Source organism: Paroedura picta, chromosome 2, assembly GCF_049243985.1.
Source record: "Paroedura picta isolate Pp20150507F chromosome 2, Ppicta_v3.0, whole genome shotgun sequence".
Lineage (NCBI taxonomy): Eukaryota > Metazoa > Chordata > Lepidosauria > Squamata > Gekkonidae > Paroedura > Paroedura picta.
In genome coordinates, this window is record NC_135370.1 from 157,880,684 (window position 1) to 158,012,818 (window position 132,135).

Genomic DNA, 132,135 nt, shown 5'->3' on the forward strand with positions numbered 1-132,135 from the left:
AAAACGCTTCCAACTTGATCCAAGTTCACTGCACCCCCCACCCCCACAAGTATATCTTATTTCTTACCCTCCCCGTATTCCTGGGCCCTAATCCCAAAAAAACAGCACTGCCATACCTCCCCTTTCTCTCCGAACTGGGCCCTATGAGCATCAAGCAATCCCACTGTATATTTTAAGAGAAAGAGCTTCCTCCCTCCCCGCAGTCCTGGAAGAAAAACCGGGCTCTGCCCCTTGGGCAACTGGTCCCGGACGACTCATGTTGCAGCTGCAAAATGGCTGCAATTCTGATCGGAAACATGACACCAGGACGAAGCGGAGGAAGGAGGCGACCCCCAAGACTGGCTTTCCGCGCAGCCGGCCAGCCACCTTCTCCCATAAGCGGCTTAAGGCGGACGAGTCGAGCGAGGGAGCCCGCGACGAGGTCTGGCTGCAGAGCGTTGCTTTTCGCTCAGGCAGTTGCTTAGCCGCCTAGGCCCGCGCGAAGTCCTCGGCTGTCGCGTTGCTTGGCAAAGGGAAGCTTGCAGGCCGGGCCTCGCGAAGGAATCCGGAAAGCGGAGCCTCCTGCTCCGATGGGGGTAGAAATGGACCCCCTCTTCCACGCCTGGAGTTACTTCAGGCGGAGGAAGTTCCAGCTCTGCTCGGACCTCTGCTCCCAGCTAATGGAGAAAGAACCGGGCGACCAGGTAATGAGGAGGACTGGGGAAGGGGCGCGCGGGCGGGCGGGCGAGGAGTCTCGGCTGGAGCGGGGTCAAACCTCAGCGAGTGAGTGGCAGTCCCCTCCAGCGCCCTGTCTCTGCACAGGCTTGCAGGGTGAGTGCGTGCATGCATGCAAGCGACGGGAAAGCGTCGTCGCTTTGGCTTGACAGAATCTGGGGATCAAAAAAAAAAGGGTTGAAGTATTTCACACACATGAAAAGCGTGTCCAGTAAAAACGTGTGGAAACGGTTGTGCACAGAGTGTACCCATGTATGGCTTGTACAGCCCTGTGCTGATGCATACTGGGATTAAACCCACTGGTTGTGTCCGGACATACTTAGCATAAGGTGACCAGATTTTAACATTGGTAAAGCAGGACACCGTTGACCCGGGGGGGGGGGGGTTCTTGATTAAAATTTGGTCTATATGGAGCAACACATTTTTTCATAGAACGCAACAATAGTATTGTAATATATATTTTTTAATTTCAACATAAGTACAATTTGCCAGGTGCCCCCAGATGTCCCTCCAAAAGTGGGACAATCTGGTCACCGTAACTTAGCAGGACACTTGCACAGAGTGTTACACAATAGTGTTCCCATGTGACCACAATGTTTATAGTTTGGCAAAGCTTTATACATAGTTCTGCATAGCTGTTGCCCGTGAAGGTGGATGAGGAGGAAAAATGTATTAAGTCCTCGCAACACAGTTTGGTTTGTTCGGGATGTCTATAAGAGAATTGCACAAGTAGATGAAAAGCTAATTGGTTACATAATCGTTAATAGCTGTGATGCTAGATTTAAATATATCTGGCACATTTTGGAAAAGGTCTGCACTTGAATTTTTGTAGTTGAGAGCGAGAGGGCTATAGTATAGGGAGACCTATACTGACTTGGGAGAAGGTGGACAATTGACTTGGAAATGATGGGAACCGGGAAGATTTGCAAACAGTGTACAAAAGTACTTGTGGGTTTTTTATTTGTATGTACAAAATTTATATTTAAACATACATAATAAAATCACATTTAAAACAACCTCCGCCATAAAAACACATATCATTAAAACAATTAAAAAACAGAACATAAAGACATTAAAAAATTAAAACATTCAGGAAAAACAAAACAAAGAATGTACCTGAGTGCCAAAGATAGCAACAGAAGGGGACTCCTCAGAGAGAGCAGTATGAAAAGTAATTGACCCAAATACACAATTCACTGTTCTTTCCCATGTCTAGCATTTGACATGCCCTTTTCAAGGTTGACAGGTACTTTCCCCTGAACTATGTCAGGTGACATCCTGACTGTTGCCACAAAGTCTTCCTGTTGAAGAACAAGGAGCAATTAGTTCAGCTTTGGTTTGGGAGATGAGATGTTCCAACATCCTAGTGACAGTTGTCACGAACTACTTCACTGTATACACCCTAAAGAGCCTGGGAGCCATATTCCCTCCCTCAACTCCCCCAGTCTTCCCCCAGTTACCTGAAGACCATGAAGATACATGGCTCATCGCAGCCTCTTTAAGAATTTTTCTGTTAAGAAAGTGATTCTTGGGTTTTTTTGCAGAACAAAAAAGTTGATTTAATTAACAGGATTAATCTGAGCCAACTTTCAGCTTTTTTATTAGACACTGCTATGCTAATCCATATTGCTATAACTCCCCAACTGGACTACTGTAACACAGGGCCCATAGAGCTTCTTTTGAAGGTGTCTCTAAAGCTCCGGTTGATGCAAAAGGTGATTGTGAGCCTTTTATTTGGGGTCAGATGTTTGGGACTCACAACGCTAGCGCTGTGTCAGCTCCATTGTTTGCCTGTCTGCCCCTGGCCCAATTTAAAGCACTGGTTATCATCTTTAAAAGCCTTCACAGCATTGGGTCCTTGGTTGTTTTGTCATGATCCTAGGCCTAAGGCTAAAGATTAAGCAGTCTTTAGGCTTCAAGGAAGTCTCTGAAGCCTCATGTAAAGTATGCAATATACCAACATTGTTCAGTCCGCCTCTGAGCTTTGTGAAAGGACGGGGGGGGGGGGTAAAATTGGAGGGAAAGGAAGGCCAAACTTCACAAAGGCCACAGTGCCATGAAAGAACTTACGTAAGACCTTCTTGAAAAGGGAAAGCTGAGAGAGACTGCTGCCAATAGAAGAGGATCCCTCAACCACGGAGGGTGGGTTAGACCTGGGAAGGGCCAGGTACATGGGATCAGTGAGACAGCTGTGTTAGGAAACTTTATTTACTAGTCACAGTCCCCAGAAAGCCTCCTGGTTGTACCCTCACCTGGGATTGTTGATTTGGTAACACTAGGCCATGGGCATTCTCTGAGGAAGACTCATTTCTCTGGAATGACCTACCAGAGAGTGTATTGTAGGCTTGCCAACCTCAAGGTGGGGCCTAGAAATCTCTGGAATCACAACTGGTGTTCAGATAGCAGAGGTCAGTTATAAATAAATATTTATTTTTACAGGGCTCCCTTCCTTAAATGGTCAGGGTGAGTGACAATATAGATCTGGAGATTATTCTGGAGAAAATGGCTAATTTGAGGGTGAACTGTATAACATATCCAGCAGAGTACCTTTCATTCCCCAGATCCCACCTTTGCCAGGTTCTATCCCCAAATTTCCAGGAATTTCCCAACTTAGGTACTGGGTGCCTTCACTCCCTGCATTCCAGAAGGCATGCCAGACTGTTGGTACGGAGGGCATTTGGTAGAGGGCAACTGTTTTTAACTGTGTCTTTTTAATTGCATTTTGGTTGCAATGTTGCTGGACACTTATGCTGTTTGTGCTCTTGCAGCTTTTGCTGTTTTGTTAGCTGCCTTGAATCTATACAGGTAACACCAGGAATTAATATTTTAAATCTATGCCTAAATGTAGCGTACGGTGGTAAGGCAGCCAACATGCTGTCTGAAGCTCTGACTAGGTGGCTGGGAGTTCAATCCCAGCAGCTCAAGGTTGACTCAGCCTTCCATTTTTCCAAGGTTGGTAAAATGAGTACCCAGCTTGCTGGGGGGTAAACGGTAATGACTGGGGAAGGCACTGGCAAACCACCCTGTATTGAGTCTGCCAGAAAACACTAGAGGGCGTCACCCCAAGGGTCAGACATGACTCAGTGCTTGCACAGGGGATACCTTTATCTTTAAATAAAATTTTCCATGACTGAGAGAAAAGAGTCTTTTAATATATTATTCTTAAACATTACCACCAGGTGTAGATTTATTTTTAAGTAAAGGTAAAGGTAAAGGTATCCCCTGTGCAAGCACCGAGTCATGTCTGACCCTTGGGGTGACGCCCTCTAGCGTTTTCATGGCAGACTCAATACGGGGTGGTTTGCCAGTGCCTTCCCCAGTCATTACCGTTTACCCCCCAGCAAGCTGGGTACTCATTTTACCGACCTCGGAAGGATGGAAGGCTGAGTCAACCTTGAGCCGGCTGCTGGGATTGAACTCCCAACCTCATGGGCAAAGCTTTCAGGCGGCTGCCTTACCACTCTGCGCCACAAGAAGCTCTTATTTTTAAGTAGCATTGTTATAAGGTTTATATCTGTTTAGCCAATTTAGCCCATCCGTTCCCCTAGGAGTGTTAAGCATATATGACTCACCCTTCCTAAACTTTAATATTCCCTCTTTATCTGATATATCAAGAGCTTAAACATTTTTAATTACAAAGGGGACAGAGCAAGTCTCCTCATAGAATCATAGAATCATAGAATCATAGAATCATAGAATCATAGAGTTGGAAGGGGCCATACAGGCCATCTAGTCCAACCCCCTGCTCAACGCAGGATTAGCCCTAAGCATCCTAAAGCATCCAAGAAAAGTGTGTATCCAACCTTTGCTTGAAGATTTCCAGTGAGGGGGCGCTCACCACCTCCTTAGGCAGCCTATTCCACTGCTGAACTACTCTGACTGTGAAAAACTTTTTCCTGATATCTTGCCTATATCGTTGTACTTGAAGTTTAAACCCATTACTGCGTGTCCTTTCCTCTGCAGCCAGCAGAAACAGCATCCTGCCCTCCTCCAAGTGACAACCTTTCAAATACTTAAAGAGGGCTATCATGTCCCCTCTCAACCTCCTTTTCTCCAGGCTGAACATTCCCAAGTCCCTCAACCTATCTTCATAGGGCTTGGTCCCTTGGCCCCAGATCATCTTCGTCGCTCTCCTCTGTACCCTTTCAATTTTATCGATGTCCTTCTTGAAGTGAGGCCTCCAGAACTGCACACAGTACTCCAGGTGTGGTCTGACCAGTGCCGTATACAATGGGACTATGACATCTTGTGATTTTGATGTGATGCCTCTGTTGATACAGCCCAAAATGGCATTTGCCTTTTTTACCGCTGCATCACACTGCTTGCTCATGTTTAGTTTACAATCCACAAGTACCCCAAGGTCTCGTTCACACACAGTGCTACCTAGAAGCGTATCCCCCATCCAGTAGGCATGCTTTTCATTTTTCTGACCCAGATGCAGAACTTTACACTTATCTTTATTAAATTGCATCTTGTTCTCATTTGCCCATTTTTCCATTGTGTTCAGATCTCGTTGAACTCTGTCTCTATCTTCCGGAGTATTTGCCAGTCCTCCCAATTTGGTGTCATCTGCAAACTTGATGAGTAGTCCCTCCACCCCCTCATCTAGATCATTAATAAATATGTTAAAAAGTACCGGGCCGAGCACCGAACCCTGAGGTACCCCGCTACTCACCTCTCTCCAGTCTGATGAAACACCATTGACAACAACTCTTTGAGTGCGGTTCTCTAACCAATTCCCTATCCACCTAACGATCTGAAAATCCAGATTGCAGTCCTTCAACTTATCCATCAGAACATCATGGGGAACCTTGTCAAAAGCTTTACTAAAATCCAAGTAAATGACATCAACCAAATTTCCCCGATCCAGCAAACCTGTTACTTGGTCAAAAAAGGAAACTAGGTTGGTCTGGCAGGACCTGTTGGAGACAAATCCATGCTGACTTCCTTGGATCACCAAATTGTCCTCCAGATGTTTGCAGATCGCTCCCTTTAATATCTGCTCCATTATCTTCCCCACAACAGAGGTCAGACTCACTGGTCTGTAGTTTCCCGAGTCATCCTTCCTCCCTTTTTTGAAGATCGGAATAACGTTTGCTCTTTTCCAGTCCTCCGGGACATCTCCAGTCCTTAAAGAGGTTCCGAAGATGATGGACAAGGGCTGTGCAAGTTCTCTGGAAAGTTCTTTGAGTACTCTAGGGTGCATTTCATCTGGACCAGGGGATTTGAACTCATCCAGTGCAGCTAAATGCCTCTCGACAACCTCTCTATCCATGTTAACCTGCCACCCAGACACTGTCCTTTGGCTACAGCCATCTCTAGATGTGCCTAAACACTTTGACCTGTGGGAAAAAACAGATGTAAAATAGGCACTAAGCCTTTCTGCTTTCTCTGCATCTTTCTCTGCATCTTTCTTTCATGTCTCAAAGAATGTGTAGATTTTTAAACGGCTATGCATTTAATAGTATTGATTTCAGAATATTAATCCAAAAATACATACCCTTGTGATATTGTACTATAGATCTAAAGATCCGATTGCTGAGTAATTATTTTGCCAAATATTAGAAATGCTTAGACATTTCTGTATGGAACCAGGGATCCCCAACATGGTCTTCCATGGGCACTATGACACCCACGAGCACCCTTTCTGGTGCCCACCTGGTGTTTTTACCCATAACTATGGGAGACTTGATTGACTGTGCACAATTTTTTAAAACATTGTTTTGGCAGCAGCTGCCAGCACAGCACGAGGATCTGCAGTGTGTTACTGAAATTAAGCTGTGGCAGTCATTTTGCGACTGGCTCCTTCTCCTTCAGCAGCCATTTTGTTGCTGTACCCAACATGCCGTGTCAAAATTATTCTGCCTTTTGAGATTAGGCAGGTGGCGAGCCAGTCATGGCATTACAACTCTGGAATTCTTTTCCCAGAGAGATTTGTGTACCTGTCCCCTTCTGTTGCCATCTTCCACCAGCAGATTTTCTTTGTTTGTTTCAGTGAGCCCTTGCTGCTCTGTTCTTAATTGGTGCTCTTATGTATGTTTGTATGTGTATACTAATTTTGTTTTAATTGTTGATTAATGTGCTTTTGTTTCATTGTAATGGTTTCTAAGATGCGTTTTTATTATAACTTCTATTTTAAGCTGTTAGTTGCCTTGGCAGCTCTGATGAAAGCAGAAAGGCTTTGTAAATATAATTAATAAAGTAAAAAATAAACAGTACATGCATACCATATGTAGTTCAAGAGAGTAACATACATAACCTGATGCTAAACCTATACTCATTTCAGGATAAAACCAAATCAGAAATACTGTCAGCCATTTTTCAAAAAATTGTTGTTGCTTCTGTGTGTTTGTCACAGTAGCATGACCCAGCAGGATCATGGTTTTGTGTTGCTGTCTTGGTTGATCCCCCTGCTTAGTTGGCTAATCTGATTATTGTACTTTGTGTTCCATATGTCAGTTTGAAGACAGGAGACAAACAGTAGTTTACTGATGTATATAGAGGGAAAAGAATTGTGAACCACTGTTCAGGTGCATTACTACTATTTTTTTTATGTTAATCAAGATCCTGCCTTTTCAAGTCCCACTTAAATACATTATTTGCTCGTTGAGGCAAACTTATGTGCCTTCTGTGAAGAAAGGATCAATGGTAAAACATTGGGATGTGGAGAAGGGCATTTGAGAAATATATTTCCAGTAGAGAAATGTCAGAAATATGTCAGTTCAATGCAATCCTATGAAGAGTCTAAACCTATTGGAAGCAGTGGCCGTAGGCTGGTGTAACTCTTCATAGGACTGCACTTTAGTGACTTAGCTACAAACTGGCATGTCCTCAGTTCCACTCTTGCCTCTGCATGAACCTGCTACTAAGCCTTAAGCAGGCCTTTCGCTCTCAACTACTTGACTCACTCGTGCTTCAAAGGTTGTTGTAAAGGTAATACATGTGAAATCCTTCAGAGAGTATGTTGTACAGATGCAAAGCATTATTACTACCTTTATTTCTATGGAAGCATCTTTAGCCGAACCCCCCCCCCCTCCAAAAAAAAAAAATCACTCACGCATACCCATAAATGACTGATAGCCAAGTAAAAGAGTTGAAAATTAATTTGGTTCTTCTTTCTAAACTTAAATTTTGTTTGCTCATTCCAGTTTTAGTACATGTGCTGCTGAAGCATGCACAGGAACCCTTGGATTTATCATGTGTTGGTTGATTACAAAACTGTTTTCTGAACAGAAGATCCACAAATTCTTACTGGCAGGGGTTAATCGAAGAACTGTTATAATTGTGACTAAATTTCTGTTCTCTGTAATGAAAATACAGACTGAGTTAAGTCCTGTGTGTAATCTTCTTAGATTCTAACCCTTAAACTGTAAGTTATTATAAGATAAATGATTTATGTTGAGATTTTGTATAGGTAATTCATAATGAATAATTTTTTTAAAGCATCCTTTTTGTTTCTGAATAGTCTGTGGGGTTTAATAAAAACAGAACTGAATTTTATTTGGTATTTTCTATGCTGTAGAATAAGTTGTTTTGCAGAAATCTTCGATTCAGATGAGCAAACCTTCCCTCCCTCACACCTTGAATAAATCTTAATAAGTCTTAAAGGTGCTACTGGACTCTGATTTTATTGTGCAGAAATCTTAGTGGGGGAAACACAATACACTAAATACATCACAGTATCATCATATCACAGTATCTTTAGCTGAAATGTTAACAACCATGCTGAAATGTAATCTGAGTTTTGTGTCCTTGCCCTCCAAACGTTATCTTGCAAAAACCTCAGAAAATCTCTAATATTTTAAAGTTGGGTCAGTTAATCCTAAAAGCAGATGGCATGGGTAGTTGTGGATTGTGCACTAGCCACTGAATTCCTACCAGATGGTATGAATAAATGTTTGGGATTGCCATCTTCTGCTAGGCAGAAGTTTAAAAGGCCTCTGGAAGTGCTTCTTCCTTTTTGTTTTTGAACCTTTGGAGTTTAGGGTTGCACTGTTAGTTTTTATTTTCTTAATATGTATGGGATGCTTCCAAATGAAATGATTAATCAAATGAGAAAGTATTCGGTTTCCAATGGAAGGCAGTCAGATGACCCCAGAAAGCATACAGGCAGAGTATGAAGACAACATGTTTTGCCCCAGTTTTCAATGTTTAGCACAGTCACAGTCCTCAGAGCTCTCAGCCTCACCTACCTCACAGGGTATTTGATATGGGGAAAGGAAAGGTAGGAAATTGTAAGCTGCTTTGAGTAGTAAAAAACAAGGTACAAAAAACAGCTCTCTTCTCGGTGTTTTTTCTGGGCATGGAAATTTCATCTAGAAGAAAAGTGGGTTTTTTTATACCCCACCTCACTACCCAAAGCAGCTTACAAACAACTTTTCCTTCCTATCCCTGTAAGAGACACCCTGTGAATCAGATAGGGCTGAGAGAACTCTAAGACAGCTGCTCTGCAAGGACAGCTCTAAGAGAACTGTGACTAGCCCTGTTCTCCAGATTTGAGTCTGCCACTCTTTAACCACTACGCCATGCTGGCTCTCTAGCAATGATTGCTAATAGCAATAATGCTTAATATGTTGAAAATGGTACCACTGAGCTTTAAGGGATACAATAGAAATCAAATGTTGTTAGACCATTTGTCAGCGTTGATGCCGCTATACTTATGGTATGTTTATACTTCTGCTTTGTTATACTTTACAGGAATCAGATTCAGAATTCACAGTATTTCAGGTAAAACTACTTTTTCTAAATATTTAGGGGGGAAATATTCGGTCAGTTTATTTGTGTGATAGTGATGTATAAGCTTCCCTTTGACATTCACAGGAAATTGTCTTTTATTATATTAGACCTTCGGTCTGTCAAGATCAGTCCCATCTATTCTGACTGACAGCAGCTCTCAGGGGCTTTCACTTACGACCTGATCCCCTTAAGTGGAGATGCCAGAGATTGAACTCAGTACCTACTACATGCAAAGCAGATGCTCTTTTCGCTCAGCCACAGCTCCTGAGTGTATATTAATGTTGCATTTGTCTTGAGTAAATTCAACCTTTGCTAGTTTTTATTGTTGAAATGTATATTTTAAAACCTAATGTCTTTAATCTGCTAATAGCTGGACACTTTTCTGCTTCCTCTAGCAAGCCTGGTTTTATTTGCAAGTGATAAAAAATATTCCAAATATGATTTTGAGAGTTATGTGTGTACAGCTTATCCAACAAGAGACGGAAACTGCGATACTCATACTTTGTACTGTTGCAAAGAGGCAAGATAATTGCTTGCTAGCTTTGCGGCAGCTATTTGCACTGCCTGTGACTGTCTGAACCGCTGCAGTTCAAGAGCAATGTTCTGTGAGCTTATGCCGCTTAGTTGGGAGCTGGTGTCACCAGTCTCAGCAGTTTGTTTTTGCTTCTGTACAGCCTGTGGGTCATGCAGTCTCCAGATCTAAGGCATGCCTGAGGTTTGCCAAGGATGAGAGAGTGAAGGGGGCAGCAGTAGCACCAAAAGGTCTGTGGTTCATTGCTCCCTCCTTGTTTCCAGGGGTGTTTCCTCCGTCACTGGCTTTTACTTTTGCTACCTTCCCCCCCCCCCTGCCTCGGGCTTATGGCTTTTTCTTTTCCTATCTTCCATTTTGTTACTGTATATTTTTTACAGTGCACATTCTCCATCCGCCTCTAAAAAAAAAAAGCACATCTGCAGTTTATTTCTAGCCATTCTGAGGCAAAGACAAACTCCGATGCTGTATGGGTTTTTTGTTGCCTGATAATCAAATTTGGATCTTGCTTATATCATGCATCTATCCGCCAAAGAAATAGTTTGTGACTAGTAATTGGCTAGCCATGCTGAAACAAATGCTTAGTAACTCCTTGTCCTATGTCTTACTTTCACAAAATTGGTTGCCTGCCTTCCCTGTTCTTGTTGTATACAAATGCAGCTTACAGGGTTGGCTCTAACAATGTGTGAGCGGAAAGGAAGATGTATTTAAAGGTAAAGGTATCCCCTGTGCAAGCACCGAGTCATGTCTGACCCTTGGGGTGACGCCCTCTAGCGTTTTCTTGGCAGACTCAATATGGGGTGGTTTGCCAGTGCCTTCCCCAGTCATTACCGTTTACCCCCCAGCAAGCTGGGTACTCATTTTACCGACCTCGGAAGGATGGAAGGCTGAGTCAACCTTGAGCCGGCTGCTGGGATCGAACTCCCAGCCTCATGGGCAAAGCTTTCAGACTGCATGACTGCTGCCTTACCACTCTGCGCCACAAGAGGCTCTAAGATGTATTTAGTGCAAGTTGAATTGTGCTAAAGTAAGCCCCAATGACACATAGCACATTCTTATAATTTTTCTTGAAATAACTTTGCCCATGGAGACCGATGGAATTATGGTTCATGAATGAGAAGAAATACTTCATGGGAAATTTTGTTGTTGCTGCTGTCAAGTCACAGCTGACGTATGGCGATCCCATAGGATTTTCAAGCATGGTGACTCTCATATTCCCTAGCGGTATCCCATCCAAATACTAACTAGGGTTGACTCTGCCTGGTCTGTCCAGATCAGGGCATGGAAAAGATAGGAGGTATACAAAGTGTAACGTTCCAGTGACTCACACACAGAGAACTATTGTATTGACCAGGGTAAAGAAATGGAAGAGAACAACAAAAAAGGAAGAATAAGGAATATGTTCCCCAAGATTTGAGAAATTAATGGAAAATTTAAATCACAGTTAGGGATGCTGAAAGATTAGCTTGAAAATACATTAACTGAACAGGACAGAATACAGAGAAGATGGGAACAATACACTGAAGCTGTACTAGAGGGACAAAAGAATGACAGATTCTTTCCAAGAAGAATTTTTTAAAGAAGAATCAACAGTTTTAGAAAGTGAAGTGAGAGCTACACTGAGAGCAACTGGGAGAAACCAGTCTCCAAGAGTAGATGGGATATCAGTTATTCTTCCAAGCCAAGAAGATTGTGCCAACAAATATGGAAAACAAAACAACTAGAAAGGCTCAGTTTACATCCCAGTTCTGAAGAAAGAGATGTCAAAGACTGCAACATCTATCAGACCATTGCATTAATTTCTCATGCAAGTAAAGTGATGCTTAAAATATTACAGCAAAGACTGTTACCATATATGGAACGAGAAATGCCAGATGTTCAAGCTGGTTTTTAAAAAGGAAGAGGCACTAGAGATAATATTGTAAATTTACACTGGTTGTTGGAGTGTACAAGAATATTTCAGAAGAAAATTAGCGCGTGATTTATAGATTACATCAAAGCTTTAGACTGTGGATCATGAAAAACTATGGTTGGCTTTAAAGGAAATGGGTGTGCTCAGGGCAGTTTACATATAACATCACAGGAGGATACATGGAACGACGTAACATATAACATAATCAATATATCAACAGTAATCCAACAGTAGTTCTGAATAACAAAATTTCAATGGTATTAAACAACAACAATATAATGGGAACGGAAACTTGGCTAAGGCCCCCAGAGAGGTCAGACTGGTTAACGCCATGGAAGGGATTTCGGGGGGGGGGGGGGCTGTGGATGTTATTTGGGATTGGTCAGTTTCAGGCAAATGCCTAGTGGAGGAGCTCCAAATTGTGGTAGTTCAGGCAGGGCCCTGTTCTTACATCTTGCATAAAAACAATGTTTTTGTATCAAAATCACTTTTAATGTCTTTCTTACATGATGCAAGACACTCTAGTCCAATCTGTGCTGCCCGTTTCTGCCTAGTAAGAATGACCATTCCTTTCAGTCACAAAAATGTGTGTCCAGACACGCTGTTATGACAGGCAGCATCTCCATTCCTCTTCCTTGGCTATAACTTTTAGAAAGTACATGTGTTCCAGTTTGTGGTTAATACGGGGTCGGAGCCATTAGATCTAAATGCTCTGGTGGTTAGTAGAAGCTACTGTTTCTCTCAAAAGAATCAACGTCAATTTCGATCACCATTTTGTTTGCCTTAACCCTGATATAGTAGGATACCATTACTGTATATAGTGCAGAGAAGGGATGCACCAGTGGTTCCCAAATGTCTTTGCCCTGCCACCCCATTGGCTCCCATGCCACATCCCTAGTGCTCCCCCATACTTCTTTCCTGGTGTTAGGCCTACGGCAAATTCAAAACACACTATATTGCCCACACTCCTTTTTTGGTTGTTGTGCAACAGCCATATTTTAGTCTGGAAAAAAATAAGTTATTTGTAAAAGCCACCTTGGGTCCTCATTTGGGAGAAAGACAGACAAGGAAAGAGAGAGGGGGAGAGAAGCAATGGAAAATGCCATAGCCAGGAGAAGGCTTTTCCAGCCTCCTAAAGGTGGAGACTTTTGGGAAATGGTTGCCCATTCTGGGTTAAGAATATGATCCTATCCAGCTCACCTTCTGAAGCTGCCATTTTCTTCAGGATGCTAAGCAGGGTTGATCATGGTCAGCACTAGGATGGGAGACCATCAAGGAAATCAAGGATTGCTACTACCTAAAGGCAAGCAATGGCAAGCTACCTTGGAGCATCTCTCACTAGGAAAATGTAGCCACCGAAGGCAGAATCGGACTGCTGTCCTACTGCTCCAGTATTCTTCACACACACACACATACCACTGACCCAAAATTTCTCACCACTGTCCTACTGCCCCCAAATTCTTCACTGCCCACCTGGACCCTTCCACCATTCCCAAGGGGGCACGTCCTATCCACTTTGGGAACCCCTACGATACACTACGTCTGATTATTTAATATAAGGCTATATAGCTTAAAGTCTAACATTTTTATTCCAGCATAATCTTTCTTCTTCAGAAGCACTGAGCAGTTCCTTGCTGTGCAGTCTTTTAAAAATAAGGTTCTGAAAAACATAACAGAACCCTCAAGGGTCCATGAAATGCAAGAAGTATACACTGACATATAATTATGGATTTTTAAAAATAGTCTTTAAGATGCCACCATACTTGCTTGTCATGATTTTTAGCATAAGAGTAGCTGACGTGTGAATCTGGCTTCTTCGTAGCTATATTATATTTCTGATACCTAGTTACAGATGGTAGGTTCTTCTCCATGTGTCATCATGGTGAAATGTGGCTTATACCAGTAGCATGGTCTTTCATGGCAGAATGGCTCTTCTGAAGATTGGCAGAACTGCATTTTTCATGATGGTACAATGTCTATAATCTGCATAAACATGTTTCCCTTATGTCTTTTGTCATTCCCTTATGTCTTTTGCTGTTATGTGTGTAATTCACACTATTCACAGAAAAACAGTCCAAGGGTGGGGAAGTTACTTTCCTCTTGCCATCTCTCACTCCAAACCTATGTTGCTCCTTCTGGAGCTTCTGGTTTAGGTTCTTTGTTTGCTTTTATATTTAGTGATCCACATATTAGTAAGGAATGATCTGTGTTCAAAAGGCAAGGTCCCACTACAATTCTGGAAGGAACACAAAGGTTTGGACAGAGTGAAAATAAGAAAAATTATTTAATGGAATAGTAAGTGTGACATTTTGCTCAGTATACAGATAAAGGACAGAGGGTAGCAATAGGAGATTATCAAGCTATCACCAGTTTACATGTGGAGTCCTACAGGGGGTGCACCTTTCTCCAATCCTATTTAACGTCTTCATGCGCCCTCTTGCTCAGCTGGTGTGGAAGTTTGGGCTGGGATGTCATCAGTATACTGTGATGACACCCAGCTCTTCCTCCAGATGGATGGCTCCCCCAGACGCCTTAGCCAGATGTCTGGAAGCAGTGACAAGAAGGCTTATTCAGAGTTGTCTGAAACTCAACCCTTCGAAGACAGAGGTCCTATGGCTGGGCAAGAAAGGTCCAACCTGGAAAGGGTACGATTATCAACAGCTCACTCCTCCAGGAACCTAAGTGTGATTCTTGCTGCCTTCTTCTCTATAGAGGCGCAGGTTACAAAAGTAGTGCAGCTGGCTTACTGCCATCTATGTCAAACCAAACTGTTAGTGCCCTCCTTGGCCCCAGATCACCTAGCCACAGTGATCCACGTGACTGTCACCTCTAGACTAGACTTCTGCAACTTGCTCTATGCAGGCCTACCCTCAACCTTGATTCAGAAGAAAATTAGCTAGGGTCTTCACAGGAACACCATGGAGGTCCCACATCCGGCCTACTCTCTTAACAACTGCACTAGCTCCCAGTTGAATTCTGGATCAGATTTAAGGTTTTGGTAATCACCTTAAGGCCATACGTGGTTTGGGCCCAGTGTACGTGAAAGACCACCTCACTGCCTGCACCCCCCAAAAAGCTCTATGCTCCACCACTTCCAACTGGCTGGTGGTCCCTGGTCCCAAAGAAGCATTTTGGACCTCAACCAGGACCAGAGCTTTCTCTATCCTGGCCCCCACCTGGTGGAATGAGCTCCCTGAAGAGATTATGGTCTTGCTTGAACTCCCACAGTTCTACAGGGCCTGCGAATTGGAGGTCTTCTGCCAGGCATTTGGTTGAGGCTGACTGAACCAACAGTATCTGCTGGGCCCCCAGAAATCCCTCCCCATGAACTTAATCCCACACTGACTAACCTAGGGGATTATAGTTAGCAAGTTAATGTTGTTATACAAAATGTTATAGTACGGTTATGGAATCAACTGTTGTTATTGTTTACCTGATGTTGTGAATTGTGCTGTACTATCCCTATGTTTTGTGTAAACCACCCTGAACTGCAAGGAAGGGTGGTATAGAAATGTAATAAATATTCTGACTTGGAATCTGCATTAACTGTGTCAAGGTCAGATGGTGCCAGAGTGCTTATTTGTCAAGTTTTTTGGGATACTTTCCAGTTTATTCAATCTGAGGACATGGGCAGGCTCTTTGGTAGTTTGAGGCCTACCACTGTGTGTTGACCCGTTCCCTTCCTGATTATTAAATGTGGTAGAAGGAGGGTAACTGGATGACAAAATCCTAAAAGTAGTTATTTTTTAAGAGAGAGGGTGATCACCTCTACCTTGAAACAGGCTGTTGAGCATCCATTTTTAAAGATGCATACCCTGGAGCTACCCATTTGAATCTATCTTGATTTGTAAGGTTTTTAATAAGGTTCCGCATGATATTCTTATTGACAAGCTGATAAAAATGTGGTTTGTACCCTAAAGAAAGAAGTCAGGAGGAAAACAGATACTTTTGAATTATGGTGTTGGAGACGAATGCTGCAAATACCATGGACAGCCAAAGTTACCAACAAGACAATTTTAGAGAGGAGCAAACCAACTATGTCATTAGAAGGCAAGATATTACAGATAAAGCTCACTTACTTTGGACACATCACACAATCAAACTCGTTAGAAAAATCATTAATGCTCGGCATGGTCAGCGGCAAAAGGAAACGTGATCACCAAAGGATCCATTGGCTCGACATGATCAAAGCCAACACAGGGATGACCATGAACCAACTAAAAGAGGCGGTCACTGACAGAGACACATGGCGGAAACTTTCCTATAGAATCGCCGAGGGTCGGACACGATTCAATGGATGACATCATCATCACCCTGGAGCCAGGAAATCTCAATAACCATAAACCAATAGGGTTGCTTGCCTCCAGGTGGTGGCTGAAGATCTCCTACCACTACTACAATTGGTCTCCAGGGGACAGAGATCAGTAGTCTCCCATCTAAGTACTGATTGTGGCTGGCCCTGATGAACTCCCAAACCCTGGCAAGCTGAGGCCAAATTCAGTTACATTCTAATCTGAATGTCATAAGAGCATAAATTGCTATGGTCCAATCTCATTGCAGGTTTCTCAGTAGTTTCTCTGCCCCAGTTCCCCAGTAGTGACTATCCCATGGGCCACCTGGGCTTTTTCATTTTTAAAAAGAAGCAATAGAATGTTGCAGTATCAATACAGAGTTACAACAAAATGTTTAAGATGTTCTTCAGATTCCCAGATTCCTTTTTAAAGTCTCCCACAATGGGAAAACTCTACTTCCCTGCAACATTGAAGCCAAAGTGGAAATGGTCTTGGATGCTGGACCCTGAATCAGGCTTCCCTTTGAAATTACTATTCTCCTCCAGTTAGAGTGAATATATTATGTTGTTCCTGCATCCTCTGCTGGGTCTCTGCCTTTTTTTGCTCTAGGACGTCCAGGGGCTTATTTACTGTTTGCAAAATGTGTACAGTGTGCCCCACATCTACTCTGCTCCTTTTGTATGTAGTCACGTATTTGCCACACATTCAGATTTTACAAGCATCGTATTTTTTGAAGGTTATTTAAAACTCGCTGATAAATAGTTGGTTACATAATTTTGTCTCCGTGCCTTAAAGTACACTGCTTTCTTTCGTAGTTGTTCATGGATGCCTTTGCCCTTTGGGGGTGAATCTGTGAAACAGTTTTGGGAGGCTGTAGTCCGTGTAAGAGTTAGGCAGTGGAAGTGCATTAAACTGATTTTTTAAAATTAAACTATACTGTATTTTGAAGGAATAAAAAGGCCACTACTGCAATAGCCTTTTGCTAACTATCCTTTTATTGAACACAACTCTGCTTTTTGTGCCTGTTATTTTCATTGTAGTTTGGCTTGAAAATTTGTAGTGCTTTTTGGTGAGTGGTGAATAAAAGCCCAATCTTTACTCCAAAAAAAGATGTGTCAAGGTTTGAAAAGGGTCTCTCATTAGTTTAACAGCTCTGTTTTCTCATTCTGAATCTATCCCTTGACTTCTATAAGCTTCCTGCCTTCTTAATAAGTTATCAGGGGAGCATATGAACCTGTGTTCCCCGTTGTCCAGGATTTTTTCCCCCACTAAAAGGAAGATTTAGTGAACCTGGAGGGTTTTTTTTTTTTTTTGCCTTCCTCTGGGTGTGAAGCAGGGACCAATAAGAGGGAGGTAATTGAATTTTCTTACACAGAAAGGAAGTTGAACTTGACCCTTGAAGTCACTTCCAGCTCTGTGTTCTTAAGGTGGCTCTTTCTAGCTTTTACTTACCAATATTGTGCTGCAAGTGAGAATGCAGATGGTTTCCACTTCGTCTTAATGTCCCACCATTTTATCCCCTCGTCCTACCTCTGAATGATGACAGAATAATCTGTAGTCTCATCTACAACATCAACGAAAAATATTAAAGCCCGCCAATGCTATGCTGTGTTGCTTTTATGTACATTTCACTGAATGTTAACATTGGTCCCTTCTTTCATCTCTTATCTAGGCTGCTTGGTGCTTGAAATTAAGAGCCTTAACAGAAATGGTTTACGTGGATGAAATTGATGTGGATCAGGAAGGCATTGCTGAGATGATGCTGGATGAAAATGCGATTGCGCAAGTTGCACGTAAGCATGTTTATGAAAATCACAACATTTATTGCCTTGTTGTAACCATAATTGAATCTCAGAATGTTTTGTACCTAGTGTAAAAAGAAAGAGCATAAGAGTCTGACCTTCAGACTACAATTCCCTCAACCAGGATTTCAGAATGACTACTTTACAGTTGTTTTCATGTGACTGTTCCCATATGGTAAACTATGGATGTGAGCAATGTCCAATAAAGATCAATAATCCTATAAAGCAGTGGTCCCCTACCTTTTTATCACCGGGGACCACTCACCGGGGACCACTCAATGCCTTTTACTGAGGCCCGGTGGGGGGGGGTAGTTTACTCCTCTACTCTCAACCACTGCCCTAATGCTCTCTGATTGCTATGGTAATGTTTAAACATCCCTTCAAAATAAGATACAGACACACCACAACAATGAACATAAGGAACATTTTATTTTCATGGAAATTTTAACTCATGACAATGACAAATCAGTGGGAACCCTGAGCTTGTTTCTCTGTAACGAGATAGTCCCATCTGGGAGTGATGGGACAATGACACCCAAATTGTGTTGTAAAGGGCCGGGGGGGGGGATGAAGTAAAGGGCTGGGGAGGGGGAGAAGGCGTCCTTCGGGGCCCACCTCCAATTAGTCGAAGGACCACATGCGGTCCGCAGCCCACAGGTTGGGAATCGCTACTATAAAGTATTTCCATCTGTTCTATATTAAACATATTTGCTTCCAAAGCTTTGTTCTGTTAACTTGATTTCATCTTGCAAGCTTTAATGCCTTCATTTTATTTATGTTTTAATTTTCACATGTCCAGAAAAACATTAACTGTCAGTAGTGAATGACTGCACAAGCAAATCCTGTTGCACTGTAGGCATTTTTTAATATAACCTCTTCATATGCCAGAGGGTCCCAATTCTATTTAGATCCTGTGACTTGAGCCTTGCCTTCTTTTTAGTGGAGAAGGCAACCAAAGGAAAATGGTGAATGGAGGGGGAGAATGGAAGTATAATTGAGCTTTAAAATATTAATGACACTTTTCTTTATTGTGTAGGTCCTGGTACTTCATTGAAGCTCCCTGGAACCAGCCAGGGCGGAGGTCCCAGCCAAGCTGTCAGGTACTTAATTCACTTTACTTGTTCAGAAATGTATTTGTTGTGTCCTGGTCACTGTTGGGCTTAACTGGGAAATGCTATCCAATGAGAAGTCTCTAAGATGATTTTTTTTTCCTCCCTCCTACTCTTCACACTTCCTTTTGAGTTGGATTGTCCCCCTGCTGTTCCTTCCCCCCCACCCCACACACACACCCATGTTTCCTGCCCATGTGTACTTCCTTCAGTCACATCTGCTCTCTTTTGGATGGAGGTGGTGGAGGAAAAAGTTATTTCGTTGTTGGTGCCCTTCTTAATTATTCTAGATTTTATTCTGCTGGCTGTGTTGATGTCTTTTATAGTTCTGTTTGGACTTTAATGAACTGTAAGCCACTTTGTGGATATTGTTAAAATACTGAATATGTTTTTTAATGAACAAAGTTTAATTGCTCCTTTTGGGGTTGGGTGATTTATTTTATTTTTTTAGTGGTAGCACGGCCAAGAGAGTCAGCTTGGAGAATTGGTTAGGAGCACTAAGCCGGGTTCGATTCCTCGCTCCTCCACTTGCAGCCAGCTGGGTGACCTTGGGCTCGCCACAGCACTGATAAAGCTGTTCTGACCGAGCAGTGATATCAGGGCTCTCTCAGCCTCACCCACTTCACAGGGTGCCTGTTGTGGGGAGAGGAAAGGGAAGGCGACTGTAAGCTGCTTTGAGCCTTCTTCAAGTAGCAAAAAGTAGCATATAAGAACCAACTCTTCTTCTTCTTATCTGAATAAGTCTTCAAGCAAAGGTTGGATACACACTTTTCTTGGATGCTTTAGGATGCTTAGGGCTGATCCTGCGTTGAGCAGGGGGTTGGACTAGATGGCCTGTATGGCCCCTTTCAATTCTATGATTCTCCAAATAAACCTAAGATACACTTGGCTCCTGTGACATTGCTACCCTGGAGCCTCTCTCTGGCCTCTGTGGAGGCTTTCACTCAAGATCAATGTTTTTCAAGGAGGGCTGGTGTATGATGAAGTGACAGAGGCAGAGGAAATGAGTGCTGCAGTAGAGGAAAGCTTCTGCAGCGGCCAGAAATAAGCATGAGGGATCATTATGCCCTAGCATGAAAGCCCTTGGGTTATTGTTACTATTTAATTGCATGCTTATTTTTACGCAGTTCCCCTTCCCCTAGGGTGTTGATTACAAAAACTGAATACTCCTATATTCAGGTACATACACATGAAAACAAGCCGATATATCTTTATTTTAAATTTCCAGGTTTGGGCACACATGCGTTCTTTGATGTACCAGCAGAGCCTGTCAATTCAGTGTTAGATCATTGAATCTGTGTATCATTTCAGGCCAGTGACTCAGACAGGGAGACCCATTACAGGCTTTGTGCGACCCAGCACACAAGGTGGGCGACCAGGTACTATGGAACAAGCCATAAAGACTCCAAGAACTTCTCACACTGCCCGTCCAATGACTAGCGCTTCGGGAAGATATGTCAGGCTTGGAACGGTGAGGGACAGGAAAGATCATTAAATTGCTTGTTCTGTTCATCACGTGATCTCCATTTGTTTTGCCTACGTTCTTTAAGATCAATCATCAAGCTGATTTCTTCGTCTTCCTCTGCCTACTGCTTACTTTACTTTGCTGCATACTTTACTCCTTTACATATTGTGTACTTTACTTTGCTGCACAGTTTTTGTACAATGTAATTTTAGAAGTTGCCACTTCAGAATATTATCTCTATATGACATAGGCCATTTAATTGAAATCTCTTTAATCTACGTTGTATATAAAAGCTTCTAGTTTAAATATAGAGGAGAATCTTCCAGACATGCTAGGAAGGTGACACTTTCCAGGTACCTGGTTTCCTTGCTAGTGACAATGGAGGAAAATAAGGCTCAGGGGGGATCCCGTCAGGCTTAAAACAATCTCAAACAAATAAATGCACATACAATGTAAGTTAAACATTAAATCAAGATTATACATCTAAATGTAATGTCTTAAAATCATTTAACAGCCACCTCTTGTTTACAAACTAGCATTGTACTGAGGGGGTCTGGTCAGTTCTTGGAGGGTTTAGTTGATTGGATGGGGTTTCAGGCAGGGAGACCAGCATCTTCTTGATGTTATTTCCTGGCCTCAGCCATAGGCCTGGTGGGACAGCTCAGTCTTGCGGCCCTTGTTTGAAGTCCTTCGTGGCCCTGATCTCACTAGATAGAGTATTCTGCCAGGCTGGGGCCAGGGCCCTGATTGAGGCAGTTTTATCTCTTTGGGGCCAGGGATTCTGAGCTTGATCACTTGATCTCAACACTTTTTTTTGGGGGGGGGGGGGAAGGATGCATATCAAAGGGCAAACTTCCAATTTTTGTTTTTAAGTCACTGCTTGTCAGTGGATTTTCGCCATGCTTAACATCAGAGTGTTTAAGTTTTTACAAATAAGAATTAGGTTGACACTTGTGATTTCCAAAAATCCAGAGTATAGCCTCCAAGGCTAGGTAAATTCCTTTCCCACTCCATATGGGGATATTTCAATACCTCTGAATGCAGAAACATAAATAAATCATTTGATTCCCTACCCGCCATCCCCAAATAATGGAAGTAAGTAATTTACTTGATACTTCCAAATACTAGGGGGGGGGGGGGAGACAGAATGTTATTCTGAAAGTAATTTGAGTTTCAGCTGAATCCACTAGCAGAGATCTAAATAACCAGCTAGATGAATTGTGGGATGTTGTGTTTGTACTGGTCAAGGACTGTAAGGGCAATAAACTGAGCTGAACTAGCCAGGTGAGAAGTGAATGTTTATTAGGTGAAATTAAGCTACCAGTAGTGCTTAAGTACCAGACCAGTGCAGAATTACTGCAAATCACATTAGATTAAGTCTCATACTCTGTATGTTTCACTGATGATAGTCTTTAAAGCAGGGGTAGTCAAACTGCGGCCCTCCAGCAGCATTCGCTCCTGGGAATTGTAGTCCATGGACATCTGGAGGGCCGCAGTTTGACTACCCCTGCTTTAAAGCTTTTTCTTTAAGTGGCAGTTACTTTGCAGTAGAATGGAAGTTGCTTCTGCTAGCTTCATGAGTAACAGAAACAACTTCATTGGGACAGGTATTTTAAGGGAAGATACCTAAAGTTTTCATTGAATATATGAAGATTCCTGTGTGAGTTTCTGGAATGGAACCCTGTGATCATTGAGATCTATGCGAATCTTCAGAATAGACCAGCAGAAAAGCCCAATGTATAAACAATACAATGGGCTCTAGCCTCTACCCCCATCCTCTGCAGCCCCGGCGAGACCTTGCCAAGCTGTGGGAGGCTGGTCGGGGTGGGGGTGAGCTCGGGCAGGTGCTCCTTGCCTCTCTCTCCACACATCCACCCGGGCAGCCCTGCCAAGGCCTCGCGAGGCTGTGGCAGGGCTGCTTAGGCTGGAGCTGCCTTACCTGATTGCTGCCTTTTTGTGTGGCTGGAAGGCAGAGGGGGAGGTAGTCAGGGACAGTGTGTCCCGTACCTGATTGATCCTCTTGGGGCAAGTGTCCTCCCTGAGGCCCAATCAGGGAGGTGGAGGCTGTTAGGGGCGGGCCATCCCCTGCCAGATTGGTGCTCCGAGGCAAGTGACTCCCCAGGGGCCCAATCAGGTGATGAGTTCCAACTCCTCCCACCAACCCTATCTGGCTTTATTTATGGTACAGATTGTTAAGAATTTTTAAAGATCTTTTCCTAATGATAATTTTCAAAAGTGTTTAATGCAGTTCTCTATTGTTTTCTCCTTCAGGCCTCTCTACTTACAAATCGTGATGGCCCTTTTTTAAATGTGGCTAAACTGAACTTAAATAATTATGCCCAAAAGCCAAAGTTAGCAAAGGTATGTGTTTGCTTAACTGTAATGTTGTTGTTGTTGTTGTTATCATCATCATCAGTATTCATTCACTTTGTTAACTACTGCTCCATGACTAGCCAGCATGTGACAGTTTACGGACTATAAACCCATAAAATAGATACAAAAAAGTACATTAATTGCAGAAAAGGTGGCAGAGTTCTATGACAAATTACCCCCAGCAAAAATTTCATACCTGACTTGACAAACCCCCCTCCCACTTGACTCCATGCCTTGAGGTAGATGGCCAAAGATGTATAAGGTATTGGAAGGGGGGGGGAGCGTCTCTTAACAAATTCTCCCACTCTCTCTCTCTCTCTCACTCACTCACTCACACACACATTCATACTCACACACATGCACGCACACCTTTCATACCTGTGGAAATTCTAGGTGGCTCAACCCTCAATTACTTAATCAAGGTTGATCAGTTAGAGTGGTTGTGGGACCACTTCCTGCTCCCCCTCCCCCTTTATTAGCATACTTCCTTCCATCATGGGTGAATATCACATCAGCAGCAATCTTAATTGGATCTAAAGTTTCCTAGTAGCTGCTTAAGCAAAATTCCCAGCTTGTTTCAAATTCTTATTAAGCAAGAGCCCCGGTTAGTCATGACAGTGATTAACACCATTAATGTCTTATGTTTAAACTAATGCATGATGTAGTTAAGGCTGGCTGTGGGAATCCCCAAAAAACAGGGATTGGGATAAGTGAGCATGAAGACCTGCCAGCCACTCTCAGAGACTTAAAGGTAAAGGTATCCCCTGTGCAAGCACCGTGTGATGTCTGACCCTTGGGGTGACGCCCTCCAGTGTTTTCATGGCAGACTCAATACGGGGTGGTTTGCCAGTGCCTTCCCCAGTCATTACCGTTTACCTCCCAGCAAGCTGAGTACTCATTTTACCGACCTCGGAAGGCTGAGTCAACCTTGAGCCGGCTGCTGGGATCGAACTCCCAGCCTCATGGTCAGAGCTTCAGACAGCATGTTGGATGCCTTGCCACCCTGCGCCACGTTAAATTTGTCTGCATCTGACCAAAGTCGATAGAGGCCAGTCTAACTTCAGCTGTAGGAGCCACTATTTTTTTATTTGTCTACCTAGTCATTTGCTCTAAATATTGGACACTGCATTAATGCTTTGGATTAAATTACTCTTCTGTCTCTTGCCGGTCTCCAGAGACACAACACGAAATGAGTTTTAGCAGATTTGACCATATGTGTGTAATCTTAGCAGCAGTTGTACCTTAAAACGAATGGTAGAATTTTATATTACTTTTGAGTGGCATGATGCTACAGTGTAGACTTGTTCAAAGATATGGAATACACCATCACCATGTAAAAGGATTATAGCTAAATGTAATTCTGTTTTGAGAGAATTTATACATTTTTCCCAGATGCATTTGTGCTTTGTTCATACCATGCTGACAGAAACTACAGGTGCAATAATATAAGGGGAGGTATTGCAAATAAAGTCATAATTTGCTGGGAGGAGGACACTTTCTAACTTGCAAAGAAGCAAATAGCCTTACTTAATGGTTTTTTCAGCAGACATGGAAGACAAATAAAACGTTTCAAATCTCTGGCCAGCTTTTAGGTGCACGCAGAATACAAATGTATATATGCACTGTTAACGTAAAAGCATCAATGTTTTTCCCTTTCAGCTTCACAGTAGTAACTGTAGTGCTTTTTTTCTCCCTTGTTAGAGTTTTTTATTAAAAAAAAAAACGTTCTTCTCATAATTATCGTCAAGGAAACTGAAAGCCAGCCAAAGCAAAAACTTCTCTCTCCCCCTCATTATGTCTCAAACTATGCAGTTTGGGTTTTGCTTTCAGCTGCTTGCTGGTGGCAGTGTTTAATACAAGGGTAGGGGACTAGTTCAACACTGAAGGGCACATCAGAAATGATCAGAGCTCATTGCCATACTCTGACAGCCTGTTCAGATTTTATTTCCCTTCTTGTGTCCAGGAGTTGTCCCTGGGGAGAGATGAGGAGTACGCTGTTGGCTTGCTTTGTTCCCTCATGTTCTTGTCACTGGGAGAAGTGGACAATCAAAGAAATTGGTCCTGCAGTTCTTGGCATGTTGGGACCTCTGAGCCTGTGATGAATCTTCACACAGAGGAAGGTCATAGGGAGAAACAGGGAATTAAGATGGACTTCTTTTTTTCCTCCTGCCTTCCCCCTTCCTCTGTACACCCGAATGGATTCAGATATAGATAAAATGGTTTGTGTCTAAAATTTCATGTAGATAACTTGCCTGGGAGGACATAGGATCATAGAATCAAAGAGTTGGAAGGGGCCATACAGGCCATCTAGTCCAACCCCCTGCTCTACGCAGGATCAGCCCAAAGCTGTATCTCATTACAGACATGATCTGTATCTCATTGCTGTTGTGCAAACGGCCCAGAGGGCCAGATTGGAGAGAGGTAAATCCGAAAGCCAATCCAAATATGCAGATGGGTAGCATAGTTCTGTCCGTGTAGACTAGAGAAAGGAGCCATTGTTCTTTGATGATATTGCCATTAAAGCAACATTGAAAATGTGAATACAAAATTTTCAGTTCCCCAATCCTCCAAGTCATGATTCTGGAGGATCAGGAAGGATGCCACAAGCACTGTTTCTTTTTTACATCTTCTTTTTTGCTAGTGTGTTGGATATGAGAGGCCAGGAGTCGTATCCTGGCTGTGCCGTGAAGCTTGCTAGGTCACCTTGTGCCATTTACTCTCTCTCACCCCAATCAATTTCTTGTGGGTTTCTTTCTGAAAATAAAAGAGAGGAGAGGAGAACTATGTATGCCCCACAAGTTCCTCAGGAAAAGCTTGGGGGGAAATGTACTAAATCAATAACTAATAACAGTAACCGCTGCAAAGGAAATTCCGCAGCTCTCCCATCCCTGTTTGTTCCTTGAAAAGCTTTCTGCTCATAAACGGGGTTCTTTCGATCCCATACCATTTTATGGAAAAATATCTTTCACGCAGCCATAAAAACAAGGTTCCTTTCATGGCACAGCAGTGTGTGCAGGCATTCCTGATGTAAGTTCATTCTGGCATCCGTAGTCATTTTTATAAAAGACATTTTAAATGAGCTGCTTCAATGCTTATTTGTACGACTATACGACTATATGTATGACTATAAATGGCTTTTGTGGGGGGCTTTGTCCCATCTTGACAGCATGTTATCAATTGTTCCCCTTAACAGGCACTGTTTGAATACATTTTCCACCACGAGAACGATGTTAAGAATGTAAGTTGCTCTTCTTTATTTCTGTAACTCAGCATTTTTTTCAGCTGGCTGACACTTTGAATGTCAGCCCTTCTGTTGTGATAAAGCTCAGGAAAAAATCTAGTTTTAATTGGGATGAAATTACAGCTGCTAGAATCTTGACACTGCTTGTTAATTTCAGGGGGGGGGGAATATTAAATAGCCATAACATGATTTAAGTTATTTGCCTATGAAACTGTGCATTACTAAGTGTGTTGCATGAATCATTTGAAAGAATGAAAACATTTGGGCTTATCCATTCTCTACCTACCTTAGATGAATAGCTGTTTGAGAGCACAGAATTATGAATTGGGAATTCAGGACAGATTGGGGCATCACCTGGATTGTTTGCAACAAGTACAGAATCCTTTTTTATTTCTTATGTGAAAGAAATCCTAACTGGAAAGGGTGCAGAGGGTGGGGTCCCATGGTGTGTGAACAGGATTTCATGCAATTCCGTGCCCCACAGCATCCCTCCTCTTGTGCACCCTGGCAATCCTCTGCTGAGCATTTGGGAAGACCCTTATAAAGAAAATGTTGCAGTAGCTGGAGTAGGGAAAGAGTCTAGAACAGATTTGCTTCTTCCTCGTTGTATATGAGCACAGCCAACTAGGTTTAAGGCTTGCTGAGTTTAACTAAGAGGAGGAAAAGATGATTTGGGCTTTATTACCCCGTCCTCACTGCAACCCCTTGCCATCTTGTGTGTTTTGGTTTTAGAAATACCTCCCCCTGACCCTTAGCAAAGGATTTTCAGGGTGGACAGGAGTCTGCTGTGGGAAAAGACAGAGAAAATCTAGAACGGACTCCTTGCTTGCTTAGGTCTGGCCCCAGTGTCTGGATGTAGTGTTTTTATCTTAAGGTGAATCTTTATGATCTTCCCACATAGCAGGTAGCTGCAGAAACTTATTGCTTGCTTGCTTTCTTTCTGTCCTAGGAATATTTTAATGTCTCAACTGTTTATAATAATGGTGTTATTAAAGAAAAGAAGCTGTTGGTCTCTGATAGTCACTAAATTATGCTCAAGAAATCTGCAGTTCATGGCATTATCTAATCATGCCGTTGCAGTTTGTGTTTCACTTAATTTATTTTATTTACCAGATTACTATCCCAAAACAAGGATTCAATTCAATGATTTTGTTTTGCTTGTTTTGCTTCCAGTGTGGCAATATACTAGTTATTGCCTATGGATGACAGCAAAATTCATTGAAAATGTTTTTTAAATGTGCTAGCAAGTCAAAGAGCAGAATTGCCTGGATAGCTTCTAAATGTTGCAACACAATGTGTGGTACAAGAATCTTTACAGATGTGGGAGTGGCAACATAAGTGCATTGCTGAGCCATTTTCCTCCCGCGGTGCTTCTCCTCCCCCACTTGCAGACTGTTTCTCCAACAGTAAAATGTAGCTTGAATGTCTAATTAGAGGAAGCCGCAGGAGAGAAAAGCGTCTAAGAAACAAGGGTGGTTTTGTGACACAAGTGTGCATTGTAAATACTATTGATTTCAGTGGAACTTGCAGAAGTATACATGAATCAGCCCCATAGATTTCTAAAGTAAACATTCCAATGTTGTTTTCCCACAGCGATGTTAGCTGACCATGGCCAAGGTCTGGGGCATCCGAGTTGTCCTCAAAGGTTCCTTTTCAGAAAGGGCCACCCACATACTCCTAATTTCCTTTTTAGGTTCTATGGCGGTGTTCCCCAAACACCAAGACCAAAGACACCAAGACCGCGGCAGGGGGAAGGGAGGCATGGGCCTGAGTGCGCCAGCAGGTGCACCTCCCTCCCTCCGCGGCGTGCGATCGGGTGCTTCCTGACTCAGCGAGTGCTGCGGGGGCGAAGGTGCGGGTGCTGGCGCCCGCAAACGCACAGGCGCAGACCTGCCACCTCCCTCCCCGCTGTACCATGGGGGGGGGAGGCAGCCTGCTGGTTTGCAGGTGTGGCATGCTGGGACCTGTACCTACCCCCCCAGTCCCCAGGCCTCCCTCTCCCCCCTGGTCCCCAGCCCGAAAAAGGTTGGGGGCCACTGCTCTATGGTATTCAAAAAGTAGTTTGATGCAGTTCGTTTACATGCAGTTTGTATATTCTGCAAGATTGCGAATTCATCATGCACACTTCTCTTTGGGATCCCAGCCCATGTTTGGAAATATTTTCACCTGTAATTTCTGTTGGCATTTATTGGAATTGCTTCAACTTAATTTTTGTTGAAGCAGTTCCAATTTAGTCTAAATTGTCTGCTTTAATCACTTGGCTGCACAAGCACATTTAGAGATAATTGAACTTCAGTGGCATAAAACATATAGCCAGCAAGGAGTGCAGACATTTGAAATGTTATATCAGAACAGGGGGATGTGAAAGATCTAAATTAGTTCTACAGAAATTGGTCCTTTCAAGCAAGTGGAAATTTCAGAAGCAAAATTACATTATAGTAAACACATGAGTTATCCCTGAGGGGTTTACAGCACAGTCCCAAGGCCCTGATGCTGAAGTATTGCAGACAGAAACACAGCATTACTATCACTTGGCAGAGGGAAAATACACACAAAATCAGCCAGTTCCAAGATGCAGGAAACATTGCCATTGAATTGGAGTCCATAACAGTTAGGGAACAGCATGTTAATGACACCACCAGGACCGCTAGAGACGGATGTAAACAACCAGTAATAACCAATATGGGTTTTCATGGCCTGACGTCAGCTTGCTTAACCACCCACACAAGAAAGAAAGAAAAGACAATCATAGAATCATAGAACCATAGAATCAAAGAGTTGGAAGGGGCCATACAGGCCATCTAGTCCAACCCCCTGCTCAACGCAGGATCAGCCTTAACCATCCTAAAGCATCCAAGGAAAGTGTGCATCCAACCTTTGCTTGAAGACTGCCAGTGAGGGGGAGCTCACCACCTCCTTAGGCAGCCTATTCCACTGCTGAACTACTCTGACTGTGAAAAAATTTTTCCTGATATCTAGCCTATATCGTTGTACTTGAAGTTTAAACCCATTACTGTGTGTCCTCTCCTCTGCAGCCAACAGAAACAGCATCCTGCCCTCCTCCAAGTGACAACCTTTCAAAGACTTAAAGAGGGCTATCATGTCCCCTCTCAACCTCCTTTTCTCCAGGCTGAACATTCCCAAGTCCCTCAACCTATCTTCATAGGGCTTGGTCCCTTAGCCCCAAATCATCCTCGTCGCTCTCCTCTGTACCCTTTCAATTTTATCGACGTCCTTCTTGAAGTGAGGCCTCCAGAACTGCACACAGCTCTCCAAGTGTGGTCTGACTAGTGCCGAATACAATAGGACTATGACATCTTGTGATTTTGATGTGATGCCTCTGTTGATACAGCCCAAAATGGCATTTGCCTTTTTTACCGCTGCATCACACTGCCTGCTCATGTTTAGTTTACAATCCACAAGTACCCCAAGGTCTCGTTCACACACAGTGTTACCTAGAAGCGTATCCCCCATCCAGTAGGCATGCTTTTCATTTTTCTGACCCAGATGCAGAACTTTACACTTATCTTTATTAAATTGCATCTTGTTCTCATTTACCCATTTTTCCATTGTGTTCAGATCTCGTTGAACTCTGTCTCTATCTTCAGGAGTATTTGCCAGGCCTCCCAATTTGGTGTCATCTGCAAACTTGATGAGTAGTCCCTCCACCCCCTCATCTAGATCATTAATAAATATGTTAAAAAGTACCGGGCCAAGCACCGAGCCCTGAGGTACCCCGCTACTCACCTCTCTCCAGTCTGATGAAAAACCATTGACAACAACTCTTTGAGTGCGGTTCTCTAACCAATTCCCTATCCACCTGACTATCTGAAAATCCAGATTGCAGTCCTTCAATTTATCCATCAGAACATCATGGGGAACCTTGTCAAAAGCTTTACTAAAATCCAAGTAAATGACATCAACCGAATTTCCCCGATCCAGCAAACCTGTTACTTGGTCAAAAAAGGAAACCAGGTTGGTCTGGCAGGACCTGTTGGAGACAAATCCATGCTGACTTCCTTGGATCACCAAATTGTCCTCCAGATGTTTGCAGATCGCTCCCTTTAATATCTGCTCCATTATCTTCCCCACAACAGAGGTCAGACTCACTGGTCTGTAGTTTCCCGGGTCATCCTTCCTCCCTTTTTTGAAGATCGGAATAACATTTGCTCTCTTCCAGTCCTCCGGGACATCTCCAGTCCTTAAAGAGGTTCCGAAGATGATGGACAAGGGCTGTGCAAGTTCTCTGGAAAGTTCTTTGAGTACTCTCGGGTGCATTTCATCCGGACCAGGGGATTTGAACTCATCCAGTGCAGCTAAATGCCTCTCGACAACCTCTCTATCCATGTTAACCTGCCACCCAGACACTGTCCTTTGGCTATGGCCATCCCTAGATGTGCCTAAACACTTTGACCTGTGGGAAAAAACAGATGTTAAATAGGCACTAAGCCTTTCTGCTCTCTCTGCATCTTCCGTTAGAGTTTGTCCATCTGCACCCAACAGTGGGCCTATTGCGTCCTTTACTTTATGTTTGGTCCTCACATAACTGAAAAATCTTTTCTTGTTACAATGGGCTTCCCTGGCCAATCTTAGCTCACTCTCAGCTTTGGCCTTTCTAATGATTGATCTACAGTGCCTAGTAACCTGTAGGTACTCTTCTTTAGAGCTCTGTCCTTCCCTCCATTTCCCGCACACACATGCAGTGTAGGGTGGAGCATGGCACGAACATTAAGAACAAACAGGTGCTCACAGAAGTAGGTTGAAGTTTTTTCCTGCAGCCATGTTACTTTTTTCTAGGTGAATCCACAGGGGAGAAGCAACAACCAATCCTACAACATCACCTGCATGCCTCTCACTTGGTAACTGCAGTAGAGCACCCCAAACCTCTCCTGCTCAAGAAATTGGGTCTTCGGTTGGGTGGGAGTTCAAGAGCATCAGGTTTTTTGCTAGATGAATACTGACACTAGCGTACTAATAAAGGGATTTTAAGGCAAGAGATGAGCAGAAGTAGTTTGCTTTTGCCTTCACAGCAGTCCCCGTCTTCCTTGGTGGTCTCCTGTCCAAGTACTGACCCAGCTTAGCTTTAAAGCTCTGACATAATCAAACTAGTTATACTTTGTAAGAAAGACTGCCAATTGGTCTTTGTCGGCCTAAATATGAATGAAGACTTTTCATATGTTTTCAGAGGAAATACAGGAAGGCCTTCAAACTTAAGAATAGTAAGCAGGCTCCTAATATTTTAGAAGAAGAAGAGTTGGATTTTATATGCCACTTTTCTCTACCCGAAGGAGTCTCAAAGCGGCTTACATTCGCCTTCCCTTTCCTCTCCCCACAAGAGACACCATGTGAGGTGGGTGAGGCCGAGAGAGCCCTGATATCACTGTTTGGTCAGAACAGTTTTATCAGCCATGGCGAGCCCAAGGTCACCCAGCTGGCTGCATGTGGAGGAGAGCGGAATCAAACCTGGCTCACCAGATTAGAAGTTCGCACTCCTAACCAATACACCAAGCTGGCTCTTGTGTGTGTGTGTGTGGGGGGGATTTCTGGAGTCTGCTGCATTCCCTGCAGTACTTCTCTGAAGAAAAAAACATTTTTTCCCTTGCAGTTGCTATTAAATAATGTCATTGTCTAAGTTTGACTGAACATACGCTGAATGTAAGCTGTACCGTTGACAGGAACTGTGAAAAGGCTAGGGTGAAGAGGGCACAGTATTTGAAATACCAAAGAGCATTGTTGACGTGAAAAGTGGAACATGCTTGAAAAGCTTCTCAAAAACCAGTTTCTTGCCCTTTTCTATTTATTTGATTGCAGAGAAGATCATATATCTTGGACCTCTCTGAGGTTGTTATGGTTATTATTTTCCTATTCAACCAATTTCTTGACGTTTCTAAAGGCATTTGGTTGTGGCCAAGGACCACCATTTCCGTTTGTCTCTCTGTCATGATCTTCCCCTAATGGTTAATACAGTAAGAGAACTGGAGGCCCCTTGGCTGGCTTCAGGGGAATGTTTTGAATGCTTCAGGATGCTTCTGCAAAGTGAAGTGGACAGGCTCCTTACTTCAGTGAGACCAACCACTTGCCCCTTAGACATGTGTCCTTCCTTGTTCCTTAAAACCAGTGATGAGAGGATTGGAAGGCCCCCTCCAGGATAAATCATAGAATCATAGAGTTGGAAAGGGCCATACAGGCTGTCTGGTCCAACCCCTGCTCAATGCAGGATCAGCCTAAAGCATCCTGAGGACTGCCAGTGAGGGGGAGCTCACCACCTCCTTTGGCAGCCGATTCCACTGCTGAACCACTCTGACTGTGAACATTTTTTTCTTGATATCTAGCTAATATTGTTCTACACATAATTTAAATCCATTGCTACAGGTCCTGCTGCCAACAGGAACCTTTCCCTGGTCTCCTCTAAGTGACAACCTTTCAAATACTTAAAAGACAGCAATCAGTGTCCCCCCTCAACCTCCTCTTCTCCAGGCTGAACATTCCCAAGTCCCTCAGACTTTCCTGTTAGAGTTTGGTCCCAGGCCCTGGATCATTCTGGACACTCTCCTCTGAACCCTCTCCATTTTGTGCATGTCCTTTTTGAAGTAAGGCCTCCAGAATTGCACATAGTCTGACCAATGCCATATACAGTGATTTTGTGATTTTGTGCCATCTTGTGATTTTGATGTAATGCCTCTGTGTGTGACAGTATGCTTCAGGCTGTCAGGAATTTGGGCTTGACCTTTGATGGCTCCCTTTGATGCAGGTCTCTAAAGTAGTGTGCCAGGCTTTTTCCCATTTGTGCCCAGCCTGGCCCCTGAGCACCTAGCCACAGTGATCCATGTGACAGTCCTGGCTAGATTACTGTAACTTGCTATACGGAAGACACACTTCCGGGTAGCAGTGTGTGTAAACGTGATCTTGGGGTACATGTGGTCTATAAGCTAAATATGAGCAGACAGGTTCATGTGACGGTAAAACAGACAAATACAGTCTTGGGCTGTATGAACAGAGGCATCACAAAAGAAACAGGTGTCAAAACATTTTAAACATTAAAATCAGATTTGCATTCAAAATCGAAGGAGCTCGTTAGTTTTCACTCTAGTGGCAGGAGGGGGGGGGGGTAAAGTGCTGTGATGTTCTTAACTAGGTGGTGTATGGTTGTCTTTTATGTATGTAAGGAGGCCAGCTATTGATGGTGCTCTGTAGGCCTCAACCAGCGGTAAACACACATGCCATTTTCAGTGGAAGCCACAGTCTCCAAGCAGTGGATGGACAGATACTTATCCTGGATGCTTAGCAGGGGATTAGCCTAGATGCCCTGTAAGGTCCTTTCCAACTCTATGATTCTATAGTTCACTAGCAAGCATAACTCGCCCAAAAACAAAGCTAGGATCCTCAACATATATCCTTAGCTTTGAGACTGGAGGTAGAATTTGTAATTCCCAAAACAAAGGGAGTTGGAACATCCATGCACAGACTGTTGCTTCATCAGATATTGCTACAGCTCTTTTGGCTTCAGGCAGAGCCACTTGTTCAGTATGCGATGTACCATTATCTATGACAAGTGGAACTCTTAGTAAGACTCACAACCTGTGATGCAAGGGATTGACTCTGTCCAAAAGCAGCCTCTACAGATCAACTTCAGGGAATGAACACCTTCCTTCCCTGTGCAAGGCCTTCTATTCTCTCCGTCCAGACTCAATCTCCTCCCCAGTGATTGGCTTCTGTTTCCACATCCATTTTTCCCAGGCCCAATAATAAGGCTTGGAGGGTAAGACCCGTAGGCTTGTTGGGAAATTTACACAATGGGCTCAGACTCTTGTGGAAGTGAGGCTTCCTTGAGGCCTGCAGGCTGTTCATTCTTCAAATAAAGGTCTAGGATGTCATGACATATGAATTCATTAACTTATTCATGAATCCTGCTAATATCAATTTTTGTTAAATATTTTGCACCTCCAAAGATTGATTTAAAACTAACTCACTCAGAAATAGGAAATTATCTAGAAACTCTACGGTTACACGTAGTATTCTAGTTCTTATTGTTCTCTAATGTCTTCAATCTGAGACCAGCAAAAAGATATTTTAATGCACTATCCAAGTGAAAACCAACATAAAGGTGTGAATTCAGGTCCCAGCAAATCCAGAGATATGTGTCATACAGGCAGATCACACCATTTAGGAGAGTAATCTGATTCTTCTGCCAAACAGCATTGTCTGTCATCAGTGTTTCTGCACACAGCATTTCCCTAAGGACAAAGTTATGCATGAGTTTACCTTACTAGTATTTTTAAAAAACAAAACAAAAATCAAGCTTGCTGAAACCCATGTTCAGTCGCTTAGCTCAGTGGTCCCCAACCTTTTTCCGGCTGGGGACCGGCGGGGCAACTGCCCCGCTCGCGCAGTGCGCATGCGCGGCCCTGATGCTTGCGGCCCGGGGAAATTTTTTACTGCAGGGGGGCGGGGAGAGGGAACCGCGGCCCGGCGCCCTGGCCTTCGCTGCCCGGCACCGGGCCGCGGACCGCAGGTTGGGGACCACTGCCTTAGCTCACTGTTCTCCCCTGTTTTAAAGCATTTTACTTTTCTCGAAGCAGTCTCTCTGGCTTCCCAAGTGTTAGGTATAGATCAGGAGAAGAATGCTGACATAAATGGACTTCACACCAAGATTCATATAGGCAGGCTTATTACATTTCAGGGGAGTTGCCTTCTCCTGCTATTCCACTGAGCAAAGTTTTTGTCCAGCCTATGGAAGTTTCTCCAGTTTACGTAAGTTACTCCTTATCCAATAGAATAACAGTTGAGTTGGAGGAACACACGTTAGGGAGGTTCAGTCCATATCACAGTTTCTGTTCAGGAGAAAGGCCTGGCAACATCGGAATTTTAGCACTGAAAAAGGATGTAGCTGCAACTGAGTTCATCGCAGAAGAAAGTTTGAGTCCAGTTGTTTTGCTGCTTCAGACCAACATGGCTACATGGCTGAATCTCAGTTCGTCCCATACCTTCATGGGATAGAATTTGAATGGCTTTTAAAATTGGGATTCTTTGGCTAGCAGGTTAGCAGGAAGAATCCCTTGAAATGATGATTATAACCCAAGTAGGGGCCAAGCCTGTTGCATTCAGGAATAAAATGGGCACTAAGTTGAGTGGGTGGGGTGAAAGAACTCTGTGGATGGCCTCTCTCTCCCCGCAGGATCTGAAAAGGCTGCAGGCTGGAGTCCCCCAGGAAGCGAACTCGCCAGCAGGGGCAGCTGTCACACAGCAAGATTCTGCAGCCTCTGAGCCTCGGAAGCAAGTGGAAGGAGGAGGGGTGGTCAGGGGTGGGGGTTGGAAGGCGATTGGCTGGCTGCTGGACAAACAGGCCAGCCGGTTGTAGGAGGAGGCTCTCAGGGGCAGGACAGCCGCCCTTAGTGGGTGTTAAGCGCTGAGTGGCACTTAAGCCATGAGACACGCTCTTCCTCCAAGGCCTTACCAGAAATATATTATGTGGAACAGATATGTGAAATACATCATTCCAAGGTGAATAAATTGCTGGGTGAAACTTATGACCTTTGCTATGCTTAAGCTGGCCCAAGCAGTGTCAAACATCTGATATACATGGGCTCCAAAACCTGCATTAAGTGCCCTTTGAGACCAGGTTAATGTTAACCATGATTAATTTTTGCACGGACATAATGCCCAACCATAGCTGAGATCGTGAGAAAGGAAGTTGATCCCAAAAGTGTTTTATGAGTCCTTAATGCTGTTAGTGACTGACTAGTATTTTGACTTCATTGGCTTTCTATGTTTCCTTACCAAAAGGAGGAACAATTGTGGGTCAAAGGCACATGGTATAGAGAGTCCTCTTTAAATACAGTGATGTTTCACTTTAACAGGGAACTCATAAATATTAGGATTAAACAGGGGAAGGGTTTCAGGAATGGGAAGTGACTAGTTCAAGCTCTTGTTAACTTGATTATTCATCACCAGGATATTGACACAGATGTCCCTGACAGGCAAGCCCTATTATGTTCAGAGGAGAAGCAGAAAATAGATACAAAATGTTCTAGTGCACATCCCAGGAATCCAAGATAGCCGTCTCTTCAGGTTCGCCATTTGCTCTCATGGACCGTTTACGCACTGGAGGTTTCATGCCGGGCTGCAGGCTGGAGTTTTAGACGTGGCAGGTTGCCCCACCTCTTCCTGCACCCACATGAGGGAGCATTTGGCCTGATGTACCTCATCTGCCCCCGATTTGTGCTCCTGCATGGGAGCTGGGGCAGTGAAGTTCCCAGTGCATAAACGGTCATGCAGGTTCTTATAGGCAAGTGCAAAATTGTTACACATAATAGTTACACAGATGTTTCTGTCTCAGTGAACAATGTGTATTTGTGTGTGTGAATCATCATCTCATCCTCATACTACTACATAAAAGGGAACTTGTGATCAAGGATGGCTCACTAGTTAACTAACGTCCCCTGTGGTCTGAAGAATCTGCCCAGCAATTGCTGACGAAACCAGACTGCCTTTTTCCTATTGATGGAATATTCCCACTCACCAGAAATATTTAATACATTTTTTTAAATATATAAAAATTAACTCCTACCCATGCAGGAAACCCTTCCAGGGCTGTCAAGAAACCCTTGTTGAGAAAGCTTGCTTTATACCCTCCCTTTCTCCACAGTTGCCACCAAAGTAGCTTATTCTCCTTTATCTACACAAGAACCCCATGAAGCCAGTTAGGTTGAAAGCATGTGACTGGTCTCAAATCACCCAGTGAGATTCCACAGCAAGATGGGGCTTCAAACCTGGACCTCCTAGAGCCGACCCTAAAGCTCTAAGCAGTCTATCACATTGACTTGTATAGGGCCGTAGCTGTTAGGCCGTAGTAAACTGCCAGGCCTTCTTGAGTTATGCTAGTCAGGTTGGACCCTATTACTGTGCTCAGTTGCCTGTGGAGCCTTCCTGTGATGCAAGGAACCTTCCATCAGAGGAAGAGCCTCTTCAGGAAGGCTTCACACACAGCTGAGCAGAGTGGTAGGACCCAACCCTGCAGTATTACGGTTAGTTCCACACAAAGTTTTCCTGCCTCCCCTACCCCTCCCAGTATAGCTCATTGATCTTCATGAAAGGCTTCTCCTAGGCTACATTAACCTGAGTGGGAGGAGCCTGCAGCAAAAGAGAGAACTAGCAGACCTCATTTTCTGTTAATGGGAAATTTAGTTTGGTTGTACCCATCAGTAGGGAATTAATGTTTTCAGACGTTCATGTCCTAATGGCATATATTCTGATTGTATGGAATTGAAAAACAGAACATTAAATGTAGCTTTTATGAGCTCTTTTAACAGCGAAGAGATTGTAGTCCTGAAAGAAGTAGCGTCTACTTTCAATGAATCATTGGACAGATTATCTGACTGCTTTAGCCCATTACAAAATGATTTATGAACAGACTTATATTGAGAGACCTGGTCTTCTTATACCAAAATATTCACATGATTAATGGTATATCCTGGCAGCAGGGGAAGTAGATAAACCGTGTCTGCAAAGAAATAGTGTACTTTTTTCACTTGTAATCAATCACATGTTCGACACCCCCCTCCCCCCACCCCTCCAAGACACACTTCTTTAGATTTCTTAGGATGTATTAGGATTTAGTCAGGATGTTTTGAAAATGTCTGACAGGAAGACATTCCAAATAATGTGTGCTTGTGTGTGTGTGTGTGTAAAGTGCTATCAAATTGCAGCCGACTTATGGCGATCCCAGCAAGGAGCTTTCAAGGCAAGTGTGAAACAGGTGGTTTGACTTTGCTTTCCTCTGAAAAGCCCTCCTTAGAGGTCTCTTGTCCAAGTGCTGACCCCCTCCCTCAACAGGTATGGGTAGGTTGGAAGGATCTTGTGAACTATGCACTTGTTTTTCTACTGACATACAAGGCTAAGGTGAAATCCACTTTACTCACAATTAAAATTCTCGACGGAGGAGAATCGTGTTCCTGGTGCCCTAGCAATTGATTATATAAATTCAAGGATTTTGTTGATGACTTTTCAAGACTGTATTTATAAAACAAATCCATCAGTTCTCCAAGAGCTTAACATCAGTGGTACTAACATGAGTTTTTTGGCTGCTTTAAACTACAACATAATAGAGGGGAGGCAAGCTAAAGCCAACATATTCCTCCAGCATGATGCTATTTTCACTTTCATCGTGTGCTTCCTTTTTGTATATTGCTGTTTCTTTACACTATATTTTAGCTCAGAATTGAAGTTAACTTTTGTTCTTTTTAAAGGCGATAGATTTGGCAGCGTTCGCCACTCAGCATGCCCAATTCAAGGACTGGTGGTGGAAAGTGCAGATTGGGAAGTGTTATTACAGGTAAAACCGTTCATCGGTTCTTCACACTAGTGCGTGATCCAATCCACTGGGAGGGCAGCTCATGCATCATTGGGTCTCCAAAGGTCAGGGGAGTCCTGGCCTCCCACTACAGTGTGCCCAGAGGCACTGTATCAGGCTACTGGAAATGACAACCTGTATATGCCGCCCTTATCCCTATTCAGCCTGCTCCATCCAAGTAGAGCAGAGGTAGTCAAACTGTGGCCCTCCAGATGTCCATGGACTACAATTCCCATGAGCCCCTGCCAGCAAATGCTGGCAGGGGCTCCTGGGAATTGTAGTCCATGGACATCTGGAGGGCTGCATTTTGACTACCCCTGAAGTAGAGGGTAGTGAGAAGTGTGGTGGTACAAAAAGCACGTTGTGGTCTTTCAGTGTAATGATCGCCCCTGTGGGCTCACCAAGAAACAAAATGGGGGAAATGGCTCTGTTATGCCCTATAGATCTCCTTCCACAGACGCTGCCCCTGTGGGAAATAGGATTGAGCTCTTAATATGTAATAATGTCTGAGCTGCTGAAAAGTAACCTCCACTGAAGGAAACCATATAAGAAGTCATATGCTTTGGGCTCATGGTTTGGGGAGTCAGGAATGTCATGTTGCTGTGTTTGGGGGATCAAGTTAAATTGTTAGTTTCCAGGTCATATTAAGCGGGATTCAAGGATCACAATGAACTGTGGATTACTCAGTCCGGTACAATAATTAAAGGGGGCATGGAAATATTCTTGCAGTCACGGAATATGCTAAATGAGCGGCTAAAACTTAGAGCCACGTCACTGAGCTGAGGAGCTAAACCGCTAGTCTAACACATCCTCTCTGAGGTTTGTTAATGCTTCCTGATACAGACAATGCAGAGCAGTTAGAGCCCTTCAAAGGTCCTAATTACGTTGCTAATCGTGGTGTTGCTTTTATAGCTTCCATTCAACTGCAGCAGTATATAAATAGGCTCAAATATAATGCTTCAATTACCTTTTAACCTGCCACGTGTAATCTGAAAGAAAAGAAAGAATTAATAGTACTGGGGTTTAAATTATTTGTATAGTCTTTGTTCAGAAGTCCTGCAGACAAATAAGAGAGCAAAATCCATCTTAGCATATTTTGGTGCTAAATAATTTCATCCTCATTTTTGGCTTGGTGAATAAAAGGGAATGAAGTGAGATTAAAACTTCACGTAGGCATCAATTACAGTAGTTCCGTCCCAAGCTCCCTGGAAAATATCTTTTGGTGCTGCAGGGAGGAAGAAGCAGTAGCACCATAGATTGTATACAATCAGTCCCTGTGAGTTTGATGTGAGGTTGATAGAAGAAATGAGTTCGGAAGTTAACAAATTGAAAATAAATATGACAGAACCAATGGGATGAAATTAATTCAAAAGAAATTCCATCTAAACATCAGGAAGAAGTTCCTGACAGTTAGAGTGGTTTCTCAGTCTAACAGGCTTCCTTGGGAGTTGGTGGCTTCTCCATCTTCGGAAATTTTTAAACAGGCTAGATAGCCATCTGACGGAGAGGCTGGTTCTGTGAAGGCTTAAGGGGGTGGCAGGTTACAATGGATGAGCGATAAGGTTGTGAGTGTCCTGCATAGCGCAGGGGTTTGGACTAGATGACCCAGGAGGTCCTTTCCAACTCTATTATTCTATGATTCTATGAGTTCACTTAGATTTTATCCACATATATGGTGTGTAAATTCCCCCTTGAATGTTCCTTTTTTTAAGGTTAACTGGAATATGGGAAGGTTAATCCAACAGCATACTGTTAGAGTGAAGCTCATGCTTAACAAAGTTTGGGCAAGTCCAAGAAGGATTTCAAAGTCCTTTGGATCAGGGGTAGTCAACCTCTGGTCCTCCAGATGTTCATGGACTACAATTCCCATGAGCCCCTGCCACTGTTTGCTGGCAGGGGCTCATGGTATTGTAGTCCATGAACATCTAGAGGATCACAGGTTGTCTACCCCTGCTTTGGATAACTGTGTACTGACTCTTCTGCATTGATTAAAAGGGCTGATTTTATTTATTCTGTCCTTTTATAGCTCATAATAATTTAGGCAATCATAAAATTGCCCTCAAATCGTTTGTTTTTCAGACATATTTTTATATTGTATCTTTCCTCAGGTTAGGATTGTATCGTGAAGCAGAAACACAATTTAAATCGGCTCTCAAACATCAGGATATGGTAGATACAATACTGTATTTGGCAAAAGTAAGTTGGCATTTTGAATTTAAGGTTCATCATTTCAGGTTGGTGGTGTGGAACTGTAGGCGCAAATGTGAGAACCATAGAGGGGAAACACTTGGATAATGCCTTTCATTTCACCAACAAAGCATAGTTACTTTGAAATAGAGCTACTTGTATATATTTAATAACACTCCAGATTTTCAATGTCTTATCTAAATTGTAGGATTTGATGTAACAAAAAACAAACATGCAGTCATTTCTTGTGGCCTAAGTTTGCTACATAAACAAATCATTTAGCAAAATCACAGGATCTGCTTGCCATTTCACTCTGGGTTTTCCCCCCCCCCTTCTTCCATAGAATACACCAGCATGGGGTTTTACAAATTATGTGACTACATGGGGGAGTAATATACACACAGCCACAGATGACTTTGAAGTTTTTCCTGCAGCCACTTGCGCCCATTGAACAGTTGTGGCATTTCTAAATGGATATTATATTTCCTGCCCAGCTGTGTGAGTGCCTGCAAATAAAGCTTCAAAGAGTGCGCTGACTGTATGCGTGGTGCTCCCCCTGCATATCTGCAAAGTACTGTCCAAGGTGCTGATATTGATGAGCATGTCTTCATTTTGAAAGAAAGGTCAGGTTTGAAAGCAGCTGTTTCCAAAACATCTCATGCCAAGCTGTTTTTCAGAAGCAATCCAAGTCCAGGCTGAGGGGGGAAAACAAGCAGATTGCCATAGAGACTTCTTTTGTGTATAAATCTGTCACTGAAGCTGTTTAGACAGATGTGATGTTGATAGAAGAAATGGGTTCGGAAGTTAACAAAGTGAAAAATATGACAGCCACAAGGTAGAAATTGCCTTAGAGTTTTAATGCAGAGGTTGGGAAGTGCTGTGCAGATTATAAACAGAAATTCACAGTGAAAGCTTTGGTGGATGCTCTGGGTGTAGCTTTTCCATTGACATCCAGAAATGAGAATTGCCAGTAAAAGGCTGTTGCAGTCAAATTGCTTCAAACAACACTTTTGTTACTGCAGCCAGAGCTTCACATTTCCCCACCACCACTAAAACTAACCTATTTCATGGATTATTTTTACTCCAGAAGAAATTACTTCTGCATGTCAATACATGAGACATTAAGAAGTAGTTAGCAAAAGGATTACATTGGTTCTGGTGTTCGCATTTTTAGGGCACAAAAAGCAACTTTCTCAAATTTTCTCACTGTATGCCCGTCACAGAGTTCTTGTTGGAGATCTTGTTACACTGAGCTGGTTGTATCTTTTCAAGGAATACAGCCATGGGTTGCTTTTTTCCCAGTTGAAATCTTTCAGTTTATGTATTGGAAGTATTTGCTGAGGTAACCATAGCAATAATCTGTTTCCTTATCCTTAAAGTGGGTACAATTTGTGCTCTGCCATATTGCCTATTATGCGTAATGAGAGCACCAGGGACAGCTGGCTTTCTGTTGTTTGGTATGCTGTCTCAGCATTACATTATTCATTATGTGATTTCGTTGGTATGACTTGATCTCATTGGGTTTGCTGAAATATACTAATGCCGTTCGAGCAAGCACAGTGAAATGGAAGAAACTGATTGTCTGGCAAGTTCCTTTGTGGCTTGGAGGTTACAGGTAGGTGCCTCTGCAGTTGTCTAAACAATGTCATAAGGAGCCAGCTTGGCTGTGTTGGAGAGAGCCAGTATTAACTCGTTCGCGTTCGACATTACAGAGCCTGGAATCCTATCGGCAAATTCTATGCGTGGTAGATTGTCTCTACCTGAGAGTGTGCTTCTGCTGCATCTTCTGTTTGCAGAAGAGCAATGGTGTTCAAGGGGCCCGTGCCTTTTAGAAGAAGAGGAAATACACATTGCAGCAGACAAGTGCACCCCTAACTGTTTCCTGAGATCCCAGCCATTGTCTGCAGCTATGGCCTTTGTTTGGAACAGAATCTAAGGGTGGAACTATGAAAGAAACTCAGTGCTGCATTTGCAACCTCCCTTTCTGTAGCAGAAGAAGAGTTGGTTCTTATATGCTGCTTTTCTCTACCCGAAGGAGTCTCAAAGCAGCTTACAATCCCCTTCCCTTTTAACATTTCCCTTTTACATTCACCTTCCCTTTCCCTTGCATGCAGTGCAACCTACCATAGGGTATTCTGCTGTATATTTCCCTCCCTCCACACTACAACAGTGGCTAACGAGGCTAGGAAAGTGCTCAAATTCAAAGACACAAGGTTGTCTGTCCCAAACATTATTAAAAGGGTAACTCAGGTGGGGGTTTTATTAAGAGAGCTTGAGGACGTAGTTGTGTCTCATTTACATCCAGCTCAATGTGATCATGGAGGTTTGGAGAGGCAGTGGCAAAACCTAATAACACTTGCCACACAGGCTCAGTATGGCTTTCTTGCCTTCACATATTATTCTTTCGCACAGTTTCGTACATATAGATTTTTGTAAGCAATTGTCCGTGATGGAACCTTTGTGTAGATCTTGTGTATTGATACAGGCACATCTGCATATTTGTTTACTCAGGTGTATTCTCGCTTGGATCAGCCGTTGACAGCTTTAAATGTTTTCAAGCAAGGATTAGATCGGTTTCCTGGAGAAGTCTCCCTCCTTTGTGGTATTGCCAGGATCTATGAGGTATGCAAGCCAAACTATCAGCTTACAGAAGGGATCAGTACACCCGTTGTTGTTGACCTCAAAAACCCACTGGATACATTTCCAGCATCCCCCCCCCCAAAAAAAATGAAGCTCAGATTATTTTGTTATGACAGGGCAGAATTTCCTGGTTCAAAGACAAAGCTACATCCAGTGAAGGGAGGCAGTTGTGATCCTAGGTCTTCCTCATGTAGTTCTTGCTTCTTCAGTTCTAAAGCAACAAATGATTTTGTGGCAAAGCTCCCGCCTGCAGGATTAACCAGCATTAGTCTTTTCAGATCAGTGCTTCATCAGCAAGGGGAGTAATTGGAAATTCATTAAGTCAGTAAGAATTACTGAATAGCTTAAAAAGCAGTTCATTTTCCATGCAGAAAGCAGGTTAGCCTTTATTGAAGTCATTGTATAGATTGCTTTTCCATGTGCTCAAAAGAAGCTTATGATAGGCAGGCGCAAGACAATTCAAGGCACACGAGGATAAATTCCAACTGTAAAAAAACAGCACACAGCTGAGATGAAAACAACAAAAATAATCTGCACTGTGCCAGAGAGATTGCAAGTCATCCGAGGGGCTGGAGGGAGTGGCAGAATCGAAATTTCCTGGCTCCCCCCTCTGCAGTCCACTGATCCCCACAAAATGTCATGAGGGACGTCAGCAGTGCAAACGGGGAGTTGATGGAAATTGCCAGATTAGTCGATCCAAGCCAAGATAGAATCATAGTGTTAAAAGGGGCCATACAGGCCATTGCATTTTATACCCTGATCGATGCAACATCAGCCTAAAGCATCTGTGATAAGTGTTTGTCCAGCCATGGCTTGAAGACAGTGAGGGGGAGCTCACTATCTCCCTAGGCAGCTGATACCTTTGCTGAATTAGTCTTACTGTAAAAAAAACAAAAATAAATCCTGAATCATAGAATCATAGAATGCAGGAAATTCACAACTACAGATATCCATCTGGTACCTTTCTGCCCATAATTTAAACTCAAAATCATGTAGTGCTACTTGAAAGTGAATAAGGACCCGAAACCTTGTGTGTGTGTGTGTGTGTGTGTGTGTGTGACCGTTTATGTACTGGGAACTTCACTGCCCCAGCTCCCATGCAGGAACACAAATCAGGGGCGGATGAGGTGCACCGGGCCAAATGCTCCCCCATGTGGGTGCAGGAAGAGGTGGGGCAATCTGGCATGACTAAAACTCCAGCCTGCAGCCTGGCATGAATCCTCCAGTGCATAAACGGTCTGTGTGTGAAAAAGAGAGGGGGTTAGTGGAATTCATTCCATAATGAAGTACAATAGACTGGAATACCAGGAAGCACCTGCTTTAAGCTTAAGCTGCTTAGTGCTCTTCAAGTGTTTTCAGTGTATTTTCCGAACACCAACAATTTAAAATGGCACCGAAGGTGTTTTCTGCAAGCTTGTTCACAGTTAAATTGCCATGGTTTATTGAGCTTCCCTTACTTTTTATTGACCACCACAAGATCAACAGGACCATATAATTGTATCCTTTTTCTGCAGTTTCAAAGTACCCTGATTCCTGATAGTTCACTCAGTCCTTTCTGTTCATAATAGCCCAAGGCTTTTAAAACATGGGTAAAGGCCCCATTTTCCCACTTTGGCCGAACAAATGTTCATTAGAAGCATGGGCTCCCCCCCCCATCTTTCCCCCCCCATCTTTCCAGCCCAACCTCCCCCCCATCTTTCCAGCCCAACCTTCTGCAATAGAAAGATATGGTAATTATTTAGAATGTCTGCGGTATCATAGACCATGCAAATCCTCTTCTCAAGCCGTATTGCAGATATACTTAAATAATAATTTAAAACAATATATTTATTTATATGGATTTGTTGCTACAAATAAACAGATTAAAGTATCTGTAAAAGTGAAGTCCAGATATATGCACTATCAGATAATTAAAATTTATCTTTTTGAACATTTTCCTTGAAGTGGGAAATATGCAATTTCATAATTATGCTACATTTGTGTGTACGCAGATCATTTGAAATACATTTCTTCTTCAGCAGTACAATGATAGGTTGTAGGGATTTATTAGATTACATGTCCATGTTTACAATTTTACGCACACAATACTGGAGCAATATTGTTTTATTTATATTTGTGCCATATTGTTTTAATTGTGTTTTTTAACGGCCTTTGGCTGCGTACAATAAATGTTATCGTATTGTATCGTATGTAAAGTAATTGCACTAGATACTGACTAATAAAGCAATAGGACTGATTTTATCTGGATTGTCAGTTCTCTAGCAATTCATTTGTATACTGTGCATGTCCTCTGTTAAATGTTAGTCTCATAGTTTAGCATTACATTTGTCAGGTATAATAAAAACCTGCAAAAACATGTTTCCAATTGAATTGTTCCAACTTTGTATAGGAAATGAACAACATTTCTGCAGCTGCAGAATACTACAAAGATGTTTTAAAACAAGACAATACACATATGGAAGCCATTGCAAGCATTGGAAGCAATCACTTCTATTCAGACCAGCCTGAGATAGCATTGCGCTTTTACAGGTAAGGAAGTCTATATATGTGCAGAAAGTATTTAAGACAGTAAAATTTTTGCATAAAAATGAACTGCTAATGCGTCCCTGAAACAAATATTAAAGTGGACCGACTGAATGGCATTTTGCACAAATCATAGGAGCATAGCCCTGGGAAGAGCCAGCAGCTGTTTTCTAGCCAAATTCCTGTGCTTTAGAGCCAACCTTTTTATCACTGGGGACCACTCAACGCCGGGGACCACTCAACGCCTTTTACTGAGGCCCGGTGGGGGGGGGTAGTTTACTCTCAACCACTGCCCTAGCGCTCTCTGATCGCTATGGTAATGTTTAAACATCCCTTCAAAATAAGATACAGACACGCCACAACAATGAAGTGTGTTGTAAAGGGCCGGGGGGGGGCGTCCTTCGGGGCCCACCTCCAATTAGTTGAAGGACCACATGTGGTCCGCAGCCCACAGGTTGGGGATCGCTACTTTAGAGCATTCCTTTTTTTTTTTATAGAGAGTTTTTATTTTATTTTCCAGAGTTAAAGACAGTGAGATACATGCAATCTACATTGTTAATACAGAAAAGGAGAGTTATGCTCTTCATTTGATACACTTGGTTCCCCATTTTAATCCCCTTTGTAAGTAGTTCAGCTAAGGTCCCCGTTGTTCTTGAAAGGCCTCTTCTATTCTTCCGTTCACTACTAGTGTCAGTTCGGCCATCTTGGCAAAATCAGCTAGTTTATTCAGCCAGTCTTCTGTCGAGGGTCGTTCTTGCGTTTTCCATTTCTTGGCCAATTCTAGTCTTGCTGTCGTCGTTGCATAGGAGAAGAAGCTCTGTATGTGGGTTGGGAGGCACTGCGGAAAAACATTTTAGTTCCCCGTTTCAATCTTAAAAACCCTCTTCTCTTCATTTAAGATTATAAGACTGGCTACAATATTATGGACTTTTACCCAAAGCTTATAGACTTTTTATAGACTTTTTCACGTTTGCACCACATTTAAAAAGAGAAGTCTACTTTGTTACCATCATTTCAGCATTTGTTTGCATAGTTTCTGACAATTTTAACAATCATAAACAGTTTATACTTAACGTGGTCCTAGAGCCCTCCACATTTCCACTAGGGAAAAGGAAAAAGGAAAAAAAACAAGCCTGCTTAGTTGTACGGAAAGAAGAGAAACAAATATATGTTTATGAGTTGCTAAGGTTATTAAGTTATATAAGTGTACATTATTAATACCAGAAATGATAAAATGGAGTCTTCATTAATTAGTAGAATAAATTCTTCGTTAGTTACATTTACACCTCCTCAGTTAGGAACCTCCTTTTGGTTATGCTTTAAGTTTAGGCTGAAAGTCACTACAGAGATATATTAGATAATTCAAATTCAGCTATCATAGGAAATCTAAAACCCCACACTATAATGTAAGCCCATTCCATTAGATGTCTCCTTTTAGTTATGCTTTAATTTTGGGCTGGTAGACACTACGAAATTAGATTTAATAATACAAATTCAGCTTACTTAGAAGATCTTAGACCCCAGATTAACTTCTTAACTAGTTATATTGCCTATATAGCTACGGAAAGGAGGGAAAAGAGGAAAAGAATTTCAACCACTGTGTTACATTTCCATTCCCCAAGCTTCTTAAGGGGGTCTCATATCGAGGCTTGTTACGTCTTGTGGCTCCCATTGACTAATGTTCTGTCCTGTTGGTCTTTGGCTAGGAAGGTACAGACTTTAGAGCATTCCTGATAAGGATCCTTACTACTTTTTCTTTAAAACCTTTGTTGTTGTTAGGTGCGAAGTCGTGTCCGACCCATTGCAACTCCATGGACAATGATCCTCCAGGCTTTCCTGTCCTCTACCATTCTTTAAAAACCTACTAGGGGTGAAATTTCACAACCCCTTTTGGTGTCTTGTTCTGTTCTGTGGTAGGGGTCCATGTCGGAGCCAGTTCTCAAGCCAGCTTTCCCATGAGAGCTATGCAGATTTTGGGAGGAGGGGGGGGGCTGGATTATGGAGTCTTCCCATGTGATCATGCTCTTCTGATGTTTCCCACAAGATTCCATGGCACAGCAGTTCCCAGGCTTCTAGTGCCCACTTCAGACAAAGGGAGGTGTTTGTGTAGTTGGCCATGCTGCAGAATTACCAATAAACACACACGTTTTCTTGAACTAGGCGGCTCCTGGAGATGGGTGTTTATAATTGCCAGCTGTTTAACAACCTGGCCCTGTGTTGCTTCTACGCCCAGCAGTATGACATGATTCTCAGCTCCTTTGAACGCGCCCTTTCTTTGGCAGAAAGTGAGGAGGAGACAGCTGATGTTTGGTACAACCTGGGAAATGTCGCAGTGGTAAGAGCTGGATTTGTTACATCATCATAAAAGTTGTGAGGAAAAGCTGAAACATTAATGCGAGCCTAGGACCTTTTCCAGCAGCCTTTAAAGTACTGGACCGTTAATAATATTGGACCCCCTGTTCTAACATGGATACCGCTTCACTGGCAAGACATTCCTTTAGCCTTGACTATCTGTTCTCAAACAAATGCCATTTGTTGCTGCTTGAGAACACTGACAATGGGGGATGTGGCTTGCAGTTTTTATGCTAGGTCTTTGCTGATCATGGCTTGTATCATTTTGCCAAGAGAGCACTGGTTGGGTTTGAGGGAGGTTGTCCATTGCTGTGAACGATAAGGCAGATGGCTACGGAATTGCCTCTTCCTCGTTCCTGGATACACAGGTGACAGAAGTGACTAGCTGTGCAGAGGTTATACCCTTCTGAGACCAGTGACTTCAGTGGTCTTAGAAAGGTGTAATTCTGTTTAGGAATCAACTCTAACCGTACTATTGACCCCCCCCCCAGGTTAGTTGGCCACTCACACACATGCCTGGGTACCACCCATATTAGACTGTTGAAATTTGTGTGTGTGTGTGCGTGTGTGTGTGTGTGTGTGAGAGAGAGAGAGAGAGAGAGCCCCAAACCCAACTTGAAATTCCTTACATTTTAGCAAAATGCATGGGGAAGGAAGGTGTATGTGTGTGTGGCTGAGGGGTGTTGTATTTGCAGGGGCTCTTATGAGCACATGGCACCCTCCCCCATCTTTCCAGTATCACTTTCTGACAATGAGCCACTCATTTGCAATGCCAGCAGGCTAGCTTCTCCTTCACTAGGACCGTTTATGCACTGGGAACTTCACTGCCCCATCTCCTGTCCAGGAGCACAAATCAGGGGTGGATGAGGTACACCAGGCCAGATGCTCCCCCATGTGGGTACAGGAAGAGGTGGGGCAACCTGCCATGACTAAAACTCCAGTCTGCAGCCTGGCATGAAACCCCCAGTGCATAAACGGTCTAGGAGCAGCGCTTTTCTTTTCTCTTGTCATTTTTTTCCTGAATGGCATCCATTCGCTGAGGGAAGGAAACACCATGGTTGGGAAAGTGGTAGATTCTTTTCCCTGCTGATGATGTTTCCAGCCAGCTGGAACTGAACCTGCTGCTATCCACATAGCCTCATTCTTAGTCCTGTTTCTTGGTCACACTCCAGTGTGATGGTTATATAGGTAGAGCAAACAGAGTATTGGTGGCTGGATTTATATCAACTCTGTCATGTATTTTTGGCTTTTCTTCCTCAGGGAATAGGGGATACGAGCTTGGCTTTCCAGTGTTTCAAGCTGGCCTTGGTAAACAACAATGACCATGCAGAAGCTTACAACAACTTGGCTGTTCTGGAAATGCAAAAAGGCCACATAGAGCAGGTTGGTGTTAAGTTTCAAAGGGAAGCAGGAGCAATTCGAGCTTCTTTGTTTGTTTGGGGGACTTTTTCGCTAAATGAGGTTAGCTGGGAGTTCTGACAGTCTCTGAATGTGACACACTGATTTTAGGAACCCCTGAGACTTCCTGCCCTGTGCCAAATCTGAGGTGTTCAATCTGACTCCGCATCTCACTTTGCCTTCCAAGTTCTGTAGCAGTTCGAATCAGGAAGTGGTAGCTGTGACTCCAAGGCTCCAGCAGGGGGTGTTGTCTTTAGCTTGACAAGATGCTGGTGAGGTCGTTTCAACTCCACATTGGACTGGTCATCTGGTGCAGATTGTAATGATGGTGGCCCTCAACTGGGGAGGGTGGGAACTAGTGAAAGGTATTGTATCTGGCCATTGTCAGTGGCCAGACCAGATCGCCACAGCTTTGGATCTGAAGCTTCCTTGTGGCCTCTGCTTCCCCCCCCCCCCTTCTTAAGGGCAGCCAGCGTTAGCTGCCGCAGGGGTCCTGAAATGATGGAAAGTGGGCTGCTGGAGGGCAGAGGGACACTAAAGAGGAACGAAGCACACCGGTTCCCGCTCATAGCTGAGCTTCATGGTGGAGTCATGAGCAGTCTTCTTTCCCCAGCCCCTCAGGTACTGCAACTAGCCGCTGGACAACTGGAAGAGCCTGGGAGTTTTCTCACTCTCCTTCTCAGGAGTCAGATTGAGGGCTCCTCTGTACTTCTGTATTTTTCAAGCTGGAATTTAATAGCATTAAGTCCAGGGAATGATCCTGGTGGCTCAGAGCTATGCAGAATTCTCACTGCGTGTGACTTCCCCAGCCGCCACCCCCTGTGCAAGCACTGGGTCATGCCTGACCCTTGGGGTGACGCCCTCTAGCGTTTTCATGGCAGACTCAATACGGGGTGGTTTGCCAGTGCCTTCCCCAGTCATTACCGTTTACCCCCCAGCAAGCTGGGTACTCATTTTACCAACCTCGGAAGGATGGAAGGCTGAGTCAACCTTGAGCCGGCTGCTGGGATCGAACTCCCAGCCTCATGGGCAGAGCTTGAGATAGCATGTTGCTGCCTTACCACTCTGCGCCACAAGAGGCTCTTACTATCTTGCTAATTATGGTTAATAAACCGACTTCAGATCCTGGCTTGACGAACCCTAACTAACCATAGACAGTGGAGTGGCCTGAGCTCAGACAACCACACTAGCCATCGTTAGTTTAAATGAACCATGGTTTCATGTGCCATCTGAATTGAGCCCTAGAGAAGCAGATAGACAGAAACACAAGAAAAGGCAAACAAGGTCGTTTCAGGAAATACAGTAAGGCTAAGGTTTAAGAAAATCCGTTTGGAATTCCTGAGTACTTGGGTCACATTTTTAAGGAAAGAGCGCTGTGCGAGGACTTAAAAAAGAACTCTTGCAGGTAGCAGCATTAAACATTTTGGTCCTCCCTGGCCAAGCCAAATAAAGAACTGACATCTCTGCCGTTGCTTTCATCATAGAATCATAGAGTTGGAAGGGGCCATACAGGCCATCTAGTCCAACCCCCTCCTCAATCCATTGCTTTAGGATGCTTAGGGCTGATCCTGCGTAGAGCAGGGGGTTGGACTAGATGGCCTGTATGGCCCCTTCCAACTCTATGATTCTATGATTCTATGGCCTGTATGGCCCCTTCCAACTCTATGATTCTATGATTCTGTCCTAAAGCATCCAAGAAAAGTGTGTATCCAACCTTTGCTTGAAGACTGCCAGTGCGAGGGAGCTCAACACCTCCTTAGGCAGCCTATTCGTATTCCTATTGATGGTACACACACGTCTAAAAATGGCAGTTGTATTAGTGCTTCTGCCTCATAGTTTGGTTTGCCGTGAACAGGATTTAACGAGGATTTTGAAATGGATAGTGGAAGCGCTTTGGTGGATTTAGAGTTTCTGCCGATGAACTACAGTAGAGCATAAGTCCTTATTTAAATCCCTGTTTCTAAGCAGCAAGTTACTTTCAGGGCCGCCGTAATAAATATTCCAGCAATTACTATGGCAACATTCAAATGCACTCTTGCGCCACTCTCCGCCGCAATGGATGATGATCAGCTTTCATTACAGAGTCGCATTCAGTTGGCCTATACTTAGGCTTCATTTGGAGCTTAATGTATGTTATCTGTAACAACAGCGAGGGCAGGAGTGAGCTGTTGAAAAAATGATTATTGCTTCCATTCAGGCCTCCTTATTCAATTATATATAATTTCTATTATGATGACTGCGGGGCTTGCCTGCTTCTTTCTGCCCCCTGAGGCTTTGCATGGAAGCCATCAGAAGGGAACCTTCTTTTCTTAACGTTCTTTTACACCAATTTGTCTAACTCCATATGGTCGGCTGTGACTGGCAACAGTTCTTCAAGGATTCTGGTGAAGAAAAGTCTTCCCCAGCATCACACATACTTTATCAGGAGATTCCAGGGACTGACCCTGCAACGTTTCCCTATGCCAGAGGCCCAGATGTTCACGCAATTTGCGTGCCTGTTGCCATCTCAGACGTCCTTTCCTCCTGCTGCCTTTGCCACTGCAAGATGCTGCACCTGCTGAGATTAGACTCCTGGAAGCAGCACCTTGCCCCTACATCTCACCTCAGGATGTTGCCTTCAGTCTGCATTACTTCGTTGCTTGCCACGCTGTTTTTATAAAATAGTCTCTAGTAATGTGAAATAAGCGCAAATCTTTAAACCGTGGGTCACCAGAATAGCTCCCTTGCTTCCTGTCCAATTTGGGGGGGGGGGGGGAGACATCTCTTGATTCATCTTCCCACTTCATCAGTTATCTGGTTCCCTTTCTGTCTTTTGCTTCCAGACTCCTGGAGCATGCTGGTTTTTCCTCACTTGTCTTTCTGTCTTTCATATCTTCTCTTGGTCTCATAAAATCTGGGTTCTGCCTTCGGTTTACTGAAAGCTCCCTCACCAGAATCACTGATGATCTACTTACTGCCAAATTCAAAGATATCTGTCTAAATTGATACAACTGAGAACTTGATAGTTTGACAAAGAGTGCTTGCACTCGAAAGCTCCTGCCTTGAATAAATCTTTGTTGGTCTTAAAGGTGCTACTGGACTCTGATTTTATTGATACACCTGGTCACTCTTTCCGGATTTGCTTTGCTTTAGGATGCTTTGGGCGGATCCTGCGTTGAGCAGGGGGTTGGACTGGATGGCCTGTATGGCCCCTTCCAACTCTATGATTCTGTGATTCTGTGGTTCATACCTGAGGCACCCCTGTCTCTATCATAGGCTGTTTCCTTCCTGTCTGAACTACTCATTCATTGTTTCCCTAGAGAGCAGCACATCCTCTGCTTTTCTTCTGTCTTTTGACTTCTTCTCAGAATACATCCCAGTCTTCTTGCATTGAGTATCTGTCTTTGGTTGATTTTGTCAACTTTTATCTCCCTCAGCAACACCTGATAACCTCCATCTCTACCTTTCTGTCCCCAAACATTCTCTCTGCTTCTCCAGTTGCATATTAGATATTTCCAACTGGATCACAATCTCAACATACTCAAGACTGAACTTTGGACCTTTTTTCTCTCCCAAGGCTTCTTCCCTTCGTACTCTCTAAATTTCCACTGACAGCATCACCGCCTGCCTTGTAGTCCAAATCCTTGATGTTATTTCTCTCTTTTGCTCTTGTTAGCCCATCCCTAGTTTGAGTCACTTGTCCCTTTCCTAAATTGTGAAAATGCAGCTTTTCCTCTGCTTGCTGACTAATACATTCTGGTTCAACTATCATCTTGTTTGGGCTGCTGTGACCTTTCTCCTCTCTGCTCTTCCACGGCTGCACTTTGTACCTCTTCTCTTTTTCACACTTTGACACCAGAATCAATCAGTCTTCTCATTCTGATCGTGTGACCCAGTTCTGTAAGTCCCGGTCACTCCGCTTGTGGATATATTTCTAACTCCTCAGCCTTACTTTCAGAGCCCTCCCTTGCCTACTCTCCCTTCACTCTCATATCCTGATACATCCCTAAAATACCTTCACTCCTTTGTATAAAAGAGCTTCACGTGTACATAGCGTTTGAACAGAATTAAGAAGTTGGAAGTGGCTTAAAGATCAACCAGCCTAGCCCGCTGGTGGTCCCTGGCCCCAAGGAAGCCCACTTGACCTCAACCAGGGCCAGAGCTTTCTCCATTCTGGCCCCCGTCTGATGGAACGAGCTCCCAGAGACGATCAGGGCCCTGACGGCACTTGAACAGTTCTGCAGGGCATGCAAAAGGGAGCTCCTCTGCCAGGCATTAAGTTGAGGTCGACCTAAACCACTGCTTCCCATTGACCCCCAAGCCTCCCTCCTACAACGACTACTACAAATCTGCCCAACCCATTGGGCCTCAGTATGTTGAGCTCTTTGCAGTTTCCACCGTTCTTTAATTATATTGTTGTTATTATGTTAGTGTTCTTATCACCTTGTTGTTACTATAAATGGAGTTAACTGTATCATTTCTTGTTTCATGTAAACCGCCCTGAGCCTTCAGGGAGGGTGGTATATAAATACAATAAATAAATAAAACTCAAATGTCACGTAGCCCATAGAAATAAATGTTCAGTCTCCACTTAAAGATGTTCAAGGGCAGGAGAACTCACAGCATCCCTGGGGAATTGATTCCAACACTGAACTGCTCTGTTGATGGTTAAAACTTTTTTGCCCCTGCTATCCCACCAATGTCTCCCACCCATGATTTAAACCAGTTGCAATTATGAAGAAGAGCCGATTTCTTATCTCCCACTTTTCACTACCCAAAGGACTCCCAAAGAAGCTTCCAAACACCTTCTCCTTCCTCGCCCCACAAGAGTCACCCTGTGAGGTTGGTGGGGCTGAGAGAGCTCTCTAAGAGAACTGCTCGGTGAGAAGGGCTCTAACAGGACTGTGACTGGGTCACTCGGGAAGATCGGGGAATCAAACCCAGCTGTCCTGATAAGAATCTGGTTCTCCAGGTTATGAGTCCTGCCCTCTACTGCCAACTGAAATGTCACCCTTCCCTCCTCAGAAAGACAGCCTTTCAGATACTTAAGAAGAGCAATCATATTTCCCCCACATGCCTTCCCTTCTCCAAGTTAAATAGTATCAGTTTCCACAGCCTTTCTTCATAAGGCTTCATTTCTGAATCCTTAAGTGAACATGTGTTTCACTTCCTTAAGATGTTTTTTTCCCCAAAAGAATGCATGACCAGAATGAACATGTTTTCTCCCTGTTTATCTCTACCCTGCTCACCTCCGTTTGTTGTTTCCCTTGCATTCAGTTTTAGATTATAAATGCCCTGGGGCAGGGACCAGCCTTCATGTACTCTGTAGCAGGACATGCACATTGATGCTGCTGTATAAATAATATATAATAACAATGTACCTTAGTACCAAAAGGGGGGGGAGATGCTTGTTTTTCTACAGAGACCCTTATTTTCAGTGGTGATGAAAAAATAATTTTTTTCTTCTGGCTTCTCTTGAACAGAACTGGAGTGTTCTTTCCCCTCATTCTTAGATTGTGCAAATGAGTGTTAAGTGAAATGGGTTTAAAGCTGCAAATATGTCCAGCTTGTCAGGCTCTTCTCTGTCGTGAGCCTCCGGGGAACGCTGAGATAAGAATTCTGCTCTCCAAGCACTTCAAAGAACAGAACACTTGTCAATTCTAATCCCTTGCCATCCTGTGGGCACCGAGCTGGGAGGAGAAAAGGATTGGGGGTGAGGGGAGCACAATAACAGAGACATTTCCATTTGCATGTTTTCGAGCTCCAGGTTTTGGTATGTTAAAAATGGTTACTCTGTTTTGTAGTGTGTTTCTTTGCTTATGATGTGATATACCTTTAATAGCCCCGGTCAGGGGGTTGGACATTAGCCTTCGCATTTTATTACAGATCTTATCAAACACTCTGAATGTATTATAGTATCTAGGAATAATATAGAACTATATGGGTTTTTTAAAGCAGGGTACAAGGCAGTGAGAGGTCAGTTACTCAAATGGCATCGGGCCAAAGCCACACTACAAGGAGAACCCTAAACCTGCCTCTAAAAATGCATGTATGCACATATAGGCAACAAACACATCCATGTTGTACAGCTCAGACACAAGGCTATCTGGGCATCTGCCTCTTAGCAGAAAGCACAACTGGGCAATTGTACTGTAGCACTAAACTACTGAAGTTCAAGGTAGGTGAGCAGTGACTGATCTAGCCCTGGAGCTCAGCAAGCCTGCACAATATGATGTGTATATTGGGGGGGGGGGAGAATTCTCAGCTAGTGATCCCCCGAGTGATTTCTTGAGACCCCCTGCTTTTATATAGTACTAGAAATTAAGCCCGCTGTAAAGAAAAGACAGCGGGCGTTTCGAAGTTGGGGGGGGGGGGTGGATGGATAGAAAGAAGGGAGGACGAAAGAAAAGAAGAAAGGCATGAAGACAGGATGAGAACAAGTGAGAGGGCAAGAAAGAGGCAGAGACAGAGAGAAAGGAGAGAGAGAGATGTAGGGAAGAAGGAAGGAGGAAGTGAATGCTGAGAGAGGAAGGAAGGAGAAAGGGAATGCTGGGAGGAAGGCAGGCAGGGAGGTAGGTGCCCTGAAAGGGGATTGGGCAGGGGTGGAAGGGAGGGGGGGTGGAAGGGAGGGGGGGTCGAGTCGCGAGAGGGGGAAGAGTTGGGGGTACAGAAGTGTAGGTGGGTGTGAGTCTGGGTGCAGGGAGGCTAGAAGGAAGAAAGGCAGAAAGAGAGGAAGGGCAAAAGCGAGCAAGTGAGAGGTAGAGAAAGGGAGAGAAAAAGAGGAAGTCAGGAAGGAAGTAGTCAGCGCTCTGCCCCCCCCCCCTGGCCCAGCCAAAGAGTTTGTCGGGCAGCTCAGTTGGTGGGCGGGGCCAGCGCAGCGCTCCTGGTGCCCCCCCCACCTCTGAGAGGCAGCCATCACGCTCCGGGCCGCTGTGGAAGGGCTTCCCCCCCCCCAGGCCTCCCCACCCATCCGGCCGCGACTCGAGGCCTTCTCCCAGCCCCGAGAAGAGGCTGTTCCTGGGCCCGGGAGAAGGCCCCTGGATACCAGCCCCCTCCCCCCCGCAGCGTTAAGGCAGCCAGGGCAGAAAAGGAGCAGGGACGCCGCATCTTTGACACAGCGTCCCTGCTCCTTCCCCTGGGGCGAGGAGAAGCCAGCCGGAGGACTCACCGTGTCAGAAGGGCTCTGTCTTCTGTGTGGCAATTCCCTGGCCGGCCCAGGTGAGGCCGGGCCAAGCAGCCAATGCGTGACTCCCCATTGGCCGCTTGGCCCTGGATTGACATTCGGAGGGCACATCAGGAGCCGCTTTGCGGCTCCTGATTGGGCCCTCCAAGTTTTTATCCCAGAGAGGGCCCGCCCTTTCTCCTCCCCTTTAGCCTTTACCCTTTTATTCCTGCTGCTCCGCAGGAGCGGTTTACAGATGCCTGATCTCAGAGAGCTTAGATGCAAGGCCTTTTGTTGCCCTTGTGGGAAAACAAAGACTGCTTGTATTCAGTATGTAAAATAATCTGACTCAGAATTCACTCGTGCCCTGCTGGCTTTCAGAGAAGTCCTGTTCATTTCAGTCACAGTGAATTGCAAAATCTGCCACAAACCATAGGCTGGTTAAGGAATTCAAAGCTGCCTAATACTGAACACTTGTCCAGGGGGACACTATTATGCTCACTGCTGCTTCCCCTTCTACAGTTCAGTATTTGCAGGTGGCCCCTACTCTCATGCACTTTCATGGGGCCAGCAGATGTGACCGGCTTTCCTCTATATATGTACAATGTCTGCACATTTTGAAGGCTTGAGCAGACTTTATGAGTCTTGTTGCTGCACAGACAGACTACCGTGGAGTTGTATCTCTTGACTTAGACAAATGCACAAGTCAAGTGTCGGCATGTTTTTTGTTTTTTAGGCAAGAATGCTTCTGCAGACTGCATCGTCATTGGCGCCTCATATGTACGAGCCGCACTTCAATATTGCTGTGGTGTCCGATAAGGTAATGTTGTTCCTGATTTTTCATTGTCTGTAGAATCTCACAGAAATAAGCATATTTATTGAAATGTTTATATCCTGCCTTTCTTTTTTTGCTCGAAGTCACTTAAACAGAGGCTGGATAGCCATCTGATGGAGAGGCTGATTCTGTGAAGGCAAAGGGGTGGCAGGTTACAGTAGATGAGCGATTGAGATGTGAGTGTCCTGCAAATGCAGGGGGTTGGACTAGATGACCCAGGGGGTCTCTTCCAACTCTATGATTCTATGCCTTCTCTCTGCATTATTAAGGAGATTTCTGCATGAATTACTGTGAGTGTGCTAAAACATGGTCTTGGGAACGGCAGCTTTTGCCTGCAGTTGGTTCCAAAAAGTGGGTTCTAGAAGTCATCTTCTTTGAATTGTACTTTCTGTTTAGATACCTGTTTAAAAACTTGTAATGGACCATTCACATCCAGGATACAGGCACCGTTTTCCTACTGATTACAGTATACAAACTAAGTATTTGGAAAACTCTCTTGTTAAAGGCTTATGGAAATAAAAACAAACCCTGTATATAGAAAGCCGGCAAGAGAATGATCTTACCACAATTAAGCTCTTTTAGAATAGTATTGATTTCACTAAAGGGAGAGACACATTCTTGACTTCTACATTAAAACAAATTAAAGACCTGGCAGAGCTCTGTATAGTAGGATATATTTGTTAAAATGGAACATAATAATTAAATGGACTGGGGTTGCGGGGAGGGGCTAGTCAAATAAGACCACGTCTCTCAATCCCATACAACTTTCTTGTAGGTCGGAGATCTGCAGAGAAGTTACACAGCTGCTCAGAAGTCCGAAGCAGTGTTCCCAGAACATGTGGACACCCAGCAACTCCTCGCTCAGTTAAAACAGCACTTTGCCAGGCTTTGAAGCCCCACTCAGAAAATGACATGCATTGTTTTTCTTCAAATCTGCTAACTTATACAGATTTACAAAGAAGGAAGGGCAGTACTTTAGAACAGAGGTAGTCAACCCGTGGTCCTCCAGATGTCCATGGACTACAATTCCCATTTGCTGGCAGGGGCTCATGGGAATTGTAGTCCATGGACATCTGGAGGACCACGGGTTGACTACCCCTGCTTTAGAATGTCTTTTTTCTCATAGGGAAGTGTCAGATTAAGGCTTTTTTACTCCCTCCAGCGGGAGCAATGCTGCTTCCACAAGCTAAACTAGAGAGTCTTCTGCTTGATATAGCTAGTGGTACCTGATCTTGGCAGGAGTAGGAGAGGGACTTGTTTCTGGCCCTATTCGGCGAGACAGGCAGGATTTATCCAAGTCAACGTGTCTAAAGGGAACATTTTCAAAGGTGAAGGAGCTAGAATAGGGAACTCAACCATGTTTGAGGGTGATTATTTGTAAGCATTAGTTTACTGATTCCCCCTCCCTGGAAGTTATGCACTGCCTAATGATAGTGATATGTTGCAGTTCTGTCATTTAAAGAGTTCAAAGGGAAATTATCAAACAGTTCCAAGTCCACGTTGTGGTATAGTAGGCGCTTTCACACGCACCGAATAATGCACTTTCAGTCCACTTTGCATCTGGATTTTACGGTGTGAAATGGCAAAACCCACTTGCAAATGATCACTGAAGTGCAATGACAGTGGATTGAGAGTGCTCTATTGAGCAGACGTGAAAGTGCCCACTGGCATGAAGCCCATCATTAAGAAGGACATTGGTGAATGTAAGACCCTAAAGGTGTGTCCATTCAGTACTGGGAGATGCACTGTGCGGCCTTGACCACCCAGCTGTGAAGCTGACACTGATGCGCACCTTTATCCCTCCACAAGCGGTGGCACTCCAGGGGACCAACCTAGGCATTGCAGTGAGAATCCCTGACACCAGCTTTGGTTTACCCTGCACTAAAGCATAAGAGCCATACAGAGCACGGAACCTGGATCTTTATTCCACAAGAAGAAGAAACCTAAGAATTGTAGGATGCGAAAAGAAATGCTATTTAAGTCTAGGTTTGTTTGTTTTTTCCCCATCAGAGCAGGTGACTTTGAGGAAGAAAGGCGAGCGTAGCGGGGACTGTGGGCGGCTATGAATACCTCTCTTCCTTGGCTTGCCCAAGGTTAAGAACTCACAGGAGTTGAGATGCAAACAGGCTGTGGCGTCTATTGATTAGGTTTAAAAAGTCTGAAGACATTTCAGTACTTTAGGCTAGATGGCTTGGACAGCTGATCCTGCTAAAAAATTGCTGAGTACTGTAGTTTCCTCCATTGCCTAGACACGCAGTTCTGGATTTTTTTCCTAGAATGGCAGCCATTGAAAGATCTGTCCGTCCCCCCCCCAAAAAAACTCTTTGTGTGACTGTCCCTTGAATTAGGCTTCATCTGGTTGAAGCAGGCCATGGATTACATCATTTTATGCTGCATCACTTCCCTACATTTGCTCAGTGTTTCAGAAGAGGGAATGGTGTCTTTGCATCAGAAAAGCTTCCATAGAAGGATCTGATGATGAAAAACTCAGTAAGATGAGAAAAGGAGTGGAAGAACCCTCCGATGTTTTGGATACAGTACAGATGGCTCTGTCCTCCTTCCAAAAATCAGTAAATGTTCCAATGCAAGCTCTTGGAGACATTCCCAGGAAAATAAAACATAGCTATAATTGACAAAATAATGATAGACATGAAGAACAGGCCTCTTAAAAGAAACGGACAGACTACTGAAAGGGTACTTTGGTTTTCAAGTAGCAGTGGAATATGCGTGACTCTGAAGAAAATGTCCAGTTTTATGGCAAGTGTACGAAACGCCTGCTTAAATAGTAATGCTTGATATAGGTGATTGTCCCAGCAGGATTAGCAGATTGCAACCTGGAGAATTTACTTTTTTTTTTTACCAGTGCCAACATTTCAGGAGAGGTCAGTGCCACTGTGTTTCCCCATGATTTAATACCTGGGGTCCAGCTGCTTAACCTTCCTTCCCCCATCCCCTCTACTGTTGAACGTGGGACTTTCATTCTGTCCCCAATCAGATGTAAAGGGAGAGTGAATGACAAAAAACAGGGCTGAAGTCATAGGCAGTAGCTTTTTCTCACTGTGTTGGTACTGTTGGGTAGATTCTCTGACTTGCAATGGGTAGCCCCATTCATTTATTCAAACGGAGAGGAACATTTCCGCATTGTTTCAGGATTACTACAAACTGCTTTGTAATAATTTAATACATTTCAGGCTTCTGTAACAATTTCATTCAAACCTGTTATGTAGATATGACATATACCTGGATTTTAAGGTTATTTATAATAAATTATAGTGCATATTCGGTTACGACTCTAGTCTCTTTTAAACATGCCATGAAAAAGGGAGAACTGCTTAAAGTTTACAGGAAAAGGTGGCCAGCCCAGAATCATGTTCTAAAGCAGGGGTAGTCAAACTGCGGCCCTCCAGATGTCCATGGACTACAATTCCCATGAGCCCCTACCAGTGTTCACTGGCAGGGGCTCATGGGAATTGTAGTCCATGGACATCTGGAGTGCCACAGTTTGATTACCCCTGTTCTAAAGTCTCAGTGAAGCTGGTAGAATTTGCCAGTAAAAGGTGGTTGTTGCAATGGCAATTGACATTCTGAAACAAGTTAAGTGAAGTCTTCCTTCAATCGAAAAAAGACTTCAAAATTAAGAAATACAAAGTTTTGGTGGGTTAAGATAAGAAACTGCAATGCAAAGCCGTCGGTAAGTAAGGTGTCTGTTGTGGGGAGAGGAAAGGGAAGGAGACTGTAAGCCGCTTTGAGCCTCCTTCGGGTAGAGAAAAGCGGCATATAAGAACCAAGTCTTCAGTAATATCAGGGCTTTCTCAGCCTCACCTACCTCTCAGGGTGTCTGTTGCGGGGAGAGGAAAGCTTTGAGACTCCTTGGTAGAGAAAAGCAGCATGTAAGAACCAACTTCTTCTTCTCCTTCTCCTTCTTCTCTGACATGCGGCATTTGAGACTATTTACTTAATAGGCCAGTTTCTGTGTACTTTTACCCTTTCGTTCCCCTAAGCAAAGGTATGCCAATATTTGCAGAGAGCTGCTTGCATGCTAATTAAATAAAATGTGGTAATGAGAAAACAGCATTACCACAACAAGGATAGCAGATCAGCCAGCCAGAGCGATTAGTCGTGGAGGGATGTCTCCGCTTTCTTTTAATTTGCATGAGCGCCAATGAGTAGAGGTATCAGCTGGCCCTGGAGCACAACTCCTTCAGTTAATGACACAATGCTTCAGAAATGGTATACTTCTCTGTGAGAGGATCCCATTAGGAAGGTGTCACCTCTTCATTTGGCTGCACCTCTTCATTTGGACCACGCTACCCACCCACCCCATTAACTTTTAGCACAGTGTCTAGCATTACCATAGCATTATAATCAACTAGTAAATATAATCCAGTTCTCTTAGCTTGAGGGGAAACATCATTCCCTAAGGGGTTGCCATAATGGGAGGTTCCTATTGAATAAGCACAGCAGATGATGGACAGGTAAGGGCTGAAAATCCGATAAACGGACTTGAGTTGGCTGACAAACTATTGGGTGGGTTGTCACAAGGCGGTGCAAATGCAAAGCAGGTAAGTCCCTCTTGCTTTCCAGCATCACATTTGAAGTGTATATTAAAAGATGAACTCATTTTGGACTATGGTACACCAGAATATAGTTAAAAATTGCTTTTTTAATGTGAAAAACATCCTAAAAAATCCTTAGCGCGTCTTTCTAAACCAGCCTAGTTCCTGTTGTGCTGCTTTTCTGCTTGCAGAGAGGTTTCTTCTTTAATTCAGCCATGGTAAAGGTAAAGGTAAAGGTATCCCCTGTGCAAGCACCGAGTCATGTCTGACCCTTGGGGTGACGCCCTCTAGCGTTTTCATGGCAGACTCAATATCAAGGTTGTGATGTGGGGCATGCAACGGCAAAGCATTACAACCATTTACAATAGAGATCAGCTCCCCTAGAGAAAAATGGTGGGCTTATTATGCCCCACTGCGATCCTTAAACCCCACTTTCTATAAGCTCCACGTCCAAATCTGGAGGAATTTCCCAACCAAGAGCTGCTAACCATACTTGTCAAGAAATCTGGCTGGCTCCAGCAGTTCCATGAACAGCAGGACTCTGGTTAATGCAATGACAAGCAAAGCTGTGGCCTTAGCAGGTGGTCAAAATCAAGAAAGAAGACCAAGCCCACTTATACCATGGCTTGACATTTTTATTCCGCTGCGGGAGTCCTGCATGCTGCTGATTCTCTGCAGGCCGCTCATTTGCTCTTCGGGTTGGCGTTGCATCATTGGGCACTGAACTGTGCTTTACTCCTGGCCTTGCTCATTAGTGAGACGGTGAATGTTCAGGAAAAGCCATCTCTCCCTTTGTTCTGAAGCAGGTACCTTCCTGAGACAGAAGCAGGGAAAGCAACAGCCCGAATGTACACCTGTTCTGTTTTTCCACATCACATGGCAGAGTAGAAATGCCACATAATTGTGCTTCCATCTATTGTTTCTCTGTATATTTTCTCAGGAGATTTTGAAGAAGGCTTGTGGTGCTTCCTCCTTATCCTTGGCTCCTCTCTTGCCCTCCAATCTGAGCCTTGGGACAACAGTCCAATCTTTTGCCCCAGAACAAAGACAACCCCCAGTCTCTGAGATTTTTCAAAATACCCTCCTCTCCCCCCAGTATACTGCAGCTGATTATTGCAGCCATTGCTAAAAGTCCTGCAAAACAACAAAACAAAATCAGAGTGAGAAGCTGCTCCTGAGTTCGTAACACCAGGAATGTAGAAAATTGAAATGTTTCCTGGCATGGAGAGACAGTGCTCAGGAAAATACTGGGCTGCTCTTAGGGACTCGGACGAGAGTTAATAAATAAATGTTGGCAATTATGTTTGCGATCTGGATTCTGTGCGCACACAGCCTACTGTTTAAAATACATACAAACCATGCGCATTGTGATTCCGAAAATGCATTCAGTGTCTAAAGCCACATCTGGAACTGAGTGACCTCATGGGACGGTTTGTGGCCAGGGTAGCTGAAGGACTGTCTTTTCCCACCGAAGCCTGGCTGTCAGCTGAGATCATCGTCAGGAGCTCTTTGCTGGGATGCCATGCCGTTGGAAATGCGTGCCCTTGCCTGTGAGAGGCTGCCAAATATAGGACCTCTCTCTCCTGTGGTTGTTCATGCCCTACAGAACTCCTCCGAAGACCTTCCTGGTACCACCGTCTTCTTTTAGATACTTATTGACACAAGCAATCTGGCCATTTAGGACTATTCCATAGTAACCTCAGGGCTAGACTATTACAGCATGCTCTATATGGGTCAACCCTTAAAGGAAACTCGGAAGCTTCAGTTGGAACAAAATTTATTTATTATTTGTTCTTTTAAAACATTTTAACACCACATTTAAAATTAAAATACAGTTTTATTAAAATAAAATTAAAATACAATTAAAATACAGTTAAAATATAAAATTCAATCAAAAACACATAACCCACCACAAGCCACCTGTGGGAGCAGCAAGATATAAATTGATGAGGAGGAGGAGGAGGAGGAGGAGGATAAACAGCACTAGATGTAAGACCAATAGTCTTCCTGGGGACCTGTCAGATGAAACTAAAACCCTGATGGAGGAAGACAGATGAACCTCTGTGAGGATGAAGTTCCAAAGTTTTGGTGCCATGATGGAGAAGATCCTTTCTCAGGTCTAGCTTCAGATGGGGGGCAACCAAAGCAGAGCTCCACGGATGACCGGAGTGAGTAGGTAGGTTCATATGGGAGAAGGTGGTTCCCAAGGTATGCTGGGCTTTAAAGGTCAATGCCAGCTAGAAGTGACATCATCATGATGCCAGTGATGTCATTATGCTATTGGTGAGGTCCCTGCCCAGGAGGCTGGTCTCTTGCTGATTGTCAGATGGCACAATAACTAGCACGTTAGCCTCTAATGCCACAATATCTGCCCTTACTTGATTTGAGGAAGAGTAGGAATAAATGTGACGGGCCAGAGATAGATCTGAGGGATAAAATATCTCCGTACTCTTAAAGATTGACCTTGTTTGCCCTTGTAAGCTGCTTGAATGGGAGACAGCTTGGAAGCCTTGTGTAAGCTTGACTGAGCTCTTTAAACAATGAGAAGCACAGAAGTTCTCTAAAAACCTTAGCTGAAATTTCAGATTAGGTATTTTGCTAATTTCTGATGTGACAGTCATGTCTGGCATTTTCAGCTGAATGTTTTAAAGTAATCAAGACCAATGAAAAGGTATGTTATTTCCTGTAGCTTGGGGGGGGGTGAGTCACTGATACTGTTTAAAGTTACCTACGGACCTTGTTCAAGAGGCAATCGCTTCAGTGACTTGAGTTTTCTCTGCATATAGCAATTTAAAAACCTCCAACTGTTCAGCATATAGCTTCATTTCTCCCCAAATCATTTTTGAACACTGATAGCTTCAGAACTGTACGACAAGTTGCTTTTGTACCTGCTTTAAAAAAATCTGTTATATAATCCTGTTTCTCACAGTCAGGTATAAAACTCTGGAGAAATATTATTTTGTTCAATTGGGAATCTGTGTGCTTAAAGCAGTCTGAACCAGTTGTATTGTACAAATTCCATTCTCATGCCTTCACTGTTTGTATTAAAAATAAGAAATACAGCCTGGGGGGCGGGGCGGGGAGGAGGCATGAATATTGTCTTATCTTTGCCCTAGAGCCAGCTTGTTTACATGGGATAACTCAGCTGTCAGAAAAAAATGAAGAGCATAATCTTACCAGTGGATTGACTTTTATTTACCACTGACTTTGTGTTTGACTGGATTTTTAAAAAGTGATTTCCTGGCGTTCATTAACCAAATTAAGACAATTGCAATATTCTCCTTCCCTTTAAGAATAGGGGGCATTTCTGTAAGACCTAATGCAAGTGCTGAATGTAATAGTATATAATTATTTGCATCATGGTTTGCTAAAGTGCCCTGAAACAGTACTTTGAGGGTTTACTTACTGAAGTTTATAATACACTATCACCACAATACCTTTGTGGCAGTCTACAACATTAATAATCATGTTAAAACCTGAAGAGGGTGTTTAAGAAAAACAACCCTGTAATCTAGACATAATATTAGCATCTTGCTTTAATAAGCCAACATTAATATTTTTTCTGGCTCAGAAGCACATCCAAGTGGAGTTTTGCATTCATTAATGGGCTTGACCTTTAAATATTGCTTTTTCAGCATCCCGCTGCTTCATTACATTTCCTGTAGTGAACTTTCCGGCGGCAACATAACGGACTCTTATTGATATTTCTCGTGGAGCAAAAGAAGAGAATTAGCAAACGTGAATGTTGTGTAGCAAGTGATTTGCACGTTGTTTCGTGTTGGGTTGATAATCCTATATTTCCCAGTGCTTACAATTTGCTTTTGCAAGACACTGAGAAAGCTGAGAGCACGTTGCATTGGCTTACAAACATTTACATAACTGCACAGCCCAGGAAGACCAAATATTGGAGATAGCAGAAGCAACTCATGCATGGCAATGCAATGATCCATCAGGCATGTCGGCTTAATAAATTCTGCCTACAAATACTGAATACACTCAGGCTTACATATAGGTCAAGCTCATGTGGACATTGTTCTAAATCTGCTGGACTTTGCTTTTAACTGTGAGGATGTTCTCAGGAAGACTAGCACTTTGTTAAGAGTATCTTACTGTTGCCCCAGCTTCTCCTTGTCAATGGATACCTGTTCTTGCAAGTTGCCCAGGAGGGTTCAGAAAGAGTGAGTCTGACATTACGTGTAGCTTTATATACTAATCACCAGGGCTAGTAAGGAAAGCAAGACTCTCAAGCTCTTGAAAGACATAATATATTCCTACTAATACAATCACAAAATCCACATGTCTAACCCTGGCCTTGAATTACTCTTGGCACCTGAACGCGATGTTGCCCTTGATACTTTGGGATGACCCTAGGCTAGGTGCATTCCATTTCCCTGAGTGAGATTACCTTCCAGGTCTCAGAGCCATTCTACATTTTATAAGGGACTGCCAAAGGCAGAAAAGCTGGTCCTATTCAGGGTAGTAATTGGATGGACATCAATACACCAGGAAGTACGACTTGATTAAGAGCTCATTGTTAAGGTAATGAAAGCTTCCTGATCGCTGTTGATTGGAGTTGGGATCTCCAATCGATGAGGTGGCTCAAGAGATCTATGGGGTCTGCCCACATGCACTCTGGAATTTCACACTGTTTTAAGTACAGATACTGAGGCGGAATGGATATTTTGCAAAACTTGTTCAGCAACAGATGATACACAGGTTTTCTGAAGGAAAAGGTGAGGGTTTCTTATGTTGCCAAAGTAATTAACACAGCAATGATATATAACCAAGTGACAAGTGGAATGCCTCAGGGATCTGTCCTGGGCCCTGTGTTGTTTCTTTGGATGAAGGAATAGAGGTGGTGCTTATTAAATTTGCAGATGACACAAAACTGAGAGGGGCAGCACAAACAGCAGAAGACTGAATCAGAATACAGGGTGACAGGCAAGAAAACGGAGCTAAAATGAATGAAATGAATTTCAATAATGATAAATGGAAAATTCTTCATTTAGGTAGGAAACATCAAATGCATCATTAGACAATGGGTGAGACTTGTCTTTTTAGTAGTATGTGTGAAAGGGATCTGGGGGGTCTCAGTAGAGACATGAGTCAGCAGTATGACTCAGTGGCTAAAAAGACAAATGGGATTTGGGGCTCTATTAAAAGAAGTATAGTGTCCAATCACGCAAGGTGATGTTACTACTTTACTCCGTCTGGTTAGACCTCACTTGGAATACTGTGTTCAGTTTTGGGCACCACAACTGAAGAAAGATGTAAAACTGGAGCACGTCCAGTGGAAGGCTATGAAGATGGTGAGGGGTTGGGAGACCAAGTTGTATGAGGAATGGTTGAGAGAGCATGGTCTGTTTAGCCTGGAGAGAAGTCGACTAAGAGGTGATATGATAAACATCTTCAAATACATATAGAAGATTGAGCAGATTTGTTTTCTGTTGCCCCAGAGGGGTGGACCGGAACCAATGGGTTGGAATTAATTCAAAAGAATTTTCAGCTAAACATCCGGAAGAAGTTCCTGATAGTTGGAGTGGTTCCTCAGTGGAACAGGCTTCCTTGGGAAGTGGCAGGTTTTTACACTGATTTTATGAGGCAGATTGTGAGTGGGTGAGCAGGAAGGGATGTGCCAGTGTTTGCCTCTTGTGGCCCTTCCTTGCATACCCAGGGAATTGCTGATCGCCACTGTGGGATAGTCAGTGAATTTCCTCCAGGCCATGCTGGATTCTGAAATTTTTTGGTGGAGGGGAGAATCACTTGGGTATGAAAATGAGGTCACTGTTGGACAAATAGTTGTGAGTTCCTGCACTGTGCAGGGGGTTGGACTTAATGACCCTGAAGGTACCTTCCAACTCTATGATTTAATGATTTTAATCATAGTCCCATTGCATACGGCACTGGTCAGACCACACCTGGAGTACTGTGTGCAGTTCTGGAGGCCTCACTTCAAGAAGGACGTCGATAAAATTGAAAGGGTACAGAGGAGAGCAACGAAGATGATCTGGGGCCAAGGGACCAAGCCCTATGAAGATAGGTTGAGGGACTTGGGAATGTTCAGCCTGGAGAAAAGGAGGTTGAGAGGGGACATGATAGCCCTCTTTAAGTATTTGAAAGGTTGTCACTTGGAGGAGGGCAGGATGCTGTTTTTGCTGGCTGCAGAGGAGAGGACACGGAGTAATGGGTTTAAACTTCAAGTACAGCGATATAGGCTAGATATCAGGAAAAAGTTTTTCACAGTCAGAGTAGTTCAGCAGTGGAATAGGCTGCCTAAGGAGGTGGTGAGCTCCCCCTCACTGGAAGTCTTCAAGCAAAGGTTGGATACACACTTTTCTTGGATGCTTTAGGATGCTTAGGGCTAGTCCTGCGTTGAGCAGGGGGTTGGACTAGATGGCCTGTATGGCCCCTTCCAACTCTATGATTCTATGATTCTATGATTCTATAACCTGATTAAAGAATAAATAAAGGTTTATTTAAGAACAAACATACAGGAAAGAGGAGAGACACAGATAGGTTCCTAAGGACATCTCTAGCTGATAGAGCAAAACTGAGCATGTAACTTCTGAGAAGGAGGAGGAAATTGTCCTAAAAGTAGAAGTTGGAGACAGACAAAAGGTGACCAATAAAAGGAGAGAATATGCTGACCTCATTATCCTAAATAATTTTCTTCTTGTCTTCTTCTTTGCACACAAGACCTTGTGTTTTCCAACATTTCAAACATCTCCCTGAAGTAGCATCTGCTTTTTACAGACATTGCAATTTAACAGGTTGGAGTCAATTGGTGACTATATGGCTACCATTCTGGGGGGTAGTCTAGGAACACTGTTTAGGAACACCCTTGCCAATCTGCAACAGTGGGGGGAACCCAGAGGCATTGGAATGGGAGACGGAGAGGAGGCATAAGCAGCAGGAAAAGAAGGAGGCAATGTCTGTTGTGGTGGGATGGTGGCAGGAGGGAAGGGAAGGACTGACAGAGTCAGGGTTGATGGTAGGGGATGGGTGGAAAGGAAGAAGAGGCAGGTGGTGGGAAGCCAGGTTTTTTCTCCTCCATGAGTTCCTTGTCAGTCCACCAATTGTAACAATATATTTATATTTATTTATTATTACATTTCTAATCCACCCTTTTCCAGAGGCTCGTGTAATGAATATGCAATAAGCAATGTAAACATGCAACAAACACTGGTAAAAAGCAGCTGCAGTTAAAAAAATAAAGGAAAGAAGGGATGGAACAAAGCTCAAACGAATTAGAGACTACAGAACAAGGAACAAAGAATGGCCAGGGGGTTTAGTCATTTATTTTCATTCCCTACTTATATTTTCTGCCTTTCTCATTCAGACCCAAGGCAGATTACAAAATATATTTTTAGAAGTCAGGCAGGCAGCAAGAGATGCAACAGCAATGCAACAAGGCTGGGATTACAAGCGTTAAGAAACCACATCTACGACAAAATGTACAGCCAGCAATGCAGAGAGTGGATTACAAAAGTAAAAGGCAGTAAAAGACAGGTGAGAGAAGCAACTGCAATAGAGGACAATCCTATCATCAGTTAGGGCTGCCAGATCTGGCGTGGGAAATTCCTGGAGATTTTGGGGGTGGAGCCTGGGGGGAGGGAGGAACATCAGCAGGGTAAAAAAGGTAAAGGTAAAGGTATCCCCTGTGCAAGCACGAGTCATGTCTGACCCTTGGGGTGACGCCCTCCAGCGTTTTCATGGCAGACTCAATACGGGGTGGTTTGCCAGTGCCTTCCCCAGTCATTACCATTTACCCCCCAGCAAGCTGGGTACTCATTTTACCGACCTCGGAAGGATGGACGGCTGAGTCAACCTTGAACCGGCTGCTGGGATTGAACTCCCAGCCTCATAGGCAAAGCTTTCAGACGACTGCCTTACCACTCTGCGCCACAAGAGGCTCTATCAGCAGGGTATATAATGCCAAAGAGACCAAATCCCAAAGCAGCTGTTTTCTCCAGAGGAATTGATCGCTGTCAGCTGGAGACCAGTTGTAATTTGAAGAGATCTTCAGCCATCACCAGAGAGTCAACAAACCGAAACAGCTGTTCAGTAGAGACAAAGCAATTAACACAAAGAGCCTAACAAAGGCAAAGTAGCAGTCCTTAATGAAAAGGACTCTATTATACTGTTCCTTTTTTTTTTATTTTATTCCTTTCTTTTATTCCATTCTCCAACAGAACGAGGACGTCAGGATATGCCAGTTGTTTTCACTTGCACTTCTGTCAGCGGTAAAGAGCAATTCCTTTGGTTCCCAACACTTCACTGTTTACTTGTATACAATGGGAACTCATAAAATGCAAATAGTTTTGTTATATACTGTGCCCTCAGGGACCAAGCCTTCATAAAGGCAATACCTATTTTGATGCATAAGGTCCTCAAGATTCTAGAAATCTGAAAATGGCCCAGGTTTACCAAAAACCTGAAATCTAAAAGAAAAGTAGTTCAGGCCCAGCAACAACCATTGGGCAACTTCCTACCACATATAATCATAGAATTGGAAGGGGCCATACAGGCCATCTAGTCCAACCGCCTGCTAAGCGCAGGATCAGCCCAAAGCATCCTAAAGCATCCAAGAAAAGTGTGCATCCAACCTTTGCTTGAAGACTGCCAGTGAAGACTTGCATGTCTCACCCAAGTCCAGCTGCTTGCCACTGTTCAGCAGCAGCCACCCCACAAAAGCCATGTGGTGTAGTAGTCAGAGCTTCAAACTAGGATCTAGGAGAACTGAATTGTCCTTCTGCTAGGAAAGCTCACTGTGTGTCCTCAGGCCAGTTATACGTTCTCATCCTAAACTCAAAGTGCTTTTGTGAGGATAGAATGGAGGCAAGGAGAACAGTGTAAGCTGTTTTGTGCCCCCGCTGTGGAGAAATGCAAAAATGAAGTGAATAAATAGTAAATATAGCAGAGGCGCTGTGGGTCCATGGCACAGAATCTGTTTTGCATGCAAAAGTGTGTAGGTTCCAACCCCAGCATCTCCCATTTAAGGCATCAGGTCGTACTAGAAGTGAAAGACCCCACTGAGACCTTGGGAAACCATTGACGTAGGAGCAGGAATCACTGACCTTGATAGATGACTTGGCTAAGTAAGCCATATATGTTCATGACCAGCTGCAGAAGGCACTGCCCAGGTCTACTGGTATGGAGGGAAAGACAATTGTGTTGACCAAAAGGAAGGAAACACAGTTTTCCGCCCCTTGCCCAACGTAAACCCAACTGGGACAACTGTGTGGAAAACCTTGCTTCATTCTCGGAGCTCTTGGTCTTCAGTGCGAGCCTGCCTGGTGCCCTCCCAGTGCGGAATCACTGGAAGGATGACTATGGAAAAGCTCCCCATATCCTGAGACCTGCAGCACTGAATTCCATTCAGCCTTTCTCCCTTGTCCCTGCAGACACCAAAGAACAAAGGGTGGTTGAACTCGCCTGTAAAATCACTGAAGCAGAGAAGGGAATATAGAGTTTTTTGTGTGTCAGGTTAGCGCCAATGACTCTGAAGGAAAACTAATAGCTAAAATGTATAGCACAGCCAGAGAGCATCTACAAGGAACGAAGCCAAGAAAGGAAATCTGTTTACTTCAACAGAATGAAGGAGCCATCATAAAAAAGTCACTGTTGGTAATTTTTCTGGCAAGATTTCCTGCTTACTTGAAAACCAATTCAGTATGGGAATTTGGCCCGTGTCATTCATGAAATAGTCCACTAATGCACCTATCTGGTATTCACTTTGATGATTAAAGCTCACTTTGGTGCCAAGATCTTTTGATGGGGCATTCAGGATGGGTATGTACAATAAGAAGGTGGGAAGCTCCAGATTTATTTCCAAAGGGAAGTACAAAATCCCATGCTCTTTGCTTCCCAAATTTTTGGGAAATTCTTAAAGATAATGGTCCTGAACCCCAGTAGCACCTTCTGTGATGGCCAGGTGGGTCTTCTGGTATTGTCCACCTAAACCAATACAGCCCACTCCACACTGACTGGTAGTGGCTGCCCAAGAAGTCCACAAGAAGTCTCTTTCCTAGGACCCCCAGATCTGCCTTGCATTTGGTTTGTACTAAAGGGCAAGTAGCTTGAGCCTCATTAATTTGCCTTCTATGACAGGGATATTCCAAGAACAAATGTGGAAAAGTTTCCCATGTGAAGATGAGATGCCACCTCTGCTTTGTAAACTTGGGCAAGTTGCCTTCTAATTTAAGCATTCTGATTTTAAAGACAGGATATTGTCCCTTCTGATCTTGTGCCTTTGTGAAGTAGAGTATAGTACGAACGTTTGTATTCATTTATTAAGATAGCTATAGCCTGTTTTATTCCCCTTAGGGGACCCAAAGCAGCTTAAACCCCACTCTCCCTTTCTTCAATTTTATCCTCATAACAACAACCCTGTGAGGTAGATCAGGCTGAGATATACTAGCTGACACAAAGTCATCCAGCAAGCCACAATAGCAGAGCGGGATGACTTTGAAGTGCTGGCAGAGGCTAAACATAGAAAGAAGGGCAGGAAGGGTTTATTGTGAAAAGAAACAAACTTTATATAGAGGAGAGGTGAGAGATAGCCCTAACTGTCTATTGTTGTCCTGCATTCATTCAGCCTGTTGAGGAGGCAAGCAGGGAGAAAGTGACCTCAAAGAAGCAGGAAGTCTCGAAATGAGCAAACGAGGATGCTGGAGGAGATTATGTTTTGAAAATACCAGGCGGTTCCTATTTTAGCTAAGCTAAACACACATCTCCTCCGATGCCCCCTGCAGGATATTCCTCATATGCTCTTGAATCATACAGATTTTGCATATCTATCTGGAAGAGTGTCAGCTGCAGAGGGGCAGCAATAGCTTGCTGAAAGAACGCCACCCTCCTGCTCCTCCAGCTTCCTCTCCTGCAACGCTTTCTGTTTCTCCACTTACTGCTTTGCTCTTATCCAAAGCAGCGATCAGCTCTCAGCTCAGCCAAGGTTACAACTCCATTCTGCATTCAGGCAGCACAGCCTCCCACTGTATTTTCCTCATAGGCACTATAAAGGGGGGGAAGGGGGGAGTTACTAGACAACAGAAGAGCAACTAGAAAACAGAAATGCAAACAATAAGGTGTTCTGCTGCATGCTTCTTTCTAAACCACTGGCTTTATGCGCCTGTCTATCGGCAAGGTCCTGGAGTGTACAGATATAGAGGGGTCAAAAGCTCAGGGCAGGCTGGAGCTGGTGTTGGCACATGCACAGGAGTGTGTCCCAGGCAGACACATGGCAGTTCATGAGCCCCAAGGGTCAGAGCCCGGTAAATGTGCATGCAGCTGATGGTAAATGAGGTCAGGCCAAGAGCTGCTTAGCAAAGGTGGCACGCAGGTGATGGGAATGCAGCCGACACCACACATGGTGGGATGCATCTTCCAAAAAGCAGAGATGAGCTATGTGATTGGATCAGCAAAAGGAGCTGGTGGAAGGAGGCTTGGCTTCTGGAGGGCAGGAGGCAATGAACAATCCGGGGGATTAGGTTCAGATGCTGATGAGGTGGATGAGTGATTGATTGCCCAGATGGAGAAGAGATACTTCTGGGGGTGATGCGGCCATTATTAAATGCTAGGTTTCATTTTGCCTAGAGCAGAAAAGATTACCCAGACTGAAATTAGTCTGCAGACCGGGAACATAACAATAATGTTTTACTTCTATAGCTCCCCAAATAGGAAACATAATAAAACATTGAAACCCATCCATTTTCTTCTAAGAAGCAAGAGAAAGAACAAATACCAGCAAAGGTATGCAAAAGAGAATCGGAGCAGATGTCTTTAGCAAGGGAACTCCAAACAGCAAAAATCCACTCAATATCACTTTATGTAGGTGGCAGCAGGGTCTCCAAAATGGACAGCTTGCATTCAAGATGAGATTCCTAGAACCAGTTTGGTGTAGTGGTTAGGAGTGCGGACTTCTAATCTGGCATGCCGGATTTGATTCTGCACTCCCCTACATGCAGCCAGCTGGGTGACCTTGGGCTCACCATAGCACTGATAAAACTGTTTTGACCAAGCAGTAATATCCGGGGTCTCTCAGCCTCACCCACAGGGTGTCTGTTGTGGGGAGAGGAAAGGGAAGGTGACTGTAAGCCGCTTTGAGACTCCTTTGGGTAGGGAAAAGTGGCATATAAGAACCAACTCTTCTTCTTCTTCTAAATGTATCATAGTGACTGAGAGTGTGAAATTTCAGTCATGAAGACTGTGGTTCCAGTCTTACTGTTGTCATGTGGTCTGAGGCATATCACTATCAGGACCAGTTCACAAGATCCAAAGGAAGAACTGATGAAAATACAACCTTTTCCCCCAGATACACAAAGTCTTTCTTAATACATTCCATGCTGTACCAGGCTGTACCAGGCTGTACCATTTGTTCCTACATGGATGAGAAGGAAGGGGTAGTGATCTGTGGGCCTGACAAGCCTGTCCAGCCACTCTGTGACATCCTTGATGCGTGCACCAGGTAGGTAGCAGACCTCTCGAGACAACAAGTCTGGCCTCTACATACTTTGGCCTCTATGCCGCTCAGCAGGGAATCCCCAATTACCACTACCCATTTCTTTGTACCCTTGGGAGCAGAAGACCTCCTAGAACTTTCACCTGTGGGGTCCTGTGAAGGAGTCTCAAAGCGACTTACCACCGCCTACTCTTCCTCTCCCCACCACAGGGGTCGGTGAGAATGAGAGAGCTCTGAGAGGAACTGTGACTGCCCCAGGGTCACCCAGCTGCTTGCATGTAGGGAATCAAATCCAGTTCTCCAGACCAGATGCCACTACACCCAGCTAGCTCTCACCAAGTTGGCTTTCTGACCATGCTGGCTTTCTGACCAGCCTCTTTCTGAGCTGCTGTGCTAAGGAAATTGTTGCCATATAGAAAGCATCTCAGTAGCTTTTTAGCCTGGACAAGGCTCCTAATTATTTTCAGTGTCAGAAAAGCACTACCCTTGATTAACCTGCAATCACTTGATGGGATGAGAAATGTCTCGTCCTTGGAGTGGAGGAGACAAAGGAATGTAGCATTGCAGAAAGCGGGTTCTGATTACGCAAGCATCTCCACAAACCTCTCAATTTCCTTCCCAACTGTTTCTGCAACATTCCATGTGGTGTTCAAACAAATCATGCCTACACAGGGACAATTATCTTGAAATTGGTAAGGAGGACTGTTGGCAGCACAGATGGTTATTACACCCTGGAGAAAGAACGTGCTATGTAGAAGATGCTGGGCTACTACTGTGAGGCATCATTGCTTTAAGGTGCAAAAGAGTGGGACAGACATCCATCCAGCAAAATAAATAGACGCGTGCACTGAAAGGTCTACAGCAAAATCCCAACTGTTTCTTCCAGCCCACAATGCACACTTCACAAAAGTTCAATTGTTCTTAGGTCACTAAAACGTCTTGAAGGATATGATTTCCTATTGTGGCAAATAGAAAGTTGCACTGTTTTGATCCAACAGGGTTTTTCTTCCAAAGTATTTGGGGAACATGATGTGAATTCTTTGGATTTTGCAGAGATTGTTTTTGATAGCTACAGTTTTTTTTTCTTATTTGCCTTTTAGCATTTCTTCAAGTGACAGAGATCACTTCGCCTGGAGAAAATGGCTGCTTCGGAAGGTGGACTCTATGGCACGGTTCCTCCCGAAACTCCACCCTCCTCAGATTTGTCCCCAAAATCTCTGGGTATTTCCCAATCTAGATCTGGCAACACTAGAATCATAGAATCATAGAGTTGGAAGGAGCTATACAGGCCATCTAGTCTAACCCCCTGCCAGAAGCAGGATCAGCCGAAAGCATCCTAAAGCATCCAAGATAATTGTGTATCCAGCCTTTGCTTGAAGACTTATTCAGATAAGAAGAGTTGGTTCTTATATGCTGCTTTTCTCTCCCCAAAGGAGTCTAAAAGCAGCTTATATTCACCTTCCCTTTCTTCCCCCCACAACAGACACCCTGTGGGGTGGGTGAGGCTGAGAGAGCCTTGATATCAGTGCTCGGTCAACACAGTTTTAACAGTGCTATGGTGAGCCCAAGGTCAGCCAGCTGGCTGCATGTGGGGGAATGCAGAATCGAACCCAGCATGCCAGATTAGAAGTCCGCACTCCTAACCACTACACCAAACTGGCTCTCAGCTGCAAGAGCCACCTTTATAATGAATGGAGCAAAGATCTAATAAACAACTGAAGTGTTCCCATTAGGCAACCCTCCTGTCTATTTCTCAAAGTATTTGTGTTGTCAGCTGTAGTGCAGCTGCGAACCTGGTGAAGATCGATCGGAGAACTTCACCACACACCGCCAGCATCGTAATGAGAAGCAGAAGCCGGCCTTGTGTTAAGATTTCATAAGAATAAATTAAGTGGAGTCGACTGACTAAAGTGGGACTTCGCTCGCCCCTCTTTCCCTCAGGATGCTGAAATTAAGCACACCACTGACAAAGCAGCTAGCCAAGCAAAGTGGATTTATTCAGCTAACCTACTCTTAGCTACTGTGCAAAAATGTGAGCCAGGGAGTAACATAATCAATGCCCTGAAGCACTGGTTTGCTTGGGTATATCGTCCCAGCGACATGCCAGGAGAGAAAGAGACGGGTTACGCATTGGAAAACCTCGTTTGTGTCATGAGTTCTTATAAGGGTCAGGCTAAGATATTTTGGCTCCTGAGGTGTAAAACCCAAATGTCCCCATTGGCTGTGCAATGTGGTTAATGGGTAATTAATTGGGGGTGGTGCCAGCTCCCTTCTGGGCATGTATAATGTCACACAGGTTTCTTGCATACAAACGCACAGGTAGGCTAATGGTAATTATTAATACATGTCTATAGATGCCCACCCAGTTTCTTGTTGTCTTCTGAAACATCATGTCAAACTGTCAGTGTCAGCATTCTCCATTTGGGGTTTTAAATGTTTTCTTTTAATGGCATTCCATCTCCCAATGGAGCCAGCTTGGTGTAGTGGTTAGGAGTGCGGACTTCTAATCTGGCAAGCCGGGTTTCATTCTGTGCTCCCCCACATGCAACCAGCTAGATGACCTTGGGCTCACCACAGCCCTGATAAAGCTGTTCTGACCAGGCAGTGATATCAGCGCTCTCTCAGCCTCACCCACCTCACATGGTGTCTGTTGGGGGGAGAAGAAAGGGAAGACAACTGTAAGCCTCTTTGAGACTCCTATTTATATATTTATGGGCCGCTGCTCTCAGTCTAGCCAGCTCACAGTGGTTTACAATAGTAAACATAAAATACAATAACATCCCCACATTCCCATAACATTCCCACAAACCCATAATCCCATTCCCCAACAGACCCAAAGGACCCTTTGACCCAATGCCTCAGGGAGGGTGTTTGAAGGAAGGACCCAACAGATCTTCCTCACTCTGCCCTCAACCAAATGCCAGGTGGAAGAGCTCCATCTTGCAGGTTCTGCAGAACTGTGATAGCACGACAGGGCCTTAAGCTCTTCCAGGAGCTCATTACACCAGGTAGGGGCCAGGACCAAAAAGACCCTGGCCCTGGTTGTGGCCAGGTGCACTTCCCATGGGTCAGGGATCACCAAGCTATTCATTCGCAGAGCAAAGAGCTCTACAAGGGGCATAAGGAGATAGTCCTTCAGATATGCTGGCCCAAGGCCATGAATGGCCTTAAAGATCAATACCAAAACCTTAAACTTAATCTGGAATGCAACTGGCAACCAATGCAGCTGCTGCAACACCAGCTGGATGTGGGCTCTCCAAAGTGTTCTCATGAGAACCCTCACAGCTGTGTTTTGTACCAGCTGTAATTTCCGGGTCAAGGAATAAGGGCAGGCCTGCATAGAGCAAGTTACAGAAATCTAGTCTGAAGTTGACTGTCATGTGGATCACTGGCCAGGTTTTCTGGGGCCAGGTAGGTTGCTATTAGCTTCGCTTGGCAAAGGTAGAAAAATGCCAGCTAGGCTACTTTTGTAACCTGTGGCTTCATAGACAAGGAGGCGTTGAAGGTCACCCTCAAATTCCTGGCTGAGAGCAAGATCTCCAACTGCAGCCTGTCAAGGCAGGGAAGATGTTCTTCCTGATCTGGCCCTTTCCTACCCAGTCACAGGACCTCCATATTGGAAGGGTTGAGTTTCAATTGACTCTGCTTGAGCCAGACAGTCACTACTTCCAAACATCTGGCAAATGTTTCTGGGTGAAAGTCAGAGCGGCTGTCCACTAGGAGTTAGATCTGGGTGTCACCAGTGTACCGATGACAACCCAGTCCAAAACTCCAGGGCAGATTTTCAAGGAAAGGGATGTTCAGAGATGGTTTGTCTGCTGCCTCTGCATAGCAACCATGGAATTCCTTGGCGGTCTTCCTTGCGAATGCTGCTTCCCTCTCTTTATTGGAACAACATAGCCACAAAAAGGCCTTCACTCTTGCAAGATGCAGTGCCTTGCCTTCTGTAGTGCCAGCAGGACGGTCCAGAGCAGTCCCTATTGAGGAAAGGTTCTGCCCTTGTGGTCCAGAAGTGGTTGAAAGTGTAGATCATTTCCTCCTTTGCTGCCTGTTTTACACTGTGGTTTGCAATAAGCAAATTACCCCTCTGCTGGATAATGGTCACTCAAACTTGGAAAAAGCCAGGCAGTTACTGGCTTAGTTACTGTATTCCCGAATGCAACGGGCTTAGCCCCTAGTATATGTATAAATTGTTGATCCTGAGAGATGTTGAGTGACCACAACAGCCAGAGTGACCATAACACCCCCCCCAAAAAAAAAATCCCCACCCTGGTTTTCATCAAAAACTGAAAAGCCGTCATTTGCAGTTTCTGTTTTTAAAAATGCAGATCCTCCACCGAGGAATGTGTGCGGAACACCTTTCTGCAACTGTTTCTCCTGTTTACATGGCACTCCGGGGTGCCTCATAATTATCTTACACTCCAGTGCATTATTTGCCTCATTTCACTTAGATTGTAAAAGGAAATTAGTCACTAAACAGCAGCACATTCCTGTTTGTGTTTGCAGATGTTCAAAAGAATCGCACACTATGCTTCCTAAAGATATCCCTGCCACCATCCACCTGCCGTTGAAGATGGCAGTGGGGGGGAAGGCTCATTTGCTACAGTCGATGATGAGGAATGCTCTGATGTACCCTTTGTTTTCCTTGTGGGAAATCAACCATGTAGACAAAAGGCAAAGCGAATGCTGACAGGGGGCTCCTGGGAATTGTAGTCCATGGACATCTGGAGGGCCGCAGTTTGACTACCCCTGGTCTAGATGTTGTCCATTAAGGCTGGCTGGCTACATTTTGAGAATGTCATTCGGAGAATAAGAAATGAAGTGAAGATAATCCATTGCTCATAGACTTGTTATCGCACAAAATCACGCACATGTCAGTATTTCAGGTTGCCTGGCGGCTTGATCCATGCCTCACAAAACGCAGTAGCTGTCCTTTGATCCCACACATTGCACACCAACAATGGTTTCTCTGAGGCACATTATAGTACATGCAGCCCCAGGGATTTCAGCTTAGAGCTCCTGCATCCAGCATTCCTGTATCCCGGTCAAGGAACTAATTTTGATTGACCTCATGTCAGCTATATGCTCTGTCAATGTTGAGGTATAATGGCCTATTCAAACGAAGCTAATATTCACACTGATTCCTATGTAATTATAAAGGCCTGGAATAAGCCGATAACATTACAGGGAGGTAGTATCTGGAATGTTTATTCCCAAATCAAAAACAGGATACTATTTCTTTAAGGACCAACCAAATTGTCATAAGGCTTACAAGTTCTTTCGGATGCTACATTAAACTGAATATTCAGTATCAACCAAATAAGGGGCGAGGAGAAAACAAATTATTTCAGGCATGATGATGGAAAGGCTGCAGGGGGGAAGGGTTGTAACTCAAGTTGTACAACCTGTCTTTGGCATGTAGAAGTCTCACGTTCAATCCCTGCCAGTTAAAAGGATCAGATAGTGGGTGATGGGGAAGACTTTATCCAGACATCCTAGAGAGCTGCTGCTAGTCTGAATGGAAGAAATTACCTTGTTGGACCAAAGGTCTGATTTTCTGTAAGGAGAAAAATTGCAATGCTTTTTTATGACTGTAAAACCGATTATGCACAGGGAAGAAAGGCCAGGCCGGCACCTGTATGACAGCAGGGCAAATCCTGGCTTATGCATGATCACCACCAGCCTGACCCCCTCCCAGCCTTGGCCTACTTTAGGGCCTCCGATGCCCTGCGTTAAGGGAAGGCTTCAGTGTTCCCTTTTGTAATGCAGGTGCCATTGGTGGTTATGCCAGGTTGGTCCTGTGCATACAGGGAAGAACTGGGGCCCCCTGCCTACAATGTTCCAGCGGGGACACAAAATGTCCCATTCAGCTCCATGGTGCTTGGTGGCGCTGCAAAACTGAATGGGGCATTTTTTCACCTCCATGATGGTGGGATAGCATTGTGCCACTCTCCCGCCTCCATGCAATGAACCCCCCTGCCCCCCCCCCTGCCGCTGCTGCAGTGAGGTGTGACAGACCCTTTCTGCCCCAGATTTGTGTGTGTGTACACAGAATTCCGGGGAGGACCATATGTGCCAGGGGATTTCTTCCTCTGCTAGAACACAGGAAGCAGCACGGCATGCTGCCCTGCGGCAAGAAACCAGAGGCAGCTTACTATGGCTGCCGCCATGCATAATCAGTCAAAAAGGCAGAAATTATTTAAACATCCATGGAAGCCAAACTGAACAAACTTACTAAATTCATGATAAATTAAATTTATGCAGTGTAAAAAACTAGATCAGACAAAAGGTCCGAAGTCTAACTCAGAGAAAGCTACAGCATGGTGTAGTGGTTGACGTGTTGCACTCAGATCTGAGAGATTCAGGTTTGACTCTCTGTTCTTCCATGGAAACTTTCTTGGTGACCTTGTGCCAGTCACACCCTTGCAAACTAACACTAATTTTGGTTCTCTACACCAGGGGTAGTCAACCTGTAGTCCTCCAGATATTCATGGACTACAATTCCCATGAGTCCCTGCCAGCATTTGCTGGCAGGGGCTCGTGGGAATTGTAGTCCATGAACATCTGGAGGACCACAGGTTGACTACCACTGCTCTACACCTTAGCTTGAAAACAAATAAAAGTGTAAACTAGGCACAGATGGACTTTCTCTGGTTTGTGATTATGCAGGGCAAAATTCTGGTGAACTCAAATGCATGTATTCTGTTTTGTGTCATTTGATTGGTCCTAGTGGATTGTACATCATTCGGGGATTTTGGTTTTGATTTGAGCTGCAAACAACTTTTGATTAGTTTGGAAGTCCCTGTATTCAGCGGACAATGTGTCAGTGTGGGGATTTACCTACAACATGCAGTAAAATGATACAATTTTTCTTTAAATGTACTTTACATCTCAAGTATCACCTTACATTTATTTCTAAAATTTTTAGCACAATAATTACCCAGTAAATTCTTGGCTCTTGCCCCGTGAGAGATTTGTGAATCTCCCTTTGTGTCAGAGAGAGAGAGAGAGAAGGAAAATTGCAATTGTCATTTTAGTGGAAATAATTTGTTTTTTATCCTGCTCACAGAAGCTAGGGTGTAACTCTACACCAAGTGTATCTACTTGCCTGCCAGCACTAAACAGAGGAATGCCGGCAAGAACAGGCCTTAAAATAATCACCCGAAACATCTATCGCTGCTCTCCCTTTTTTATTTTGTAACATCCAGCCTGATGAAGAGCTCTGATGAACTCAAAAGTTTGCATACTGTTTTGTGTCATTTTGGTGGCTATTAAGGAAAAGATATTACATGGACCAGGTCATTCAGTGAAATAAACAGACATCAAGAGGGTTGCCACCCCCTGGGTGGGGCCAAAGAGAGACTGTCGATCCCAAAAAGATGCAAGCCGGGGAAAAAAAACTGACAATGGCAGTCCAATAAATGACTTATTATAAATACACTAAGTCTTATAATGTCTATAAGAGTGTCAATATCCAGCCAGAACGGGTATACCTAGGTTTGTACCTCATTTTCGGAATACCCTTCCTCAATGGCTATATTCTCCCATATTATTACAAAATGTTTTCAAAATTAGTCCATTCAAACAATCTTGAAAATATCACCTGGGCAACATGCTCCCAATTTAATGGAGAGTACTGTTTCTTACGGGGAGACCGCATTATAGTGAGAAACGGTACTCTGTTAAATTGGGAGCATATTGCCCAAGTGATACTTTTAATATTGTTTGAATGGACTAATGTCCGCCTTTTCTTATGACTCAGGAAACAGGTGACCTTCCTGAGGGAGAGGGAGGAAGGGAGCTGTGAAAAGCAGGAGGGAAAACCAGAGGATTGTGAGAGAAAACTGCAGCCACTAGCAAGTCTGTGCAAAGCCAGTGTTAGCGAAGCACCAATAGGGCCTTGACAACTGGAGTGGAAGATTTCAGACCATTTTAGCAGATGGAAACCACAGGGAAGCTGCAGGACTGTTACACAAGCTGATGGTGCTCAGGGACCGAAGGACCGGAGCCACCGCTATGCCTGTGTTGTTCTGCTGCTCTTGCGGAAATGACAACAGCTTTCTTAATGAGCTGAATGACGACTTTTTGAAGGCAGGTAACTCTGTGCCACCCTCCAGGTGGCCCCAGACCTGTCTGTTCAACTTGCCCCTGCTGTCCTTTTTGCCAGGGGGATGGCTGGAATATACCCTCATTCATGCAGCGGTAGTCAAACTGCGGCCCTCCAGATGTCCATGGACTACAATTCCCATGAGCCCCTACCAGCATTTGCTGGCAAGGGCTCATGGGAATTGTAGCCCATGGTCATCTGGAGGGTCGCAGTTTGACTACTCCTGCACTAGAAAGAACATGAACACTGGAGCGCCTTCAATACTTGTCTCCCTTTCTGATTTGTACTCTCATTACAATGTAATTCTGAACAGAGGAGGAGAAGCCCCCGAGTGACATCACGAGGAAAACCGGAGAAGCCAGTGACATATGCTAGCCTCAGGCTCTTGTCCCAAACTTCTGCGTGAACTGAGAGCCATACAGCATCTACAGTTACACTTTGCTGTTAACACAACAGTTAGTGGTATAAGTTACCAATGCTGGAAGGGACACTGGGGATGGGAGAAGAATAGGCTGTGTCTCTAATAGTAACCGAAAACTTCTATGCCACTAGCCAAGTGGATGCCAAGAATGTAACCAGTGTCTCCTTGCAAAGAGCAGGGGGGGGGGGCACAAGGGAAGGATGCTCACATTGAGATCTGGCAGTCATTCTGTGGTAGGTCTGGCCTCGCAAAAGGGGCAAGCAGAGTGTATCTCTAAGAGCTGGGGTTACCAACCTCCAGGTAGTGGCGGGAGATCTCCTACTATCACAACAGATTTCCAGGTGACTTGGAGAAAATGGCCACTTTGGAAGATGGAATCTGAGGCATCACACCCCATGGAAGTCCCTCAGCTCCCCAAACCCTGATGTCATAGACCAGTCAGCTCCAGCAGAGTCAGGGGATGAAGAGGACCCCTCAGAGGAAGGGGCAACCAGCAGACCTTATCCAAATCCACAGCCAGAAACAAGGACACTGCAAGAGAAGGGAGTCTCTGAAGAGCCAGACATGGATCCTCAACCAGGTCCCAGGACAACGGCCTTGCAGCCCCTCAGCAATAAGTGGGCAACCGAGAGTCATCTGCCAACCAGTTCACCTCCCCTGTAACCAGAGCCTCAGCAACAGCACAGGAGACAGATAAGAGAGGAGCTGCTGGACAGCAGGTGCCATGCTAGATTGGCTATCCTCCTTGTCCTCCTCTCTACCGGCAGCGAGGATAAGAGGTTGCAGGAGCAGGGCTGAGATGGCTGGCAGATGCTGAGCATGTTGTTTAAAGCTGCCAGCAAGGCTATATGGAAGCAAGGTGTCCATCAGTGACTGACCTTGCAGCCTGTATCATGAACTGATTCTCCTCATTCACAGACAGTTTGAATTAACCAGTGGCTGGACTTTCAACTGGCCTCTTGACTAGCTCTGATGGCCAGCTACTCCCTTTGTGTACATGCTGTGTCTGTAGCAGGACACCTGCCTTCCTCAGGCCCTGCCTCCAAAATCTCCAGGCATTTCCCAATCTGGAGCGAGTAACCTTACTAAGAGTGCAACCCTATTGACTTCAGAAGTTTGCTTAGGACTCCACTGCTGAAATGCTATTGTACTTGTAGTCAACCAATCAGCCCAATTCTTTGTGCCGCTCAAATGGGAAAAAGGCATTTGGGATGCACTGCTGTACTTGCAGAGGTAGACTAAGACATAATTTGAATTGTCAAAGGCATTCATGGACAACGTCAACTGGTTGTTGTGGGTTTCCAGGACTATATAGCTGTGGTGGGGGGAACGTCAGGGTCTAAAACTTAGAATTTATTTACTTCATTTATGCCTGCCTTTCTCGCTCAGGCTCCAGGTGGATTACACTTTTTAAAAATTCAATCAGATGGCATAAGGCAGTGGTCCCCAACCTTTTTACCACCGGGAACCGGTCAACGCTTGACAATTTTATTGAGGTCGGGGGGGGTAGTCTTTTGCCGAGGGATGTCGCCATGGCCTGAGCCCCTGCTCCACTTGCTTTCCTGTCGGCACTCCTGAATATCCATCACCAGCTGGGGGCGCTGCCAGAAGCAGCTGCGCAGTGCTACACCAAGTGGGAGCGCCAGCCATGACAGCCACTGGAAAGCACCAAAGGTGAGCTGGTGGCAGAGTAGCAGGGCAGCCCAGCCCCCGAGGCAGCAGCCAGGGAGGAGGACAAGGATGAGCCGCAGCCCGGTATCAACTGATCCACGAATTGGTACCAGTCTCTGGACCGGGGGTTGGGGACTACTGGCATAAGGCATCCAGTCAACAATTCAACAGGAATCAGATTACAGAATTAGGAAACAATGCAAAGAAAAGAGTGTCTACTCTAAGGCATCATTACGTATCATAATGCAGAAAGCGGAGTTTGTCACCGCACAGGACTGGCACTGGGTGTTCCTGGCCCACAGACAAGACAACTACAGTGGTTTACTCCAGGCAAGAGATGTGGAATTTGGAACACCAACTTCCATTGAAAATACTGGTACCTTTTTGAGTCCCACCTTCAAAATGTATCGTTCAGATTCTTTACAAAAATTGATTTGCTTTTTACAAGGTCTAGATGGCTGGATCTCTGAAGGCAAGCTGAGTATATGGATGGGAGACCACCGAGAAACCATCTCTGAACATCTCTTGCCTTGAAAGCCTTAGGGGGTCAGCATAAGATGGCTGTGGATTTGACCACAGTTTCCACTACCTCCAGCAGCACGTTCCAACGACTCTGCTTAGGAAGCAGATCAAGATGGGTAGGCCTGTTAATCCATCCCTAGTGGCAGAAAAGAGCAAATGGCCAGTAGCACCTTAAAAACTAAGACAATTTGTGGGAGGGTATGAGTTTTTTTGGGTATCTGTAGAAGTGAGCTGTGACTCACAAAGACTACTAGACTCTTGCTCTGTTCTGCTGTTTAGGAAGCAGGAGATTTAGAGCTTGAAAATGGGCCAGCAACCGGTGCAGGAGGGCAAGCTGCCTATGTTTCCAACAAAGCAGTCCTAAACAGAGTTCATCCTCCTTTGACTTCACTGGGTTTAGGGGGGTAAAGGTAAAGGTATCCCCTGTGCAAGCACCGGGTCATGTCTGACCCTTGGGGTGATGCCCTCTAGCGTTTTCTTGGCAGACTCAATACGGGGTGGTTTGCCAGTGCCTTCCCCAGTCATTACCGTTTACCCCCCAGCAAGCTGGGTACTAATTTTACCGACCTTGGAAGGATAGAAGGCTGAGTCAACCTTGAGCCGGCTGCTGGGGTTGAACTCCCAGCCTCATGGGCAGAGCTTCAGACTGCATGTCTGCTGCCTTACCACTCTGCACCACAAGAGGCTCTTTTAGGGGGGTATCACTTTGCAAATAAGCTCCTGCTTAAATGTGGTCTCAGTGTCAGAATTAGTCCAAAAGAAGAGCATTCCTTAACACAGGCTTTCTTAACCAGGGCTTCCTGAATGGGTGGGAATTAATTAATTTTAAATATATATTTTTAATGTGATAACATTTATCCGGTGGCATGATCATATATGGTCTTCAACCTATCCACTCCCTCCCAAAATGGAGGGGATGGGAAGGGCAGGGGCCCTGGGTGGGCATGTATACAGCTCTGTTTCCAAACAATATTCTGCATGATTACAACACTTCTGGGGCTTCTCGAAGTCAGGAGACTGTTTCAGGGGTTTCTCTATGATACGAAAGCTGAGAAAGGCTGCCTTAATACGTTACATAATCTGTTGGCTCCTAGCTATTTTTTTGTGCTCCTGTTAAACTAATGAGGTTGTGGTTGTGAAATCTTAATAGGGAATTGTAACTTGCTTCAGAATTCACCTTCTGAATGCATTTGTAGTTTTAAAAAATGAGATAGAAATAATGTAAACTCTGCAAGAGTAGCAGACTGAATACATGCCTCCTGTGATACATGTAGTGTCAGGGACCATCTTTCCAAGAGTGGCAGGTGTGCAAATGACAGTAGTTGTGTGTTCATCCCCCCACAGGAAGACACCTATAATGATTTAGATCAGGCTTTCTCAACAGGGGTCTTGTGAAACCTTGGTGGGGTTTCACAGATTGGGTGGGAGTGCATTATTTTGAACTGTTAAATAAATAAAAATATTGGGCAGTTTTTGTTTTTTTTTTTAAATCTATATTTTGATTGTTGGAATGAACTAAAGCCAACATTCAGCAAAATAAAATGGAAAAGAATAGCGGTGTGTGTGGAATGGTAAGCATTGCTATTTATGAATATCTGAGAAATAGCAGCTGTAGTAAACCTAGGTCATTTTTACCTCTTTTTCTGAGCTGGAGCACACAGTGCATTTGTGACTCAGCATGACAGGATTTCTAATACATGCATAATACTTGCAAATGTTACAGCCACGATCTTGGGCGCTGACATTTATATGGAAGTATCCTTTCTCTTGTGCATTTAATTATTTTTTTACAGTATAGGCTGTGGTGATTCTTGCCTGCCCTGTGTGTCTAGCCAGAGGCCCTCCTTTAAATTGCTTGTATTATTCATCCATAATGTCAGTTGACACTAGCTCCGGACAAGGAACATGAGATAGAACAGGAAAATAAGAACAAAGTGGTATTTGAGGGTTTTTTTCCAAATGGCAGAGCAAGGAAAAGAGAAATTTGGAAGCAGAATGAATGGGGAAGGGGAGATGGAGAGATGCCATCAATCAGAAAGGGTCTGAAGGGCACCAAACTCATTTCTCACAAGGGAGGCAGTGACAAAATTATTTATAGCATTCCATCTCTGATCTCTAGTCTCTCCTAGATTTTAACTGCTGCATGGAGATAAACCCAAGAGCAGGGAAACAGAAACTATTCTCATGTCTAGTCTGGTTTGTGGTGTTTTAAGAGTTTTAAGAGTGTTTTGCACCTACTGATTTTCTCCTCCAAGTGCTGCATCTGTTTATGTGGCCTATGTACATAAAACAAAACCACAAAACTCTTCAGTGAATGTGGAAAGAGTGCCACCAAAGGAATGCCATTTTCCAAATATCTTCCTATTCAAAAGTTTTAGTATGAGTAGACTTGGGGTCAAATCAGGCAAGAGAATTCCAAGGGCTCCTCAGTGTGATTGTAAATTGTTAAATACCTCTTACTGGGCAAGGACTCAGCTCTCCCCCTTCCAGCAATGGCCTTTGTGCCAAAGACTTCTGATCATTGCAGGCCACTTTACTTTGATCACTGCCCATAGCCTGTTTCTTTGGCTCTGTTGAGATGTAATGCTGACCCATGAAAAGCACTTAGCCATGTTTAAGGAAATCAGTCCAATAGCACCTTTAAGACCAACAAAGATTTATTCAGGGTATGAGCTTTCGAGTGCAAGCACTCTTTGTCAGACTATGATCTCCTTATATGGCAGGGAATATATAGCCGAAATCAATTATGTTACATCAGTAGACTGTGTTACAACCAAATACAGCCAATGATAATCCTTTGTCAAAACAGCCAACCAATCCTCTGAATTCAGTGTGGTTTACAAAAACACAGGGAGAGACCAAACTGCCTTTAATCAGTGATCAAAGGCTCTCACCTCCCCATATGCTGCTTGCTCCATCTATCTCCATACACCTGTGAAACATTCCTGCCAGGGAATTGCTGGTAACTATCTATCCCAAGGCCAGGGAGTCAAACTCAAAATTCCATTGCATTGCCATATCTTACAATCACATTATCACAAATAAAATACATAGTGAGGAATATGGATATAGAAGTTGAATAAGGTTAGCATGAACAGTGAGATAAAAAATAGTGTCCTACAAAAAAACCTTTGTCCCTGTTGAGTCCTGGGTATGTCATAGTATTTAAGTTTAAGGAAATGATTATAACCTTCTAATTCCCTTTCCTCCTTAAACCCTGCCCCCCCCAGGGTCTACTCCCAAATCTCAAAGCATTTCCGCACCCTTTAAATGTAGTAAAATCCTTACCTTAAGTAATCATAGAATCATAAAATCGTAGAATCATAGAATCAAAGAGTTGGAAGGGGCCATGCAGGCCATCTAGTCCAACCCCCTGCTCAACGCATTATATTTCGCCAACATCCAGCATATGGGTAATAACTGGCCAGCTACATCCTCTATTTTAAAGCACTAGTTGGGGAATCGCATAAAGTATATTCCCCAACCTATTTAGTACGAGCTACAGGACAGCAACCAGCAGAGGGAAGGAATGGAGGCTCAAACACGCTAAAGACGCCTGCCTTGTCCTGTCCCTGCCCCGCCTCCCTCTTCCTTGTTCCCAGGGATGGGAATGTCTTTTTTAAAAGGTCTAACTTCCTGGAGCAACAAATAGGCAGGCAAGTATGCAGGCAATGCCAGAAATAATCTTTCCCCCAAAGTTGTTACACAAAGCATGCCTCTCTAAAGTTCCCCCCACCCCAAAATCAGGAAAAAGATTAATTTTTTTAAGTACCAAGACTCTTGATTCCAAAAGGGTGGTGTTCAAATATGTATCTATGCATCTATGATTAGATGTACTAAATCTATGATTAGATGCATAGGTGTTTCAACAGAGAATTATGAATTTAAAAAAAATTAGCGGGCATCATGGGACCTTTAAAACAAGGAGAAAGGGGATTGGCTTCCTGGCTTGATTGACAGGCGGAAGAAAGTCACATGTAAAGCACGTTGCTCTCTTCCACCATTTCCAGCAGCGCTTGTGGAGGGCGAGAAGTGCGAAAAGACAGCAGACTAGAGCGAGACAGAAAAAAGGAGGCATGATAATGTTCAGCGCTACGCTGTTAAGCTGGCATAATGCTTTTTTTGCCAATGTGCGGAAATGCCCTCAGAGTTAGCAACTGTATCTCAAATACTGAGACATTCCTCGGCTGAGGCTTAGATTCAGAACTGAGTCATCTTCCCATCAGGCCTTCATTGTTTATTACTAGATCATAAGTGGCAGGCAATTTTGGAGCAGCCAGAGATTTTAGGAAATGCTTATCTAGGCAGGAAACCATGAGTAAAAAGGTTTCTCTTTGATTGAGATTATCATTTGTTATATTGCTCGAGGAAAGTGCTGCACTGGAATATTTTAAAGATGGACAGGAAGGAGCGATCGGTCACAGGAGCGTGCCGTGGCACACAGCCTAAATTAATGTACTAAATATCTTCACTAAGGAAAAGTAAGCACCTTATCCAGGTTTTTCCTTTGATTTTAGAACCCTTGGTTTCAAAGAGCCAACATATTACACCTGAAGTATATGAGTCATATAGATGGCACTGTTTCTTTAGAATCAAAGGTAACATGCACTATTAATTTGGGGCAGCATTTTTTTCCTTTTGTAGAACATTCTATGTTCAACTCCTGGCATCTCCAGTTTTAAAAATTGAGCAGATATTAGGTGATGTGTAAGTCCGAAGCCCCTGGAGAGCCATTGCTGGTCTGGGTAGAGAATACTGACCTTGATAAACCAAAGGTCTGATTCGGTATAAAGGAGTTTCATGGAACATATTTCAGTTACATTCCAGATGTGTGGTCAATTTGATTTAAAAAACAAAACAAATGCATTTTAAAGGACCTGGTGTTTGTTAAAAAAGCAGCAGGGAACAGGCACATAAAATGTCCAATGAGATCTCCAATAAAGTTTTGACTAGGAAGGAACACAGTGAGCAGCAATGCAGCCTTTTGCTCTTAGATACTTCCCTAATTTTTATGAATCTCTCAGCAGTCTTAACTTCCAGTCCTGGAGTGCTGCTGTTATTTCATATGATTTTTCAGAAGGAGCAAGGGTCAAAGGATGAGTTATTTCTAGTTGCCATGGCCATCCCTGCGTCATGGTAACTAAGGCTAAATGACTTCTAGCTTTTGCACTGCTATGTAGCTAATCTCTAATGAAGCCGCCTTGCTGGGATTCTGCACCACGGATTCCCATCCCCATAATCGGTACAAAAAAAGAGACTGTAGGAGTTGCTTACTCAAATGACCTTTTTAAAAACTACCCTGATATTCAGGGATGACATTACAATGACCATGCAGAAGAATAGTGATGGAAAAGCAATATCAAAAGGACTGCTTCTACCTCAGAATCTACAATCCCTGGAATTCTGGGAAAGAGCAAGACGGATAATGTTGCAGGAGCTGATGTCCCTATAATGGCTCCTGGGGGAAGATTTTCCTTCATTCTCTCCTTCTCACCCAACAGCCAACCTATTGTTATCTACTCCCATTTTCAGCTGTCTCCCCCTCCCCAGCCTCTACCTAGAACCATTGTGGCTCAGGTGTGTGGCACAGGTAGCTGGGCCAGGCCTACTTGAGTAGTAGGAAACCTTCATGGACTTTGGGGCTGGCAAGTCACTTTCCCCTGTACCCCCCACCTCACATTATTTCCTTTTCCCCTCCTCCTGGCAACTCCCATATCCTCTCCCCTTCCCTTCCATAGCCTCTCCTTGCCCATTTACCAAACTACGTTCCATGTTCAGCAATATTGATTATTTTGCTCATTTATATGGTACAGACCAAAACACCTCACAACACATACCTTAAAGTGTGTGACTTGCACTACATCACCTAGTGAGGTTCCATGAGTCTGTGCCTTTCAGACCTTAGGGAAGTCTTTCTCAGTCAGGGTTTCATGAAACCCTGGTGTTTCTTGACAGCCCTGGAAGGGTTTCCCAAGTGGGTGGGAGTTATTTAATTTTTAATATATTTGTTACATTTGCTAAACATTTAGTGGGTGATATGACAAGGAGCCTCTTGTGGCGCAGAGTGGTAAGGCAGCAGTCATGCAGTCTGAAGCTCTGCCCATGAAGCTGGGAGTTCAATCCCAGCAGCTGGCTCAAGGTTGACTCAGCCTTCCATCCTTCCGAGGTCGGTAAAATGAGTACCCAGCTTGCTGGGGGGTAAACGGTAATGACTGGGGAAGGCACTGGCAAACCACCCTGTATTGAGTCTGCCATGAAAATGCTAGAGGGCATCACCCCAAGGGTCAGACATGACTTGGTGCTTGCGCAGGGGATACCTTTACCTTTACCTTATGACTATATATGGTCATGTCGCCCTTCCCGAATTGGCCAAAGATGGGCCTGGGGGCGGGAATGGGAGAGCCCTGGATTAGTGTGTGCACAGCTGTGCTTCTCAATCATATTCTGCACAATTGCACCACTTCTGGGGTTTCTCAAAGCCTGAAGTATGTTCCACAGGTTTCTCAATGGTAAAAATGTTGAGAAAGGTTATCTTCTGTACCACACAGGCTTTCACAGGGTGGTGGTTGTAGAGCAGTAGCAAGCACCCAGGTCTAGGTGTCTCATGCAAGTCAGATACCAGCAGTCTTCAGAGTTTTCAAGAAATCTGTTTCTGTCTGTGTGGGCCTGATTGCATTAGATACCAGCAGGCTAACCCACACTTGGTTATCTGTTCCACATAGTATATTTCTGGTAAGGCCTTGGAGGAGGAGCGTGTCTCATGACTTAAGTGCCACTCAGCATTTAACATCCAGTCAGGGTGGCTGTCCCGTCCCTGAGTGCCTCCTCCTCCAACCAGCTTGCCTGTGGCCAGCCAATCGCCTTCTGTCGCCCACCCACCCCTGTCGCCCACCCTCCTCCTTCCACTTCCCTTGAGGCTCAGAGGATGTAGATTCCTGCTGCATGAGAGCTGCAGGTGAGTTCCTTAATAGCTGCATGTAGCCTTTCCAGGTCCTGCGGGGAGGGAGAGGCCATCCACAGAGTTCTTCCACCCATAACCCCGCCTAATCTAGCGCCTGTTGCATTCCTGAATGCAATGGGCTTGGGCCCTAGTTATATATATAGTGTGAAGAACTCAAAAATAATGTTAAAAACATGCACAAAATTTTCCAATGTAAATCAAAGGCATGCGTCAGCACCATACAAAACATTTCAGAAATAGCTGTGCCTCCAAACAGATTCAAATTATGTTTCATCTAACAAACAAACAGAAATGAACAGCTGGCGTCCCTCTCCAAAGAACTCTTATTCTTTTGTATCAGATTTCATGGTGGTGACTCATCTTGAATGTATATGATATAGAATGTCATGCATTTACCAGACAACTGGTGATATCTTTAATGATAACATCACTCCCACAAATCAACAATACTGGATTTCTTTCAATTTAACTGACATGGCTCCCAGCAAAGAAATCTGGGAATTGTTTAGTGAGAGGATGGGAAAATCCTCCAGTATAGTATAGTATAGTGCTTCATAGGGTCCCTCGTGGAATTACAGTTCCCTGGATTTCCTGAGCAGCCCAATCTTCATTGGATTGTTTGTAATGCAGCTATACCTAATATAAATATTAAAACTAGGTGTTAAGTATGTTTTCTTTAGACTGTGGCATCATTTTAGTTCTGAGAAATACAAGCGCAGTAACAGAACCCAGTTGGCCAACTTATTCAAAATATATTCAGTTTATACGAGAGGCAGCTAATAATGAGAGACAATGAAATCCCATAAAACAATAATAAAATAAACCAAATGCATTAAAAGAACAAGAATAAAACCAGTCAACAAACAACGTAAAAATAGTTCATTTCAGCAGTATAAAAAGACTAATGTGAAACAGAATCCATGGAAATATCAGGAAAATGTAGTTAGAGTATAAGTTAAATAACATGAGGGCAAAAGAAATAATCTCTCTCTCACACAAATATAGATAGAAAATATAGATCATAGAATCATGGAGTTGGAAGGGGTCATACAAGCCATCTAGTCCAACCCCCTGCTCAACGCAGGATCAGCCCTAAGCATCCAGGATAAGTATTTGTCCAGCCCCTGCTTGAAGACTGCCGGTGAGGGGGAGCTCACCACCTCCTTGGCAGTCGATTCCACTGCTGAACTACTTAGACTACCGTGAGCATGTTTTTCCTGATATCTAGTGGATATCGATGAGAGCCAATTTGGTTATTATTATTTATTGTATGGCAAGCCTCAGTGTGGTATTGGTGTTGCACTAGGACCAGAGAAACTCAGGTGGTTTGCCACGGAAGCTCACTGAGTGACTTTGGGCCAGTCATTGTCTCAGCCTAACCTACTTCATAGGGTTGCTGTGAGGAAAAAATAAAGGAAGGGAGAGCAGCTTTGTAAGTTGGGTTATTTTGGGAAGAACAGCAGAGTTTACAGACCAAAATAAATTATATTGTTTTATTTATTTGGGCATTTATATACTGCCCCTCTCAGTTTCAGAGTGGTTTACACATATAAAATTCAATGAGCGAATGCAATAAACAGTCAAATTAAAATAATAAAACAATTTAAACTGTTTGTATGTATGTATATGTATCATATATTAGTGGAGCATATTGCTGTATATCTCACAGGCTTCCTCAGGAGGTGGTGGATTCTCCACCTTTGGAAATTTTTAAACAGAGGCTGGATAACCATCTGACGGAGAGGCTGATTCTGTGAAGATTCAAGGGGGTGGCAGGTTACAGTGGATGAGCGATAGGGATGTGAGTGTCCTGCATAGTGCAGGGGGTTGGACTAGATGACCCCGGAGGTCCCTTCCAACTCTATGATTCTATAATTCTGTGATCATATGCCAGAATACATGTGTGCACACTTATACAGGCTTCTGTTACTATGAGCCAATCCTGCCAAGAGCCCATCTGCTCTGAGTGGAGAGCCCTGCACAGAAAGCCTTATAACATAAACAAGAGGAGAGAATTCCCTTGCAGCTTAAAATGGAAGCAATTTTTATTTCTCTGTATAAAAACTGGGCCCATTTCCAGAGCCTGATTAATTAAAAAGCAAATACTTGTAAAGCAAAATGTAAAAATTCACATCACACACACACATGCGTGTACACAGATACATTTACTGGAACTGAAAAACTCATCAATATGAATCCTGCCTTCTGTGAAATGCTAGAATTTTTGTGTGTACGTTTTAAAAATGAAAGTTTGAACAGCTCTAGATTTTCATTATATTTAAAGTTTAAGAACAGATGCGACCGTATGCAGCTACTGCTTATTAACTCTACATAGGACTGCGTTCCTATTTACAACCAGCTTTAAAAATTATTCTCCAGTTCACTAGATGATCTGTTAAAAAGCACACTCCGCTTTTAAACAGTCCAGCATCATAATTGCGTAATAAGAGTAGTTGGATCAGGACGAGCATTGATCAAACCCAGCATCCTGCTTCCAAGAGAGAAGGCCTCCAGTAAAACCCACAAGCAGGGCACAGAGAACTCCTTCCGCAGCTGGGATTCAGAGGAAAACGCTCTCCAGACATCGCCATCCATTCCAAACAAATTTCTGACCAATGAATCCATCCCTTTTAATCATAACTATAGGCCGGCAGTTTAATGCCAGAGCATGTACGTGCGTTTAATATTTTTTGTTATCCTGTGATTTGAAATTAACTCAGTGTTGGGAGATGATCTATATGCTATTAGCCGGCGTCCTTTGGAGGAAAGCCCGCAACAGCTGCCGCTGCCATTTCATTTTGCCTTAATACCCTTGTGCCCTAGAAACTAGAGGCTAAAACAAATGTTGATATCTTGCACAGCACACGGGCTGCATTCTGCTCTGCCAGAGGTGCTGTGCAGCCAAGGACAGCTCTCCGGATAAGACGCTGTGAATACATTTGAAAAGGGAAGCCATCAGAAGACTAGCCTGCACTTCCTTAAATCCACCCTAGAAATAGTGAAAACTCCACACTCTGGATACTGGCAAATGATCTAAGATCTTCTAAACCTTCTTAACGCTGAACGGCAGAGTAATCAAATCCTGCAGAAATGGTGACAGCAGATCTAGAGAACCCAAAAAGGTGGCGGGGGTGGGGGAATGCATGGGAAATCCCGCAACAAAACGATTCTGGTTGCAGGCACTCTTGCATTAACAGCAGAGGGTATCTGCATCTAACTGTATTATTCAAGAGCCATTCTGCAAGGTATGCAGAATGGGGGTGGAACTGTGAAGTGGTGACATGCTGAAATGGATCCTTTCAGGCTGCTGGGGGAAAGAACGGATTGTGTAATCATCTCCCACTAAAAAAACAAACTAACTTTCTACGTGTACTACGTGAGCCCAGCTTATATTGTTGATCTTTTACATGCCAGAAATATTTTTTTGGAATCAGTAGGAACAATGAAGAATGCAACCCTGCATTCATGGGTTGAAATGGTACAGTCCAAAATTATTATCCCACCATCTTATGCTACGCTGGTGGCATGTGATTCTTTGCAGGGCATTTCCTTCCGACAGAGCTGTGCTCCAGGCGATACCTGGGAAACTACTGGGCAAGACCATTCCTCTAGAAATGAAGGAAAGGTTGATCCTCGCAGGAATTTTCAACTCACTCCAGCAAATTCCTGTCTCACCAGTGTAACAGCCAAATGCACACATTGACTCCCCTACCCCAGGGGAGAAGATTACTTGCCAGTGTCAATGACAACTGGATCCTTGCCAAGCCATGGTGGTACACAGGGAAGGGGAAGGGGGTGAATGAAGCAACCAGGCAGGAAAAAAGACTCTCTTGTGGTTACTCAAGGTACTTGAGGGAAGCAAGGAGGAGGAGGAGGAAGAGAAGAAGAACAACAAGAACAAGAACAAGAACAAGAACAAGAACAAGAACAAGAACAAGAACAAGAACAAGAACAAGAACAAGAACAAGAACAAGAACAAGAACAAGAACAAGAACAAGAACAAGAACAAGAACAAGAACAAGAACAAGAACAAGAACAAGAACAAGAACAAGAACAAGAACAAGAACAAGAACAAGAACCCGAAGGAGTCTCGAAGCAGCTTACAATCACCTTTCTTTCATCTCCCCACAACAGACACCCTATGAGGTAACTGTGAGAGCTCTGTCAGAACTGCTCTCTAAGAACAGCACTATCAGGACTTTGATGACCCCAAGGTCAGCCAGCTGGCTGCATGCAGAGGAGAGGGGAATCAAATCCAGGCTGTCAGATTAGAAGCCCCCGCTCTTAACCACTACACCAAGCTTCCCTACTCCTCCTTCACGTGCAGCCAGCTGGGTGACCTTGAGCCAGTCACAGTTCTCCCAGAGCTCTTTCAGCCCCACCTACCCCATAGGGCATCTGTTTTGGAGAAAGGAATGGTAGGCAATTATAAGCTGGCTGACCTTGGGCTTGTCACGGACCTGATAGTGCCATTCTTAGAGAGCAGTCCTGTCAGAGCTCTCCCAGCCTCACCTACCTCACAGGGTGTCTGTTGTGGGAATCATAGAATCATAGAGTTGGAAGGGGCCATACAGGCCATCTAATCCAACCTCCTGCTCAACGCAGGATCAGCCCAAAGCATCCTAACGCATCCAAGAAGATTAAAGATAGGTGATTATAAGCTGTTTTGAGACTCCTTCGGGTAGTTTAAAGTGGGGTACAAAAATAAAAGCTCTTCTAGAAAAGCTACACATGCAGCCTCTCAGAAGAACAAACAATTAGTTTAGGAAAATGCTAATGCTGTTTCTCCCCACCTTGCCATGGTCAGTCCACCCTTGGGAAATTAGTTTAACATGTGGGCTGAGAGTCAGGTCTGCAGTTTGTTGCTCCTATGGTCAGATTCTCCTCAGGAACAGCACGGAGGTGGGAGGGAAAAGGTGCCTGCTGTAAATGGGGAGGATTCTGAGGGAAAGTATTACTGCATTTACAAAACCGAGTGGCTGGATACAGGCTTCTGCTTTTACTAGGAGCTATAATTTAATATTTTGTTGTTATGATGCGATTTTCAGGGTGGCTTTCTCTGAGAGATATGTAGTGTTCAATAAATAACCTGTAGCCTAAGAGCATTTAATCATATCACACCTTCCTCACAGAAAGGAGAAACTAACAGCAGCATATTTTAGTGAGGGGGTGTGCTAAATCCCTAACCCGGATAGCATCGGATTCAGAGCTAATTAGACAGCTGCTGCCATCTGGCTCTCCCTTTTGACAGGGTGCTGACAGCTCTTCTCAATCCTTTGCACCGACTGTACTGTTTGTACACTTGCCTTCTGATTGACTGCAAGGCCTCTGCATATCTATCCAGCATCCTTTCCCCTTCATCTTTTAAAAGTTTGAGTTTCCCATTTGCCCTTTTAGGGAGCAGTGCAGCTAGATTGGAAGCATTGTTGCCAGGCATTCAACCTAAAGAGATCCAACAATGCCATGTCTGCTGGCCTTTTAAACTGATGCTCTGCCATTTCTCTCCCCTGGCTCTTCTCTGCCAGCCATAATTGACAGCGGCTTCTTTCAGGCCCTGTGCTCAAGTTACCGAAACCGCTCATTGAAATGCGCAAGCCACCTGCTGGTAGAACAATTTGGTTTTGTGTTCCGCCCTTGCGAGATTAAAAGCTGTTTCCACGCTTGATCCTCCAAGTGCTGTTTCTCAGCAAGCCTCACGCACTTCAATTGGGTTTAAAGTAATGAGACACAATGCATAAATTAAACCGAGTGGAAAGAAGGAGACCGTTGAAAGCAGGCAGCCTGATCTGATGCATCAGGATTGTCCCACTGGAGGCTTATTTCCATGTAAACCTGCAGAGGATTCCAGCCTTGGATTGCGAGATGTTAGGCCAGAGAGCATTTTGTGGTCCTCCCATAAAGCTTAGCTATGTCAGGTTCTAAAATAGGAGTTGTGCGCATGGCATTGTGGGTAACTTTCCATTGTATCCTTCTAAGCCCATTCACTCCGATGGATTTAGAAAGGTATAGCTATGTTTGAGAGGAAGCACGTCTGGGAGGAGGCTGAATGTCTTGGCCACCTCCGTGTGGAAATGGTCAGAGAAAGAGAGTGAAAGAAAGTCCGAGGGGGCTACGTAAATGCACTCAATGGCAAATCTCCTCTGCTTGTCTCTTGCCTCAAAAAATGAACCAGCAAGGATTCATGCCCCTTATGTAGAACGTCCATATGGTCACTTTGGAAGGTTGAATATGGCATTACACGCAATTGAAACCTGTCCTTTCCCCGGGAGCTCATTCCAACAGGTCAGGGCCAGGACCGAGAAGGCCCTGGCCCTGGTCGGGCCAGGCACGCTTCCCTGGGGCTGGGAATGACCAGTAAATTTTCACCCGCAGAGCGTAAGGCCCTGCGGAAGGCATAGGGCAATAAGGCGGTCCCTCAGGTATGTGGGTCCCATCCTGTATAAGGCCTTAAAGGTTAAAACCAGAACCTTGAACTGGATCTGGACAGCAATTGGCAACCAATGCAGCTGCCTCAGCACCGGCTGGATGTGGGCCCTCCAAGATGTGCCAGTGAGGACCCTTACAGCTGCGTTTTGAACTAGCTGAAGTCTCCAGATCAAGGACAAGGGTAGGCCTGCGTAGAGCGAGTTACAGAAATCTCCCAGTGGATTTTGAGTTCTTCTGTGTTCTTCTTCTAGGGAGGTCAAGTTGAGGGTCTTCCTGGCTTCAACAGGCTCTGTGGAACTGATCAAGGTCCTTCAGGGCCCTGATCTCAGCCAGCAGAGAGTTCCACCAGGCTGGGACCAGGTCTGAAAAGGACTGTCCAGTTACTCATTGCTAAGACTGCAGTTGAATGCAACCCTTATTTGGCAGGAAGACTGACTGGCAGTGGCTCAAGACAAGTTGATGGCACCAAGGCTAGGTTCACAAGTGTTTGTGGTTATCAAACGTCTATCAATTTGTCTGCTAAACATGTTTGCTGAGGAGTTCACAACATCTTTGGCTGCATTCCCTCCCCACTCTTGAAGGTCCCAGCAATGAACAAGTCAAATCCTTTAAATTACATGCATTCTTCCAGTTGACAGGGTGGTAAGGAGCCCAAGTAATGCATATGGCTGAGAATGCCAGTCTTTTTCAAAGTTCAGTCATGAATCTTGACATTTTTCTTCTTACATGGAAACCCTGGATTTTCCACATTGAAGGCCGTGTGCTTCCCTGATATTTACTCATAAAATATGTATCTGAAACCTGGCGTTTCTTTTCTTTTTTGCTGTAGGAAACAGATTATCTGTTTCACACAGGCAGCCTTGTCAGTGTGCCTCAGGAACCTTTGCAAAATAATTATGGAAAGTTAGTAGGGTAGAAGGAAATGTTCTCAGCCATTTTCTCTTGCTCCAGAGGATGTGAAGAAAATTTAAAATAGGCTTCGACATCGCTGCAGGCTAGGCAGTTAAAATATTCCAGATTTTCACAAGTTTCCTTCATGATATCTGATAGGAGTTTAACATGCAAGAAGGTCATCAAATCATGCCCCCTGTCCCTAACCATGCTTTCTTTCTCCCAGAGACAACAGTTTTTACTTATACAATCCACACCACAACTGAAACACAAAAATAAAATAATAAAATATTCTTCTTAGTGGATTCCCTGTCTCCTTTGGGAAATAGCCCAGCTGCTGGACTACTAGGTCCATACTAGGTCTGAATCAATATTTTGGACTATGAAATACACTCCCCCCATACCACAAATCAGGAACATTGCCACAAAGAAGAAACCACTACCTAAGGGCAGCCACTCCACCCACTCTGCTGCACACAGGCCAGGAACCCACCTGCCATGAGCCAGGAGGGAAGGCAGAGAAGAAGGCATGGGAATTGTAGTGATACCATAGGCAGCCAAACTGGCTTGTTACTGGCAACTGAACAGGGGAGATTATAGCATTCCCCCCAAATGGGTCTCCTATTTGTACACATCTCTATTCAAAGGAAGAGCCTCTTGTGGTGCAGAGTGGTAAACGGCAGAAATGCTGTCTGAAGCTGTCTGCCCATGAGGCTGGGAGTTCAATCCCAGCAGCCGGCTCAAGGTCGACTCAGCCTTCCATCCTTTCGAGGTCGGTAAAATTAGTACCCAGCTTGCTGGGGGGTAAACAGTAATGACTGGGGAAGGCACTGGCAAACCACCCCGTATTGAGTCTGCCATGAAAACGCTAGAGGGCGTCACCCCAAGGGTCAGACATGACCCGGTGCTTGCACAGGGGATACCTTTACCTTTATATTCAAAGGACAAAAAGAAGCCTGGGGATTCCATTTCTTTCATTGGCACCCCATTCCATTGTTCAGCTACTTGGGCAGCCTGATGACTATGCATGCCTACTCATAAGTCAGCTCTACATGATTGAATGGGACTTCCGTGCAAGTCAACACACCTAAGAAATTTGAACAGGCCTTGATGATTTGTCCAGAGCTCTCTTCCACTTTGAAATCAACAGCTAACCTATTTCTGCCAGCAAACAATCAAATCAAGATGGGCAGTGGTACAATCAAGGATGAATCTTCTGTTTTGATTACTTCTCCTATTGTTTGTTCAGAAAATGCTCAGAAATGTAGTTCTGCAGAGCCATAAGCAAACTCCTAGAAGCTCATTAACAAACAATAAATTTTACACAATACACCTCCCCAAAAAGTCTCTGGTCAGTTTCCTTCCCAACATCAGAATGTGAACATTTCCCCTGCCTACCATGACTGGGTTGGCTTAGGAGATATTCTTGGTCTATCACACTATATTCTGGGCAAGAAATACATTCTGAGGGCCATTCCACACCTGATTTAAAAAGTGAGAGTCTTACCCTTTGCAAAGGCCATATTTTTGGTGTTTGTCATGATGTCGTAAACATCCAGCGTTATACCTGCAAACCAGAATCTACATCCTCCATTTTAAAGTGCTTGCAGGGGAATCCACAAAACTGGATTCTCCCTTCTATGTAGTGCTAGCAGGATGTGAGCAGCCAGCAAGACACCCACACAAGACACATGCGTTACCAAAGTGGCTGAAGTAGCAAGATTTCCTGCTTGAGTGCCTGCCCTTGAGCTCACCTCCATCTCTCTTAACCAGGAAGGGGGCTTTCTTTTTAAAAACTGCCTGGAGCAATGAATAGACACACAATCACCCAGGCAGAACACAAAACAAACTTTTCCCCACCAGTTTCCCCCATAAAGCATGCCTCTTCCCCACCAAAAAAACACAACAATTTTTTTAAGCTTCAAGGCTCCGGATTGTAAGAGAGATTGCAGTGAAAGGAGCCCTATGCATCCATGAATAAATGCATATGCATTTAAACAAATAAGTCCCATTAAAAAATAGTGGCCATTACGGTCCCTTTAAAAGAACAAGAAAGGTGATTGGCCGGCTGTCTTGATTGACAGGTGGAAGAGAGGAGCATGTCTAGCGTGCTCCCCTCTTCCTCCATTTCAACCAGATGTGCAAAATGCCAGAAAGCGTGAGATGGCAGCAGAGGAGCCAGCAGGACCGTTTACACACTGGGAACTTCACTGCCCCAGCTCTCATCCAGTGCAGGAAGAAGTAGGGTAACCTGCCACAACTAAAACTCCAGCCTGCAGCCCAGCATGAAACCTCCAGTGCATAAATGGCCCAGGAGAGGAATTCCAGGAGGCACGTTTTTTTTAGCATTACGCCTTTGCGCTGGTATAAGGCTTTTTTTTTCCCTGTGCAAAATGGCCCTGAAAATGATCAGCTGAAAATGATCAGCTTTGTTCACTGCTTGCAACATGCAAACATGCCATTCTAGAGAAATTGGATTGTTGCTGTTTGTATGTGTTTGTAAATGCATTTACCTTTTTCAGCACTGTAATCTCTCTTTCATTGCACATCCATGTTGTAGTTAATGTATTTGGAATTTCAAGCAGTTTTCTTGGTCTATATTATCTTTTTTTTAATTGTCCTCTTTGAAATCCAGCTTTATTACCATTGTGTGTTAGATCCGTGGGTTCAGAGACCAGGACACTCAGGGTTCATTTCAGCTCTTTATTGTGACCCCATCATGAGGGTACAAAGAGGCAAAAACCAAACCAAAGAAACCCACAACCAATCCCAACTTATATCCAAATAGATCTTCCTGCCAGTGTGTGTTATTGGTCAGTTTCACTTTAACCTGACTGGATCTGGCAAATGGGATCTAGCCACACTTTAATCAATTACAGGCTTCCGATCCTGCCTTGGTCCTCAAGCTTGGTCCTTAGCAGAACTGTGGACACAACACTCAATAATATAATGTTTGAATGCATTTTGTAATTGTCCCTGTTGTGTTCTCTTACTGGGTCCTACTGTTCTTGCACCGTTGTTGTAATCTGCCATGTGTCTCAGCAAGAAATGAGGGCTACATATGATTTTAAATATAGGGAACTGATCACCAATAAAACATAACTCTTCAAGCAGCCTTTGAGCACCATCTATCAGGCTGCTCTAGCCCTCAATGTGTTTTTGCATAGGAAATTCTGCACACTGAAAAGCGGCTGCAACCAATGGCCTTTCCTGAGCACAAAGGATTCAGAAATCTAAGGGCAACTCTTACCCCAGCTACACAGCTTTCTTTTTTCCCCTGAAGAGGATTTGTCTCTCTTGCAAAGCTATTTATAGTGACTAATTGTCTAGCTGCCTTACATCTTCACCTAGATCTTGGTTCCCGAACCAAACTGAAATTAACGCCCTGGGGCCATCACAAAAGCCAGAGTTAATATTCAACAGAATTAGGAATGCCATGAAAGGGAGAGAAAAATGTATTCCCAGCTAGGAGGAGAATGTATAGCCTCTCATTGATGTTACTGACCAAAAACAGGACAGTAAAAGCAGACATTTGTAAGATTTTTTTAAAGTAAGGAAAAGAACAAAGAAAGACAAATGAGAGTAAATAAATTAATACTAGCTCAAGGCAATTCTTTGCCCTCCCTCCATCTCCAAGAAAATCTGTGCAGAAATCAAGGGGGGGGGATTCACACATGGATAAAAAGCACAAGGAGGCTAAGAGTGTTCAGGGAGGAGCACTGAGGGACAGGGGATGAACCTATGTCTGTCCGTGCTGGTTTCAGATAATTCTGATTGCTGAGCCAGCCTAGCCCTTCCTCACTTGTGTCTATCACTGATGTTTCAGGGTAGGCTGCCTCTGGCCTTCTTCTTCTGCAGGAGACGTAGCTGCAGGGAGGACAGCAGGAATGATCAGTTGTGTGCTGATTCTTTATGGCCATAGGTTTGCCTCCTTCTCAGGGCTGACTGAATGGGGAATGTGCAACATGTTTCATAAAGTCATAGAGTTGGAAGGCACCTCCAGGGTCATCAACCCCCTGCAGAATGCAAAAAATCCACAACAACATGCCCATTTGCCCTACAGCTGGAGTTACAGGGGGCTTGGGGACCTAATTGTGGAGTCTGCATAGCATGTGAATGGGGAGACTAGAGCTCAAATCCAGATTCAACCGAGAAGCTCATGAGGTGCTACTGCCAGGGCTGTTGCTGTGTGATGTTTATTCCTGTGACATTATTTGCTCTGGGTTTACTGGAAGATTACAATTTTCAGGATGCATAGGGGAAAAAGAAGAGCTGGTTCTTATGCCCTGCTTTTCAGTACCAGAAAGCGCCTCAAAGTGGCTTACAAACTACTTTCCTTTCCTTTCTCCACAACAGATACCCCATGAGATAGCTGGGACTGAGAGAACCTTCACAGACCTGCTCTGTGAGAAGAGCTCTAACAGGCCTACGATTACCCTGCTGGCTGCATGTGGAGGAGCGTGGAATCAAACCCAGCTCTCCAGATTAGATGCTGCCACTCCTAACCCCTACATTAATCTGGATTGTCAGACTCTTTGGTAGAGATGACTGGCTGGTGGGGAACATACCAGGAGAAAGAAGAAGGCCCAGGCCACGTTGCTGGTATTGCACAGGAATTGCTGTCATCCTGTCAGCAACATCCAGGTGACACTCTGGTGTCTGGGCAAAAACTCTATGATAAAACACTTTTTACCATAGAGTTTTTTGCCTAAATACCAGCATTACCCAGATGCTGGTGGTGTGATTATGTCACTTCCCATGTAACACCAGTAATGCAGCCTGGGCCTTCCTCTTTCAGTTGTTGGGAGGAATCTGGTAACTCTAAGGGGAAAGTACAGGCGAATGAAGAATCACACAAACATACAGGGACATGGTTCTCAGAGTTAAGGAGATGGAATAAACTTATGTATCTTTTTACCAGAAGTATGGTACACTTGCAGATTCTGTTCATACATGCACTTCTAGATTTCTGCGTCAAGGGATTTTTGTCTGTGTTTGAAATGAGTACAGACTTGGATAATATCTCAGGACGGATTGCAGGCAGTGAAAGAGGCAACACATACGGTTTAATTTTCATTGACTATATAAAATGAACAGAAGAAAAAAAAAGCAGAATATGCAGATAGATTGGAAGACCAATATAAAATACCAAGTTTGAATGACAAATAATTAGATGGCAACTCAAACTCACACCGACACGTATGAAATGAACAACAAGGAAACCATAAGGTTCCTAGTGGAAGCTGTCCTAGTTGTGCTAGATCAGGGACCCCCAACCTTTTTGAGCTTGTAGGCACCCTTGGAATTTTGGCACTATGGAGGGGCAGGGGGGGTACAGTCACAAAATGGCTTCCTCAGCTTATCTTCAGCAACACAGTGAGATCCTAGAGCTGTGGGGCCAGCTGCTGCAAATCAAGGTTTTTTGAAGTATGCACAGGGGTAACTATCGCTGTTCTAGAGGGAAGGGGTAACTATTCGTGTTCTAGAGCAGTGGTCCCCAACCTTTTTATCACCGGGGACCACTCAACGCTTGACAATTTTACTGAGGCCCGGTGGGGGAGGGGTAGTTTACTCCTCTACTCTCAACCACTGCCCTAACGCTCTCTGATCGCTATGGTAATGTTTAAACATCCCTTCAAAATAAGATACAGACACGCCACAACAATGAACATAAGGAACATTTTATTTTCATGGAAATTTTAACTCATGACAATGACAAATCAATGGGAACCCTGAGCTTGTTTCTCTGCAACGAGATAGTCCCATGTGTGCCTGCCGGATCGTGGATGAAGTAAAGGGCCGGGGGGGGGGGGGGAGAAGGCGTCCTTCGCGGCCCACCTCCAGTTAGTCGACGAACCACATGTGGTCTGCGGCCCACAGGTTGGGGATCGCTATTATAGAGGGTAATCAATTAGCACCGGCTACTGAGGGGATGACAAACAATATTAACTGCCTGGCAAGTTCTAGAGGTCACAGGAGGAAGGTGGTAGGCCTAGTGTGACTGTGTAATTATAGATGTTTATTATTATTATTATTATTATTATTATTATTAATTCAATTTCTATAATCGTTTCTCTTGGCATAGCCCTCTCAAGGCGGCTTGCAATATATACAATACACAATAAGACAATTTAAGAACATTAAAACCATTAAAATGATCCAGCTTACTGTCGCTGCCAGGTTTGCTCTGCTCCCTTCTCAGTCCGGGGTGGAATCCTGGTCACTCATTGGCCTCAACCAAATGCTCCGTTTTGCAGGCCCTTTGGAACTGTGGCAGTTCCCAGCTGGATGGAGTAAGAGTTAAATGTAAACAGCTGAAGCCAATCACCTGAGCTTTGGCTGCAATCCAGCTGTCAAACCAATTGTCATTTGACAGCTGTCAAGATAGAGGGCTATTTTCAAAGGTCTTAGATCTGCTTTAGCAGGTCTCCAATACTGCAAAAAGAAATATTTATAACTGAGAAGCAGATGTCACAATAACAGGCCATTTACAAAACACAACTTGAATCAATCTCTGCATTAAGTCCTCGGGGCACCAAAGTTTCAAGACGATGAATTAAAGATGCTTCTCTGTGTGAGAATAGTTTGGCAACATCTTGTCTTGATGGATATAATGTTGAAGTTGAAACACATAGATAATGAAGAACTTCACGTCATCTGTTGTCTGTGAAGAAAAGAAAATCAATTCAAAGGAAATTCCGTCTAAAGATCCGGAAGAGGTTCCTGACAGAGCGGTTTCTCAGTGGAACAGGCTTCCTCGGGAGGTGGTGGGTTCTCCATCTTCGGAAATTTTTAAACAGAGGCTAGATAGCCATCTGACGAAGAGGCTGATTCTGTGAAGGCTCAAGGGGGTGGCAGGTTACAGTGGATGAGCGGTAGGGTTGTGAGTGTCCTGCAAATTGGAGTAGATGACCTAGGAGGTCCCTTCCAACTCTATGATTCTATGATTCTATGAAATGAGGAACAAGAGGAAAGTCCATGTCTAAATCTGGACTGGTGTTCTCTAATTCGTGTCTTAATAGGACTTCTGCTGATACCTATATAATTTGGGGTAGCTTTGCAATATACAGCATTTTTTGTTTTGCAATTAGAAAAATTTGTGAGATCTTTAACCAAGTTAGCAGCTGGCCATTCAAACCTCTTAGTTTCTAAAGCAAACTGTCATGTATTACAACTTCCACACCTGAAATGACCCCATAGATCAGTCTGGTCTAGTTAGGACACTAGTTCTAACAAGCATGTCCTTAAAACTGGAAGTCCTCCTCCAACCCAGAGATAAAGGCAAATCACACCCTGGTGTGTTTGAGACTATATATTTTATTTAAAAATTCGCTGAATTCCATAGGATAGAGGAGAAAGCTGAAAGGTACATGTAGAATGTTCATTGCACACCCCTGGGCTTTTGCACCAAATAAGGAATCCCTATTGCAGCTGTTTACTTGGGATACAGCCTGATTGCAGACCTGAATGGGATCCTCTCTCTCTCTCAAAAGTGTACACAAATTATCAGTAGTTATTTTACAGTCATGTTCTAAAGCTGCATTCCGTTTCAAACGGAGCAGTCGGCCTTATGGTAAATTATTAGAGAGGTGTCCTGGATGATGGGAACTAAAATGTAAAAGGGCATTCCGATCAGTGGGTTTTCGAAAGGGGTGAACATAAAGCTGATCAGGACCACTCTTGCAGACCTCTGTGTCAAGGAAAGTAATTTGGTTAGGACGGTAACTTGAAGTGTATTCAGTGCTTGAATCTATTGAATTTGTCCAGCCCTTAAAGCTGTCAAACCACATTTTGTTCCTAAAAATAAGGAAAACATGGTCTATAATGAGATCAAATACGAAGATGTCATGAAAGTAAAGGTTAACCTTTTCATTAAGAATAAATGTTTCCTCCAAACCATTATGTTGGGAGTATTAGCAAAGGTGTATTTTACTATGGTGGCTTGTGGGTCCACATAATGCAACAGACTGGACCTGTGTAACAATATCTATGTGTGTTGGTAAGCATTTGGAAGGTATTAAATGCATGGGGAGTTGTTCTTCTAGGTGTTATATTTGCATTTTCTGTATTTTTCATATTTTATATCCTTTCAGATGAAATATGCTATGACAAAATGAAGGTGAAACAAGGTGTTCCAATCCATACTGTAACCTTGTTGCACATTGGAATAAAAAAGAAGACAACTTCTATATGCACCTTTGGATTTTTTGGGTTGGTTTTGCCAGCTATGCCACAGTGTTTCTTTTTAAACGGCAAAATACCAGCTCCCTAAGCCAGCTTGTCAGTTATACGCCTTTGACATCTTCTCTGGGATCTTGTCCTATGTGCAAATCCCCTTTTCTAAATCTGGCTCTGGGGCACCATCTAGAGCCACAAAAGGCTATTACTTGTGTTGAAGAATTTCTGGCATTTCAATAACCTTATGGAAATAATAGGGAGAACCCAGAAATTATCAGAAATATTCTAGTCAGAGTTACACACCTCTGCTTCCTTTTGGGGAGGGAAGCTAGCCTGGTACTGCCTGATCTATACAGATCTTGGAAGACAAGCAGGGTCAATACTTGGAAGGGGGACAGCCAAGGAAGGCTGCGCAAAGGAGAGGAATGATAAACCGCCTTCACTTGCCACTTGCCTTGAAAGCCCCTTGCTGGAGCTGCTGTAAATTGGCTGCAACTTGACAGCACTTTACAGCCACAAAAATGCGCACTTCCTATTGATTCCAATGGGGTACATGCCAGCTGCTGTATAACTCTCTCTGCAACAGTGCAAAACCTTTGCGGCCTGTATTTTCTGCATTCCTATCAAAATCACATTGCTGTAGTACACACTGAGTTATCATGAAATAATTATTTGTATAATCATAAAACAAAACTATTTGGCACACACATTCATTTTGTGTTAAATGACTTAGGATTCAACGAGATGGAGTTATGTAAAACTGTCGATCCAAGTCCAAACATTTCATAAATCATCCTGGAGCCACTTATGGTTTTTTGCAGGGATCTTACATCTATTGGATTATTTTGTTTATTGTCATAAACAAGGTAATACAATATATTAAACTCTTTGTATACACATATAGCCATCTTAGGAGCCCTGCTGGCCTCAGGAAACAGGAGTGTTAGAAAGAAATAAGTGCAATAGTTTGTTCATACCAATATTTATTTATTTACACTATTTCTATGCTGCTTTTAAGAGCCTCTTGTGGCACAGAGTGGTAAGGCAGTGACATGCTGTCTGAAGCTGTCTGCCCATGAGGCTGGGAGTTCAATCCCAGCAGCCGGCTCAAGGTTGACTCAGCCTTCCATCCTTCTGAGATCGGTAAAATGAGTACCCAGCTTGCTGGGGGGTAAACAGTAATGACTGGGGAAGGCACTGGCAAAACACCCCATATTGAGTCTGCCATGAAAATGCTAGAGGGCGTCACCCCAAGGGTCAGACATGACCCGGTGCTTGCACAGGGGATACCTTTACCTTTACCTTTATGCTGCTTTTCCACTCAGATAGGATCCATAAGGCAAACATCAAAACATTTCAACATTTTCAGTGATGTAGATATGAAATAATGCAATAAAAGCATATAAACACATATAACATCAAAACAGGGAGAAGAACCAATGATGGCGGTATTCTCCATTGTGGCCAGGTTAATACATCTACATGGAACCATTGGGTGAGGCCACCTGGATGGGACTCAGCTCTGCCTCAGGCTTCTGGGAGATTTCAAGGTGGCTGGAGATACCCTGAACTCGTGCCTGGAGGATGCTTTGGAAAGGATGCAGGCAAATCAACAGAAGCTCATGCTCAATAAGAGAGCAGTGCTACCAGTGAAGAGAAGATTTAAGGTATTATGTGTTGTGGCCTGAGTTTTAAGGTGTGACATGTTCTGGGTGGAGCTGCACTCCCCTTGAAGAGATGAGTCTGTAGGCTGGACATTCTGGGCCTATTGCTGGATTAAAGGTAAAAGTATCCCCTGTGCAAGCACCAAGGGTGGTTTGCTAGTGCTTTCCCCAGTCATTACCGTTTACCCCCCCCAGCAAGCTGGGTACTCATTTTACCAACCTCGGAAGGCTGAGTCAACCTTGAGCCGGCTGCTGGGATTGAACTCCCAGCCTCATGGACAGACAGCTTCAGCTAGCATTTCTGCTGCCTTACCACTCTGTGCCACAAGAGGCTCTATTTGCTGGATTAGCAGGTGCTTGTTATCACTGTCACTTGGTTGTGGCCTTTCCTGGGCAATATTTTGCCTCTGTGGGGAATGCTCTGGTTACATCCAGATTACTGCAATGAGCTCTACACGGGTCTAGCCTTGAAAAATGTTTGGAAACTTCAATTGGTCCAGAATGCTTCAGCCAAGATGTTGATGGGAGTGGGTCTTAGGGACTATCTACACTGGATCCCAATTCGTTTCTGGGCACAAATCAAGTGATGGCCCTCAAAGCCCTATGTCCTCTAAGACAGGGGTAGTCAACCTGTGGTCCTCCAGATGTTCATGGACTACAATTCACATGAGCCCCTGCCAGCAAATGCAAATGCTGGCAGGGGCTCATGGGAATTGTAGTCCATGAACATCTGGAGGACCACAGGTTGACCATCCTTGCTCTAGGATAAACATTTATTTATTTATTTGTTTGTTTGTTTATATTAGCATACTTGGAAGGACTGCTTATGAACCTGCTCCACCATGGTGGCCATCTGTGGAGGTTCTCCTTTGGGTGCCTCTGAGGGCAGACGTCAGTCACCAGGGACAGGGCCTTCTCAGTCATGGCACCAAAACTCTCTCCTAAGGGAAATTTGCCTCTGCCTTTCTTTTGCTGTCCTCTGCCAGTATCTGAAGCCCTTTTTAATTTTTTGCTTTTCTTGGTATTGCCTCAGTGATCTCTCCTTCTTCCCCTATGTTTTACCTGTCATTAAAAAAAACTGTATTTATTTGAAACTCTGTTTTTTAAATCGTCTTAATAGTTTTTAAGATGAGATTTTAATGCCTATGTTTCAATTAAGGCCATTAAGGCAGAAAGGTGGGACAAATACACATTCTACACACCTGTGGTTCTGTCCTCTGAATTGTTTCTGTTAAGTTGGGTGGCATTTCTCTTTCAGCGGATCTGTGGAGAGCTTTGTGGCGGCCAAGAGACCTGCTCAAGGTCAACCTAAGAAACGCTGGGAAAGCAAGCCCCCTGTGCTGGGCGGCTTCTTCTCCAAGGCCGTTTCTCAAGCGAGGGCAGGGAGGCTTTCTTTTAAGCTTTACCAATCCCTTTCCGGACTCACCGGGCTTCGGTGCAAAGCTTTCGCCTCGCCTTGGCTACAGCCTGGCGTTTGACGCGCGCAGGTGGGCTCCAAACGCACCTTCGTTGCTCTCCTCCGGCTTAGAAACGCTCCCGCCTGACTTTCCACCGCGGAGGTGCTTAGGATCAGCATCCCGGGCGAGGCAAGGGCGGTGCGGGGATCCGGGGGCATTTCGCTTCGGCGTCTGGCAAAGAGCGGGGACAGGGCGGCTGCTCCGGGTCCCTCTTCCCGAGCGCCCTGCAGAGCTTGGCAGGTGTCGCCAGAGAAGACGGACGGGAGGCACTCCCCGCAGGGCGTTTCGCGACCCCCAACCCCGAGCCGCCACGGTGCGGAGCACTGCGCGAACGCCGCTTGGCCACTGGAGGGCGCAGCCGCCCTGTTTGCACGGCCGAAAAGGAGAAAGAAGAATCCGGCTGGCGACCGAGGACGGCCGCCTGGCTCCACTAGGGGGGGGTGCTGCTGCTGCTGCTAGCGGGAGGGAGGGAGCCGCTTGCCTTCTGCGCCCTCGTGGTAGGGAAGGAAGGCAGGATGGTGCAGCTACTGAGCGCTGTCATCGGGGGCTGCCCTAAGCGCTGAAGATCTAAGCCAGGGGTAGTCAAACTGCGGCCCTCCAGATGTCCATGGACTACAATTCCCATGAGCCCCTGCCAGCGAACGCTGGCAGGGGCTCATGGGAATTGTAGTCCATGGACATCTGGAGGGCCGCAGTTTTGACTACCCCTGATCTAAATTCTCGAAAGCGGCTCTCCGACCGGCGGAGGCTGTTCGGGCTGAGCCTGCTGCGGGGAGCTCTGCCACCTTGGCTCTAAGCGTGGCCTCAGCGATCAAGCTTCGCGAGCGATGTCCAAACCCCCCAATCGCTCTGACGAGAGTGGAGCAGGAGGGCAGACTTCCAGGCGGCTCTACAGGTGGGAGGAGAGGGAAAGGAATGGAAAGGAAGGCCCCCAGCAGAGCCGGAGCGGTTTCTCTGCCCCTGATCCGGCAGCCCCTTGAAGGAGTCGAGCGATCCCAGCTGGGGCTTATAAGGTCCTCCTGGGGGGTTGGTTTCTTTTCCTAGGATTGTCTGACAGCTGGGCAAGAGGCCCTCGGAGGTGGTTTGCCGTTGCCTGCCTCTGCATCATGACCCCAAAGGTTCCTTGGGGGCCTCCCATCCAAACACGTAGCCAGGGTTGACCCTGCTAGGCTTCCCAGATCAGAGATCAGGCTTGCCTGGCTTATCTGGGGTCCCAGCAAGGTGATGCTAGGATTAGCTGTCCTTGCTCCACAATAGCTCTCAGCCAGACTGACTGATTAATTATGGATTGTTTGGGTTCTTTTACATTTGCACTCCATCCCGCCTCCAGGGACCTGCACAGGAGCTGGACCAAGTGACATTACAGCCAAATTGTTTGTTCACGGAGCCCAGTATTTTCTCCTCTGGCTGGCAGCAGCTCTCCAAGGTCTTGGGCAGAGAGGAGTCTCACCCAGCCCCAGCCACAAGAGATCTTTTAGCAGTGGGGACAGAAGGATCCAACCTGGGACCTGGAAGTGATGTCATCCTGTTCTTGAATGCTCTACGATTTATCCAAAACTCTATGGTAAAACCCACAGCATTTCAGGGAATCCTAGAGTGTCTCATGGAGCAGTGCTGTTACTTTTGGTTATGGAGCCAGAAGGGAAATTGTGGCATCACAGGACACCAACCCCTCCAGATTTCCACTGTGGCTCACTAGAGTGAGGGTGGGCAACACAGGGTGGGGGTGGGATTTCCCCCACCTTCAGCATGCATTCGATAGAACCTTAGACAGAATGACCATTTCTCTAGTAATATCTAAAATCTCAGGGTTCCCCCAAACCTGCTTGAATAAAACAGCCTTAACCACTGCCCTTACATTTCAAACAGATTAGATGGACCAAGCACCGTAATGAAGGACCCACCTCTAAAAAGGCCTTGGTCTTGTACTCACCATCCTGATCTGAGATACTGGACCCCGGTCTCATGTTAGATTTATGGCACACAATAGTCATGTCAAAAGACCTGGGCTGGGTGGAAGGAGGGCAAACTGTTCCACATACCACCAGTAACCCAGTTTCCAAAAGAAGGTATGGTACAGAGATGAGCTATACTGTGGGTTTCTCCCACATGCCCTCTAGGACCTTTCCCATAACATTTATGGTGAAGAAATGGCACCCTGACTACATTAGCTGCTGCTAGACATGAAATATACCCGTGAAAGTGGTTTCTCAGTGGAACAGGCGTCCTTGGAAGGTGGTGGGTTCTCCATCTTTGGAAATTTTTAATAGCCAGCTGGTGGAGAGGCTGGTTCTGTGAAGGCTTAAGGGGGTGGTAGGTTACAGTGGATGAGCGATAGGGTTGTGAGTGTCCTGCATAGTGCAGAGGGCTAGATGACCCAGGAGGTCCCTTCCAACTCTATTATTATATCATTCTATGATTCTAACCCAGGGATGGCATCTGGAACCTCATTGACAATTCCTGTGCCTGTGAATTTCCATCCCTGAGTTGATACTGTATCATAAACAACGGCCTGAACTGAAGTTTCTTGATGCTTCAGGACAGACAAAACAAGCTCCTTCCTCAAATAATGTGCCATTGGCTTGCAGGACAGTCTGTTATAGGTTGTGGTAACCGTAGCCAGGCAGATGGTTTTACAAAGGGATTAGGCAGATCCTCAGCCACAGTGGCTGAATTGAGCATCCAGGTCTGGATGCAAGATACCTCTGGATGCTGGCTGCTCGGGGGGGTCAGAAATCAAAGCATCCTGAACAGGGGCTGGATAGAATACAATCAGTACACAGTAGAATACAATGGAAAAAGATTATTCTTGTTTGTTTTTCTTTTTTCTAATTTATTTGTAGTTTCACCAAAGTGCCGTCCGGCAACAGCCGCTTTCAAAATATATTCCTCATTGGCAAAGACATCACAAGAGGTCTAATAGACCCTGGAGTAAAATTCAAACAGTAAACAGAAAAGTGGTGTCGTAGACCGGGGGTAGTCAACCTGTGGTCCTCCAGATTCCATGGACTACAATTCCCACGAGCCCATGGGAATTGTAGTCCATGAACATCTGCAGGACCACAGGTTGATAATCCCAACAAACCATTAGATGCACTTTTCCAAAATCCTGTCCCAAGGGGGACCTGGCTTTGAATATGGCAAAAAGCCTAAGTAGAAGCATTGGGACCCTACCGGAGGGCGCTTTGGTGAAAGCTACAAGTAAATTGAAAAAGAACAGACAAAAATAATCTGTTTTCATTGGTTGACTGTTTAATTGTATTCTGTTCAGCCCTTATTCAGGATTCTTTGTGGTTTCTGTATTTATACTGAACCAGCTGCTTGACTGGGGTTTTAGCTGCTGGGGGGTAGCAGAGGGAGGAGGCCTCTTTCACAGCCTTTAGAGGGTTGGAAAGATCATCCACTGCAGTAAACAGGATGTTGAACTATTGTCCTGCTTGGCTCTTTCTTGCATGCCCAGGAAAATACCAATCACCACTTTGGGGTCGGGAGGTGAATTTCCTCCAGGCCAGACTGGCCAGGGATCCTGTGGGGATTTTTTGGGGGGGGGAATCATCTGGGCATGGAATTGGGGTCACTGTGGGTGAGCAGGTAGTTGTGAATTTCCTGCATTCTGTAGGGGATTGACTAGATGACCTTGGAGGTCCCTTCCAACTATATAATCCTATGATTCTATCTCCTCAGGTACATGTACCAACTGAACAGGCTCAAGCTGCAGAGACTTACTTCGGGAAAGTTCTAATTATGCATTTCACAGCCTGGGCTCAGGCATAGCCTCGATTTCTTCAGTGCATTAGTATTGACAAGGCAGGTTTCCCAAATGCATTTTTAATGACCTTTTCATATGGTGCAATATCTCTGAAAATCCACTGCATTCATTTTTGTCAGTTCATAATGGTTGCCGGTCTTACGTGCAAGAATTTAAAAGATGGCCTCCCTCCTTCCTGTTTGGATACTTCATTTTTTTTTGAACAGCCTCAAAAACATTAATGTCGTGAATATTAACCGCCCAGACTTTTGTATGAGTAATGTTGTTCTGTTCACGTTGGGCAAAGATTGGAGTCGGGCTAATAGAAAAGTAGCTTTACCATTCAGGAGCCAGGCAGGCACACCGGGCATCTCCCTCCACAGCTGCCAAAATATCGGCAGGTCTTGACTTTCTGGGTCAGTGCGCTGGAAAAGAGACTGCAAAGGCCGCTTAAGCCTGTAGTCCAAAGGTATCAAGCCATCTGCTTCTCACCACAGGGCAGCATTGGCCAAATGTTCAGAGCTCTTCTAAGCTTCCCACCCCCTCATCCACCCAACTCTCTCCTGTTCCGTCCTCAGTGCACAAGAAGTGGAGGATACCCAAGTCCTCCCCCCCCCCCCAGGGAAGAACTCCAACCCTGTGTCGTCTCCTTGTCTCTACCATCCTGTCAAGCAGTCAGTAAGATTTTGAAGATGGTTTTTACACCCCACTTTTCATTACCCGAAGGAGCCTCAGAGTGGTTCACAATTGCCTTCCCTTTCTCTCCCCACAACAGACACCCTGTGAGGTGGGTGAGGCTGAGAACTCTAACAGAACTGCTCTGTGAGAACAGCTCTAACAGGGCTGTGACTAGCCCAGGGTCACCCAGCTGGCTGCATTTGGAGGACTGGGGAATCAAACCTGGCTTACTAGACTAGAGGCTGCTACTCTTAACCAGTACACACAGCAGTGCTATTCCTTGGTATGATGTGTTGCCAAATGTCTGTACCCACCATTTTCCTTTGTCCCCCGCTCTGGTTGAGTCCAGAGAACATAGAAGGATTCTGGGCCAGTGATCTCCAGCAGGGGCTCACATCCTCCTCCTCTAAACAAGGAGGCATCACCTTTGTACTGTGGCTTGGAATTGCCCCAGATTCTGTGACTGGTCACAGCAGCCCATGGCAGACATTTTGAAATAGGCCCAGGCCTCCATGGTAGCCATTTTATGGAGACAACCACTGTCTGAACTATAATTCCCCAAAGTTAAGATTTTTTAAAAACTTGGCCACAACCTGGGCCAGGATATTCCATTTCCTTTTTTAAGAAATTGCCCTGGAACTCCCCAATCATTCTGAAGCCAGAGAACCAGCTTGGTATAGTGGTTAGGAGCGTGGACTTCTAATCTGGCAAGCTGAGTTTGATTCCCCGCTCCTCCACATGCAGCCAGCTGGGTGACCTTGGGATCGCCACAGCACTGATAAAGCTGGCATGAGGCGAGAGGGAGGGGGAGGGGCTCATTTCCATGCCCTTTTGTGACATCACAGGACCACTCTCACAAGGAGGCCTTGTCACCGTGGGGACACTGACAACTTCAGAGGATGGCAAGCTTAGGCTGGCCAGGGGAAGAGTGGGGAGGAGGGAGGCTGTGAGGAGAAGGTTGAGGATGGGAGACCCAAATGAATCACCCCAAGCATCATGGAGGAAGGGTGGGATGCCTCGGAGATCGATGGATCTGTGCTGAATAGTTTGCTGCAGTCCCTGAATGGCTGTTGGGGTGCTCTGCCTCCAAAGGAGCAGGGAAGGGAGCATGGGAAGACCGTCCTGTTGACCCAAGTCCACCTGCCTCCAAGTTCACAGACAGGGCTCAAAGTCTGGCAGGTCTCTCTGTTTATCCCTCAGACACAGAAAATGCTGTGTGAACAGTGGTAACTGGCAACTCGAAGCTGGTGGCTGGCGGAGTCCCATGGTCGGAAGCGCCTGATGACGTTAGCTGACAAAAGTTGGCAGAACACAGCTGGCGGAAGGGGGCGGAAATTGGTAAATGGCAGCTGGGGAGTGTGCGCTTGTGAGTCTGTGTGTGAATGGGGGTGTTCCATAACTGAGTGGCGTTCTGCCATCAGCATGGGGCACTGGTATGAATGTGTGTGTGAACGAGTAAGTGTATGGGGTCCATTGCTGTGTGGCTTTCCGCCCTCAGTGCAGCACACTGGTGTGAATGGAGGTGTAAATGTTTGTGTGAACGGGGGGGGGGTCCGTTGCTGTGTGGCTATCTGCCCTCAGCGTGGCACATTGGCGTGAATGGATGATGAATGAATGGGAGCCAGTGGCCATTCGCAGGTGGAAGTCCGTGGAGGCCAGCTGACGGTCCCCGGTGGATGTTGGCCAACCGAAGGCTGTGGAAGTCCTTGGAGGATGCCAGCAGAGGGGAGTCCACAATCCCTGCTTACTGCCATGTTTTTGCCTTGCAGGAATGCGTCCAGCTGGTCTATGGAAAAGCTGGGCCACGAGCAGGATCCAGAGGTTGTGTGGGGAAATAGCCCCATGCCCTACACCAGAACGTGTGTCTCTGTGCTTATGCCCTGTGAGCTTCCATGTTTTTGCTTTTCATTAAAACAAACCATTCTAATTATGCCGCAACCATATTTATGATTTAAAGGCAACTATACGCAATAACTATACACAAACAGCATCTTGTGGCGCAGAGGGGTAAGTAGCAGAAATGCTGTCTGAAGCTCTCTGTCCATGAGGTTGGGAGTTTGATCCCCCTCGAAGGCTCCAGGTTGACTCAGCCTTCCATCCTTCCGAGGTCGCTAAAATGAGTACCCAGCTTGCTGGGGGGTAAATGGTAATGACTGGGGAAGGCACTGGCAAACCACCCCGTATTGAGTCTGCCATGAAAACACCCAAGGGTCAGACATGACTCTGTGCTTGCACAGGGGATACCTTTACCTTTATATGCAATAACCTTTTTTTGCTTCCTCCTGAAGTTTCTCTCCTGGTTTATTTGGGATTACTGGAGCTTTTCCTATTTTGGGGTTTACATGTTTGTACCAAGGTTTTAACACACCCATATAATAATAAGAGCTTTTATTGCCCGATTCGAGGTGAGAGGAAAAATCCATGTGGGGGGCATTTTTCTTTCTCCCAGTCTGAGTGTGAAGAGCTCAGTTCGGGTCTAGCCAATTCTGAGATTCCAGGTTTTATTTCCTGATGAATTGTGCCTGTCATAAATGGGAAGACAAGTGGGGATTATAGATGGGTGGTTACAGCCAGCTCAGTAATTTGTTACCAGAGTTGATTTGGCTTGGGGTCATATGCGGGCAAGTCCAGATGACTTCTTTGTCGGGGGGACATGGAGTCTCTCAGCAACCCTGGGTATTGCCCTTAAAGTACCCTGCCATCCACCTGTAGATCAGTGATAGGTCCAACACAAATGAAAACGGGAACGTAATTGTCCATCCCTCTCTATCAAACCATAAAGGCCACTGTAACAAATTTTCGGCTGTTATGAAATGATTTGCCTTCTTCTGGCAGGCTTTTGGCCATTGTTTAGGGCCATAAAACTGCCTCCTCGCATTCTCCCCTCTTATACTGCCTTTCATTGTAGGTTTATGTTTTCATTGGGGAATGGCGAGGCTCGGCAACGATTCACTTGGTGCGTATGAAATAGAATCCTCTCAAATGAAAACGCCAAAAGTGGTTGTACTTTACAGGCCTAGTGATAGGAAGTGAGTTCCCCGTGGGGCAGGGGAGGGGATGTTCAAATAAGATTTTCCACATCATTTTGTAGCTATCCAGCGAAGAACAGGAACTGTGCTTCATCTTAGGATCAACAGGTAATTTTCTTTGACATGGACCGCCTGCTGTTCTTGCCATTATCCTGTGTCAAGGTAATGTTCTGAATATTAACATTGACTTGCTGGCCTGCCTTTTGCCATCATGCTCACTTGCCAGTAGAAAAGGCCTGAGGGAGTAATACTCTCATTAAGAACCTTGTAAAATCCCATTGAACATGTTTGCAAAATACTGACATTCTCCCCTGATCTCTTAAAACAGAAAAAACAACCACTTCTGAATTTTAGATTCCAGGTTTCTGTGAATTTCTTGCGCTTAAGTAGAAGGAAGTTTCAGGGGTAACAGCGTCTGGTTCTCTTTCATGTAGTATTATCTGCTTCCAACTTGGTTCCTGGGATGGTTCAACAATCCACCTTGGGTTCCTATGGGAAAGATGGGCTATAAAGATAAAGATAGATACAGCTTACCTTTAATAGCATAAAGCTGGATCATAACTAACACTCCATGCCAAACCCCCCATCTGGCAAGTTATTTTAAGAGGCAATTATTTTAACTAGATTGCAAATGTTTAATTTTTAAATCTGTATGTTATTTTAATGCTGTTACCTGCCCTGAGCACTGCGGAAGGGCAGGGTACAAATAAAACTTTATTATTATTTAAGAAATAAACAATCCTGGGCAATGAGCTTAGACCAGGTTAATTCTGCAAAAGACTATCTCCTTTCCAGAGTCAGAAATACAGTCAGATGATCTGTAACATAACTTCCGGAACAGAGGGCTCACAGGAACATCTTGGAGGGCCCATATCCAGCCAGTGCTGAGGAGGCTGCGTTGATTGCCAGTTGCAGCCTAGGTCAAGTTTGAGGTTTTGGTCTTAACTTACAAGGCCCTTAGAATTCTGGGACCCACATATCTGAAGGACCACCTACTGCTTTATGCTACCCGCAGGGCTTTGCACTCTGCAGGTACTAGTTTGTTGGTAATTCCCAGCCCTCAGGAGTTTCGCCTGGCCTCAACTGGGGCCAGGGCCTTTTTGGTCCTGGCCCTAACCTGGCAGAATCCCAAATGACCTGTGGGCCCTGCAGGAGCTCTTACGCTTCTGCAGGGGCTGTAAAATGTTCTTCCACCATGTCTTTAGTTGAGGTCAGGGCGCAGAAGGTTGATGGGCTCCTCCATATTTAAGATCTATCTTATCCCAAATTAAAGTGCCATCTCTATGGGGTATAGTTGGCACCTCTGGGAATTGTACCCTGAGGTGCTGGCAGGTGTGCGAGGGAAGGGATGAGGGAGAATACGGGGTGGCTTTCATTTATCTTTTCTTTCTCGCTGCTGGAGCATGCTTGTCCTTCATGCTCTTTAACTTACATGGTTTAAAAAAAAATCTTTTTACTAGCAAAAAAGCCTGTTGTGGGAAAAATACAACAGGCTGTAGCCACTCCCACCTCCCGACACATGCAGGGGTCTCCGAGACCTGGCGAGGCTGCTCGGGATGGGGGTGACCATTGGTGGGGCCTCCCTGGCTTCCTCCCCCCCCCCCCGACCTGGGCAGCCACCGCTGAGGAACTGGCCTCCCTGGGCTGGCCGGCTGGCCTCTCCCGCCAGCCTGGCTACCTGCTGAGATACCCCATGTGGCCGGCTCACCTGACTGCCAGTTTTTTTGTGTGGGTAGAAGGCAAAGAGGGAGGTGGTCAGGGATGGGGTGTTCTTTACCTGATTGGTCCCCCCGACTGATGTCTCCAAGGGCCAAACAGGTAGTGGATGCATCAGCAGCATACATTTGGGCATTATTCTAGTGGAAAGATTGTAACCTGCCGCAAGACAATTATTTTGATAGCGGCAGGTAAGAAATCTAGCAAGTAAATAAAATAAAAATCATAAGAAACACTCCATGTTCTCATGTGGATGCCAATTTTGGTGGCAAAAGGAGAGGGGAAACCTTTCTTCTGACATCTGCAATACATTTTTGCCATTCAACTTCCCCTAGAAAGGTGAATGTGAAAAAGTAAAGCTTTTAAGCAAACAATTCTGACTTTCCATGCACGTGGCTGGTCACCAGGGCCTACTTTATCAGCCATCTCGTGCTCTCCTTTGGTATCCGGTCATTGTATTTCCATAATCATTAATCATGTTGCCCAGCAGATTCTTGAGCAATTATTTAAGCTGCTCTCTGTTATCAGCAGCTCACTTTGCAATGTGCCACCTTCACTGCATTGCCACGCATGCCTTTGATCTGAAGCCGGTCCAATCAGATCAGCTGAAAGAATGGGGGGAGGGCAAGGGGGAGAGGGCGTGCGGCCAGCTCCCAGCACCAAAAGGCCCGACTTTTATGTGGAATCCCTCATTCGGAAGAATCCTTTCAACTCTGCCACTAGAAATGCTTATTTCTCTTTCTGCTGATAAAGCCTTTAACCTGACTCTAACAACTCAATGTTGAATGCTGCGTGTTTTGAAACAAGAACCGGAGATGAAAAATTACATCTGGGGAGAGAGTCAGGACTGGATTTGCTTAATTCATAGCTGCCAAGTGGCAGTGCCTGTGAGGGGTGTTTTATGTAAATTATATAATTAGCTAATTTGCATGCTTGAAAATTATTTGCATATGTATTGCAGTAAAAAAAAAAAAAGCCCTACCCAGCTTAACTTCAGAAAACATCCAGGATGAGGATTCTCCAACACGCCTTTTAGAGTCTCCAAAGAGCAGAACAATTGTATATCATCAAACTGGCTTGGGCCCGACACTTTAATTGCATGTTTACTAGTGGAGTTGGAATAAAGCTGCATCTGCTGCTTTCCCTGTCGGAGTAAAAAGTGGGGGACAGAAAATCGGCTCTTGCGAGGACCAGCACCTTTTAAAAACCAAAACCAAAAAAAGCACTGCTGTAATGTATGGCGAAAAGCCAGAAACATAAATATTAACCTCTCATTTAAATTCATCTGGGAAAAGTAACGTGTCAAACCTGAAGACCCAATGCTGGATTTAATGCCACATTCTGGACTGGGAACTCCAATGCAGAAGAAAAAACAGAAGCTGATCCATGATGCAGACCCTACAAGTACCTAAGCTATCAATACGTGGCTGTATATAATAACGATGCATTTTGCATCAATGCCAGCCTGGGCTGTACATTCACAGTCGGAAAATTACAAGTTTGCCTTGGCAATCACAGTTCCATTGTCTGGAATCCAATTCCTGGGTTTATTACTTCATGATAAACCCTCCATTAATTCCCGACTGTTGCTTACACAGCCAGGGAGTCACACTCATCTTAAAGCGGTCTTATTATAAAGGGATGCAGGTGTGTAGACAGCCAATCAAGTGGGTTTCTTGGGACCTAAATTCATTTTAACACAGAAGGGGCCCCTGGTTTTAGGTGTGAGCATCACACCTAGAGAGTTGCATGGGTTTTTTTTTTGTAGTTTTCCTGCCAGCTGCTCTCAAATGGCTGCTAGAATAGCAAGATACCTGCCTAGCAGGTGACAACATTTCAAAGCACACTTGCTGCAATCTGTGCTCCATGCTGTAAGTAAGCGGGGCCCTAATAGTCTTTTAAACTCCTTGCTTCATAGCCTCCAGTCTCTCTGGTTGTGTAATGCAAGTCATTAATTTTTCCATTCCAATTCCTCCTTACTCTGTCTTAGGGGGAGAAAAAAAAAGCAAAATTTAAAATATATGCCACATAATTGGATCCTAACGGGACAATGCAAAGCAATCACATTTCTCATCGATACTGCAGACTTGCTAGACAACAGTGGGGGAGCATCTTCAGTCTGTTGTGAATTTCATCAACTCCCTATCATTTAGCATTTAATTTCTCAGCCTGCTTTGGTTCCTTGTTGATCTGTGACAAAGTAAGACACATTCAACAGCTCAGATAATGCTTTTAATCTGCTTTCTGTAAGAGATTCCACTATATCTTTTACATAGCTTTATGACATTGCTCTGATCAGGTGCAAACAAAAATAAAAAACTACGGAGTCAGCATCCTGGGAGATCCAGGTTCCTCTCCCCTGCTTGCCACTGATGCTCATGGAGTGACCTTGGGCCAGTCATTCCCTTTCGGCCTAATATACCTCACAGAGTTTTTCCATATTAGGAGACATACCCCATTTTAGCCTCGCTTTGGACTTTGATTGGATGATGCAAGTTGGCACTCTGCTTTCTACATCTGGGCTTTCCTCTGCTCATTTTCCAGGCTGTAATTTACCGTATATTTTCCGCATTAGAGTCAGAAGGAGGCAGCCTCCCATGATTTTACTCCCTTCCTGATTAAAAAAAAATAGGGGGAGGGGAAGACTACCTGCACCTTTCTTTTAATTATGCCCTTTCATTTCTATGTTCCCTTACCTCCCCCCCTTCTCCCTCAAGGTGTTTAAAGAATAAGGTTACAATGCATTACAACAATGTGATGTTGTAACAAGCAAGACAGTTTTTTTCCCCCTCCCTGGAAGATTGGAGAAGGCAGGTGAGCCTGCAGCTGGCTGTTAAAGTGGGGGGGGGGGGCAGTGTCCCTGCCATGGGTGGCTGAGGGAGAGAAAAGGAAAGGTATCCTGAAAGAATTTTGGGAGAATATTAATGAGGAGAGTGGGTTCCCCCATAGAGAGGAGAGTCCCTGCTGCGTGTGTGTGTGTGTGTGTGTGTGTGTGTACGGGGTTTCTGATTCAAAGCAATTTCAGGCTTTGTGAATGCAGGCAGCATTTGGAGGGGGTGTAGAAAAGGGGGTGTAGAGCCTCTTGTGGCGCAGAGTGGTAAGGCAGCGATATGCTGTCTGAATCTGTCTGCCCATGAGGTTGGGAGTTCAATCCCAGCAGCCGGCTCAAGGTTGACTCAGCCTTCCATCCTTCCGAGGTCGGTAAAATGAGTACCCAGCTTGCTGGGGGGTAAACGGTGATGACTGGGGAAGGCACTGGCAAACCACCCCGTATTGAGTCTGCCAAGAAAACGCTAGAGGGCGTCACCCCAAGGGTCAGACATGACTCGGTGCTTGCACAGGGGATACCTTTACCTTTACCTTTTTAGAAAAGCATGGGTGGCAGTGGCAGGGCGGTTGCTGTGTGTGCATCACTTAGGACTGCCCCAGGATTCCCTTCTTGGTCACCGCTGCAGCTTGGGGTGAGTGGGTGGGGTGGGGAGGGGAGGGGGCGTGTACATTGCTGGAGCCCTTGGAATCTGCTCAGAATCCCCTTTGCATGACATTCCCCATTGCTTTGTTTGGAAGCAGTGATGGCATGGATCAAGCAGAGATGTCTGAAGTTCAACCCCTCCAAGGCAAGGTCCTGTGGCTGGGTAGAAAGGGTCTGGAAGAGGAAGTGCAATTACCCTACCTAGATGGTGTGCAACTGATACTCAAACAATCTGCCAGGAATCTGGGAGTGATTTTCAACACCTACTCATCTGTGGAGGTGCAAGTCACTAGAGTAACCGAGCTAAGCTACTAGCACCCTGCCTGGCCCCTATCCTGGTGGAAGGAGCTCCCAGAAGAGCTGTGGGTCCTACAGGAACTACCTCAGTTCTGAGGGTCCTGCAAAATGGAGCTCTTCTACCAGGTGTTTGGTTGAGGCCAATGAGCTGATGGAACACCACCCAGGGCACTTCTCCAACATCCTCTCCCATCCTGGACCGGAAGGAAGCAGTTCAGTTGACACTAGGCAGCTATGGTGACATGATATAATGTTACCTGGAGAACCATAGGAGCAATTTTAAGTGAGTCTGCTAAGAAGTTCTTAGGGCAAGAGCCTGAATCCAGGAAGTTCTGAAGATACAACCCAAGTTCTGAGTTGCAGTCAGTATTTTAATAAATGCCAGTAATCTTTTTTTTTTCTTTCCTTGACACCAACAACTTGCGTTTTAGAAGAATTGAAACGTCACTTTCATTTCAGCCAGGCTGTGATTTCAGGGAAAGAATAATTTTCACATTTCAGCTGATGTGTTATGCACCCTGCTGGGTTATGACTTTTCAGATTTCAGCAAGTCACATTAATTTCCGTTTGCCCACACTTTCAAAATGGAATGTGCACTTGGGGTCAATTTCCTATCATGACTTGATCATTGTTGTGTTTCTGGATATTTGGGCCACGTGAAGTGATCTCTGCCTACCCCATGCTTGCAATTCATTAGCAATCCTTTCTTTTCTCGGCATGAAGAAATATGAAAAGGAAGGAAACCACAAAAAAGAGGCAAACAAAATTAGCTTGCAGTGTAAAAACCCAGCCTTCTTAACACCTAGAGACTTGACAATGTTAGAAAATATCCACAGAAGTAAGTAAATTGATTTAAAATGGAGGTATATTATATTTATAGACTGCCCCTCTCTGCTAGCAGGTGCAGGGTGGTTTACAACATTCATTGTCAGATTTTATAAATGGTGGTGCCACTTTCACTTCCTCCAATTTTAAGTGCATTTTCAGATTTGCTTGCTACCTCCAGATTGGGAAGTACCCAGAGGTTTTGAGGGGTGGAGCATCCCTTGCTTGGCTGCCAGACAGTCCTCGGATCTCCTGAGAGACAGACAGACAGACAGAGGGAGATCCCCAGCTACCCACCTGGAGATTGGGAGCCTTATTACAAATACATGATCTAAGAATGTTTACCTCACAATGTGTGAACCTCAAGACAGATAACCTTCAGTCACAGAGTAAAAATAGAAACACAGAGTCAGTTTAAGAGGGAACATTAGGGCCAGGGAAGAGTTAGTGACGTGGTTAGGAATGGCCATCAGATGTATAAATATTTATCCATTATTTTATATGTAAAGATATTTGTTTTAATTTAGATTTATACTGGATTTAATTTTGGGGGTTACAGTTAGGGTTAGCTTAACTATGGTTCCAGATGGGGAGTGGTCAGTTTAAAAGGGAGTGCTAAGGCTAGGGAAGAGATGGTTAGGTAAGTATGTACAAATATTTTCCCATTATTTTACATATTGAAAATATTGGGGGGGGGAATGGAGATTCATACAGGGTTTGAGTTTAAAATTAAGGTTAGGGTTACTTAATTATCATTATAGTTGAGGAGTAGCAGCTTAAGAGGGAGCTTTAGGGACAGGGAATATTTAGTGACATGGTTAGATAAAACCATATGATGTACAAATATTTTTACATTATTTTACATATAAAATATTTTTCAAGTATGGATTTATACTGGGTTCAATTTTGGGGGTCAGGGTTAGCTTAGCTATGGTTCTGGTTGGGGGTGGTCACTTTAAAAGGGAGCATTAGTGCCAGGGAAGAATTAGAGTCATGGTTAGGAAAGGCCATTGGATGTCCATATATTTTTTTTGCAATGTCTTACATTTTAAAACTATGTAAAAAAATGAGGATTCATATTGGTTTAAGCTTAAAGTTAGGGTTACAGTTAGCTGAACTACGGTTCTGGTTAGAGATTTTCCATTTAAGAGGGAGGCTGAGGGCTAGGGAAGAGTTAGCATCAGTGTTAGCTAAGGCCATTGGATGTACACATGTTTTTTCTATTATTTTAGATGTAAAAATATGTAAAAATGTAGATTCGTACTGTGTTTAAATTTTAAATTAGAGTTAGGGTTAGCTTAAGTAAGAGTTGAGCAGGGGGTTGGACTAGATGGCCTGTATGGCCCCTTCCAACTCTATGATTCTATGATTCTAAGTATGGTTTTAGTTGCGATGTGGTACTTTAAGAGGGAGCGTTAGGTCTAGGGAAGAGTTAGAATCATGGTTAGGAAAGGCCATCAGATATATCCCCCCCGCCCCAATATTTTATACATATGTAAAAGAATGGGGATTCATACTGGGTTTAAATTTAAAGTTAGTGCTAGAGTTAGCTTAACTATGGTTCCGGTTGAAGAGTGGTTGAAGAGGGAATGTTAGGGCTAGGGAAGTGTTAGAGACATGGTTAGGAAAGGCCAACAAATGTATAATTTTTTCCATTATTTTTTCCATAAGAAGAAAAAGAAAAAGAAGAAGAAGAAAAAGAAAAAGAAAAAAAGAAAGAAGAATTGGTTCTTATATGCCACTTTTCTCTACCCAAAGGAGTCTCAAAGTGGCGTATAGTCGCCTTCCCTTTCCTCTCCCCACAACAGACACCCTGTGAGGTGGGTGAGGCTGAGAGAGCCCTTATATTACTGCTCGGTCAGAACAGCTTTATCAGTGCTGTGGTGAGCTCAAGGTCACCCAGCTGGCTGCATGTGGGGGAGCACAGAATGAAACCCGGCTCACCAGATTAGAAGTCTGCACTCCTAACCCCTACATGAAGCTGGCTCCATTGGGAGATGGAATGCCATTAAAAGAATGTAAGCTGCTTTGAGATTCCTTCGGGTACAGAAAAGTGGCATATAAGAACCAACTCTTCTTCTTCAGTAATATCAGGGCTCTCTCAGCCTCACCTACCTCACAGGTGTTTGTTGTAGGGAGAGGAAAGGGAAGGCGACTGTAAGCTGCTTTGAGACTCCGAGTAGAGAAAAGCGGCATATAAGAACCAATTCTTCTTCTCCTCTCTGCCCCTTCCTCGTCTTCGTTGTCTTTTTCTTCTTCTTGAGTGTGGCTTGAACAAGCCCTGCCCTCAGGATTTTGGATACCAGAGATCTGGCAAGCCTACAGCACAGAGTGAGGACATATCTTGGGGACATCTGGGTATAGGGTTGTCAGCTCTTGGTTGAGAAATTACCTGGGGATTTGGGGGGGGTGGAGTTTGGGGAGGGAAGCGTTTGGAGACTTCAGCAGAATAGAATGCCATCGAGCCCACCCTTCCAAGCAGCCAGTGTCTCCGGGGGGACTGATTTTGATTGTCAATCGTAATCATGTGAGATCTCCAGCCACGACCTGGAGGTTGGCAACCCAATCGCATGTGCCCCCTTCTTCCCCTGGGAGTGTTGGGTCACCCTCAGGCTATGACTCGGTCAGGTTGTTGTGATGATAAAAGAGCAGAAACCCCAGAAATGTTATCCTGAGCGCCATACAAAAACGATCGATTCAAAGATGGAGCACACAAACCGTTTTTAATACCAGTTCTTCTTGTTGTTTTAATTTTGGGAACATTTATGGGGAGTTTCAGATTTTAGTTTTTCATTTCTTCATCATTCTTCTCATTTTAAGATATTAAAATGTTTCCATGCATGAATCTTTTTATACTCTACCCATGGCGACCCTTTTCCAGCAAACAAAATAATGCAATCACAATGCTAAAATAATATCTATTGATTCTATTCCCCCCTTTCACCTGCTGTGAAATCCTAAGAAAACATGTTCTATTATTGGTATTTATTGATTACATCATCCAAATCAAGGAGGGAGGCACTTTGCAAAAGCTGCCTGTGAACATTTCTCAGCGCTGCCAGCTTTTTGGAGAGGAGCCCTAAGCAGCTGTTTAGCTATTTGGCCTCACGCCTCCTTTTCTCCTCTCAAGCAAGAACAAATTTAGAGTCCTTTAAGAGAGCCTCTTGTGGCGCAGAGTGGTAAGGCAGCAGACATGCAGTCTGAAAGCTCTGCCCATGAGGCTGGGAGTTCAGTCCCAGCAGCTAGCTCAAGGTTGACTCAGCCTTCCATCCTTCCAAGGTCGGTAAAATGAGGACCCAGCAAGCTGGGGGGTAAATGGTAATGACTGGGGAAGGCACTGGCAAAGCACCCCGTATTGAGTCTGCCATGAAAACGCTAGAGGGCCTCACCCCAAGGGTCAGACATGACCCGGTGCTTGCACAGGGGATACCTTTACCTTTTAGCACCTTTAAGACCAACAAACCTTTATCCATGGTATGGGCTTAAGTGTGCAGGCACACTTCAAGCTAGTCTGAGGTTGTGGGGCCGATTCCCCCCTCCTTCCTATTTTGGAGAAGTGGCTTCTGGCGGCTGATGATATTATTGGTCAATAACAAGGGAGTTTTTTTTGAGGAGAGGAAATACATTTGGATAATGATAAAAAAATACTTGCCCATGGAAAAAGCCACAGCTCAGTGGTAGGGCACTTGCTTTGCAGGTAGAATGTCCCAGGCTTCACCAGTTAAAAGAACCAGGAAGCTGGTGATATGAAAGACCTCCCCATGAACCCACGAGAAGCACAGACAATACTCACCTTGATCAAGCAAGGGTCCAATTCATTGTAAGGCAGATGTCTAGGAACTGGTCTGCTGGGTCCCCAGGGCAGAGTGTGCAAATAGACTAGACTTCAATGAAGGTATTAAAAATTCTGTTATAAGGAATCGGAAGAAAGGGGTAACATGCAATTTTGTATTCAATATAGCACAAACTCTCAAGGCATAGAATCATAGAGTTGGAAGGGGCCATACAGGCCATCTAGTCCAACCCCCTGCTCTACGCAGGATCAGCCCTAAGCATCCTAAAGCTTGAAGACTGCCAGTGAGGGGGAGCTCACCACCTCCTTAGGCAGCCTATTCCACTGCTGAACTACTCTGACTGAAATTTTTTTCCCTGATATCTAGCCTATATCGTTGTACTTGTAGTTTAAACCCATTACTACGTGTCCTTTGCAGCCAATGGAAACAGCATCCTGCCCTCCTCCAAGTGACAACCTTTCAAATACTTAAAGAGGGCTATCATGTCCCCTCTCAACCTCCTTTTCTCCAGGCTGAACATTCCCAAGTCCCTCAACCTATCTTCATAGGGCTTGGTCCCTTGGCCCCAGATCATCCTCGTCGCTCTCCTCTGTACCCTTTCAATTTTATCTACGTCTTTCTTGAAGTGAGGCCTCCAGAACTGCACACAGTACTCCAGGTGTGGTCTGACCAGTGCCGTATACAACGGGACTATGACGTCTTGTGATTTTGATGTGATGCCCCTGTTGATACAGCCCAAAATGGCATTTGCCTTTTTTACCGCTGCATCACACTGTCTGCTCATGTTTAGTTTACAATCCACAAGTACCCCAAGGTCTCGTTCACACACAGTGTTACCTAGAAGTGTATCCCCCATCCAGTAGGCATGCCACACACAAAGCAATAAAAGCTAGCTCACAGCCTGCTCATTACAAAATCAGAGTCCAGTGGCACTTTTAAGACCAACAAAGATTTATTCAAGGCGTGAGCTAAGCTCACGCCTTGAATAAATCTTTGTTGGTCTTAAAGTTGCCACTGGACTCTGATCTTGTTGTGCTGCTTCAGACAGACCAACACAGCTACCCACTTGAATCTAGCCTGCTCATTACTGACTCTTGGGTCAGACAGGCAGCACAAACTTCATCTTCCTACAAAAAGCCGTTCTCTCCTGTACACTCCTTCGGCATTCACATATAAAACCCAAGGCAGCCTCTAGCTCCCTTCCCACAGGCCCAGACTTCTAACCTTTTCAACTTACGCAGTCATTCAGAACCAGCCAGTTGCCCCATGCAATGGAAACCTGGAGGATGTGACTTCACCTTTTTCACTCACCCCCCCCCCCATCCCTCCAAAACTAAATCCTCAGGTTCTACCCGTCAACAATTATCCAGGACGGCAAACTGGCCTTGAGCTATAACAGCAGAGCAACTCTCAGCCAGGTGCTAATTGCAGCCAGCTGGGCACTTTACGGAGCAGGCAGTCAATCTTAAAGAAGGACAGAAAAAGGGAGCCTTTCAAGATGCCGGGCCTGATAGAAGGCATTTGGGTTTTATTATCTACAACAGCTAGGATTGCCAGCTATGGGTTGGGAAATACCTGGAGTCTTTGGGGACGAAGTTGAGAGTAGGTGGGAGAGAGTTCAGTGGAGTATAATGCTATGGAGTCCACCCTCCAAAGCAACCATATTCTCCAGGGAAACCAACCTCTGTCATCTGGAGATGAGCTGTAAAACCAGGGGATCCTCTGGTCTCACCTGGAGGCTGGTATCGCTAACAACCACCCTAAAAGATAATCTTTCCTCCCATATGGGAAGGAAACTGAATGGCTGGCTTGTGCATGACCACCTGTTCTGGTGGTGGCTGAGATCAGGTTTAGCTAGTGACCTTCTAATACTGAGCTAGTGACCTTCTACTCCGATCTTTGCCACAGTGCTACAGAGGCATGTATCACCTCCCTCCATTAGATTTGATTCCTGAGAACGAAACATTTCACCAACTACCTACAAAGACTGGCCATGGGGCATTAGATAACTATTTTTGGTTTTTTTGTAAGAGGAAGAATAAAAGAGCAGTGATGAAGCAGAGAATGGGAACCCTCTGATGTTTGAATGCTTGAATGAAACTGTTATTGAACAAAGAACTAAATTAGCTTCTAATAAGACCATGTGCCAGAGAAAGGCCAATACAACTGGAGTGAATGGTTCAGTCTTGCTCAATAAAAATCAAAGCCCTTGTTTTCTTCTTGCTCTTTGCCTTTACATTATAATCAATAGAGGCTGAATTTAGGGAATATTATCAGAGCCATGACTGCAACTTCTAACATTAAAATCCATAGGGCTGCTAGGAGCATTAGAACATCCTAGATAAATTAATTCAGAATAAGAAAGAGCTTTGAAGCTGGAAACATCACCAGACTTTTGAAGCTTAAGCCCTCTTTAGATTACTTGATTAAAGTGGGTCCAAAGCATCACCAATCAATAGGTTTTGCTTAAAAGGAGTGTTGATACAGAAGCAGATATAATTGGATCTGTACCTCCTTGCCTGGTTCTTTAGGATGTAATGAAATTATGGGCATCTACGGGGAGTGAAGCCAGGTGATAAGTCAGACATGTAGACGAAATCTTCCGTTTTTTAAAATTTAAGTATTTATTTCAGATTTGTGTACCCCACTTATCTCCCCAGTTGGGATCCAAAGTGACTTAATCTCCTCCATTTCATGCTTGCAACCATTGCCCTGTGAGTCTGGTTAGGCTGAGAGTGTATGATTGGCCCAAGGTCATGCAGCAAATTCCCATGGCAGGAGTGAGATCATAGTGCAACCCCCTACACTCTATTTATAGCCCCCCTTCCCACTGAGACTCAAGGTAAATCACATGGTATAAATCAGTGGTCCCCAACCTTTTATCACCGGAGACCGGTCAATGCTTGACAATTTTACTGAGGCCTAGGGGAGGGGTAGTCTTTTGCCGAGGAATGTTGCTGCTGCCGCCTGAGCCCCTGCTTCACTTGCTTTCCTGCCAACACCCGACTTCCCGTTGGCCACTGGGGGGCGCTGCCAGCAGCAGCTGCGCGGTGCCATGCTGAAGGGGAGCCCCAGCCATGGTGGCCGCCAGAGAACACCAAAGGTGAGCCGGCGGCAGAGTGGCAGGGCAGCCCCCGAGGCACCAGCCGGGGAGGAGGACGAGGAGGAGCCGCTGCCTGGTACCGACTGATCTACGGACCAGTACTGGTCCCCGGACCGGGGGTTGGGGGCCGCTGAAATAAATGATGTAATAAACCATCCTAAAACATCAATAAACAATGTGATAGAACTGGGATTACAAAAAGTTAGAAAAACAGGGCGAAGTGTGAAGGCTGGGAGTTTAAAGGCCATTTAAAAAGAGGTAGTGTGATGTAGTTCAACCAAAGTAGTCCCCATCTCAGCCTATTACTGGCATACTGAATCCAAGTGGCCTTCTAAATGCAGTTCTTACGCATAAGACATTAGGGAAGCAGGATAATCCCCCCATGACGTTACCCTTGCTGACATGACAGCTCATGCTGTACACCACACTTTCCAGCTGTCCCATAGCATTTCAAAATAATTTACTGACAGTCTGACTCTCATAGGGTAGGTGGAACACGTATGTGGAACACGTACCTCCTTTGGAGCTACTTGGACAGGACCCCCTCCCTCCCTTGCAAAC

At 44.6% G+C, this 132,135-nt stretch overlaps 1 protein-coding gene and 1 long non-coding RNA gene across 3 annotated transcripts; one reads left to right on the forward strand and one right to left on the reverse strand.

Annotated features, from left to right (window-relative positions):
* The first annotated feature begins 302 nt into the window (after nucleotides 1–302).
* Nucleotides 303–60,885, forward strand: TTC8 (tetratricopeptide repeat domain 8). The gene is made up of 16 exons (XM_077323440.1): nucleotides 303–683; nucleotides 9,412–9,441; nucleotides 17,856–17,976; nucleotides 19,022–19,085; nucleotides 20,406–20,565; nucleotides 22,831–22,920; nucleotides 26,126–26,170; nucleotides 38,419–38,504; nucleotides 40,631–40,718; nucleotides 43,221–43,331; nucleotides 45,739–45,878; nucleotides 48,033–48,207; nucleotides 49,485–49,607; nucleotides 57,500–57,583; nucleotides 58,374–58,584; nucleotides 58,678–60,885. Exons 1-15 carry the CDS (start codon nucleotides 570–572, stop codon nucleotides 58,488–58,490), a joined length of 1,548 nt encoding a protein of 515 aa, XP_077179555.1. The 5' UTR covers nucleotides 303–569; the 3' UTR covers nucleotides 58,491–58,584; nucleotides 58,678–60,885.
* A 56,851-nt stretch (nucleotides 60,886–117,736) lies between these two features.
* Nucleotides 117,737–129,787, reverse strand: LOC143828833 (uncharacterized). 2 transcript variants are annotated; one of them, XR_013227920.1, is made up of 4 exons: nucleotides 129,709–129,787; nucleotides 128,471–128,584; nucleotides 121,066–121,227; nucleotides 117,737–118,872 (listed from the first exon to the last, which is right to left on the reverse strand). It is a non-coding gene; the product is annotated as an uncharacterized LOC143828833 (long non-coding RNA). The 2 variants fall into 2 exon arrangements; XR_013227919.1 differs by having other exon boundaries at nucleotides 121,066–121,280.
* Between the last annotated feature and the right edge of the window lie 2,348 nt (nucleotides 129,788–132,135).

Excerpts from the sequence above, each read along its gene's own strand:
- TTC8 (XM_077323440.1), top strand. The coding sequence starts at position 570 with ATGGGGGTAGAAATGGACCCCCTCTTCCACGCCTGGAGTTACTTCAGG. Across the intron at positions 19,086-20,405 it reads GGTCCCAGCCAAGCTGTCAG|GCCAGTGACTCAGACAGGGA; the intron begins GTACTTAATTCA and ends GTATCATTTCAG. Across the intron at positions 45,879-48,032 it reads ATAGCATTGCGCTTTTACAG|GCGGCTCCTGGAGATGGGTG; the intron begins GTAAGGAAGTCT and ends TTCTTGAACTAG.